This window comes from Pinus tabuliformis, chromosome J (genome assembly GCF_031772625.1).
Source record: "Pinus tabuliformis cultivar Carrire ecotype Pingquan chromosome J, CPIR1, whole genome shotgun sequence".
NCBI classification, from domain to species: domain Eukaryota; kingdom Viridiplantae; phylum Streptophyta; class Pinopsida; order Pinales; family Pinaceae; genus Pinus; species Pinus tabuliformis.
In genome coordinates, this window is record NC_142295.1 from 764,146,600 (window position 1) to 764,290,778 (window position 144,179).

A 144,179-nucleotide genomic window follows, 5' to 3' on the forward strand; every position below is an offset into this window, starting at 1 on the left:
TTTTAATGCAAATCAAGCAGTTTTGAATTATAAGCGGGAATTTTGAAAGGGAAACGTCTAAAAGTCATACAAGGCATCATCTGAAGCTATCAACAGTCAACCAGGTCAAGACAGGTGGAGAAAAGATATATTCAAAATCCAACTTTAATTTTTTGTCGTAAAGTGAGCAATTTACCACAGTTCAGGATATGTTAAACAGTTTACAAGAAACTTTTGCCTGCACACATGTACGTGGGAAAAAGCTTACAACGCATCAAGGACGTGGCAGACTTCTACATTTTGGGTGATTAAAAGATAAAGGACATGCTTCTTTGCATTCGAATATTTTGGGGAAAACTGAAGCCGAGAAGCAAGGATACTCTCCTAATATTTCTGGGCAGTTAAGAAGATTCAGCATCCAAGGTCAACATGGAGCATTAAACACCCATCTCAGCCAAACTGAAAGAAAACCAGATGTCAAAGAACAAGGAGAATCCATCATGCATGTAATATGGAGTTAGAGTCATAGTTGATTTAGATCTCTAAAAAAACTCCAGTCAACACCTTGTTGTATTTATTAGTTAGTTAAAGGGTTAATAGGTGTCATTAGAAGTAGTTTTCGAATTCCCCTCATGCTGGAGGAGGAATCTCGATCAGTTAGAATAAGAACTCTATATATAGCTGAAACAACAATGTAATCAGGGTTGGAAAATTTATGATACAGCTTGTATTTGGCTTATGTAAAGACTCATTTTCAGTAATGTAATTTTGACTTTACTTCTCAGGATTCATGAAGGATTTCTTATGTTCAGAATATGTGATCTTGTCCTTTCCATAATTTTTACAGTGGTATAGATGTATAATCACTCAGAATTCACTGAATGTGCTCTGATTTCCTGTATGCATTTATAAACTGTGGTCCCATATGAGTTATGTTCTGAATGTCTAAATACTGAGTGCCCTGACTTCTATGTAAAGTTGAGTTCACTGTTATATTGAGGTGTTGTTGACTCCACAAGCCCAATGGATAGTTGTTTAATGTATTTCCAGCATTCATATTTTTTATAGTTGTTCTATAAGAGTTAGCCATCTTATCTTTAATCAAAATCATTAATCCTTTAAGAGAGAGCCCTCTCAGGTTGAGGAGGCTAAGCCTCAGCTTAAAGTAGGTCTGAAATAGTTACTTAGAGTCAACCTGACCAGCAGCCTATCAGGATCTGATTTTGAGATAACACTATCGTTGAAGGCGAGAAACCTGCCATTGAGGCATGCAGATCCCAAGGTACTAACGATTTCTAGATCATCTTTCTAGATAATGAGTTGAAGTCGATAGAAAGTGATCCGCCGTAGGCAAGCCCACAACACCAAATCATAGATCAAGTTTGAAGAAATTTAGTTGCAAGGACTGACTCAGGGATGGTCAAGATGGATGACAGATATTTTGCAGATGAATGGTTTATTTGCAGTGACCTCTTGAACACATAACGACACAATAGATGGTTTGGTGACAATTGACCCAAAGTTAATACCCAGAAACTGGCTGAAGACTTTCAATATGGTTTGATCAACTGTTAGGTAAAGGATTTCCCAACCCAGGTGAATAAAAAGTGTCGTGTTCAAGAGTGGTTAAATGTTTTTCTGAGACACAAAGTATGACAAAAAGGCTCATTTTTCTCTTTTCCCCCACCATTTCTGGAAAGCACCTCTTTATTTTTGACAAGCTTGAGAAGGATAACATTTGATTGATTATAAGCTCATCCTTCGGATGAGTCCAACTTAGTTTAAATTCGAACCCTAAGAAGGAGTGGTCCATTCCTATTTGTAATTGAACAGGTCCTTTACTGTTAAATTTTAACGAGTCCAGTATAGGAGAAACTTGGCATTTTTCAATTTTAGAGAGTCTGAAAAAATTAAGAAGACTCCATGTTTGTCCTTTTTCGTAAATTTGTGTTTCCCAACCCCGAAAAAGTATAAAATAATACTTGAGAGAACCGCTTGACCATTACGATCAAAGAGTACTTTTCATAATTAGTGTCTCTGATCCTAAAAAGTAAAAAAGCAATTAATGACACGTCGTTTTATTACCAATATCGATCTTGAAACAACAAAATTCTGGCAATCTTTTCATGTTTATGCGGTCAGAAAAGAGCTGTAAGTGGACCATCCTTTTAATTTTGTTTTAACGAGTTTGAAAAGGAAAAGCTCGGCAATCTTTTCATATTTTATGAGTCAGAAAAGAGCTTAAAGAGGACTCATCCTAGGGGAACGAGTGGTATAAAGGGTAGCAACTGGTTCCGGCAATGGAGGAACTGCTAAAAACATGTAATGGTTAAGAGGTTGGCTAATAAAACCACTCATAGATGTGGTCCCTTAGGAAGGGTAAAGAACCAAGTGAAAGCATATGATCAGCCAAAGAGATGGGGGCGATCGAATGAAAACAACCAAGGCCCATCTAACATAATTTAGTGGATAAAAATGACAATCACGAGATGTAAATCAGGTATAGGTTCATTTTTACACAAGCTTGAACCATAGAGAACTTTGCTTGGATTCGGTTTCATGTTTACACAAGCTTCAAATGAAAAACTATGCTTGTTATAAGTTCGCATGCCCCCAGCATAATGACGCAAAATGAGGTACATGCCCCCCAAGCTTCATTGCATTCAACGAAGTGGATGGAATGAAGGTTTACTTCCGAGATCTTAGAAAGACTCGACTCGAAAAGGGAGTTGTTTCATTTTTTAATGAGGCTGGCACACGAAAAGAACTGTCCTGAAAACCCTTGTTTCATTTTTTAAACGAGCTTGACACAAGATAAGGAACTATGCTCATGACTTCTTGTTTCATTTTTTAACGAGCTTGACACAAGACAAAGAACTATGCTCATAACTACTCCCTACAATCTACCTAACAAGGAACTATGCTCTAAAATCCTTGATTCATTTTTTAACGAGCTTGACACAAGACAAGGAACTATGCTCTAAAATCCTTGATTCATTTTTTAACAAGCTTGACACAAGATAAGGAACTATGCTCTAGAAACCTTGATTCATTTTTTAATGAGCTTGACACAAGACAAGGAACTATGCTCAAAAATCCTTGATTCATTTTTTAACGAGCTTGACACAATATAAGGAACTATGCTAAAAAATCCTTGATTCATTTTTTAACGAGCTTGACACAAGATAAGGAACTATGCTCAAGTCTACTCTCTACAATCTATTGGAATTCTACTCTCTATAATCTACCTATATAACATACTGATTCATTTTTTTTAATGAGGTTGACACAGGAAAGGAACTGTCCTCATACCTGATTCATTTTTTAATGAGGTTGACTCAGTAACAGGAACTATCCTCTGACCAACTGATTCATTTTTTAATGAGGTTGACAAAGGAAAAGAACTATCCTCATGAATCCTAGTTTCATTTTTTAACGAGGTTGAGACAAGAACAAACTATCCTCATTGACTACTCTTTACAATCTATTTGAATTCTACTCTCTACAATCTACCTATATAACCTAAAATCTACCTGATTCATTTTTTAATGAGGTTGACTCAGTAACAGGAACTATCCTCTAACACCTTGTTTCATTTTTTAACAAGGTTGACACATGAAGAAAACTGTCCTCATACTCACTGATTCATTTTTTAACGAGGTCTACATAGTAAAAGGAACTTTCCTCAACCAACTGATTCATTTTTTAACGCGGTTGACACAAGAAAAGAACTGTCCTCATACTCACTGATTCATTTTTTAACGACGTCGACACAGTAAAAGGAACTTTCCTCGAAACAAATGATTCATTTTTTAACGAGGTTGACACAGGAAAAGAACTGTCCTCATACTCACTGATTCATTTTTTAAGGAGGTCGACACAGTAAAAGGAACTTTCCTCGAAACAACTGATTCATTTTTTAACGATGTTGACACGGGAAAAGAACTGTCCTCATGACAGCCTATTTCATTTTTGAACGAGGTTGATACAGGAAGAAACTATCCTCGCGCTCACTGATCATGGCTTCCAACTGGAAGAAAGACATGTCAATGGACACACCTTGATCATGGATTCCAAGAGGTCTTCATCAGAAGGAAGAATAGTTCTCTGGAAGGAACACATGTCAAGGGACTCAAAAGGGATAAGAACATCGTGTTCAAGTAATCCCATAGAGTTTTCCATGTCAATTACCGGATCTAAATCAAAGGAAGATGAGCAAACAGTGGGAGGCTCACTTACATCAGTAACTGAAAACATGGGACCAGTTGCCACATAATGAACCCGTGGCGGGGTAGATACCACTTTAGAATCAGGAACATTTAGGGGTGTCATATTATTAGTAGTTGAAACAAGACTAGTGAACGGAAGCTAGTCTATTGTCACAATATTTCCATTGTGAGGGAAAGACATCACGCGAAAGAGTTTTCATACGACAGCTTTCATTACATAAACATAGTCTCGCCCAAGGAGTAAATTGAAATCCAAGGGACCTCAAACTACCATAAGATCAATATAGACAGTTTTACCTTCCAAGGTAATAGAAAACTTAGGAAGGATCCCTAAAGGTTCACTAATGGTTCTGTTAAAAGCTTTCAGATTCTGCGTAATAAGCACAAGCTGAGGGGAACCTAAAGCTTTCCAAGAAGTTGAGGATAAAATACTAACAGAAGCACCTTCATCTACCTGTGTGCGGTGTATGTCCCTACCATCAGCAAGGATAATTTTAGGGGCGAATGTTCGCCCTTTGGCAAAATTAAGGGGTTTTAAATTTTTAGTGGGCCAATATTTTGTATCATAGTACACTTTTACAAATCACCTCAAATAGCCCACCTTATTTTAAGGGAGAGGGTAAAAAAGGTAAATTTAGCCCTTGAAATTAGGACTTACAACCTTCCATTCCCCCATTTTCAAGAATAGGTTTTATTTAAGTGAATCCTATGGGCCAAATACCATATTTATAAAAGAGGTATGGTAAATTAATAAAAATATAAATAAATGAGAGGTATGGTAAATAAATAAAACATTTTTTATATTTACTCCATAAGTCACCTTATATACATGTAAGGGTGTAAACAAATAAAAATATAAGTAAAGTGGAGGTATGGTAAATAAATAAAATGTCTTTTTATACTTACTCAAAAGGTATGGTAAATAAATAAAAATATAAATAAACTAGATGTATCGTAAATAAATAAAACCTCGTTTTATATTTAGTCCATAACCCTCGTTCTATTTATGAAGGCTCAAGAAAGAGGTTTTATTTAAGTGAATCCTATGGGCCAAATACCATATTTGTAAAATAGGTATGGTAAATTAATAAAAATATAAATACACGAGAGGTATGGTAAACAAATAAAACATTTTTTTATATTTACTCCATAAGTCACCTTATATTTACGAACACTCAAAAAATGGGTTATATTTAGGTGAAACCTATGGCCAAAATACTATGGGACAAATACCATGGACTAGATTGTTATTAATACCATGCAAAAAACCCATTATTAACCCTAATATTAGAATTAATAAAAATAAAAATGGCACATGGTATTGACCCATGGTATTCACCAAAATGGCACATGGTCTTGACCCATGGTATTCACCTAGAATGTAGCCTATTTAAATGGGGGAATTAAACCAGCATGTAGCCTATGCTAAGATTCACTGGGACTTTACAAAGTTTTATTATTTAGTGAAAGACTCGCCAAGATCTTACAATATTTTATAATTGAGTAAAATATTCGCCATGCCTGGTGAGAGATTCGCCAAAAAATTATATATACATATTATATTATTGATAAAATCGCCTTCAATTTTTCTTATATACCATGGAGATTCGCCCATTTATTATATTTATAAATTTAGGGGGGGTTCTTAAAATTTTCCCTGACCATCAGCCTTGACAATGATTTGGAAATAGATGGAGGAGGGAAGACGAGGTTCTGTTAATCTATTCCAATCAAAGGAAAAGACCTCAGTACTTGGAGGGGGTTCTATAGAAACAGGTGAAATGCACCCCGCGTAGAAGAATCTGATGTAACAAGAAGAACCTGAGTAGTATGAAGTTCACTCTCTAAAGGGAGAGTGGGATCGACCGAATGTGAAATTGAATCGACCACTTGATCAACTAATGGATCATCAACCTGAGTGATATGAGTTTCACTCTCCAATGGAAGAGTGGGATAGACTGTACTTGAAATTAGATCAATCACTCCGTCAGTTGACGATAGGTTGGGAGAAAGTTTACGGTAACCAGTTGGAAATTCTTGCTATGGAATAGCAAGGTTTTCAAAAAATTTTGAGGCTTCATCCATGTGAGGGCAAATGTGAGTTTGATGACTCCCTTTGCATAACTTACAAGGAAACCTAACTTTACCCTTTTTCCCAGGAACCTGACTATCACTGGTTGATGGATCAATGCAAGGTTGATGAGATTTTTCTGACCATACTTCCAAGACCTTTGGAATACCAGGACAATTGATAAGGAAGTGGTCACCCTTACAAAGCCTGCAAGGGTATTTGGGTTTACGATGCATGTTGGAGGTTTCCTCAACACAACTAACACTTACAGCCATGGTTGGTTAGTTGACTTCTTTCTTATCTTGCTTCTTCTTCTTCTTCTTAGGCACCTGGTTACTAGCGTCAAGGCTTTTACCAAGCGAAGAGGAAGAAATGGAGGAAGAAAAATTAGGCGAAGAAGGTAAAGGGTCAACAGAAGGTTGGTGATGTTGAGATGGTGAACTCTGTTGAGGCGAAGCATTCGGTTGAGGTGGAACAATTGGAGTATTTGGGGCCAACGAAGTTGAAAATAACCATATCGGTAAACCTATTGTAAATCCAGGTAATGACAAAGTAGTGTCAGGCGGAAAGAGTCGATAGTGCGGACACAACCGACCTCCCTAGGAGCCTAAGACTCTCTAGTGACAAACAAGACAAACAAGAGAAATCCTTCTCTAAACATGCATTTACTATATAAGAAATCAAGTGTTTAGATCCTACCTGTAATCCAACGCTGTTGTAGCAGTCCAGCCTCACTGATCCGGATGAGCTCCTCCTTCACTTTGAAACCTGCATCCACTAACAATCAAACGATTAAATAGCACTTGATAATCTCATAGAATAAAACATATTTAACACATAGACCAAGGAGTACATGAAACAACTCATAAATAACAAGTTATTGAGAAGAATGGACTCATTTGCATTAATAGGAAACAAAAGGAACAATTACAACCTAAGCCTTGGTGTTGTGCAAGTCCCTCCCAGGGTCCATCAAGAGTTCTCCTTTACTTTGACAAAGCTCACCCACTTCCAAATAGAACAAGCAAAGATGGCAATCTCTCCTCACAAGCTTCTAAATGGGAGTCCTAATTCCAGCAGCATCTACCCTTAGAAATGTTTAGCTTCCAACCTCCCCTCCTTCTGGCCCAATGCCTGTATTTATAGTGGTCTAGAGGAAGTTATTCAGGTCCACCATCAATGGGATAATCCCCTCTTTGGATGGGATAGCTCCCTCATTGATGGGATAAGTTCCTCTTTGGTAGGGGTACATGAACCATCTGGAGGCGCTCAATACACGTCGAAAAACCTTCTAGAATGCTCTAGAAATGACCACAAGTAAATTTTTAAAGATGAAAATTGCGCATTTTGACCTTTACAGGGGGACGCACCTGCCCCTTTACATACAGAGCGTACAAGTACGCAGCTTTTGTGAACATTGGGTGCGTACCCGCAAGTAAGGTTGAGAGAACCTGCGTACCCAGAGATAAATACATTGTTTGGAGTTTGACATGGAGAGCAGAGGCATAAGACTTGCCTAAGAGGATAGCATGACTGTTGATAGAGCCATACTAACTGTAAATAGCCATGGTGACATTTTTTAGTGTAACAAGTAGCCATGTAAGGAGGACCAACATTTCCAAAGTAAGGAAAAGTACTATGATTCTCGTTAAGAGGGGTTCCTTGCATTGAAAATTTTAGGGGCTAATGTTCGCCCAGTGGGCTAATTTTCCTTGATTTTTCCAAAAAAAGATTCGCCAATTACCAATTTTTATAAAAGATGATTCGCCCAAATTTTAGAATATAAAATTATTTTACCTCAAAAATCGCCAACATTATATAGAGACTATATATAAAATCATTATAGATTTGAATAATTTTACAAATATATCAATACACATTTTATAGTTTGCATATTAGGGATTAGTGAGATTCGCCAATGTTTTAAACTTCAAAAAAAATTTCCATCCTTAAAATTTTCCTTGGTTCCTTGGTTGGTAAATTCCGGAACATTTGCCATTATATTCAACTTTAGTGAATTTTATTAATAATTTAAAACTAAAATTAACAATTCACAATTCACACCTAACAATTAAAATTCACAATTCACACCTATGGTCTCTAAAAGTAAAAACAAACAAATTAACACACACTATCAAATCTAGGAGTCAAACCACAGATAAACAGTAACTTTCCGTACCAAAAACACTAGTTGGTGATGAAATCCAACATCGCAAAATTCAATACAGAAATGGCGGTTGGAATAGTTACCCCGAAAACCTAATTAATGAATATACTGGCACAAGTTTCTCCACTAAACCGTCTCGAGTGAAGAGAACTCCCTAGAAAATCCAAGTGAGTCTAGTCGACGTCTGCTCCAGGTACAGTGGGATCTTCCCTCCATTGTCACCTTAGGAAAGAATCCTATAGATTATGGTCACTAAGGCTACCAACAGAAACAAATATACCTGGGGGAACAGTCTACGATCCGATACGCACACAAGAGCAGAGTAACAAGCTCAATCCCCTTGAAGGCTCCTTGACATAATCCAAGGTTTACCAACAAGTGACCCTAGGCTCCTCGACAATGGTCAATCCGAGGTTTACCTTTTTTAATATGTGAATATCTTCTATCGTTCCCAATGAGGAAGGATTGATTCCCACACTGGTTCAGATATGATCTCGTGCTTCTCCTTTAAGAGGAGCTTTCCTAGAGCATAGATGTAACAATTGGAATTTATCTCCTACCGCAAGATATAGCTACTTGTTTGTTTTACTGTCTTGGAGAGTTAACTAAAACCTATTCCAAGACACGAGCCTAAGCTAGATTGGTGGAAAGAGCCCTAAAAATGTAAAAATTACTAGATGAATTTTAATTAAGCGCTATGTTATTTAGGCTGTTATTACTCAAAGGGGTAAATGGATATGAAACCAATGGTGTTATGACCCGACTCAAAACTAAATGCAATCGAATATGATAATGTAATCCTTTCAGTTCGATGAATCCTAACTAAAGTACGGAGAGAGTTTCCATTCACTTCCAACAATGCAAAAAGTTGATCACTAAGAGAAAATATAACAAATTCTCTAATGCACTAATTTCATTAAGAAAAACTAATGCAAATCAATTCCAAAACAATTTTTATTTTTATTTTTGTGTGTTAAAAACAAGAATAAAAATATGTAAATTCAAATCAAAGAAAGCTGATCTAAATCTAGGATTGATTTTTCAGAATGTAAACTATGCAATTGTAATCTATGCACAATTCACTTGAAAAATATGCAAATGTAATCTATGCACATTTTTCATTCATATTCTGAAAATGAGAATTCTAATTATGCAAATGTGATCTATGGAAGAGAATTCTCAAACACAAGATGATTCTAATGTAATCTAAGAACGAATCAAGTGCAAGTCAAGAAAATTGGGTGAGAGTTCCAAGGATCAACACTCAAATGCGATTAACACTCATACACAAAAGCAAAAAGATGCAAAATTGTGAAAAGACTGAGACAAACCTCCAAGTAATGACCAAAGGAAATCAAATTAAGAATTTCTCAAAAAAGAGACTCAAAACACCCAATTGATAAAAGCTTAAAGCAGGAATGCCAATGGAATTAACCTAAGAAAAGTTCCTGACAAGTCACGTGCAGATCTGGGCAGAGGCTAAAACCACATAAACAAATCCTAAGCTGACTGAAAGAGAAAATCTTAAGTTTTTCAAAATTTTGACAGGGTCCGCAGGCCCGTAGTTCACACAGGTGCAGTACTGCTCTGTGTGTAAAGCAAAAGTGCAGATAGGTCTGCACTATGTTACAAGCAGAGGGTGCGGTCCTCTCCCAAAAGTATGAAAAACAAAAAATAATTCAAGGTCTACTAAACCTACCCAATCCCACACACATCAAGCCAAAAACAGAAACAAAAACAGAGTTTCTCAAGTCAAAGTAAAAGCAAAGGAAAAATAAAAAATTCAAGTCCCCAGCGGAGTCGCCATTTTGTCACACGGAATGAGTCGTTCTTGCGGACAAGACCGACCTCCCTAATATCTAATGATATCTAGTGACAAGAAAGCCAATCAAATTCTATCTTTCTCTAAATATGCAATTTATAAACAAAGGCAAACAAGTGTTTTAGGCCTACCTTGGGTCCAATGCAAGTTTGTGAAGCCTCGCTCCGTTGATCCAAATGAGCTCCCTTGTAGAGGATCTGCAAACACAAACAAGCACACAAATTAAATAGCACCTAAAAAGACAATAGAATAAAGCATACTTATCATGATGATCAAGGAATTCATGAAACAAATCACATAAGACAATTTGTTGAGAAAAATGAATCCGATTGTATTAATTTAAATCAAAGAAGAACTTTACAACCTGTGCCTTGATGTTGTACAAGCTCCTCCCAGGGTCCAACAAGAAGTCTCCTCTTTTTTGACAAGTTTCACTCTCTTCCCAATGAAACCAAAAGGTATGTGATCTCTCCTCTCAAGCTTAACTAGGAAGTCCCAATTCCACCAGCATTTACCCTAAAAAATGTTCAGCTTCTAACCTCTCTAGCAACTAGCCCAATGCCTTAATTTATAGTGCAATGGAGGGAAGTTACTAGGTCCACCTTCAAAGGGATAAAGCCCTCCTTCAAAGGGATAGCTCCTCTCATCAAGGGACTAGCTCCTTCACTTTTGGGATGCATGAACCACCTATGAGCAAATTATCCACGTCAACATTCCTTCTAAAATCATCTAGACTTAACCCAAAGTGTGTTTTTAAGAATAAACTTGCGCCTTTTTTACTTTCATAGGGGTCCGCACCCACTCCTTTAGAGACAGAGTGGGCAGGTCCGCAGGTAATACGAACAAAGAGTGCGGGACCGCAGGCAACAGTGAGAGAAAGTGCGGAACCAGAGTTTTATTGATTTTTAAGGTCTTTCTCTCATTTTCAAAGCTTGACATGAAGAGTTGAGGTTTGATACTTGCTTAGGAGGACAGTATGAATGATGAAAGACCCATACTGACTGCAAATAGTCATGGTGACAATATTTTGTATAACAGTGACTAAATCATTTCATGATATTTTCTCTGAATTCCTTGCATTGTTCAGAAGTAAATTAGCTTGGAAATTCCTAAAGGCTTCCAAAAAAAGTGAAAAAAAAGGTCGGAAATGGTATGAAATGGTCCTCCCGTGATGTGAATGAATTTAGTCCACATGTTGTGGTATTAGTGGATTGATTTGGTATAATTTGTGCACTCTTGATCCTAACCCCAAGTTCAATTTCTCCCTACATGTTTTATATTATTTACTTTGGAGCTTAATGGTTGTTGATTGTGAGTAAAAGGAGTGTGTATGTGTGTAAGAGAAGGTTGTATAGAGTGTTGATGCTTCAGACCTTCAGTAGAGCATATATGCTTTAGTGAATCAGTGTTAATGTTTGAATAATGAATATATCTTAAGCATGCTAGGGAATAGATCATAATTGAAGTTGTTGAAGTAGATATTGTTTGGAGAAGTTTTTGTATGCTACTGGAGTACATGTTGGTGATACTCCCACACTTGATTTTGTAGGAGCTACCAATTCATTTGGAACATAGCCATAGCATCTTATAATGTTATTTGTATTATGAAACACTCTATTGTTGTGAGGGTCTAATTGTATTCAGATTTGATGTGGCCACAACTTTGCTATTTTGGATAGAATTTGTTTGTGGAGTTTATTATTTTGATTTGATGATGAGATCTTGACACTGAGAGCGTGTATGTAGAGCTAAATTATTGTTGAGCAGAGATTCTTGGATCCATTTTGAAAATAGATGAAAGGAGGTCCACATATTGGAGAGGAGCATTGACTTCATGAAAGACGGGTAGTGATATTGAAGCTTCACTGAAAGGAACAATTAAATTCTCAATCCAATGGTATTTGTATATTCCAATCAGAGTTGGGTGAGGATCATTGATCGTGGTGGCCTTCAGTGGATGGTAGTCTATAGATCCATGTGAAAACATAGTCTTTTAAGCTAATCAATAGAATTGAGTCTCCTAGTCGATTGGTGTTGGCATAATGTAGATGAGTTCAACTCTCCATGTTGATGGGAGTCAACAAGCTATGTAAAAGACAAATTGCTTGACATAATAGAAATTTAGAGTAGAGTAGCAACAACAAGGGTGGTTTTTCTCTCAGAAGGGCTTCCACCTGAAATCTTGTGTCTTATGTGTGATGATGTGATGATGTGCATTGTTTATTGTTTATATTGTTGCTTATGGTTTTTAGTTATGCTCATGTGATGCACATGTTTAATGAGTTTCTACTAATATGTATGCAATTCAGTAAGTGAAGTTAATGAAAGGAAAAAATGGTATATAGATCACAATACGAATTAACCCCCCCCCCCCCCCCCCCCACCCAGTAGTGCTAAAAGGTTTCCAACAATTGGTATCAGAGAAGGGCTCTTGGTTGCATATTGATCACTGGAGATTAGATCTAGGGTTTGTTGGCAGAAATTGATTTAAATTCTTTTTCTTTTGTTTTCAGAATGGTTGTCCTCACTGCTACAAATTACAAGGTATGGCACAAAAATGTTAAATCACAATTTTTGTCTTGTGGATCTAATATTTGGAGATTAGTATGTGAAGGTTGTGGAAAATATCCAATTGCAGATGAAGTTTTGCAACAAGATGAATAATCTACAAGAATATTCATGATGATATATGAAGATATTAGTAGGTTTGAAATGTGCCAAAGAAATGCGGAACAAGCTAGAATCCATATCTGGAGATGGTACTAGAAACAGTAAGGAAAATGAGAAGATGAGAAGCAAGAATAAGAATAATAAAAATAGCCCTAAAAACAATAATCTTAGACACAAGATTCCCATCCTTCTAGTGCACATGATCAATGGATGATGAGAAGATATCATGAAATCATGAACCTAAAGGTATAAACATTAATGATTTTCTTTTGAGATATAATTTTGGCAATTCATACTTTAATCATGTTGAAGCACATAGTGAAGTTGAGAATGTTATTAAGGTTCTTAGAGCTGAAATTTCTAGACTAACAGTTGCATGCAAGGATCAAGAAAAATTGTTGCAAATTTGTGATGATAACGAGGCCAAACTCAAGGAAGAGATAACCAGCTTAAAGATTAAGTTGGAAGAAGCAAAGAAAATTTGGGAAGGTATGAGGACGAAGTACCAAGAGAATTAAAATGAGTGTAAGAAATTAGAATCTGAAGTGGTGTCCTTGAGAAAGTAGCATAAGATGGAGAAGAGCATTGTAGCCTTGGATAATTTGCTTAAGATCGAAATATCACCATTAGATAAATCTGGTATTGGATTTAAAAAGAGTGATTATAGTTTGCATGTAGGTAAAAAAAATATAAAAAATGAAGAACCAAGAAACCTATAGTAAACAATACCAGAAACAATAATACAAACCAAGGAAATAAGAAGCAGAACGAGCAACAAGTCAACCAACAAAACCAATAGCAACAATGAATAAAAGTTCAGGGAGCTCCTACATTTAGAACACCTTTTTCTCCTAAATATGATTTTGACAGCTCCACTATATTTCAAAGGAAGAAAATTCCATTTTATTCCTTTGATGCATGAGATACAATGCTACAACTACTACAAATTTGGGCATATTGCAACAAATTGTTGGTGCAGAACATCTAGTCCAAATTAATAGAGATTCCAACAATATCATCATCGAAGGAGAATGGCTAATAGGTATACTTGTGATTTTTATGGTTATTTCTACTCATGTCACCTATTTTTCCATAAGGCAATATATTGCAGGTATATCCATTGGAGGAGAGACACATTTCATGCAAGGTTTATATTTGGCTTGAGAAGAAGAGGAGTTGATCCTCTTGGCCATGTGGAGTGTTATATATGCCATAGATTTGACCATATGGCAAGAGATTATTTGTTTCCCCATTACTCAAGCCAAAAACATCAAAAGAAACAAAAACAAAGAGGATCTAACACAAAACTAGTGAAGACAAAAAATAAGCAACCAAATACCATGTGTAGAAAGAAGGAGAAAAAAATCTTCAAGTAGTGAATAACATCCCCTCCTACAGTCCATGATTATTTCCTACATATTTATAGAGGAATGCAGAGTTCATGAGAGGTGTACAACCTTTGGGGGGACTTTTGGCATCTTGATGAGCATGAGTTATTGCAATGACATATGATGAGTTCATTTGAGCCTCATGCACATTCAGGTCCACAGGATCAACTTGTCTATTAGAGGCATATTGAGCTCAGGGGGAGCTATGCATGGTGTTAGAGTCGGTCCTTACAGCCCTCCGTCAGAGATTTTTTCGCTTTTGCATATCATTCTTAGGTGTCTCGCTCATTCCACTTCATTGCATTTCGCTAGGGGCATGCCATTGACTGACGAGGGGGTCTGGTTGTCTTGTGTTTTCTCATGCTTGTCCCTGCAGGGTTAGTCAAAATTTCTCAAAAATCACCGAAGTACATGATCATTGCATTCATCATCATAAATGATTAGTTTCGTTAAAAAGGATGTCTTTAGTCCTAGAGTCTAGGGTTTTCAGTCCTTTGCATACATGTAATAAAAGCCCGCAGGCCATGAGGTTGGTTTCAAAAGATTCTCATTTCATATTTTTTCTCAGAAAGCATTTGAAAACATTTTTTGTAATAATTGTATTTGTTTCATCACAAGAAGTTTCAGAGCAAGCCTCTGATCTTTTCTGAAGCCAAATGCTGAATCCCTGCAAAAACAACCAAATGTCATCAGTCCAAGATTCAAAAAAATAATAAAAAGCCAAAGAACAAATATTATATTAAGTGATCAAAATGACAAAGTGCCAAACATTAGAAAAGCGGGTCATGAAGTAAATTTAAAATCAAAGTTGATTTTATGAGATATTTTGCAACTCATATAAAGCATTGGAGACAATTCATTTTCACCAATTCTCAAAGCAGAGGTCAAAGTGCAGATTACAAGGGCGAAAAATCGGTTTTCAGAGCTGTGGAACGGAGTTGGAGCTGCGCGCTACCCATACAGGAGGCGCGCTACCCATATAAGGGGCGCTACGCACTTGGCCTCCCCTGCCTTTGCAAAATAACACAGGCGCTACGCACTTGCTGTGTGCTACGCGTTGGGTAGGCGTGCTACGCATACAGTCACAGCGCCAACAAATTTATGCTATTGCATCTGGTTCCTTGCCAAATCGAATTCAACAGCTTGCAAGTAGGTTTTTAATGGTTGCTCAGTAAATTTTGAAAATGATTGTGGTGTGTTTAAAGTGGGGAATTAATGTGTTGGGTGTAGAGAGGTGAAACCCTATGCTCATAGCAGATTCATTCCTTAGGATTTTAAAAACATGTTGGTGACTTTGTGAAGATTTTCCCAACTTGTATGGTTGATATAGCTAACTACGCATCTATTGTCAAAGTGTCACTGCCCTCACGCTTTCAGTTTATCATTTTACCACTGCTGTCATTGCCACTGTATTACCATTGTCATTTCCATTGTTCATTATGGTCATTATCACGTTGTTTTCCCATCTCCATTGATAAAATACAGCCCCATACTCATTTTCCCCTTCGACAAATTTTAGCCAACATTACAAAGGCTGCACATTACACTTTTTGCTCATTTGTCAAAATTTCCTTGTGATCAAAGCAGTGACTGTTTTATGCCAATTCACTTAAACAGAGTTATTACCATTGTGGCTTGTTTCCTATAATGCTTTGGTAGATATGTAATATGTTTGGGTTTTGAGCATACATTGAACATTTGATTTCACCACACCTATATCAACATACATATTGTAGACATCTTGTTTTTAAAGCCATGTCAGACACAGATTCAGTTTATGAGCAGGAGTATGACAGTGATTCCACAACAGAGGGTAATGTGCCACGGAGGTCTCATAGAGGTGGCAAAGGTGGTAGGCATCTCAGGGAAGAGCCTACTTCTTTGGTTCAATTGCATGCTTGCCCGCTTGCAATGGATTGTTTTCGCTATCAGTCATGCTACCACTATTGTGAGTTAATTTCACAAATCCAGCATCATCGTGAACTAGCTCATTTGTTTGTTCTACATTTACATGATGGCCGTGTAAACCTCGCCAGAGTTGATTTCATTCTGTCACCAGAAACTATTGCACATGCCACTGGGATACCAAATATTGGAGAAAAATGGAATAAACGTCAGTAGTTAGAGAAATCCTACTATGAGCCATACATCAAACCTAGGTATATGAGGCACCTGAGCAGGGTTTTTCCTTTCAAATTCCTGAATGATGAGTTTGCACCTTTGATGAAACTCATCATTCGGTATTTCAGTTGTGAGGGCAGATTCTCACGTCTTTATGCGTACCATGTCCGTTTGTTGATGCATTTCACAAGGGTACGTATGATGAACATTCCATACTTCATGTATCGCAACATAGAGGGGATGGTGATTTTTGTACAGAAGAAGACCCCAGCACAGCAGCATAGAAGTATTTATCATTACGCACTGATCAAGATCATAGTGGTTCATCAGTTGGCACAGTAGGGCATTACTTGGGAGGATTTTATTTCTCATGACTTTTTCACAGCGCCACAACCACCTCTAGAGATAGTTCATGATGAGGGAGAGCCTTCACATTATCTTGACATTCCTAAGACCGAGCATATCAATGCTCCAGTGTATGTGACATATCAGCAAGGCCATAGGGCCTTATTCGCAGTTACACGACGAGTACTATCTCCACATGGCGTGGAAGGGGTCTCACCTTCTTCTTCAGTACATGTACAGGTACAGGTTCAGGACAGAGGCAAGAGGTCAATACATGAGGAGGGCCATTCGGGAGGTCATGATATTGATGTTACATTTAGTGATGTGGATAGGAGCTCTCCTAGCTCGAAACTGAAAGAGATCATCCAAGAGCAGAAGGCTGAGATTGACAGCTTGAATGAGAAGTTACTGAAGGCAGAATGTCTGATCAAATATTTGGAGCAGCGCAATAAGCAGCTAGAGGACCAGCACACACTTATAGAGCTGCGACAAATCCGTGAAGAGTGAAAGTTGGCCTGAAAAAGACCTGGCGATTTGACACCTTTTGAGCGGCAATTTTGGCTTGAGAAAGTCAATCGACATCTGGAGGAGTTGTTGGCGAAGGCCAATAGAGACAAAGACATGCTCCGTCACATGAAACATCATTATTGGGCTTGCATGCATGTCGGCAAAGCAAAAATGAAGATTTTGAAAAGGAGGTTGAGCAGAGCACTAAAACAGCGAAAGAGGCCGGATCCACTTCGAGTTTTGGCTAAGGCTTCGCTGGCTGGGCATGATACATGATGGAGGGTCTTCGCTCCAAATTTGAGCAAATTCGGAGAAATTTTTGTCATTTTGAAATTTTTTGGTCCCAAAACAGATTTTTCAGCTATACGAGTAGCGCGTCGACGCGCTCGCTTTTGATTGGGACACTTGCTGGAGGGAAACTTTATATTTTTGGGTTTGTCATGGTAAGTTATGCATGCTCAAGTATTGCCGAAGCATTTCATCAAGTTCTGGATGATCAAAAGGCCCAAAAACACCATGAAAACCACCTTGCTGCCACCTTTTGCACCAGCAGGAAGTACTTCTGGGAGAATGAAATTTTGAAGGGGCAAATGAGCTCCAAATTGGGAAATTCCACTTGGGCTGGATAGCAGACATCCAGGGCTTTCCAACCAGCTATTTTGAGCTTGATTTCGATGTCGGGAAGTGCCCCAAAAACAGGCTGAAAGGCACGCTATGCATAGAGATCAGGGCGCTACGCATAGAGGTTTTTGGTCAAATTTTCATCCTCCAGCTTAGGAATTCGGCCAGTTTTCACTAGTTTCACCTCTTGATGTGATTTTTGACCCAGATTGATATAATATGATGTAAATGATGTAAAATTGGCACTTATTTACCATATTCTAGATGATTCATTCATAAAATAGAAAAAATTTAATGTAATGAATCAGTTTCCTTCTTTTTAGAGGCAGGTTGTTTTGGTCACCTAGATTCTTGCTCCATGTTTAGAATTTGTTCAAACTGCTCCTAGAAGGAGGAGCTCGACCCCAAGAGGTTACGGAATGGGTTGGCTTGATCTATATATGTAAATTTTCAGTCAGTAGCAAGGGTTGGACTCTTGGGAAGATTTTGGCACACTATTGTACATATTTTTCATATTTTGGCTAAGGAAAGATCAGAGGTTTTGCAACACCTGTTGGGATTCTTGTGGCTTTCAGTTCTTGATGGGGTTATCTCTCAGTTTATTGTAAGTTTATTCATGTTTAATGTATGCCATTCCCTTCTTATGCTTCTGAAACTAAATGAATGAGTAAATGAGGTTGAATCCATTATTTACAGTGCTCTGCCTTTAAATTTGTTTAGTTTTACATGTTTTCGCCAGTTTGGAGAGGATCCATGTTCTCCCTTGCCCTCTTCAGCTCCTTGTCATTCTGATCCATCCATACACCTGATCAAAGGCATCAAGACTACTGCCTTCCTTGCCCCAACTCGAATTTTGCAAAGATCTGGCCTTATCCCCAGACCCAAAATTGTTTCTTCCCGTTTCTCCAACAAAAACCCAAAAAATCAAAATCAAAATTTCCAATCTCTTTACTAGCCTAAAATCCATATTAATTTTGAGTCATCTCAGCCCTTTTGAAAACCTTTTGTCGAGATAGACCCGGAGAGAACCCTCTCTTGTCCTCGTAGGGCTAGCTACGAGGCTGAGCGTGGTTTGATGTGGCCTCGAGTTTTGCCTTCCTCAACCTAAGGCAGATTTGAGCGCTAACACATGGTATGGATTTACATGTGATATTTAGAATTTTCTTCATTTCTTTTAACTCTGGCATGTGTAGTAGATTTATATGTGTTTTCATGAGTGAAAAAGAGCACATTTTTCAGCCATGTATAGGCTTTTCATTTCCACTAACAACTAGCTGAAAATATGTGCAGCCATGCATAGATTATGATCATCATTTCAAGATGTATTGGATGACTTGTTACATGGACCAACCATGTATGAGTTGTTGTTTGATGATTACTACAACCATGTATTTGTTATTGTTTAATCAATATGTGTTGGTTGTGAGTCCATTCAATAGTTGTTGAGTCATCATGGTGATAGGCTTGTTTTGGAGGAGTTACATCAAGTTATTTTCTATCCACATGTATGGGATAACATTGATGTAAAAAACATGATATGTTATATTTTCGTGTCATTGGCCCATAGGAGTTTCTCATAGCGTCATGTATTTATTGATATATCATATAAAATGCTCACGAAGCCATGTACTTGTATTGTACCGTATTTTGGGTCATATAGTCATAAGTCATGAGGTCATCTTATGATCATATGAGAGTATGTATGAGATCTTTTATCACTGCTACAACCATGTATTTATCAATGTATATCTCATATGAGTCATGGTCATGTGGAGTCTTGGTCCATATGGTGCTTCCCTCTTAGTAAGGAAGCAATGTTTGCAGCGGAAGTGGTTCATTTAAGATTGGAGCTGATTTTGGTGATGGCATATGTTTAGGGAGAGCATTATTTGTTCGTATTGGCTTCAGGCATACATTATTTCCAGAATGATCTACTTGTATGTGTCATAATATGCCTCATTCTATTCTATAATAGTTGGCATTTTTGGCCTCATGTGATGAGATATGTTGATAGTTGTTGCTATGTAGTTATGGGGGAGATTGTGTGTGGTTGCGTCATATGGATGTTACTGCATATTATGATGATGTTTCATATGATTATTATGGTTGCCTTATGCTGGCATGTTGCTTCCTATTTCTAGTAATTGCTGGTTGGTATGCTTCTCTGAATGATGATTGGTATATTTGTTGCTTGCTACTTCTGATATGTGAAGAGATAGAGGATTATGATTGGTTATATATGTTGCTTGGCACTTGTATGGAGGCATGGATGATCTTTTATATGCATTATTTTTCAACCATATCGAGATTTATTGCCCCAATACTTGTGCTTCAATTATTATTTCCTATTCATATGGATTTGACCCTTTTCCATTGATGTCAAAGGGGGAGTGATAGTGGATGATGGTCTAGAGAGTTTGTGTATGGTTTCCATCAATGCCAAAGGGGGATATTGTTGGAATTATGGTGTGCATTGATCTAGCTAGTTGATGTTGGCATTTGTTCATGATGGAAGCTAGCTCATGTTGGCATTGATGTCAACCCTATGTAGTCTAGCTGATGATTGGATGCCATTCTTGTAGCATGGTTGCAACTAGTTGAGTTGGCATTGAGATGGTTATGTTTGCATTGATGTCAACTCTTGATGTTAGCCTTTTGATGATGGTAAGATGATGGAATTGATTTGGTTTATGATGTTGCTACAGGTGGATGATACAGATCTACATATGATGAAGATTATGATTAGCACACTAGTTGAGTTGGAAACTAGGTCTTCATCTAGGTCTCCATGCCTATGCTTATGAGGATGATTTGTTGTAGAATTAGAGGAAATTTTAGCCTAAAAGTGGTCTCCTACGAAAAAATAATAAAAAAATAGGAAAATAATAAAATAATAGTTATGAATGTTGGAGGGAAAAAGTAAACTGCTTTTTTCAATGCATTTACGGCTTATCTCCTTATAGGTTTAGTCAAATTTCAAGTGTAGACACTTGTAGAGAAATATTTTAGATTTCCCACAGTGGTATGTGAAATGTGTCAACATTTCAAATCCCAAAGAGGATCCATCATCAGGACAATAAGTGAGGAAAGAAGAGTCCAATGGAGGGTGAATAAATAGAAAATAAAATAGATAACAAATAACAAAAAATTAAAAACTAAAAAAGTCGACTATCACTAAAAGCCTAAATTAGAATAATTAAAATCAATAAATTAAATTAAATGATGAATTATTTTCTATAATACTAAATAATAAAATAATTATTATAAATAAATAATAATTATTATTATTTATTTATAGTAATTACCATCCATAATGCTAAATTTAAAAACTAAATATATAAAAGCTAAACTTTTTTTTTTTTTTTTTTAATCTAAAGAAATAATTCTAATAAAGTAATCACTAAATCATATAATTAAATATTAATCATGTATATATATAAATTATTATTATTAATTGATTATTAAATAATAATAATAATAATAATAATAATAATTTATTTATATATACATGATTATTAATAATTAATAATTAATAATAATTATAATTCTTTTATAAATAAATCATTAATAATAATTATTATTATTATCTATTTATATTTATTTTATAAAGTTAAATTTTAATAATGAAAAAAATTCCTAAAGCTTAAACTAAGGAAATTAATGAATTTAAGACTTAGGTTAAGGAAACATGCCTGAAGGGTTATACATGAGACACGAGGTTGACTTAATCTGACTGATTAGAGGAAACCAACTCCCGTTGATCTCAATGCCATTATCTTTGTTGAGATTATGTGGATTTTTCATAATCTCCAAAGCTTCCCTAATCTTCCTCTTTTGATAGTGATCCTCTCTAGCGATAATCCTGACATTCTCTAAGAAAACTTGATGCTTAGTCTTCGAGGAATGTTCAACAAGAGCTGAAGAGTGCAATATTTCATTCTTAATGTCATCTCCATGCTCCTTCAATCTTCTTTGCAATGACCATCTTGTTTCTCCAATGTAACTCTTACCAAAAGAACAATCAATTTTGTAAACTCCATAGTTGGATGCAGAATTAAATTCCACGTCCAATGAGTGCCTACTCTTGAAATTTGAGTAAACCTATAAGGAGTTAATCCAAAAATACAAATAAAAAAAGTAGTTTTTTTACCTTCCCTCTAAAATATTTACATGTACCTCTTTTTATATTTAAATGATTTTGAATGGTTTACATATTATGTACGTGAAAATTTCATGGGAACTTTTAGGTTAAAAACTCCTATAATGTGATGTGATGGCTTGATGATGGTGCTGCATAGTATTGTAGGTATGTTATGTGGTATTGCACCTATGGAGATGATTGTTGGAGAATGGAGGACATGTTGGCACTCTTGCTAACCTTGTTTGTTGGCCTTCTAGGTCAATTTGGAAGTGACACTTGGGAGACATGTTTGACCCATTTGAAGATGTGTCAGAGGTTTGGAGGCTTGTATAGGAGTTGGAGAAGATGATCCAATAGGTGGCAGAGATTCAGAGCTGAGTGTTTAGTGTTTTTCCCCTATGGTTTGCCCTAGTTGCTCCCTTACATGCTCATTAGGGGAATTTTGAGGTCGAAAATGGGCCTCTTAAGAAAAGTGTACAACTAGAATAAAATTTATAAGAACCAATAGGATTCAAGATGATGATGTCAACCATGGGGGATGATTTACCATTTTTGGAGTAAAAAGGTAAAAGATTAAAAAATAATAAAATATTAAAACTACTTTTTCAACTCATATTTTAAACTTATCTCCATAAGGTTTTACTCAAATTTCAAGCAGGAGTACTCATCAAATGCAAAATTTAATTCCTCGTCCAAGAAGTACCCATGTTGCATACTTTCGATGGACCCTACTACACGAAAAATGAGAAATAGATGAAAAAACGTGATTGCAATCATGTTTTTCATGTATTTCTTATTTTTTGTGTAGTAGGACCCATAAAATGTATGAAAAATGGGTGCTCCTTGGATGAGGAATCAAATTATGCATCCAAAGAATGTTTCCACTCAAAATTTGAGTAAACCCATAGGGAGATAAATTGAAAATACGATTTGAAAAAATAGTTTTTTTCTTTTTCCCCTCTAAAATTTGATGATGTAATCAAATCTTATTTTATTATTTCCACTATTATTTTATAGTTTCCTTAGGAGGCAGATTTTAGACCTCAAAACTCCCCTAATTCATGAGAGAGACTGAAAAGTCCCAGTAGCATGGAGACTAGACTGTAAGAGCAACTTCACCTTCCAGCCAATTTCAAACAATGTTAAGCGTGCACAAGTTGTGGTCTTAGTGGATTGATTTAGTCCAATTTATGCACTCTTGACCCTAGCCCCAAGCTCAATTTTTCCCTACATGTTTTATATTTTTTACTTTGGAGATCAATGGTTGTTGATTGTGAGTAGAAAGAGTGTGTATGTGTGTAAGATAAGGTTATATAGAGTGTTGATTCTTTAGAACTTGAGTAGATCATAAATTCTTTAGTGAATGAGTGTTAATGATTGAATAATGAACATATCTGAAGCATTCTGGAGAATATATCAGGATTGAAGTCATTGAGGTAGAGATTATAGCAGATGTTTTTGTATGCTACTCGAGTACATGTTGGTGATACTCTAACACTTGCTTTTGCAAGAGCTTCTGATGCATTTGGCTCATATCCATAGTGTCTTATGATGTTATTTGTAAGATGTAGCATTCTAGTGTTGTGAGGGTCTAATTATATTCAAAATTGATGTGGCTACAATTTTGCTAGTTTGGAGAGAATTTTTTTGTGGAGTTTATTATTTTTATTTGATGATGAGATCTTACTGCTGAGAGAATGTATGCAGAGCCGAATTCTTGTTGAGAAGAGAGTCTTGGATCTTGTTTGAAAATATATGAAAAGAGGTCGACATATTGGAGAGGAGCAGTGATATCAAAGCTTCAGTGAAAGGAAAAAGTTCTCAATCCAATGGTAATTGGATAGTTCAATCAGATTTGGGTGAGGATTGTTGTTCGTGGTGACCTTTAGTGAATGGTAGTCCATATATTTGTGTGAGAACATAGTCTTCCAAGCTAATCAGGAGAATCGAGTCTCCTAGCCGATTAGTGTTGGCATATTGTAGACGAGGTCGAGTCTCCATGCTGATGGGAGTTGGAAAGCTATGTAAAAGACAAATTGCTTGACATAATAGAAATTCAAAGTAGAGCAGCAACAACAGGGGTGGTTTTCCTCCCAGAATGGTTTCCACCATAAACTTGTGTCTTATGTGTAATGATGTGATTGTGTGCATTGTTTATTGTTTATATTGCTACTTATGGTTTTCAAGTATGCTTATGTGATGCACATGTTTAATGAGTTGCTGCTAATATGTATGTGATTCAGTAAGTCAAGTTGATAAAAGGAAAAAATTGTATATAGATCACGCTATTGATTCACCCCCCCACCGCCCCACCCCACACTCCCTCAGTAGTGCTCAAAAGTTTCCAACAATTAATCAAATAATTGATACCATTACCACATAAGTACTAGAAGAAAATACCATTCAACAAACTACTATAGTGGGGGAAAGGAAAATTCAAGAAGAATGGAATTTATTTGAAAAAGTATAGAAAGGGTTGGCTGGGAACAAATGAAATAATATAGCAAATACTACACCAAAAATCTCAAAAATTGTATTGCACACACAATAAAACCCAAGTGAAACATTAAAACCCCCAATAATGAGACTCAGACTGAGGAAGTCACCACTCTGGTTACTCCCAAAGTTGTTTCTAAAAATCCTATATTGTTTATGCATATTATCACTTGCCTAGATGTCCTTTATATTAATTCCCTATCACTAATTGAGGGGGAGGAAATTCCTCCTACTCAATGGTTTTTCAATATTAAGAAAAGGTCCATTATGAAAGGTAGGGAAAAGAGGAAAATAATTGAACATAAGGGAGAATCTCCGACACAAAAAAGGATAGTTTTTTATGGATCCGTAGAACAATGAGCAGTTAGTGGGATAATTAACTAATTCAATGGGAGCCTTTGAAAATGCTAACATTTGGTCAGTAAACAATTTGAAAGAAATTATTAACAAAGAAAGGAAAGAGTTGTCGAACTTTAAACACACTGATGAGGAAAGAAACTCATTTTGAAGAAAAAGTGAAATTAAAACGTTTAGAGGAGAAAAAACATCATATACAACAAATGAAATATTTAGAGAAGAAATTAAAGGTAGAAGTCACTAAGGTTCACAATATTTTTATAGATTATGATAAGAAAAACATGGATCAAATTTAACACTTACAATCACAAGTACAATTGTTAAACGGTAATAAGATTGATATTTATGAGTTCAAAATGTTAGTTATTAAAGCCAATGATCGATTATAATAGTCATAGGAATAATTATGTAAATATCTAATTTTAGTGGAATGGAAACAAGATATTGTTATGACATATTCAACATTGTTTTTCAAAGCAAAGCCAAAGTTAAATCAATCTTGGGAAAATTTAATTGAACTATCAACATGGCATTCTAGGATCAATGCAACTTCTCATGATCTTCCTCAGATCTCAAACACAGAAAAACTAAAAGTAAAGGTAACTTTAAAGAGCTGGAAGTGAAATTTACAAGTTTCTGAGGATTTGGTTATGGAAGTTAAGAAATAATTCTCTTGAATGATTGATTCAACAATTAGTGCAAAAAAAAGAAACTGATATGTCTGATTTACTTCCCTTGTATATGTTTGGAAAAATAAGGTATTTCATCCGTGAAGTCCAAAAACAAAGACAATCATTTAAAGAGTAGATTGATTAATTGAAAATGGTCAACTTGGAAACCATGGATCATCTCTTGGTCAAACCTAAAATTTATTGCCTTATCGCTAAACATATTTCCTCAAGACTGGCCAAAGAGTCGCCAACTGTTAAAACCAAAATATTCGACAGTCGGGTCAAATTATGTCTATAAGCTCCAAATTTAATGACCAAGATTCAAGAATTTCACAAGATATGGAAAAAACACATAAAGATTCTAGCTCCTCAGCCAGATATCAACCATATGAGTTTGATCAAGGTCTTGTAGGACCTTAATGATCTCTCCTTCTTCTTGTTTTTTTGAATATATTCTGTTGGAAGAGAATATAACAAAACCGTAGTTTAGCATTTATTATTATTACTTAATGGAGTCCCTTAGGCTTTTGAAAGTGTTCCATTTTTTCTAAAAAATTCTCAAAGCACTATTGTAAAGAGTTTTCTTCTAGAGATTAGAAGAGCCATACTTTGCTTCATTTTGCACAAGTATTTTTGGAACTCTTGCTTACATTTATTTGAACATAATTTGAAGTTAAATTCTTCCAATTTTCTTGATCTATTTTGTACTTTTTGTGTGGTCACAAAATTATGTTTGTTCTATTACATGATACTATATTGAATCATGATTTATTTAAATCAATTAAGAAAAACAAAATATGTATCAAAACTATATTTGTTATGTGATCATTTAACTATTTATATGAATCATGTGTTGATTAAAATTAATCCCCAAGATTGTTTCAATTAGAAAGATATAAATATCTCTTAATTGTACTAGTTATTTGAAGCCATAATTATGCTTTAGTTTTCTCTCGAGATAGGAAATAGTAATTTAGATTTAGATTACAATAATTACTTCTTTATTTACTTAACTTCATTATATTTCGCTCGTTATATTATATTCTTTTAGAAAATATCCTTTCAAGTAAAATCAATTTGTGGCAACTAGGTCCACATATCGGTGAGAGTTGTTATACCAAATGAGTATAGGTCTAATTGGGACCTTGATCATACAACTTTTCCTAGTGTTGGCTTGGTCCTTTCCAAGAATCAAAATTTTTTTCACTAGAAGGGGGGGACATACGATGATGAATGGAATAGAAAAATCCCAAAACCACTAACCATTTGCAAAGATAATCATTTCCTTTCAAACCTTTAATTAGCTTCAAGCACCCCACATAGATCTGATCCCATAACCTCTCGAGTTGATTAGTCATAAGTTGATCCTCTTACATCAAATATAGAGACTCATTTCCTTAACCAGAAATTTATGATTCTAGAATCACCTCTAAAACTCTCTATTTTTAGTTACCTAAAGGACATTATTAGAAGTATTCCTTAGTGTAACAAGCCTCTCCAGAAATTTGAAAAAAAAATGAATATGTTTTTTGAGAAAGCTCTTCTCAATCTGTTTGCTCACACCAACTTGGTTCCCTTATCCCTCCTTCCAAGTAGAATTTTGGAATTCTAACAGGAGCCCAAAGTCAAAATTTTAGACAAGAACCATTAGAATACCCTTTTCCCACCATAGGAAAACATCCTTGATTTCAAGAAGAAACAAAAGATTCTATATATGAAATAGAAACAATTCTTTGCTCCACACCTCTCCATCACCACAAATTCCTATCTATCAACCACCTACAACTCACCCTTTAGCTCCTGGCCTACCCAAAAAACCGACACTTACCCCATTCATTGTAGGAGTTAGAGGAAAAAAATATAGAAGGCCTTGGATATTACTAGGTGCAATAGACATAAGTTTAATCCTGATATAGATAAGTTCCTAGATATCATGTTAGAAAATTCATGCTAGTGTGCAACCTCATGAGCACACAACATGAAGGTGTTTTCAGTAACTTATTCCCTTACATCTTTGAAGGAAAAACCTCAACTTGCTATTTTACAGTACCAGGCAATTCAAAAGGTTGGGATAATTTTGAAGACATCTTCATTAAGAAGTTCGGCAATGATAAAATTCTTGCAATGTTACTAATATAATTATCCAAAATTAAACTGCATAATAAGGAAAAGATTAGGGATTTTAATCAAATATTTATATATATATATATATATATATATATATATATATATATATATATATATATATATATATATATATATATATATATATATATATATATATATATATATATATATATATATATATTGAATAAAATTTCTAAAACTTCTAGGCTTGCAACAAATGTCTAGATTGAATTTTATACTACAACTTTTTATAAAAATAGCTTCTAAGATTTTTTTAACAAAGGCAATGCAAGAAGCTTTGAATGTTGAGAAGGAAATGTTGAGAATTTCTAGAAAGTCAGCCATGGAAGAGATGAAATTTTCTCCTCCTGCAAAGAAGGTATCCTTAAAAGAATATAAGAGAGGGAAAGACACTTTGATATGGAGAGCTTGCATAGACTCATTAGGAGCCTTGCTAATGACAATATTGACCCCAGTAAACATGTAGGGAAGGAATCATCATCTAAAAGGAATTTTATGCCATTTTATAAAAGGAATACTCATCCTTATTCTCTTGGTGGTCAAATTTCTTCTGGGGATGATGAGGATGTTGACAAAGGAGAGAAAACACCCTCTTCTTCAACCTCTATAACATCTGCAACAAATGCTCCTAAAAAGGCTATTCCACAAGACATGACATCTCCCAAAACCTTGATATATCAGAGCATATTGATTATGATGTAGTAGAGAAAATGAATAAGAATAGATCTAACATTTCCTTTTTTGAATTAATAAAATTAAGAAACAAAGAAATATCTTGTTAAGGTCTCTAGATATTGCCAAAAATTAGACCTCTATTAAAAAACAATTTCCTACGACTAAAAGTAAAGGAAAATTACTCCATTTCTCCCTTCAAAAAAATTACATAGGTTAATACTAATTCCATTGTAATAGGAGAAAAATAAAATTACCATGTTCCCATGTTTTTATTAACTTTTGAAAATTTTAATAGAAATGTACACATTTGTTTAGTTGACTCTGGACATTATTTGGTATGCATGGAAATTACTACTAAACCATAGAATTCAACTACTGAAATCATACAACTTGATATATAAAAAGGGAAGTAGTGGGAGAAATTAAGAATATACTTATTGGATTGGCCTCTAATCCAAAAGTGCATCAAATAATTGACATAGTAATTACCGATATACCTAAATCCTATAGTTTATTGTTGAGTTGTGACTAGTCCAAAAACTTAAATGGATATTTTGTTACAATATGGACTCATCTTTTGCTTCCATATAGTGGTAACACTAATCACATAAAGTTAGAACAAGAAAAACACATGGAGCATACAATAATTGATATCAATGATGACAATGAAAACCTACTATAAAGATTCTTTCTTTGGGAATTTTCTTGCATAAAATTATCCATTTATTCGTTCTTCTATTCAATCATAAATCAATAATTTCTCCAAAACCAATTATTATAAATGTGTAATTATTGAACATAATGTTGAGGCTCAGAGTTAATGTTATCCCCACTTTCAATTGATAATTTTGGATTGTGGTGGTGGATTTAAGTCAATGGCGTACCAAATCCATGTAATCTTTTGCAGCGTGGTTGCTACTTGCAAAGGAGCCCACAATCAAATTGAGAAAAAAGGAGCCCACAATGTAACTAAGTGAGAAAAAAGTAGTGGACATAGAAACCAATAAAGAAAATAAAACTCAAGAGAATGGGAAACAAATCCTCTTTATTAGTTGTTGTGGGAAGATGTTGAGAAGTGTAGCAAGAAAATCTCAATTTGACTTTGCCTTGGTCAAATTGAGAAAATTTGAATTTCCACATCAACAGACAACTTGGAGGTATTTAACTAAGGTGACATGGCTCTTGTCAATCAGTTAGATCAGAAAATTCGAGTTAAGGGCTTAGAGTTCAATTATGCATGTGTGATTGCTAATTTGTAGCAATCTACTTCAATTATTTCTAGTTGTATTTAGTTAAACCAGCTCTAATTGTTGACAAAACTAGTTGGAGTTCACTTGTGCCATGGGGTAGCAATCTAACTCAGTGATCATCTAGATAATTGATCAATCAACCAAAAGTAGCTCATTTATACAAGGAATTTAAATTAATTCTCAACTGTGGTGGAGATTCTAAGGCAATGTAACATTAGTTGCAGACTAGTTTTGAGTCTATAAGTGTTGCTTGCAGTTAGAGATCCAACCTTTGGAATTGCGCAACCAATTGGAGGAAAATTCCTAAAAAACAGGGGTCTAATTCCTCAAAGTTTGCACGAGGAAATAAGGGCTCAAGAAGAGCCAAAAATTGATTGAGTTTGGGCCAGAGCTTCTAATTGAGAAAAGATAAAGGTTATTCACTTGCAGGTTGAGCTTAGGGTGAGAAAGCAACTGTAATACATTTTCTATTCATCTGATTAATGAAAGCAAGCTTAAGGGGTTTTTACCAATTTGTTTCCCCTAGATACATGTGTACTTGTGTATGTTATTGATGCATGTTTTTGAATGCTGTTATAAATTGTGAATTAATTTCTGTAGAGAAGTAGAGTAGAAATGTGTCTCTTGATTTAGATTAAATTTCTTGAGTAGTTGCAATTCTATCACCATATTTCTACAAAAGATACAATAGTTGATTTTAAAGACAATTAATGGATTTTTTGTGATAAATGGTGCTCTTAAAATCTCCAAAGGCAAGGTCCTTTCCTTCAATCCAGTGCAAGACACTCTTCTCTCAAAGAAGCCACAAGAAAATCCTCTAATGGTGGATTCTCTTAATGCAAGGTGATGTTGATTGCACTAGAAGTTTGGTAGCATACCCTTAATCTAAATTCTCCTTCTTCTTGTCTCCAATTCATCTAATATTTACATGCATAAGATCACTCCATGGATCCCCTTAGCTCAATAATGAGATTAATATTGGTGGGAGACAAGATGAGTCCTTTGGAGGCTCCTTAATTCCCATTCAATATTGGAATGGCTCAAATCTTGTGATGTCAGAAAAAATTGGCTTGTTAAATGTGATGTGGTCCACAAATTGTTTAGTTGTCACTTTGGAATATCCACACAACTATAGAAGAAACAACCATGGGGATCGATGCAAAAATACTTTGGCGTGATTGAATGATTTTATTTTTTAAATGAACCATTAGGAACCTTCTTTTTTTCATGCTTCATTATGCTTCCACTGTTAATTGGTACACCTGCACATGATTTTTATGACTCTGAGCATAGCCTAACTTGTATAATTGGGTGTAGAATTTTTACATTATAACAATTCCCCCCCTAATGTGTGAGTTTAGGAGAAAACAGATAATTGAAATACATCATCTTTTGTTGCACCTTACGATGAGTCTTGTCAACTTCTTGAGAGAGTGTGTCTTCTAAGGAAAGAATCAAGGGAATCCTTAGAAAGAGATAAAAGAACTTTGCGTTGATACAGAAGTTTATACAAAAATTTCCTATATGAGGAAAGCATGTCCCATTCTCTTGATCATGAATTTAATTATTGTGTTACAAGTACACATGAAAATTCCTACCAAAAGATGTTAGAGAAGCTTATTTGGTGTACGCTAAAGTAGATGATTGTTTTTTCCCTCCGGGGAATCTTTGAAAAAAGGTGGTTGTGGGGTGCCCCCATGCATGATGTGAAGGGTACTATAGAGGGGAGTGCAAGATTGATGCATGAGTCTTATAAAAAATGAAATAAACACAACTATCACAAAGTACACGTTCCTATGATGTGAGAATTGAGATGATGTCGAACATCCAAGGGGACAATGAAATCAATGGGTCATAATGTTTCCCATTGTTCCACCTGAGGTTAACTCTATATGGGGGGGGCGACCAAGGTACTACTTCAATCTTAGAAAGTGAGTGCTGATGTTGACAAAAATAAGTGTAGATTGTTAGGAAAAGAGGGTTTCCAAGAAATCTTCTTGAAGTTGATATAGGTACTAAAGTATGTAGTGTTGGCCATGGGAATAATAACTGAGAATTAAAGTGCATAGGGAACACTAGGAACTGCCCAAGTTTAGAGAGTGAATGTAAATGGTTGTAGTAAAAAAAATACTATGGAGTAATAGTCTCTTGGAGTCAGGAGGACATCTAGGAAGGGTGAATGATTCTTTTGACTAGATATTATGGGTCAAATTCAATATGATGATCTAGTGTGAATATCATTGGAACACGACATGAGATTGAGATTGAGCAGATGGTATATATGTGATATGAGTTTCAATTAAGGGTGACTAGGAACTGCCACTAGGTAGTAGATATAAAAATGTGGGTGAGGATTTATTTCCAAAAGAATCTTTGTACACTTGCTAAAATCATTTAAAAGTGGTTTGGGATGTCAAAAATGGAGAAATATGCTCCAAGTTTGTGGTGGCCTGTGTGGTGCTGCATGGGAATAACTACAAAGGGTGGGTTCCCCTTTGGTTCATCTAAGTGTGGGATAAATGTTGGCTTGAGGGGGCTGACCCAGGTTTGGAGTTAATTAGCCAAACAAATCCCTACACTAGTAGCCCTTTCAGCATCAACCCGCGGAGCACGGACTGAAGTCTCACCCAAAGCAATATGGGGGGATGCTGGAACCAAGTTTCTGCACCCTTGAGATGTCTGAGGTGCCGATTTAGTCCAATTATGCCTACCTTCGTGCAGGTCACTTCGCGCACTATCATAACCTTCAATACCTTTATGATATGTTATAATCGCCTTTTTGCGCAGCCCTAACTAGGGGCTGAGATTCTTTTGTGCTGCTATGGCAGTGTCCTATGCAATTTCCCTAAATTACACTGCGTAGCTTACTTATCTTCTTAAAGATATTAGTTAACTTCACGTAAACAGATATTCTATCTTGAGTTCACTTATTCAACATAATCATACATATTCACGCATTACATAAGCATTAAAAGTGCAATGTATATTCAATGTAATAGAAGCATAAAACATGAAATAAATACGTAGAATGGATATGAAACTTCTCTTTATTAATGCTCCAACTATTACATACTTGACTTGCCTTGTGCACTCAGCTGTAGGGGTTTGTGCACTTAGATGCAGACTACTAGGCCTCTACGCACTCAGCTACAGAGCCGTCTCCTACCCTACAACCCAAACTAGACTTTACACTTTAGATGCGACTCAACTCTTCATCCTTATCCTTATTATTCCATTGTCTATTGATTGATTTAATTACTTAGAGCCTCGCTCTATTTATACAATCCCATGGTCTGTGGACCATGGGTAGATCTCTACAGCCAACATTACAATACAAAATTGAGGGCGGACAACCCTATGACTCTTTTACAAACTACACGCTCCGCACCCACAAAATGTGGAGTCTTTACATCCGGGTTACAAGTTTTGACCAAAATCTAGGCTCTAAGCCCCAAAACTTCCCTTGGGGGATCCCACGCCCAACAGGCCCCCAACACAAACATCATGACTCACCCTCGAGTCACTCTATCGGTGTGGAGATATTTGCATGAAGACCTCCCAACTCTGCCTGGATCGCTGCAAGATCGGCAACGCACTGAGCGGCTGCCTGCTGCACTTCCTAAACGGCTGTTCAAAGACCACTGTAGCTGAACTACCTTCCTAAACCTATTCTTTTGTTCCTTGCATATGCATGGGCTTTGCTTCAATAGAGGCTGTAATGATATACACCTCATCAATCCACGACTGTAAGCGCACCTTCAAAATTGTTTCCTTATGTTAAGCAGCATCCACCTACTCCTTGAGCTCTTTTGCTTACTACATCTGTGTGAGCCTTTGTGTAAGGGAAACCATCTGCATGGTCCCTTTTACTTCATCATATTTTTATTGTAGCTCGCACGCCTCTGTTTCTAGGCGCTGTATGTTCGGGTCCTTTTACGGAGTGGTGAGAACCTCGAACGACTCCTCAAACAACTTTGTGCATTCTTTCATTGCATTGTTGACCTCCACTATTGTTGTTGTAATTGTGTTTACATGTTGTTCCTTAACCTCTGGCAGAGTTGAAGACTGCACCTTCAATTGTAGTTCGACTATTTGAAGGTTCAATTCTAGCTAAACCTTGGCCATCTCTTCCTTTGCCTCATGCACCCCTACTGCTAGTTTCTGGACGCGTGCCTCCACTGGTTCCTCTGCTTGGATGGCCAACTCCGGGACCATATGGCAGGCTTCCTTGACCACCTGTACAAGCTGTCGGTTCTGTGCCACTACCTCGTTGCACTGCAGGCTCAACTATTCAATGTTGATGCACTGCTCGCTCATGACCTAGAGCGCGTGGCCCTACCTGGCTCACAGTTCTACAGTAACTCCATCCTACAAAACATAGAGCGTCTCCCGAGGGAGCGCAACCATATTTATCCCGATTCCCTTCAGCCCACTGACCATAGGCCTGTCGACCTCATTTTCTGTAACGAGTTCTCCCTTTAGCAGCACTATAGTGTTGGTCATTCTAGCACGCAGCATTTCCTCAGCCGTGGATGTGCCTATTAGAAGGCTAGTTGACAGAGTGCCAATCTGTGGAGTGCGCACCTGCAACTCCTATATCTATGCCTGGAGGGCCCTTAACACCATCTGATTTTCCTCCACAAAATGTTGGAGGGCCTCTGTGGTGACATCCCTCACCATCTCCCAAATTTCATGTAGATCCCTCTCAGTGAGGGTGATCAGGTCGAAAGAAGTTTCAAAGCCTTCAAATTCTTCTGTGGCCCTACCTGCTCTCTTAGGCGCTATCATTTTAGCTGTGTGGATGTTGTTTGTGGGTCAATGCCACCTTGCTCTATATTTGTTTCCTGTTCGAGTGAGGGTGACTTCTGGCCTTTGAGCTCCTCCTCTGCGGCCTTCTTCTGCTCTTCCGTCGCCTTCGCAGTGTCGCATGCCTTTTGGGACTTAGCTGTTGCTGCTTCGTTCCTTCGCTTCTCTGCCAATTGTGCCATTCGCAGTTTTTCCTCATCCTTTTTCCTCTGTGCGACGGAATTCTCTACTTCCACTGTGGAGCTTCCTGGAGCGCACTACTCTAGTGGCCATGACTCAAGGATAGCGAATATGACATCGTCCATCGCTAGATCAGGGAGCTTGTGCAAAGTCTTCGCGGGGTGCCAAGTCCTCACCCTTATGTACACGTGGTGGAAATCTTCATTGAACTCTGTGAATCTCTTCAGACTGTTATAGACTGTGGGCGATAACCACGGCTTGTGATTAATCCCCATTCTGATGTTCATATCCATGAACACCAAGAATATCTTACTATCCTTGATTCTTTGTGAATCTCTAGCTGCCCACAATGAAGTGTACTTCACTTCCTCTGGAGGGTCCTATGTAATCGTCAGGAACTAGCTGTCCTCGGGCAATTCCCATGCCACCAGCATGATGGACAACAACAACCACACATAATGAAAATTATTTCCCTACTCCTATGCCTCTCGACAGTTCTCAAGGAACTCTCAACACAAGTAGTCCGCCCAATTAAAATGGACCCCTTCTGCGCATTGTGTGGCAAGTGCAACCACCAGCGCGGGCACCTCATTTGCGCGACACTTCTGCATAACCTTTTTGGCCAATATCTGTGTCGTGGCTTTGACTGCAACGTTGTTGATGCTGGAAATCGCATATCCTCTCTTCTTCTTCTCTAGCTTGAACTTCTTCTTCATGGCCTCTGTGATGGAAAAATCATCACTTTTACCCTCTGAGATGTTCGTTGGGTCCTCCCCTTTGCAAGGGAGCTAGGTAATTCTATGAATTAAGTGGTCCGCGATGGGGATGGGCTCCTCCAACCACAAGAACCCATCATGCACTAGGCAAAGTAGCTGCCTGATGACGAAAATAGTCACTGGGGCGTGATGGTAATGCGGCACCCAGAGCAGGTTTAACAGTCTTGCCTTTTATACACCTCTCAACCACTTACGCGGCTCTAACTCTATAACTCCAGTTGGTGCATCTTTCTTCTGGCGCATTAGCTACATGGTTTCCAAATGAGGGAACTTCTTGTCATCTGCAAAATCCCAGTCTTCAAATTTTAATACAGGCACTCGCCCCAAGTTCACTTATTCAAAAATGATGTCGTCAGGGAGCAGTGGAGTTTGCAGAGAGCTTTTGCTCTCATATATGTCTTTGGGAACCCTTGCTTTTCCCTTCCGCAGAGGAACATATGCATGCAACCTGGTCATAGGGTCCACACCTTGGGTTTCCACCTCAATTTCTACATCCTCCTCCTCCTCTACCAGGATTTCTTCAAATTCTTCCTCGTCATCAACCTCCAAATTGATCACCTTCCCCTTTTCTTCCATGGTAAGCCTAGTCCTTAATGGATTCCTAGGTGACACGTGCACCGGTACCATAGGCTTCTTGTCTTTCTTAGGTGTCGACCTGCGCAGCGATTTAGGGATTTTTGTGACTATCCCGACACTTTCTGGGACATCTACTTCCGTTATGGTCTGCACGGCTTCCTCAGCGGTCATTACTTCGGTATCCATGGCTTCCTCAAGCGCTACCATAGTTCTATTCCACAATTCTCTCAACAGCTCGGGTAAGTACTGAAACAACGACTTCGCGTTCAAAAGATCGAACAAGTCTGGGTTTATGAGTGTTTGGGTGCGCAACAACTCAGTTCTCAAATTGCCAAGTGTTTTTTGTTGGACACCCATTTGTAATTTATAGTTCCTTTTGAATTTGAATTCGACCATTCCCCCCACATTTGGTCCATTAATGCTCACTTGGCGGCAAATTTTCAAGAATCTAACCCATAAAGTTCGCCTTAATTGCCTACCGGCCGCTCCATTTGGTCTCAAACCAAGCATCACATCGTGAATAGTGACTGTAACGGTCACTTTCCAGCTGACCCACACGGTAGCGCAACTACCCTCGCGTTGTTGCAGACCCTGTGACACTTTGCTACTGCACGAAATTCTGACATCGCACATCTCCTAGGAAGAGTAGTTTATAGTCCTGCACCTCCTTTCAGCTGCCTAGAGCACTAAGGTTGTGCTTCTATCAGCTAGTCAGATGGTCAGGCCACCTGTGTACAGCTTCAAACGACTGCCATTGACTTTTCCTCAGAAGAGTTCTCCATTTAACTTTACAAACTGCATTGTGCCACCATCTGTGATCTGCTTAATAACATATGGTCCCAGCCAATGCATTCTAAGCTTCCCTCAGAATTTATCGAACTTACTATCATACAAAAACACCAAATCATTCAACTTGAAGGTGTGAAACTTAATATGTCGATTGTGCCAAGACTTTTCACGTTTCTTTTGGACCTGCTGGTGAAATCCACCCAAAAATCATTCTTCTTTGAGCTCCTCCAACTACGCGAGCCTCTCCTTTAGGGCTCCGCGATCCATCATACCTATGAGCGTTGCTATGCGTAGACTAGGCACAATGTATTCCATAGTCATTACAACTTCCACTCCATAGACAAGCCTAAAAGGTGTTTGTTCCGTCAGTTTCTTGCATGTTGTCCTATAAGCCCATAATAAAGCAGGTACGCGCAGGTCCCAATCACTTCACTGCGCATTACATATCTTTTTTATCGCAATTCATAGCTTGTAGAATGCTTTCGCACGGAGAACCTTCTACACGATTGTTCTCCCTGTTAGTGTCAGTGTCTTCACACTTCCATTGGTGATCAAATTGCTCTTTTGCATGCATATTAGGTGTCTCATCTGATCAGCTGCATTCCATTAGGTCATGGATCAACTGATGGTAGTGGTTTCATGTCAATTTCACTCATGACATTCACTTGCTAACCTGTTCACACATTTTTTTAGTCATTTACTGTCATTCTGTTTCATTTCATTTATAAAAATCAGTTCTAGAGTTTAGTCTCACTAGGTCTTAGGGTTTGTCATCATGGTCATCCAAATTTGAATAAAAAGGTCAACAAGCAGATGAGGAGGGTCAATAAGTTCATAAAATCATAAATTTACTTCTAACATGTTCAATAAATCTTTTGAGGTGAAAATAGAGTTTTTCCATTATTGTAAAAATTTTATGTAATTTAAATGTCTCTATATGTAATAAGTATTCAGTAGCTGTTCCTGGTGACCTGGTAACAAAGTCAAACTCTTTCCATTACAAAAAATCAATGTATAAGTCCACCTACAAAAAGGAAAAAGTTAGAATGTAAGTGAAAAAGAGCATTTTTAGAAAATGCTAGCAAAACATTACAAAAGTGGGTCTTGGTTAGTGAAAAATTAAATAAGAGGGATATAAAAGCCAATTCATGTGTTTTAAGTCTCCAATGTTGCAATTAAACAAACCAAAGGGAGAAAATCATGCTTTTTGAAGAAGGAAGGAAAAATAGGGGAAAAATCTAGTCATCTTGCTGGTGTTGCGCACCTGGGCCTTGGCGCTATGCACCTGTTGTAGTTTTTCTATAGAAAATTGGTTTGGCGCTACACATAGAAAGTGCACTGCGCACCTATTACAAGAGTCAGAATCGCTTCAAAACAGTTACAAACTTCCTAAAAAATAAATTTATGCATGTTGCAAGTAAGTAAAACACTCCTTCTTGCTCAGGAAATTTATGTTTGGTGCCTTGGATGTGTTTGGTTTTCTTGAAGAGCAAAGCCTAGCTAAATGGTTAACACAAACCCTAGCTAGTTGCTAAATTCTCACTTGCAAGTTTTTAAATTCATTTGCTTTTCTTTCTCACTCCATCCATATTGAGCTTGTCAAATCCCATTCCCTCTCCCTATATCATCAACATTCACTCCCAAAACCCCACTCCTATTTACCAAACCCTAGCCCTATACCCTATTCCAAAACCCTAACTCCCACATTCTACTCTTTCATTACATCTACTTCACTATCAAACCCCTCATTCCACATTCATAATACCATTTACTCCCCTCATTTCCCAAAAGAAACCTTTCCTCCCAACATTTACTTCCTTATACACACTACTCACCTCATATTTCAAAATCTCTTCATACTCATCTTCTTTCACATCAAATTCATAAGCATGGAGACAGATTTAGACTATGAGAGGGAAGAGGAAACTCTCAGTGATTCTTCGAGAGAATCTCATGTACCAAGAAAGCCACATAAAGGGGAAAAGATCATCCAGGAGGAGCCCACTACTCTTACAGAATTACTTGCTTGCCCTCTTGTTGTAACTAGCTTTAAACACCACTGTTGTTATGAGTTTTGTGAGATGGTAGAGAGGGTGAAATTTCATCATTAGCTTGCTAGGTTGTTTGTTCTTCATCTCCACAATGGCCAGGTGAACCTTGCTGGTGCCTCTTTCACCTTGACACCTGACACCATTTCAGTAGCAACAGGCATCCCTAATGTAGGTGAATAGTGGAATAAGGGGCAGCATGTGGGTAGAGAATATTATGAGCCTTACATTAACACTGGGTATCACAGGCAAATCAGCAAGGTTTTTCCTTTCAAATACTTGCAGAGCACTTATGTTCCTCTCATGAAACTCATCATCAAGTATTTCACCTATGAAGGAAGGTTTTCCCACCTATATACATATCATGTCAGATTGTTGATGCATTTCACAAGAGTAAGGATGATGAACCTCCCATACTCTATATGCAAGAATATTGAGAAGATGGCTCTCTATGTGCAAAGTAAAGCTTTTCCTCAACAATTTAACAACATTTACCACTTCTCACTGATTAAAATTGTTGTTTTTCATCAGCTAATATTGTTGAACATACCATGGGATACCTTTATTGCCCATGAGATTTTCAAAGGCCCTCTGGTGATTCCATTGGTGCCTCAACAGGAAGGGGCGCCATTAGGACAGCCAGGTGTTCATGAGACTGAAAGTACAGGTGTTTCGGTGTTTTTCACCTATGAGAGAGGCACCAGGAGGATTTTTTCTACTGCCAGGCGAGTACTATCTCCATCAGAGGTGGAAGGGGTCTCATTTTCTTCACTAGACCACAGGCAAATGTTATCTTCACCGGGGTGAAAGCGGCTTTGCCTTCTTCTCTAGCTATATAGGTTGGCCAGCAGTCAGAGAGCAAAGAAAAAGGGAAGCAAAGGATGCATGAGGTGGGCCCTACTGAAGGTCAAGACAGAGATTTTATTTTGATATAGGAGGATGTAACTGATTTGGGCTCTCAAAGCTCAAGACTCAAAGACATGATTATCAAAGAGAAGGAGGCTGAAATACAAGCCTTATCACTTGATCTTGAGAGGGCCAAATGGATCATCAATTTTCTTGAGCAAGAAAATGAGCAACTGACAGATAAGCAAGCTATTATGGAGCTGCAAATGATTAGGGAAAATAGGCAAATGGCAAAGAAGAGAAAGATTAAGATGACCTCCCTTGAGCAAGAAATTGAGGATGACCGAGAATCATGGTTGGAGAGGGTGAACATTCACCTGGAGAAGATGCTTGAGAAAGCCAAAAAAGAGAAGAAAATGTTGTGCCATATGGCCTATCACTACCTAACCCGAAACAAAATTTGTAAAACATGGGTGAAGAAGCTAAATGCCAAGCTAAAAAGAGCTTTGAAGAGCAAAAAAGAGCAAGATAAACTCAATATCTTGGTTGAAGCATCATTGTCTCATAAAATCACTTAACAAGAGTCAATCATGCCAAATTTCACGGAATTTGGAGAGATTTTTGTCAATTTAGAAATTTTTAATGTAAAAAACGGGTTTTTTTAGCAGGTGCACAGCACCACTGGTGCTGCGCTTTTGTTGGGGGCATCCATTTGCAAAAAATTTTATATTTTTGGAATCAACATGAAAAAATATGGAAGCTCAGAAATGGTTGAGAATTTTGGACAAGTTCTAGGTCTCCGAAAGGGCAAAAAATACCCAAAAAGTGCCCTCTCTACCACTTTTTTGCCACACAGGAAGCAGTCTTGGGAGAATCAATTTTTGGAGGTACAAATGGACTGCAAATTCAAAAATTCAAGTTGTTCCAGAAAGTAGACTCACCAAACTTTCCAACGAGCTATCCTACACCTGATTTGGACTCTGAGAAGCCTTCCAAAATTGGCCTAGAAAAAGTGTTGTGCATAGGATCAATGGTGTTACGCATAGGATGAATTTTGCCAGTTTTGCCTGATTTTCCAGATTTCGCCTAGTTTTCTCTACAGTTGACATTTTCTTGCTCTCTTGGAGAAATTATCATGGTAAATGATGTAACTTGATGTAGTTATGGATGTAAAACACTTAATAGGGTAGATTCATGAAGTCAATGATGGTTTTGAACTAAATGAATTGGTTTCCTTGGTTTTAGAGGCAAACTGTTCCACTGCCTATATTCATGTTCTTAGTTTAGATATGGTTGAAACCACCCCCTTTCTCATGGATTCGACCCTGATAGTTAGCTTGAGTAGTTTCCTTGCCTATATCATGTACTTTTTGACATTTGTAAAGGTTGGACTTTGACAGAAGTGTTGGACTCACTGAGCATTTTGTATCACCAGTTGGCAAGGACTAAAACCAGGTTTCACAGCTGTTTTTGTGGGATTCTTGTGAAAGTGAGTTTATGTATTTTTTCTTCTTTGTAATGAGTTTTTTTGATGTTTTATATGTATCCACATATCTCTCTTTCTTCTAAACTAAATGAATCAAGGTGAATAGACAAAATACGTTAGATTTACAGTGCTTTGTCTTGGGATTACATTTAGTTTTCAATGTTTTCACTGTTTGAAGAGGATTCATGGTTTCTTGTGCCCTCTTCAACTCCTCAGTAGTCTTACTCTACCATCTCAATCCTTTGCTAGTACATAAGCTCTTGTCTACCCTGCCCCACAGGACATGACTATATCCCTGAGTTGATTTCTCGGATCCAATCTGCCTTCTCCAATTGATCCAGCAACCTGTTGTGTCGTTAATATGCCATTATTATTATCACTTGTGAACACTTATTCCACCCATTTCTACCATTCTTCATCACGTCATTTATTATAATTTATTATTTAAATCCATTTTATAATGATTTATGCTCTTATGAATGAATATTATTTCTTCTCCTTTATTTCTAATAAATTGATGATTATGCGTGATTTTATCAATGATAGTTTTAATAAATCAGTCGTAACATTATTCACCATTTTTAGCCTCCAAGATAATTTCTAGATTGAAGACTTGATCATTAAAAGTGCCAACTCAGAAATTCGTTGGAATAAGAAGTGACGATTTTGCGGTTGAGATTCTGAGCAAATGAAGCAGAATCTGGAAAATCTGGAACATGGGTTTTGTCCAGAACGGACCCAATTAACTTTAGCAAAGAACAGTTTGCCCAAATTCGGCTTGTACTAAGAGAAACACAGGGTTATTTGAGCACGATTTTCTCAGATTTGTTGTTGCGGCCGTCCTCCAAATCTCAGCTGCAAAGCCAAATTCGTCTTGCTCTTGTTGAAAGCTGGATGGAAATATATCTTCTTGTTTATCAATTGGTTGGAAACAATCTAATTTTGTAATAGAAATCATGTTGTACTTATCTTGATTGTAACTGCTCTCTGATCTCTCTTTATTTAAATCACAACAGAGATCAGAGAGGGGGGTGATTTCAGAGGGATTCGAATGATAGAATTGAGGATGAATTAGAGATTCAGAATTGAGGATGGCAGAGAGAATGGATAATCGCTGAGAGATTGAGAGATTTCTTGTTGTAATCCACTGTAACTCTTCTTTGATATTTTAATATAAATCTAGTTGCAATTTCATCTTTGATCCTGAAGTAACCCAGCAGCATCCGCTGGCGGCTAAGGGCCTAGCCTCCAGTGGAGTACGCTGTTGTTGTATTATATCTTTATGCTTCATGTGTGGTTTGATTTCTTTCTTTTACTCTGTTCAGTAATTTGATGCACTTTATTGTTTTACATATCAGCGCTATTAGATATACTTGATTGGATACTATCGTTATCTGCAACAGGAATGCTATGTTATCATTTTAACTTTGTATCGCATTACTGTTCCTTTCGATAATTGATATAACATTGCTGTTCCTTACAGATTGTCATTCGATTACAGATTAACCGTGCTGTATGTTCCTAAATCGGTACAACTGTTTGATGTATTCTTAAATTGTGACTGTTGTTTATTCAGGATTGTTGTTCCGTTACAATTGTTGTTACTTTATAACTATGATTCATGCATATTGTATCGAAGCTCGGATTACTGTCCCTTTTAATGATAAGTGTGTTGCGTGCTTGATTTGGATTTTTGTACATTCATATTTAGTTGTTGCTCCATTTTTGAAATGTTGTTTCATTTCTATTGCTGGTCTATTTCAAGATTGCTGATTTGTTGTTTCATTTACTTGCCATTTCTTAAGGACATACTCAGGCTGTAGTGAATGTCAGCTTCCGCTATTTGGCTCCCAGACCTCTGATCTGCTCCCATCAGTTATGAAAAGGATAGGTTATTGCCACCAAACCCTTGGCTGATGTGCTGTTCTATTTCATTGTTATTTCCTTTACTTGCCATTTCATTTACATTCATCAAGGACGATCTCAGGCTATAGTGAGCCCCAGCATCTACTACCTAGCTCCCAGACCTCGGATTTGTTCTCATCAATTATGAAAAGGATGGGTTATTGCTACCGAACCTTCGACTGATGCAATGCTTGGTGTGATTTAGCCTTTTGAAGTAGTTAAGTTATAGACATGCAGCCATTTACTTTGTTGTTCATTTCTGTTGATTAATTGCAATAGTTTTCTTTTAAAGAGTTTTCATAGTTTACTTTCAATGGAAGCTTTAGTTCAATTTCGATTTCCTTTTGATTGCTTTAAAGCAGGACTGTCAACTGTAGAGAACATTGGTTATTGCTTCCTCGTTCCCTGATTGATTGTCTTGTTCCAATTTGATTTCAATTGCATCAATATCCAGAGGAATGAGCTATTGCTACTGTATCCTCGATTGATGGTTGTTTGAGTCAATGATTTAGTTTAGAACATTTCAGTTTCTTGTTGTTCCAATTAGATTTTGTTTCCAGCTTTCATTTACTTTTGGATTTCGAGCACTATATTGCAAAACATTACTCTTGAGTAAATAGCCGCCTCAGACTGAGTACACTCTTGAAATAAAAAGTCGTCCCTGGGTTGATAATTAATGTGAAGGTAATTAGGAGTTCAAAAGACCCTTTTTATCGCTCCACATTTTGGCGCCGTTTCCAGGGAGAGTGTAGCCATTTCTAAAGAGTAGTGTGAATCTGATGAGTGCCTGCTAGGGAAGAGTTGGATCTTAAAAACGGAAGGTAAGAACCTGCGTGCGGAGCATGTAAAAGCCCTGCTCCATTGTCCGCTTTCCTAACAGATTTGTTGTTGCTTTGTTGGGTAGAGATAGATGTTTGAATTTTCGTGTGAATGACTAGGAAAAAATAGAAATTTTGAAAAATAAATCACATGATTTCACTCAAGTGGTGATGTAAGCACCACCCATTTCACTAACCAATTGACAGGAACATTTGAAGAAGGAGCCTCGAATAAACACATGAAGAACATCTTCTACTATGGTAAGAAATGGCTTACGTTTCTACTTTTGAATTTCCTATCAAAGATCTAGGAGTGACACAAATGCACATAATTCCCCCATCTTTACCAAATTTTCATGGTTTAGCAAATGAAGATCTAGATACATTCTTATTTGAGTTCGAAATGCTTTGTAGAGGATATGATTATTGTACTAATGATCAAAGATTGAAAGTGTTTCCTCTTACTCTAAAAGGAGCAGCTCTCCGATGGTTCATGAGCCTAGGTGGGAAGTGCATCCAATCATGGGAGGACATGAAGAAAATATTCTTGAAGAAGTACCAAGACTATTGCAAATCCAATGAAGATATTTTCCATATGATACAAGGGGAAGATGAAAGTTTGGAGGACTATGTAGATCGATTTCAATACAAGCTTCAAAAATCAAAATATAAGCATTTGGAGAAAGAGACCTTAAAAACACTCCTTCTTAAAGGGATCAAAGATGAATTTTTAGAACTCTTAAATCTGATAGGAAAAGGTGATGTTTTTCAGTTATCATATGATGATGTTTGTGAATTGTGCATAAGGTATTCAAGAGGAATCTCCAAGGCTGGTAAGAATTCTAGAGATGTTTTTTCTTTGTTTTCCAAATCTGCTACAAGAATAGGAGACATAAGAGCTGAAATCAATGTTTTATTTGAAAATTTTAAAGTTGATTTTATTAGCTCTCTAAATGAAAAATTGGATATTTTGCAGGTTCATAAAAATGAAGAATTTGATGAAGTGTTTTGCCCTCATGACCGAAAGGAGCATCCCATAGATACTCACTCTTCCTTATCTACGATGGAAGTAGCATATCAAAGAGGTGAGGAAGCTGCAACAAAGTCAAAACCATGGAAATCATGGCCTACAAGTATGGTTCAAAACACTTCTTCTCCATTCTCTTACTTGCATAATCCATTATGGAATACTAATGTGTTAGGGCAGCCATGTCAATTTCAATATAACCACCAATCTTATCTACAAGTTGGGCATGTTTCACCTTATGATTGCATGACTACTCTCCCCCATCTTGTAGCACAAGCACATTCTCCATATTCTCCACCAGCTCTTTTGCAACATCCTACTTGCATATCAAATTTATCCACTCAACCCAACCAACCACATCATCACAATGCTCCATTCCTTACACATTTTCCTGCTCAACTAATTCCACACCCTCACCACAATAAACCAGTACAACATGCTTACAATGTTGAACTGCCAAATTTACCCACCCTTCCCACCCATTCTATCTCACATGCGCCATTAGAGAAAACTTACAATGAGATTCAGAATGTTTCAAATTCAAAAATTGTAGAAGCTATGGAAGAAAATGAAGTTTCTTTTAGTATGCATCAACAAGTCATTTTAAAAGCCCAAGAACTTCATGGTATGATGGATATGAGAAATCAAGAAAGTAACGGATACATTGAAGATTGGTTTCACTCCATCATTTGTTTGCAACATTGCTCCATACTTCCACAATTTTTGACATCATCTTTTCAAGGGAAGTTGGCTTCTCATACCCTAATTTTCATTAATATGCATTTTTCAAATTTGGGTATGTGTATACATGAAGCCTTATTTCGAAAATGGCTCCACTGAAAGTACTCATATATGTAGTCATATTCATTTTTCAAATCAAAATAGGTTAGTGTAGAAAATAAAATAAATAAGGGAATAAATAAATGCATTTTGTTTTTCCATGTAAAACTAGTGTTTTTTTTTTTTTTTGTTGCAACATGTTATGCAAATCAACATCGGTGATAATTTTTTAAATCATTTGTGTATGTAGATGAATCATAATGGAAATAATAAGTTCTACAAACACTCATTTTTATTTTTATCACCAATTTGAAAAAATGCTTGAATATCATTTTTTTTGGCTTGCGGGCTTGATGAAATTTCTGGAGAAATAGTCGGGACAGTCATGTTTTGAGGGACCAAAAGTGAATATTTTTAAAACCTGTTTCTACTCTAGGTAGCCCTTGATGTCTACTTTCTAACTCAATTTGAATCACTCGATTTTTATTTGAAACGAAAAAGTTAGAAACAAAACATTGACGGGATGTCTAGCGGGCAGCTCAGGAACAGAGTTGGGACAGTCGGTTTTTGGAGGCCTAAATGAATGAATTTTTAAAACATGTTTCTATGGTAGATTCTCCTATGAATCTAGTTTACAATTCAATTAGAATCACTCATTTTCGATATCGTATGGGGAAGTTATGATCAAAATACTGATTGTCTATCGTAAATCAACACCCTTAAAACTATGTCTTTCCGGCTGTTCCTTACAGTGTTTGACCTATCAATTCTTCTTGTCTTAAAAAAATGTTTCTATTGGAAATAAATAAATGAATATACTTTCATTTCCAATTTTAATTATTTGAATCCGACATCAAACGAAAAATTTATGCTTGAAATATCAACTGTTGGTCTAAGCTGGGTAATCGAAAATGACTCTGTTATGCAGGTTGTTCTAACTAAAATTTACATATCATATCATTGAATTTTTAAAACCTGTTTCTACTGGAGATAAACTTTTTAATTAGCTCTCATTTGGCTTTGGAATTTCTCAATTTCGACAAAAAACATAGAAGTTGTGATTAAAACACTGCTGGTTAGTATGGTCGACCACTGCTCTCCCGCAGGTGACAAATAAATTTTACTTTGATATTTTCTCCATGGATTTGTTCTACAAAGTAACTACTTGTTATTTTTTTTGCATAATTCTTGGATTAGGGGAGCCGTGCACCTCTCTTTCTCCATGATTTAATGTTTTATTGCAGGTAGACACTCGTTTTTTGCAGGTCCTAGGAGAAAAAGAACGTCAATTTATGGACGAGTGATTCTTGAAAGAAATTTTAAATGAAACAAAGGAATTTCATCCAACTTATTACCCAACGGATTCATAATAGAAGAAATGAAGAATTGATTTCCATTTGAAGATTCATGTCATGTCTTTGCTGCCAAAACATTTTTCGAATAAATCATTTTTTTGACATCACATCATAGCTGTTGTAACTTAATTTATTTATTTACATACTGTTTTTTGTTGTTTCTTTTCTAATTTTTCTTATATTTTGTGTTTCAGGTGTTGCTTCACTCAAAGTATAACTCATCCTCAACATCAATACAGTGAACAGCGAATTCCTTCTTTGCATGCTTGCATTTTATGCTTGTGCATTTTGCTGTTCCTTTTCTGAAGGGACAACATTTGTGTGCACTTTTGTTGTTTCTGTTGTTTCTTTTCCAAAGGGACAACATTTTCATTTTGCCGTTCCTTTTCCACGGTTCATTTTGCTGTTCTTTTTCCATGGTTCATTTTTCCGTTCCTTTTCCATGGTTCATTTTGCCGTTCCTTTTCCACGGTTCATTTTGTTGTTCCTTTTCTATGATTCATTTTTTCGTTCCTTTTCCATGGTTCATTTTTCCGTTCCTTTTCCACAGTTCATTTTGCTGTTCCTTTTCCACGATTCATTTTGCCGTTCCTTTTCCACGGTTCATTTTGTCGTTCCTTTTCCACGGTTCATTTTTGTTGTTCATTTTCCAAAGGAACGGCACTTTCATTTTTGTTGTTCCTTTTCCAAAGGAACAACACTTTTCATTTTTGTTGTTCCTTTTCCAAAGGAACGGCACTTGCATTTTTGTTGTTCCTTTTCCAAAGGAACGACACTTGCGTTTTTGCTGTTCCTTTTCCAAAGGAATGACACTTTTCATTTTTGCTGTTCCTTTTCCAAAGGAATGGCACTTGCGTTTTCACTGTTCCTTTTCCAAAGGAACGACACTTTTCATTTTTGTTGTTCCTTTTTCAAAGGAACGACACTTGCATTTTTTTTGTTCCTTTTCCAAAGGAACGACACTTTTCATTTTTGCTGTTCCTTTTCCAAAGGAACGACACTTGTATTTTTGCTGTTCCTTTTCCAAAGGAACGACACTTTTCATTTTTGCTGTTCCTTTTCCAAAGGAACGGCACTTGTGTTTTTGCTGTTCCTTTTCTAAAGGAACAACACTTTTAGTTTTTGCTGTTCCTTTTTCCAAAGGAACGACATTTCCATTTTCACACTTTTTGGTGTGTATTTTTGCTTTTTTTTGTGTGCATTTCCTTTGTTGTTCCCTACAAGGAATAACACTTTTTTTGAGTGTTTTTGCTGTTCATTCAAAAGAGCAACACTTTGGGAATATTTTTGAGAGCAACCCTTTCCTTCCTCTTGTAGGATTACTCCTAGTTCATCTCAACCACATTTTACTGATTCCCTTTCATGGCATGAAGTACACTACTTTTATAAGGACAAGAATTATGGATTCTATTGAAGCGAGTTAATATCATTCATGTTATGATCTTTAACAGGACAACTCCTTGATGATAGCTTATTTTCAAAAGGGACACAATTATTTATATATTACTTTACTGCATTGTTTTCTGTTGAACATGATATTGATTGATCATCTTAATACCATGCTGGTTCCACCCTTCCTGGTTATAATCTTCTCTGTCTGTAATAAATGAGATTATGGGTATATTTTTTCTATTGACATGTTCAACTTCTTCCACCATCCCTACTCTTAAGGATTACTGAGCCTCCCTCTTTTTATCATAAAAATGTGTAATAACAACAAAATTTTGTTCGCAGATGGAGGATAGGGGGTCTCATTACGAGCCAGCCTACCATTTTCATAAGGTTGTAACAAAGTGACATTCCCATTATGGCCACCACACCAGGGTTATGATCCATGGGATAGCCAAATTATCCTTGGAACAGGAGGTCTCATCACGAGCCGGCCTGATCACTTTTGCTACATCCCAGTGAATGGAAGTGTGATTATCTGGTTACCACGCCAGCACACTGATCTCTTATGTAGAATAGCAATGTAACTCTCCATTTATAAATTGAGGATCCTGGCTCATATGGGTTAAAAAGCAACCCTGCCGAGGATATGGACGCCTGCTGGAAGCAATGGCTCTGCTTATGGAATTGAAGTTATATCTTATCGTCAATTATTATTATAATACCCTTTTCTTATTTTTTTCTTTTTATCAGAGAAGTTATTTCCTAAACTTTTTCCCTGTTTTGAACCTTTATGCATGCGAAATTGTTTTATGATCAATCACATCATTTTCAGCTAGAATACCGTCAGCAAAACATCTTTTTAGCATATTGTTGTCCTTTTTCTTTTTGCATAAACTATCATCAATCCAAAGCGTCCTATCTCTTATTCATAACTATCTTTACACACTTTGCTCTCAATATAACCATAACTTTCACCGTCCTATCATTGATAAGTGTACTCTGCTTCACTTACTGATATATTGTTCATTCCATTGCCTTGCCGTCAGCACCACCCCTTTCATATGCTTTATGGTTATGGAACCCATTTTCCAATTGGAGGGGGGAATGTATGCATTATGGGATTGCATGCGATATGATTACTGCACTTTGCCATACCTTGTTGATTTGACAACATATTAGTATTGCATGTATACATAAGTTTTTCTAATTGAAATTTTGCATGCATCTTATCTGTTGCTATTCAAATCTAACACTATGGATTCACGAACATTGTATGCAAAATAGTGCTTTGTTTAGAGGAGAACAACAAGTATGGGCAAGAATTCTATTCGTCGCATGACCACACTATTGCACTTAACAGAAGAGGCTCGCGAACGTGAACAATTCTTCAGACATGGTGTGCTTACCTGGATTCCACCTTTTGCATCACTTTCCGCACCAACTCAGCTTCAACAACTGCCAATCCATATATGTCATTTCACATTTTTCTTTTTGGAGGTAAAACTCGAGGTAAAATAGCATAATTTTCTAATTTATTACGAATTTAGGAGAATTTAATGAAAATCCATTTTGAGCATTATTTATCATCCTTCATTTCACATCTTTACCACTTCCCCTTTTTCAGCAGCATATCATTTTCGAGTGTGGGGGAGTGTTCCTTCATTTCTTTCTTATGACCACGTCATTCATATTCTTTATCATCCATTGCTATTCTTATTCATTCTCAACACCTCCCTTATTCCATGTTGTTTTACACCAAGCATAGAATTCAATAGATAGTAGCAACCACCTCTATTTGTTTTCTAGCATCACATGAGGGCATGCTAATTTTTCAAAGAGGGGGAGGAATTGCTACGCATGATGGATGTTTTCTATTTTCTTTCTCATTAAAGGCATACAATTTCAGTGTAGAAATTGATTTCCATAATACACACTCAATTCTTGTGATTTTTGGAAAACACAGACGTATCATTAATATAAATCCAGACAATTTCAAGATAAATTAGTTCATAAAATTTCAGAAATCATGCACTCTCACCTACAACCATTTTGTTTATATCTCATGATCCGTGCATCAAAACGATCTGATTTTTGGATCATAGAGGCATTCATATATTGTAAATTTACTTAATCTGGTTTGTAGTTTTTGAGAAAATGGTTAATGAAGTTTGTTGTTATCTATATCATATTTTGCTGCAACTTCATACATATAAGTTGAATGTCAATGTAAAAATTGTTATGCCTTCATCAAGATTGCTAAAATTGAATATTCATTAATTAAAGAAGCATTCATTTGTTCTCAAATTTTTATTGCTTGGTTAACACATGGGTTTTGTCTTTGGGTTGCATAAGGACATGCAATATATTCAGTTTTTGTTGCATGAGGACATGCAACATATTGAGTGTGGGGGTATGTTGGGTCGTTAATATGCCATTATTATTATCACTTGTGAACACTTATTCCACCAATTTCTACCATTCTTCATCACGTCATTTATTATAATTTATTATTTAAATCCATTTTATAATGATTTATGCTCTTATGAATGAATATTATTTCTTCTCCTTTATTTCTAATAAATTGATGATTATGTGTGATTTTATCAATGATAGTTTTAATAAATCAGTCGTAACATTATTCACCATTTTTAACCTCCAAGATAATTTCCAGATTGAAGACTTGATCATTAAAAGTGCCAACTCAGAAATTCGCTGGAATAAGAAGTGACGGTTTTGCGGTTGAGATTCTGAGCAAATGAAGCAGAATATGGAAAATATGGAACATGGGTTTTGTCCAGAACGGACCCAATTAACTTTAGCGAAGAACGGTTTGCCCAAATTCGGCTTGTACTGAGAGAAACGCAGGGTTCTTTGAGCACGATTTTCTCAGATTTGTTGTGGCGGTCGTCCTCCAAATCTCAGCTACAAAGCCAAATTCGTCTTGCTCTTGTTGAAAGCTGGATGGAAATATATCTTCTTGTTTATCAATTGGTTAGAAACAATCTAATTTTGTAATAGAAATCATGTTGTACTTATCTTGATTGTAACTGCTCTCTGATCTCTCTTTATTTAAATCACAACAGAGATCAGAGAGGGGGGTGATTTCAGAGGGATTCGAATGATGGAATTGAGGATGAATTAGAGATTCAGAATTGAGGATGGCAGAGAGAATGGATAATGGATGAGAGATTGAGAGATTTCTTGTTGTAATCCACTGTAACTCTGCTTTGATATTTTAATATAAATCTAGTTGCCATTTCATCTTTGATCCTGAAGTAACCCAGCAGCATCCGCTGGCGGCTAAGGGCCCAGCCTCCGGTGGAGTACGCTGCTGCTGTATTATATCTTTATGCTTCATGTGTGGTTTGATTTCTTTCTTTTACTCTGTTCAGTAATCTGATGCACTTTACTGTTTTACATATCAGCGCTATTAGATATACTTGATTGGATACTATCGTTATCTGCAACAGGAATGCTATGTTATCATTTTAACTTTGTATCGCATTACTATTCCTTTTGATAATTGATATAACATTGTTGTTCCTTACAGATTGTCATTCGATTATAGATTAACCGTGATGTATGTTCCTAAATCGGTACAACTGTATGATGTATTCTTAAATTGTAACTGTTGTTTATTCGGGATTGCTGTTCCGTTACAATTGCTGTTACTTTATAACTGTGATTCATGCATATTGTATCGAAGCTCGGATTACTGTCCCTTTTAATGATAAGTGTGTTGCGTGCTTGATTTGGATTGTTGTACATTCATATTTAGTTGTTGTTCCATTTTTTAATTGTTGTTTCATTTCTATTGCTGGTCTATTTCAAGATTGCTGATTTGTTGTTTCATTTACTTGCCATTTCTTAGGGACAGACTCAGGCTGTAGTGAATGTCAGCTTCCGCTATTTGGCTCCCAGACCTCTGATCTGCTCCCATCAGTTATGAAAGGGATAGGTTATTGCCACCAAACCCTTGGCTGATGTGCTGTTCTATTTCATTGTTATTTCCTTTACTTGCCATTTCATTTACATTCATCAAGGATGATCTCAGGCTGTAGTGAGCCCCAGCATCTGCTACCTAGCTCCCAGACCTCGGATTTGTTCTCATCCGTTATGAAAAGGATGGGTTATTTCTACCGAACCTTCGACTGATGCAATGCTTGGTGTGATTTAGCCTTTTGAAGTAGTTAAGTTATAGACATGCAGCCATTTACTTTGTTGTTCATTTTTGTTGATTAATTGCAATATTTTGCTTTTAAAGAGTTTTCATAGTTTACTTTCAATGGAAGCTTTAGTTCAATTTCGATTTCCTTTTGATTGCTTCAAAGCAGGACTGTCAACTGTAGAGAACATTGGTTATTGCTTCCTCGTTCCTAGATTGATTGTCTTGTTCCAGTTTGATTTCAATTGCATCAATATCCAGAGGAATGAGCTATTGCTACTGTATCCTCGATTGATGGTTGTTTGAGTGAATGATTTAGTTTAGAACATTTCAGTTTCTTGTTGTTCCAATTAGATTTTGTTTCCAACTTTCATTTACTTTTGGATTTCGAGCACTATATTGCAAAACATTACTCTTGAGTAAATAGCCGCCTCATACTGAGTACACTCTTGAAATAAAAAGTCGTCCCTGGGTTGATAATTAATGTGAAGGTAATTAGGAGTTCAAAAGACCCTTTTTATCACTCCACACAACCAAAACCTAAAATCAAAAATAGAAACCCTAATCTACTATACCTAGCCTAAAATTAGCATTCATTTCAATTATCTCAAGCCCTAATTTCCAATATCCTATTTGATATTGATAAGGAGAGAGCCCTCTCCCGACCTGGTAGGGCTAGCTACCAGGTTAACAATGGTTTGACGTTACTCTAGACCTATCTTCCTTCAGCCTGAGGTAGATTTAGGCACTAACATAGTGGTGACCATACTGGAGAAAGAACTAAAAAATATTACCCCAGTACTTTTAAAACAATTCTAGACTTTTGGATGATAGGTTTAGAATTCATTAGGCTGAAAAGATTGTAATTTCCATTTGAATTTTGGGGAAAAATTAAACACACTGGCTTCAAGAAGATACACCAGGGCCAATCCTGATCCTGATCCTCCTCCCGTGTTTGAAAATCCTAATCTCATTCCAAGAATACTTAGGCAAGAAAGTTCATTGAGTCCAAGACCAGTTTTCAGATCTCATTCATGCCCAGTCGTATTTCAATATCTTGAAGATGTCCCTTTTGATGAACACTTTGATTTATCTTTATTTGAAACTAAATCCAAAAGTGTGATTGGTGATACCGTTTTAAATCCACAGTTTGTCCAATACCTTAAAACTGAAAGAGTGAATAGATCAATTAATGATTGTATTTTGAATTCACTTCAAACATCTATTGTGGCTACCAATATTCACGAGCTCCTAGAATCAGCATCTGCTACTCTTGGTTCATTTGCTGTCTTATCTAGTTCTGAAATTCATACTAAACCTCCCTTTATCCCCACCCTTCCCATCCAACCCACCATATCTGATCAGAGATCTTCCATCTCTTCTCTTTCTTCAACACCTCAAACATCTATCATCTCTTCTCCTCCTTTGACACCTCATACACCCATCACATTGATTGCCATTGTTGTTATAAATCCTTCTGCTTCTCCAAGTCCAGTTTCCAATCCACCTCGAGTAATGGCTGCCAAATATGCACCTCTCGTTTTGCCACAGAACTCGGCTGCTATGCCTACTGATTACCAAAGTAAGATACTGTTGTTTCATGCTACTCAAGGTATCACAACACAGTAACATGTTAACAAGATGAACGACTTCTTTGATCTTCATGAGATAGATGAAGAGAATGTGACCATGCAATTATTTGTGCAAAGTTTTGGAGGCGAGGTTCGAAAGTGGTTCAGGGCACTTCCTGTGGGGACTGTCAATACCTTGCTGGTTCTTCATAGACAATTTTTGGATCGTTGGGAGGTAAAGAAATCCTCTCCAAATTCTTTCCGAGTATGAAAATATAAAGAGGAATGCTAGTGAAAGTGTTCAGGGTTACTGTGTAAGATTCAATACTGTCTATAATGCTATTCCAGCTGATATCAAGCCACCGATGGGGCTGGATTTGATAAAATTCCCCGATGGTTTTGATCCCGACATGGCATATCAATTGAGAGAATGAGATCCTGCTACATTGGAGGATATGCGAAAAATTGCAGTGACTGTGGAAGTTGTTATCAGTCAGGTTGTCCCTTGGCTCCCTAAGGGATACGGCCAAGGTAACCACAAACCAATCTTTGGGCTACAGGTCCTAGCCTACCTGCAGTGAGAGAGGGCTCTCTCTTTAAAATTTAACTTTGTTTCGGGTTGATTTTAGGCTAGTTATGGTGTACATGGGTTTTGTTTTGATTTTGGTGGGAAGGATGATGTTTTCAAGTAGAGTTAGGATGAATAGTGTGAGAAGTTCAAACCATTGGGCATGGAGTCATGGATTAGAGCTTGCTGTTGCGTTTTCTTGGTCACAAGAAGAATACGGAGCAGGATAGCTACACATAGAATGATAGCAGGCTAGAATAAAGATGGGATGAAGGTCAGAAATGAAAGGCAACTAAGAATCTTTCATTAGATAACAGAGAGGGAAGGTGGATGAAAGTTTGTCTAGGAGCAGTCAAGAATTCCTAAATAACATTCATATGCGAAAGAAACAGGGTAAACATGATCATTTAAGTATGAATATTCATAACCATTTCTGAAGAAAACATATAGAAATAACCAGAACTGAGCATAGGGTGCAGTCAAGCAAAACCTAAGCTATTCTTCTTTCTTGTTATTTAGATGGTAACACAATGGTGCATAAACATATGTAAACTCTAAACAGAGATAGGAAAACACTTATTGAGCCATGTAGTAGCGCAAGAATTCCACAGTCACTCTTTGGCCATTAAATAACACAACAGTCAATTCTTCATCCAAAGCATTCCAGTCGTATTTCATTACAAAGCTTCTCAAAAATATAGTGCAAGTCGAGAATGAGGATTATCAACCAACCAACCCTTTAAACAATGAATTAGGGTGCTTTATATAGAGAAAATATCCAAAAATATCTATTACAGTAGACTTTAAATAGGTCTGAGGGAAATGAGTTTTTTAACCTAATCTTGTCCTAGAATTAATGCAAGAAAATATCTTTTTGAGCTATCCTGGAGGCAGCTGTATCAAAATGAGTTAATATGGTGTCCTTATGGCTGTGTGCTGTTCATTTAGCCATAACTGTGCTTTGGGCTTTGATCCCCTGCTCTCGAGTGGCTTTGATGTGCATTAACTGTGATTTGAAAGCCTTAAACGGCTTCACCTCTTTCTTTGACTTTGCTTGGGGGCCTTTAATGTTCACCTGCTTTGATATTGTCGACCTGATACTCTTTGCTGCTTCACTGATACTCTTTGATTTAATCTGGGCTTCATCTTTCCTCTGATACTCTTTCACAGTTGATTCGGGCCACTTTCTCTCTCTTGATACGTTTGAAACTGTCAAATCGCCCCCTTTCTGCCCTTTCAAGGAAAAAATAGCTGCTGCAAATGTTTTTCGTGGCCTCTAGAATGCTATCGGCGCTGGCCGATTAAATATGAACCTTTATGAAGAAATCCTGTCAAATTGCAAATTTTTGGGTTTTGCAGGTAGCCGAGCAATAGGCAGCCTTCCATTTTGATCATTTTTTCTTAGCGATGCATGATTAGCGCTAAGCGCTAATCGCGCATCAAAAACTGCCTCAGTTTTTCATTCCGGGCATCCTTCGCTGCGATTTTTCTCCCTTCGTGCCTTTTTTGGTGATGACGTCAGCATGATGTCAGCGGTGGGTCTCGGTACGGCAGTGACATGGCAGGGTGACGTGGCACAGGACACGGTGGCAGGGTAGGGACGAAGGCAGATGCGGTGGCAGTGACACGTAACAGTGGGGGGTTGACGCAGAGGTGACGTAGCGCTGACATGGTGCTGACGTCAGGGGCAAAGAGACCGAAGGTGGTTTGTGGTTTCATCGGACCGCCTTCTGTACGAGGGTGGTAAATGTCAGAGGAGCTCCGATGCAATCAAGGGGGGACACCTGTCTTCTGTACAACGACAAAACCGACGTGCTATCAGACGCTAACTGTCGAGTGACGGGGCGGCCTTGAAATCACCGAGGGCCGTCGAATCTGGGAGGGCAGATCTGAGGGCTAACGAAGTGCGGAGCTGGCAGCAGGTTTATGTGCGGGGGCCCGCCCGAATATGAATTTAATATTTATATGGAGGGGGTTCAAAAAACTTTGGGTTTGTGGGTTTTTTGCGCCGGAAGTGTTTAATGTTTATTCAAACATTTTAACACTAAACTTTAAACGATAAGCACGAGAGGGTAAAAATGATGAGATGTTATGGGTAAAGGGGTGAGGAAAGAGGTTATTAACTTTAACCAAATGTTAAGCTAATCCCAGGGTTAGGATGCGGAAGGCTAATGCTAAGCCCCAAATGAACTCAGCATTTCCCCAAACTAATATTATAGGGTTGTAGTGCCAGGGGATGGGAATATGTACATAGGGGAGCTATTTAATGCTTTTAGTAAGGGGAAGAGGAAAATAGATAGGGATTTACATAATAATGTTAGAAGTTAATATGACTTTGTGTGGTGAAGTGTAGGGGGCTAAGTTTGTGAACTGAAACTTAGACATAGAAAATGAATGGACTGCGGAGAAATGATTTTTACACAAGAAATGTGGCTTCTTTTCACTGAAGAAAGTCAAAGCTTGACTCAGTATTTTACAAAAATGAAGTGATAACAGGACTGGTTGGGCAGATCCCAAGGTCCTCAAGGGAATGTTAGTGAGTGATTTGGGGAATAAGAAGAAGGGGGAGTTAGACATGCCTCGCTTAAGCTCCTCCAAATGAAAAACAACCTCATAATTGTGATCTGAATAGATATAACACTTGAAAACATGAAATGGATCACATAGCTTGATTCTGCAACCACAAAACTACTTACCCAACCTATTTACCTAGCATTTTTTCTTCTTTTTGCAAGGGTGCATTTGGACTTGCAAACCCTGATTATCCTCTTTTATTTTGACAGCCTTCCTATCTAAAATCAACCCTTATCTCTTCCAAGGGCCCAGATTAAGCAGTTGGGCTCCTTCATTTCTCTACCTGGCTACTGATCCGCCAAGCTTAAGCTGTTTGGACAGATATTCATTCTCTATATTCTAAAACAAGCAATTTAAACCTAAGGAAGCCAAGATTAAGCCGTTTGGCTTTCCCTTATCTATAAAACTCTTCAAAAAATGGTATGATTTTTCAAAATGGAACTTCTTGGAAATATGGAACCTTGTAGCATGAAAAGATGACATATTTGGCATGTAAAACAGTCAATCATGAAATATGAAACCTATTGCAATAGGAGGCTAACAGTGGCTCCACTTGGGGATGGTTTTTCAGGATGAAAAGCCAAGAACAGTAGGTCAGAATTCCTTGATCTTCAATTGTTGCTGTGAACTGAAATTCTCATTCTTCTCAATGTCTTTGACTGAATTTTTATAAGCTGATATGCTGTATCCTTTTGAGCTGAATTGTCAAAACATTACAACCCTGCTTCTTGCCTTTTGGGTGCTTGTAAACATATTGAAATCTGCTTGAGAACTTCTTTGGATTTATTTCAAAAACAGAGATCTAAAATAGAACTTTCTTTGATCTTTCCTTCAAAATTTGCTACATTGTTCCGTCTTATTGGCCTGCTATAAGAAAAAGTGCTAAAAATTCAAATATTAATGTATAGATGTATACAGAGTTGTGTTGCGTTCAACAAAAGGGATCATGATAGTGCTTTAGAATTCGGCCATTGACAGGGCCTTCTTCAGCTGTGCTACCATCCAAACTCTTCAGAAAATATGTGTTGTTGCCTTGAACAACAGAACTAATAAAGGGGCCTTTCCACATGAAATCCAACTTGCCATGCTTTCCTTTGTCCTCTCTTCTTGAATCCCATCTTAAGACTTTGTTGCCTATGCAGAAATCTTCAGCCTTGGTTCTTTTGTCAAACATTTTCTTGAGCTTCTCTTGTAAAATCTGAGCTTTGTCATACACTTGCTCTCTTGTTTGCTGTAAATGGATGGTTTGGTTTATTCTTCTTTGGACATCATTTGTCTCTGCCTGAATCTCTTGCAGCAATTTGATAACAGGGATTCCCAAAGAAGAGGGGAACTTGGCCTCCATGCCATAAACTAACTCATATGGGCTCATCCCTATGGATCTCTTGGTTGACAATCTGTCTGCCCATAGGGCATTTACAAGCTTTTTGTGCCAGTTCTTCTTGTTCTCCTCCAAGACTTTCTTAATGATGTTAATCAGAATCTTGTTGGATGATTCGGCCAAGCCATTACCTTGAGGGTAATAGTCTGTGGAGTGACCTAAGGTAATGTGGAATTTGTGGCAAAAACTGATCATTTTCTTGGATTTGAAGGCAACAGCATTATCCGTAATGATCCTCTCAGGACAACCAAATCTGGACAAAATGTTGGTTTCAAGGAATTGGATGATAATGAAGTCATTGGCTTGCCTACATGGGATGGATTCATTCCACTTGGTAAAGTAATCTGTGGCTGTTAGAATCCACTTATGTTGGCCAGAAGAGGATGGATGGATTTCTCCAATGAATTCAAGGCCCCATTGTTGAAAAGGCTTCTTGGTTGAAATGGGCTTAAGGGGCAAAGGTAGAAGCTTTCTTTTTCTTTCAAAGATTTGGCATTTGTGGCATGAAACAACAAACTTTCTCACATCAGCAAACAAAGAGGGCCAATAGAAACCAGCACTTAGTATCTTATCGGCAGAGGGCTTCCAATATAAGTGCCCTCCACAGTCCCCTGCATGGAATTCTTTCATGACACTGTCAGTTTTATTCATAGTTAGACAATTCAACAATATTCCTTCATGATTTTTCCAAAATAGGGCACCATCTAAGACACAAAATTTTGATGCTTTCATCTTTAAAAATCTCTTTTTGGTTCTGGACAACCCTGGAGGAGCACACAAGTTTAACAATATAAACATATATCAGCATACCATGGGGATTGCAAAAAAGCTTGACTGATCTGTGGAGTCGCCAGCTCCTGTTAATTGTCTAGTTGAATAATGTCTAAGGCTTGGAAATTGGTTTCGGACATCAGTTTGGCTAAACCTTGTCCCTTTATCAGCTTGGTGAGTTTTATCTCAATGTCATACCCAAGGATATTGGCAATCCATTTGCCTCTTTTGCCTTCTATGCCCTCTTGAGTTAATATGTCTTTTACAACAGCATTTGGTACATAAGCAATCACATGTGAATATAAAATGTAAATTCTGAAATCTTTGATTGATTTAACAAGGGCATATGCTTGGTTCTCCATGATTTGGTACTTCAAGGGTGCATCTCTAAGGGCTCGGCTGAAAAATGCAATTGGCTTTTCATTTCCCTGATCATCTTTCTGCAAAAGGACAGCAACAATAGTGTGTTTAGATGCAAATGAAAAAATGATGAAATCTTTATCAAATCGAGGACTTGTGAGGACTGGGGCTTGTGTTAAGGCAAATTTTATGCCCTCAAAGGCTTGCTTGGCCTCTAAAGTCCATTTTACCTTGGAATCCTTCTTTAACATTTTATTTAGCATTCTTATCATCTCGGCCAAGTTTGGGATAAATCTCCTTAGGAAATTGATCTTTCCTAGGAATGCTTGCAGTTCTTTGATGTTTCTTGGATAAGGGATTTGAAGGATGGCTTGAATTCTTTCAGGATCAATTATGATCCCTTCTTTTGAAATGATATGGCCTAGCAATTTGCCTTCTTCTAGGCCAAAGAGAGATTTCTTAGGATTTAAGGAAATGCCACATTTCCTACATGTTAGGAACACTTGTCTCAAATGTTTTAGGTGCTCTTGATCAGATTTTGAGAAAGGAGTAAGGTCATCAAGGTAAACCACTACGAAATCATGGATTTCCTTGGCAAATGCAATGTCCATGGCCAATTTAAAGGTAGCACCTGCATTCTTTAGTCCAAAATGCATCTCCACATACTTAAATGTTCCCCACGGTGTTGTAAAGGCTATCTTGTCTTGGTCATCCGGGTGAACAAGTATTTGATTAAAACCTAAAAAGCCATCTAGCAAAGAAATTCTTGAAGACCCCACTACTCTTTGTAGAATGTGGTCCATTTTTGGCAGTGGGTAGTGATCTTTAAGGGAGACTTGGTTTAGATTTCTTAAGTCCACACATAGTCTAATCTCACCTGTTTTCTTCCTCGTGGGAACAAGATTGGATACCCATTCTGAAAATCTAATGGGTGCTATGATACTAGCCTCAAACATTCTTTTCACTTCTTTCTCAATCAAAGGGAGAAGCACAGGATTGATTCTCCTTAGTTTCTGTTTGAAGGGCTTTTGATTTTGCTTTAAGGGAATGGTATGTTGAATAACAGAGGTGTCATAGGACTTAAGGTCCTCATAACTCCAGGCAAATACATCTTGAAACTCTTTAAATAAATCAACATATTTTGGTTTTTGATCGGGAGGCAAAGACTCGGACAGTTTAATCATTTTGGGCTTCTCTGTTGTCCCAATATTACAGTCTTCCACAACAACATTTAAGGGTTGTATTTTTGGCTTTTTGGGGACATTGTTTGAATCAAATATGTCTTCTAATGGAGTGAGGCCAGCAGGTAGAAAATTGTCTTTTAAATCAATCACTTCGGCCTCTGCTTCAGCTATTTCATCTAACTGCATTTGCCTCAGCTCTTGCATGTTTTTCTCATAAAAAATGGTTGGGTGCAGCATTGGGTTTGCTGCTTCAGCTGTTATAGTTTGCTCATTTTGGCTCATTTGCTGTTGTGGGTCATTTATGGCATCTTCATCAATGTTTAAGCTTGAGAATTCTTGTTGTAAGGTAAGAAAATTGTTGATTTGAGCATCATCCTCAAACACTTGCCAATCTTTGATATTGTTAGGGACAGCAGGCATGTGCTTTATCTCAGCAGTAAAGTGGTAATTGGGCTCAAAGGGCAGCTTGCAGGTGCTAGCAAAAGTAGCTAGACTATGAGCATGAATGTTATGGTTTCTAGAAATCTTAGCAAGCTTGGATTCGGTGAAGGAATTGAGTATTTTTGTGACAGCAAACCTATAAGCTCTTAGCCTATTGTCATTAGTAACAAATTTACCTTTCATCTGTTGAATGATCAAATCGGAGTCACCTAGAATGGACACTTTTGTAGCTCCTAGAGCTTTGAGCAGTTTAAGGCCTAAAAAGAGAGCCTCATACTCTGCCATGTTATTGGTACATTTAAAGTTTAGTCTGTAAGAATGACCCTCTGCATGGTTGTTATGTGTATTGTGAATCCATATTCCTGCCCATGCTCCTAGTTTATTAACAGAACCATCAAACTCTAATACCATGTGATTTCTTGCTTGTGGTTAGTATTGAGAGTTTCAGTCATTTTAGGATTGGGCGGACCTAGGTTTTGTGCTTCATGTGGTTCTTCTTGTATGCTGGTTGCACTAATTGTTTTAACAGTTTCACAGGTCTGGGCAACCGACTCTTGATTGATGCATGTTTTTTGTTCTAAAGGCAAAGGCTTCTCATCAGTGGGAGGGCAGTTATCATCATTGAACAATATAAAGGAATCCATATCAGAATGGATTGAGTAAATGGGAAAGTTTTGGGGTTTTTCCTCACTACTTACCACATACTTCATCTGTGTTTCTCTATACAGTCTCTTTGGTTTCCCAAAGACTGAAATAGTGGCATAGGAGAGGTCTAGTTGGAGAGATCCTTGGAGTTTTGCTCCCCAAGATCTTGATAAGAGCATACCATACTTTGGTGGAATGTCAGCAACCACCACGTCCATTAGGATCGTTTTGTTGGGAAATTGGACTAAAGACACACAAAGGTCTTTGATTAAGCCTAAACACTCGACCTGACTAGAATCAAATGAGAATAAGTCTTTGTAGGGTCTAGTGACATCAAGGTTTAGCTTCTCCATTACAGCTTTGGGCATTAGATTGTGTGAAGCACCTGAATCAAACATAGCATTGTGCAACACTTTATCATGAATGTGCAAACTGACATAAAAGGGTAGAACAGCTCCATGTCCTGATTTATCATTGACTTCAGGACCAAACAGTAATTCAGGTTGATTATCTAAGACATTAACATCATCCCTGTTCTCTGGCATTTGCAGTGATCTTTTGATTTGTTGTCTGTACACATCATGTTTGGCAAGCTCAGAGAGAGGAATAGATATCTTTAATTTACCAATTTATGCTTCTAAATCAAACAGTTTTTCTGACTGTGTTTTAGTATTGTGACTGGCAGATTTTCCCTTTTCAATTGTATCTTCAGTGATTTTATCTGGGTTATCAGTGATTCCTTGAGATTGTTTTGTTTTGGGAAGGCTTTTAGGAGTGCTATTTACATTGTCTTTTGAGGGAAAGGATATAAAAGGCTGGGTATTAGAGGGCTGCATGTCAGATACATCCTCTATGATCACTTATTTTAATTTTGGATCTGTTTTATCAGCAATTTCTGTGATAGTTGTCTTGTCCTTTACTTTCTTAGGCTGCTTGGCATCCTTTGGCTTGATGGGATCAGACACATCAATGGTTCTTGTTCTCAATTTGTATTGTTTATGGACTTCATAGACAGCTGAATCATAGCCTTGTTTGAAGTCAAATGACTCTCCAGACTTGGTTTGAAATTGATTTATATCATGGTCATCTTGGTCTTCTTGGGTTAGAAATACTTGTTGTTCACTTTTCAAACCCATCAAGTTTATGTGAGTGTCCTCTATCTGCTCACTAGATGTGGATGCTTCAGCATAGTTTTCATGAAAAGGAGGTCTTATATCATGGTCGGGACTTGCCCTTCCAATGTTTGGGTTCTGATTTTTTCTAAAGTTTCTGTTTCTGATAGGATTGTTTTGTTGTCCTTCCCATGAGGCTTTTGTTTCAATAGTTCCCATTCTATTTTCAAAGCTGTCCATACCTTTGATGATTGTGTCCAATTTTTGCTCAAAGGCTGAAGGTTCATCTTTGAAAGTGGTTCTTCTCTCAGCTCTTGCTCTATTTCGCTTGGCAATCAGATTTGCCTCCACACTAACAGCTACATTCTACATGTCTGCTAAGGTTTGAGGGGCTCTTTCCCTTAACTAATAAGCCATGTCTGAATCAAATCCATCAGGGAATTTGTATAAAGCAATATCAGGTGGAGGTCTCAGCTTTTGTGGAATAGAGTTGTAAACATTGTTAAACCTGGCACAATAGTCTAAGATAGCTTCTTGAGGGCCTCTTTTGATAGTGTCATACTCAGATAATATGTGCAAAGGGTCTTTCTTCTTCTCCCATCTGTTGAGAAATGCTTGGTAAAGGGCCTCTGGGTCAGCTATGGAATTTGCAACAAGTGCTCTAAACCAGGGCCTTACATCTCCTGTTAAACTTTGGACAAAAATCTTCATTCTTACACTATCATCATCTATTTCATAACTCTCAAAAAAGTCCTGCATTTTCTTGGTATGTTGTAGGGCTGTGCCAGAACCAGTAGCATCAAAGTATGTGATTTTAGTTTGATAGTCCTGAGGCATAGCCCTTGGATTTGCAGGTAACTGTAAAGGTGCATATCTGTTAGCCATATTTATAGGGATAAGTGGAACGACTGTAACAGCTGGAAGAGCTATAATAACAGTGGTGGTAGTGGTAGTATGCGCAGTGAATGGAGGTGTGGAAAAGGTGCTTGGAGAGGTGGATGATGAATAAGGGGAAGTAGGGGTTGAACGAAATAAAACTTTAATAGGGGTTGGAAAACAACTCGGCTGAACTGTTTCAGGACTAGAATTAGCAAACTCTTCTTGTTTTTGTTTGCTAAGGTTTCTAGAGATTAAATTGGGATTTTCAAAAACAACTGGTGGATTTGGGTCTGGATTTGACCTAGTATTATGTGTTTTCTTCTTGGGAGCCAGCTTCTAACTTGTTTTTTGGAATTTTCTGAATAAGTTTCCCCAGTGGAGTCGCCAATGATGTTATCAGTCAGGTTGTCCCTTGGCTCCTTAAGGGATACAGCCGAGGTAACCACAAACCAATCTTTGGGCTGCAGGTCCTAGCTTACCTGCAGTGAGAGAGGGCTCTCTCTCTAGAATTTAACTTTGTTTTGGGTTGATTTTAGGCTAGTTATGGTATACATGTGTTTTGTTTTGATTTTGGTGGGAAGGATGATGTTTTCAAGTAGAGTTAAGATGCATAGTGTGAGAATTTCAAACCATTGGGCATGGAGTCATGGATTAGGGCTTGCTGTTGTGTTTTCTTGGTGACAAGAGGAATACGAAGCAGGATAGCTACACATAGAATGATATCAGGCTGGAACAAAGATGGGATGAAGGTCAGAAATGAAAGGCAACTAAGAATGTTTCATTAGCTAACAGAGAGGGAAGGTGGATGAAAGTTTGTCTAGGAGCAGTCAAGAATTCCTAAATAACAATCATATGTGAAAGAAATAGGGTAAACATGACCATTTAAGTATGCATATTCATAACCATTTCTGAAGAAAACATATAGAAATAACCAGAACTGAGCATAGGGTGCAGTCAAGAAAAACCTAAGCTATTATTCTTTCTTGTTATTTAGATGGTAAGACAATGGTGCATAAACATATGTAAACTGTAAACAGAGATAGGAAAACACTTATTGAGCCATGTAGTAGCACAGGAATTCCACAGTCACTCTTTGGCCATTAAATAACACAACAGTGAATTCTTCATCCAAAGCATTCCAGCAGTCTTTGATTACAGAGCTTCTCAAAAATACAACGCAAGTCCAGAATGAGGATTATCAACCAACCAACCCTTTAAACAATGAATTAGGGTGGTTTATGTAGAGAAAATATCCAAAAATATATATTACAGTAGACTTTAAACAGGTCTGAGGGAAATGAGTTTTTTAACCTAATCTTGTCCTAAAATTAATACAAGAAAATATCTTTTTGAGCTGTCCTGGAGGCAGCTGTATCAAAATGAGCTAATATGGTGTCCTTATGGCTGTGTGCTATTCATTTAGCCGTAACTGTGCTTTGGGCTTTGATCCCCTGCTCTTGAGTGGCGTTGATGTGCATTAACTGTGATCTGAGAGCCTTAAATGGCTTCACTGCTTTCTTTGACTTTGCTTGGGGGCCTTTAATATTCACCTGCTTTGATATTGCCGACCTAATACTCTTTGCCGCTTCACTGAGACTCTTTGATTTAATCTGGGCTTCATCTTTCCTCTGATACTCTTTCACAGTAGATTCGGGCCACTTTCTCTCTCTTGATACATTTGAAACTATCAAATCACCCCCTTTCTGCCCTTTCAAGGCAAAAATAGCTGCTGCAAATGTTTTTCGTGGCCTCTAGAATGCTATCGGCGCTGGCTGATTAAATATGAACCTTTATGAAGAAATCCTATCAAATTGCTAATTTTTGGGTTTTGTAGGTAATCGAGCAATAAGCAGACTTCCATTTTGATCTTTTTTTCTTAGCGATGCACGATTAGCGATTAGCGCTAAGCGCTAATCGCGCATCAAAAACTGCCTCAGTTTTTCATTCCGGGCATCCTTCGCTGCGATTTTTCGCCCTTCGCGCCTTTTTTGGTGATGACGTCAGCATGACGTCAGCGGTGGGTCCCGGTACGGCAGTGACGTGGCAGGGTGACGTGGTAGTACGGCAGGGTGACGTGGCACAGGACACGGTGGCGGGGTAGGGACGGAGGTAGATGCGGTGGCAGTGACACGTAGCAGTGGGGGGTCGACGCAGAGGTGACGTGGCGCTGACGTGGCGCTGACGTCAGGGGTGGAGAGACAGAAGGAAGTTTGTGGTTTCATCGGACTGCCTTCTGTACGAGGGTGGTGAATGTCAGAGGAGCTCCGAAGCAAGCAAGGGCGGACACCTGTCTTCTGTACAACGGCAAAACCGCCGTGCTATCAGATGCTAACTGTCGAGTGACGGGGCGGCTCCGAAATCACCGAGGGCCGTCGGATCTGGGAGGGCGGATCGGAGGGCTAACGGAGTGCGGAGCTGGCGGCAGGTTTATGTGCGGGGGCCCGCCCGAATATTAAATTAATATTTATATGGCGGGGGTTCAAAAAACTTTGGGTTTGTGGGTTTTTTGCGCCGGAAGTGTTTAATGTTTATTCAAACATTTTAACACTAAACTTTAAACGATGAGCGCGAGAGGGTAAAAATGATGAAATGTTATGGGTAAAGGGGTGAGGAAAGAGGTTATTAACTTTAACCAAATGTTAAGTTAATCCCAGGGTTAGGACATGGAAGGCTAATGCTAAGCCCCAAATGAACTCATCATTTCCCCAAACTGATGTTATAGGGCTGTAGTGCCAGGGGATGGGAATATGTACATAGGGGAGCTATTTAGTGCTTTTAGTAAGGGTAAGGGGAAAATAGATAGGGATTTACATAATAATGTTAGAAGTTAATATGAATTTGTGAGGTGAAGTGTAGGGGGCTAAGTTTGTGAACTGAAACATAGACATAGAAAATGAATGGACTGCGGAGAAATGATTTTTACACAAGAAATGTGGCTTCTTCTCACTGAAGAAAGTCAAAGCTTGACTCAGTATTTTACAAAAATGAAGTGATAATAGGACCGGTTAGGCAGATCCCAAGGTCCTCAAGGGGATGTTAGTGAGTGATTTGGGGAATAAGAAGAAGGGGGAGTTAGACATGCCTCGCTTGAGCTCCTCCAAATGAGAAACTTCCTCATAATTGTGATCTGAATAGATATAACACTTGAAAACATGAAATGGATCACATAGCTTGATTCTGCAACCACAAAACTACTTACCCAACCTATTTACCTAGAATTTTTTCTTCTTTTTGCAAGGGTGCATTTGGACTTGCAGACCCTGATTATCCTCTTTTCCTTTAACAGCCTTCCTATCTAAAATCAACCCTTATCTCTTCCAAGGGCCCAGATTAAGCAGTTTGGCTCCTTCATTTCTCTACCTGGTTACTGATCTGCCAAGCTTAAGCTATTTGGACAGATATTCATTCTCTATCTTCTAAAACAAGCAATTTAAACCTAGGGAAGCCAAGATTAAGCTGTTTGGCTTTCCCTTATCTGTAAAACTCTTCAAAAAATGGTATGATTTTTCAAAATGGAACTTCTTGGAAATATGGAACCTTGCAACATGAAAAGATGACATATTTGGCATGCAAAATAGTCAATCATGAAATATGAAACCTATTGCAATAGGAGGCTAACACAAGCAAATCCGCTAGCTAAGAGAGCTAGGATGAAGACCGAGAAGAAAGTGACCATAAAGGAAGAAGCTTCTTCCTTGGATCATTTTCTTCGTAAAATTGAGAAAATGTTTAATAGATTCACAATTGCAGATAAGCCCGAGACACCAATCAGAAATCCAAATTTCCGTGGTCAACAGCAGCCAGAGTTCAGGATTAAATAGCTGGAGCAAAGAGCGCAATATCAATCAGCACAATAGCAAGTCAAAACACCTCTACAGCTGAACTATGTGCATGGCCTGGAGTCAGAGGATGATGAGAGTCCAATAAGAGAGGAAAATCACTTTTTTATAGAATATGGTTTGCCGATTTATATTACAGAGGATGAGGAATATTCAGAGAGTCCAGCTGTACAGAAAGATGAGGATTTCATACTAGCCAATGAGACAGTCCTGGAAGAAGAATCAGATAAATATCAAAGGGGATATATGAATGCATTGACAATGCAGCAGAGACAGTATTCACTCAGGAGCAGGGATGTACCCATTAATCTGGTTCAAAAGCGAAAGGAAGCAGCAAAACCTAAGCATGATTCTCCAAATGTTCAAAAAAAAGGAAAGGAGCCAGCAAATCCTACTTCCAACAAAGTACAATATGCAAATGAGAAGTCAAATTAGCCAAGTATAGCAAAGTAAAAGTCTGAAAAGAAGGACTCTCCGGTCAAAGAGGTAGATAAAACTACAGCCTTTAGCTTAGAGAATGAGATTGCTAAGTTAAAAGTGTCGATACCTCTGACTGAATTAATGAAGAATAGCAGTTATAAGAGTCAAGTGTCAAAGATTTTGAATGTAGATCCCCTGTCTGATATGGTTAACGTCGAAGATGACCAACCCGAGCTTATTTTTGGTCCTGCATTAGAAGGCCAATCTGAAGATAGTGAAGTAGCCCTGTTTTACATCAGCCTTAGATTACATGAGTATGTCTTGCTCAACTCCATGTTTGATTCCGGAGCATCTCACAACCTGATGCCAAAGGAAATTATGGAAAAATTGGGTCTGGACATCACTCGTAAATATCATGACCTTCATTCCTTTGATTCAGGTAGGGTCAGATGTATTGGTCTCATTAAGTATTTGGTTGTGAATTTAGATCAAATTCCAGCAAAGGATGTTCTCATGGATGTAGTTGTGGCCGACATTCCCCCTAGATTTGGCATGCTTTTATCTAGGTCATGCGGTGCAAAATTGAAAGGGAAATTGCAATTAGATTTCTCCTATGCCACTATTCCCGTGTTTGGTTAGCTAAGAAAATTATATAGAGAGAAGAAGATGAAGTATATGATCACAAGCAAGGAGAAACCTTTGAATCATCCAATTAACTATGTACATACAGATTTAGAATCTTTTGTTCTTTATTCAGATAGTGGTTTTAATGATGTAAATAGTTAACTAGTTGAAGTGGAAGATGTTCCAGAGATAACAGAAAATTTTAGGGCAGTACTTGATCAAGAGAGACAAAAGCTTGAAAGTACCACTGAGTAGTCTACGTTCTGCCAACAGCAGAAAATTGATGGACAGTAGCCAAAGGTAGAAGAGCAGACATAATTCCAGCACTTGGAGGAAGAAGCCAATTTATGGAGTATGGATTTCAACGGAGCAATAGGTAAGGATGGTGCAGGAATTGGGATTTGGGTATGCAGCCCTATTTTCTACCAAATAAAGTCCCAAGCAATGTAAGAATTTGTTCATATAAATTGGCTTTTGATTTTTCCAACAACGAAGCTGAGTATGAGGCACTGATTGCAGGGTTGAAGATACTCAAGAAGTTGAATGCAAAGAGAATTTCAGTTTATGGCGACTCGGAATTAGTAATCAAACAAGTCAAGGGTGAATACCAAGCCAAAAATTTGAGAATGAGGGCTTACTGTAATGCAGTTTTAGATATTTTGAAGTTGTTTCCATATTATACTTTGACATGTGTCCCTCATACACAAAATGTTATTGCAGATTCTTTGGCCACATCTGCAAGTAACTTAAAGATCCCAATGAATTCAAACAATAAGTTTGAAATTCATGGGAAGCATCACCCAGCGGTCCCTGATAATCTAAGATATTGGCAAGTGTTTCAAGATGACAAAGAAATTGATGATTTTATGCAAAATGAAGGCCAGTATAAAGATACTTCTATAGATGTTGAGCAAGATGATGGTGAACCAGAAATAGAGGTAAATCAGATGGAAGTCTTACAGTTGAAAGATAATGTCATCCCTAAAGGCCTTATACCTTTAGAGGAATTATTTGATCAAGATGATGTAGCCCGAAAGCCAAGTTTAGTGCCGACCGAGAAGGGTGTTGAAGATGTAAATATTGGAACAGCAGAGAATCCAAAGATGGTGAAGTTGTCAAAGGCATTACCTCCTCAAGTAAAAGCTAAATACATTAGTTTATTGTCTTCATTTTCTGATGTATTTGCCTGGGACTATACAAATTTAAAGGAGTACGACAAAAGTATAATTCAACATATAATTCCTATTAAGCCAAATCAGAAGCCATTTCGCCAAAAGATGAGAAGGATAAATCCCAAGTTGCTGCCGCTAATAGAAAAAGAGGTAAATCGATTGTACAAGGCTGGTATAATCGTTCCAATTAGATTTTCAGATTGGATCTCCAATCTAGTTCCTATGAGGAAAAAGACAGGTGAGATCAGAATGTGCATAGATTTGAGAAATTTGAATAAAGTGTCATTAAAAGATAACTACCCACTGCCAAAAATGGACCACACTCTTCAGAGAGTAGTTGGAGCATCTCGTATGTCACTGCTCGATGGATATTCCGGCTATAATCAAATATTGGTTCATGAAGATGACAAGGACAAGACAACATTCACCACTCCTTGGGGGACATTCCACTATGCCAAGATGTCGTTCGGTTTAAAGAATGCTGAAGCAACATTTCAGCGTGCCATGGACATTGCCTTTGCGAATGAAAAAGATGTGTTTTTAGTAGTGTATCTTGATGATTTGACTATCTTTTCAAATTCAGATGAAGAGCATCTTTACCATCTAAATTTTTTTTTTCAGCATTGCAGAAAATATGGAATATCTCTCAATCCTAAAAAGAGCTTGTTTGTTATGGATGAAGGGAATCTTCTCGGTCACATAATATCAAAGGAAGGAATCCGCATCGATCCTACTAGGGTGGAAGCTATACAGAAGATAGATTTTCCTCGTAATAAGAAAGAGATCCAAGCATTTAATGGTAAGATGAACTTCTTACGTCGTTTTGTGCCTAATCTAGCTGAACACTTGAGGGAAATCACTAATATGTTGAAGAAGGATAGTGTGGTCAAGTGGACTAAGGAAGCTATGAAGTCTTTTAACCTAGTAAAGTTGGCTCTTTCTTCAGCCCCGATTTTGATCAGTCCAGACTATTCACAGGATTTTATATTATTTTCATTCGCTTCTGAACATACTATGGCAGCAGTTCTAATGCAAAAAAGAGATCAGCTAGAAAAACCAATTGCCTTTTTCAGTAGGACAATACGAGATGCAGCCTTGAAATATAACATCATTGAAAAGCAGGCTCTTGCCTTAGTTAAAGATTTGAAAGATTTCCGAGTATATATTCTGCACTCTCATATCCTTGCTTACGTCCCTAACGTAGCAGTTAAAGATGTTTTGGTACAAACAGATTCGGAAGGAAGGCAGGGAAAATGGATCGCAACATTGCTAGAATATGACTTGGAGATAAAGCCAACAAAGCTAATCAAGGGGCAGGGTCTAGCAAATTTAATGGCCAAGTCCAATCTACATGCATTGGACATAAATCTGATTACAGCCATGTCTGAAGAACATGAAGATAGTTCACTGATTTAGGTATTTGAAAGTTTTCTCCATTCTCCTTGGTATTTAGATATTGTATACGTGCTTCGGCACCTTTCACCACCATCGGGGATGGATAAAAATAAAGGTAGAACTCTAAAACTTAAGGCTGCCAAATTTTGTATTTTGAACAATGCACTTTATTGGAAGGATCTCGGAGGCATTTTGCTGAATTGCTTAACAGAAGATGAAGCCTAATGGGTCATGAGTGATTTTCATAAGGGAGACTGTGGAGGTCACTTATTTTTGAAGATTACGACTAACAAAATTTTGAGAGTTGGGTACTACTGGCCTACCTTGTTTGCTGATGTTTATAAAACTGTCACAAGCTGTCATGAATGCCAGATTTTTCAGGGAAGAAGAAAGTTGCAGCCTCTACCTCTCAAGCTAGTCAAAGTTAGTGGACTGTTTTGGCAATGGGGCCTAGATTTTATTGGAGAGATTCATCCCACATCTTCAGCTCAGCACAAGTGGGTCTTAATAGTGACATATTATTTCACAAAGTGGATTGAAGCAATCCCCACTCGGCAGACCACAGTCTCGGTACTAATTTAGTTTCTTGAACCAAATATTTTGTCACGTTTTGGCTGTCCTTACAAACTTATTACAGATAATGCAGCCGATTTCAAGTCCAAAAAGATGATTGACTTTTGCAGCAAATACAAAATTACCTTAGGACATTCTACTGCATATTATTCACAAGGTAACGGATTGGCTAAATCTTCAAACAAATCATTTGTCAACATCATTAAAAAGCTGTTGGAAACCAATAAGAAGAGTTGGCATAAAAAACTAGTTAATGCACTATGGGATGATAGAGTAAGCCAAAAGAAGTCAATAGGAATGTCTCTGTTCGAGATTGTATACGGTATTGACACGGTATTTCTGACATCTATCGCAATCCTAGTTGTTAAACTTCTACAAGAAGCTAGTAGCGAGGAAGATCATTTTCAACGGAGAATAAGCCAAATGATCCATTTACAACAGACAAGAGAGGAAGTTTTTCAGAATACCTTCAGGCTGCAGGAGATAATTAAAAAAAATTATGATCGGAAGGAAAAGGCAGACAAATTTCAGATTGAAGACATAGTGTTACGGTGGGATGCTAGAAACGAGGATAAAGGTAAGCATAGCAAGTTTGAGAATCTGTGGAAGGGACCATATAGAATTGTTGCATATAGAGGTCAGAATGCTTTTCTACTCAAAGAAATGAACGGGGAAGATTGTCTAGGAGGACCAGTAAATGGTCAGCTTCTAAAATGGTACTATCTCTAAGACGTTTTCTGCTATCACATTTCGTCATTGTACGTACCATTTTATTTCTTTCATTGCAAAGTTTGCACTGTCACCATTCATTTAGCTTGGGGCTTGAAGTGAAGGCTATAAAGCTGAATGTCTGGCTTTAGTTTCTGAATATTTAGTGTCAGATTGTTTGAGTTAGTCTCAGTTGAGTTAGTTTAGTTATGAGTCTTGAGTCAAGGTTTTTTTTTTTGGTGTTCTGAAGTTATTAACTCCATATTGCCCAATGGATGAAGGCACTTATCTACTTTTCCAGAGATCTGTGGTTCTTGGCACCTCCCAGGAGCTACCATCCCCATTGGAGCCAATGTTAGTCTCAGTGTCTTCACACTTCCATCGGTGATCAAATTTATCTTTTGCACGCATATTAGGTGTCTCATCCGATTAGATGCATTCTATTAGGTCATGGATCAGCTGATGGTAGTGGTTTCATGTCAATTTCCCTCATGACATTCACCTGCTGACCTATTCAAACATTTGTTTAGTCATTTACTGTCATTCTATTTCTTTTCATTTATAAAAATCAGTTCTAGGGTTTAGTCTCACTAGGTCTTAGGGTTTGTCATCATGGTCATCCAAATTTGAATAAAAAGGTTAGCAGGCACATGAGGAGGGTAAATAAGTTCATAAAATCATAAATTTACTTCTAACATGTTCAATAAATCTTTTTTACCTCAAAACTCTATTTTGAGGTGAAAACAGAGTTTTTCCATTATTGTAAAAATTTCATGTAATTTAAATCCCTCTATATGTAATAAGTATTCAATAGCTGTTCCTGGTGACCTGGTAACAAAGTCAAACTCCTGCCATTACAAAAAATCAATATATAAGTCCACTTGCAAAAAGGAAAAAGTTATAATGTAAGTGAAAAAGAGCATTTTTAGAAAAATCTAGAAAAACATTAGAAAAGTGGGTCTTGGTTAGTGAAAAATTTAATAAGAGGGATATAAAAGCCAATTCATGTGTTTTAAGTCTCCATTGTTGCAATTGAACGAGCCAAAGGGAGAAAATCACATTTTTTGAACAAGGAAGGGAAAACAGGGGAAAAATCTAGTCATCTTGCTGGCACTGCGCATCTAGGCCTTGGCACTGCACACCTAATCGGCACTGCGCACCTGTTGTGGGTTTTCTATAGAAAATTGGTCTGGCGCTGCGCATAGAAAGTGCGCTTCGCACCTGTTAAAAGAGCCAGAATCACTTAAAAATAGTTCCAAACCTCCTAAAAAATAAATTTATGCCTGTTCCAAGTAAGTAAATCACTCCTTACTCAGGAAAGTTATGTTTGGTGCCTTGGATGTGTTTGGTTTTCTTGAAGAGAAAACCCTAGCTAAATGGTTAACACAAACCCTAGCTAGTTGCTAAATCCTCACTTGCAAGTTTTTAAAGTCATTTGCTTTTCTTTCTCACTCCATCCATATTGAGCTTGTCAAATCCCATTCCCTCTCCCTATATCATCAACATTCACTCCCTAAACCCCACTCCCATTTACCAAACCCTAGCCCTATACCCTATTCCAAAACCCTAACTCCCACATCCTACTCTTTCATTACATCTACTTCACTATAAAACCCTTCATTCCACATTCATAATACCATTTACTCCCCTCATTTCCCAAAAGAAACCCTTCCTCCTAGCATTCACTTCCTTATACACACTACTCACCTCATATTTCAAAATCTCTTCATACTCATCTGCGTTCACTTCAAATTCATAAGCATGGAGAAAAATTCAAACTATGAGAGGGAAGAGGAAACTCTCAGTGATTCTTCCAGAGAAGCTCATGTACCAAGAAAACCACACAAAGGGGGAATATCATTCGGGAGGAGCACACTACTCTTACAGAATTACTTGCTTGCCCTCTTGCTGTAACTATCTTTAAACACTAGTCTTGTTATCAGTTTTGTGAAATGGTAGAGAGGGTGAAATTTCATCATTAGCTTGCTAGGTTGTTTGTTCTTCTTCTCCACAAAGGCCAAGTGAACCTTGCTGGTGTCTCTTTCACTTTGACACCTGAGACCATTTCAATGGCAACATGCATCCCTAATGTAGGTGAACAGTGGAATAAGGGGCAACACGTGGACAGAGAATATTATGAGCCTTACATTAAGGTTGGGTATCACAGGCAAATCAGTAGGGTTTTTCCTTTCAAATACTTGTAGAACACTTATGCTCCTCTCATGAAACTCATCATCAAGTATTTCACCTGCGAAGGAAGGTTTTCCCACTTATATACATATCATGTCAGATTGTTGATGCATTTCACAAGAGTAAGGATGATGAACCTCCCATACTTTATATGAAAGAATATTGAGAAGATGGCTCTCTATGTGCAAAGGAAACCTTTTCCTCAACAATTTAACAACATTTACCTCTTCTCACTGATTAAAATTGTTGTTTTGCATCAGCTAATCTTGCTGAACATACCATGGGATATCTTTATTTCCCATGAGATTTTCAAAGTCCCTCAGGTGATTCCATCGGTGCCTCAATAGGAAGGGGGGCCATTAGGACAGCCAGGTGTTCATGAGACTGAAACTACAGGTGTGTCAGTGTTTGTCACCTATGAGAGAGGCACCAGGAGGCTTTTTGCTGCTGCCAGGTGAGTACTATCTCCATCAAAGGTGGAAGGGGTCTCGTTTTCTTCACCAGACCATAGGAAAATGTTATCTTCACTGGGGGTGAAAGGGGCTTTGCATTCTTCTCCAGCTATACAGGTTGGCCAGCAGTCAAAGAGAAAAGACAAAGGGAAGCAAAGGATGCATGAGGTGGGACCTACTGAGGGGCAAGACAGAGATTTTATTTTGATTGAGGAGGATGTCACTGATTTGGGCTCTCAAAGCTCAAGACTCAAAGACATGATTATCAAAGAGAAGGAGGATGAAATACAAGCCTTATCACTTGATATTGAGAGGGCCAAATGGATCATCAATTTTCTTAAGAAAGAAAAAAAGAAACTGACAGATAAGCAAGCTATTATGGAGCTGCAAATGATTAGGGAAAATAGGCAAATGGCAATGAAGAGAAAGATTAAGATGACCTCGCTTGAGCAAGAAATTGAGGATGAGCAAGAATCATGGTTGGAGAGGGTGAACATTGATCTAGAGAAGATGCTTGAGAAATCCAACAAAGAGAAGAAAATGTTGCACCATATGGCCTATCACTACCTAACCCAAAACAAAATTTGTAAAACAAGGGTGAAGAAGCTAAAGGCCAAGCTAAAAAGAGCTTTGAAGAGCAAAAAAGAGCAAGATAAACTCAAGATCTTGGCTGAAGCATCATTTGCTCATAAAAGCACTTAACGAGGGTCAATCATGCCAACTTTCAAGGAATGTGGAGAAATTTTTGTCAACTTTGAAATTTTTAATGTAAAAAATAGGTTTTTTCAGTAGGTGCGCAGCGCCACCGGCACTTTGCTTTTCTTGGGGGCATCCATTTGCAAAAAAGTTTATATTTTTGGAATCAACATGAAAAAATATGGAATCTCAAAAATGGTTGAGAATTTTGGACAAGTTATAGGTCTCCAAAAGGGCAAAAAATACCCAAAAAGTGCCCTCTCTGCCACTTTTTTGCCACACAGGAAGCAGTCTTGGGAGAATCAATTTTTGGAGGGGCAAATGGACTCCAAATTCAAAAATTCAAGTTGTTCCAGAAATTAGTCTCACCAATCTTTCCAACGAGCTATCCTACACCTGATTTGGACTCCGAGAAGCCTTCAAAAATTGGCCTAGAAAAAGCGTTGCGCATAGGATCAGTGGCGCTGTGCATAGGATGAATTTTGCCAGTTTTGCTTGATTTTCCAGATTTCGCCTAGTTTTCTCTACAATTGACTTTTTCTTGCTCTCTTGGAGAAATTTGCATGGTAAATTATGTAAATTGATGTAAATATGGATGTAAAACAATTAATAAGGTAGATTGGTCAAGTCAAAGGTGGTTTTGAACTGAATGAATTGGTTTCCTTGGTTTTAGAGGCAAACTGTTCCACTGCCTATGTTCCTGTTCTTAGTTTAGTTATGGTTGAAACCACCCCTTTTCTCATGGATTCAACCCTGATAGCTAGCTTGAGTAGTTTACTTGCCTATATCATGTACTTTTTGATTCATTTGTAAAGGTTGGACTTTGGCAGAAGTGTTGGACTCACTGAACATTTTGTATCAGCAGTTGGCAAGGAATAAAAGCAGATTTCACGGCTATTTTTGTGGGATTCTTGTGATAGTGAATTTATGTATTGTTTCTTCTTTTTAATGAGTTTTTTTGATGTTTTATATCTATCCACATCTCTCTCTTTCTTCTAAACTAAATGAATCAAGGTGAATAGACAAAATACATTAGATTTACACTGCTTTGTCTTGGGATTGCATTTAGTTTTCAATGTTTTCATTGTTTGAAGAGGATTCATAGTTTCTTGTGCCCTCTTCAACTCCTCAGCAATATTACTCTACCATCTCAATCCTTTTCTAGTACATAAGCTCTTGTCTACCTTGCCCCATAGAACATGACTGTATCCCTGAGTTGATTTCCTGGATCCAATCTGCCTTCTCCAATTGATCTAGCAACCAAAACCTAAAATCAAAACCAGAAACCCTAATCTACTATACCTAGCCTAAAATTAGCATTCATTTCAGTCATCTCAAGCCCTAATTTCCAATATCCTATTTGAGATTGACAAGGAGAGAGCCCTCTCCTGATCTGGTAGGGCTAGCTACCAGGTTAAGCATGGTTTGATGTTACCCTAGACGTGCCTTCCTTCAGCCTGATGTAGATTTAGGCACTAACACTCCCTGCATAATGTCTCCCCAACATTAAGAGCCATTTGCACATTTGTCCCCCAAACACATGTTTATTTATCATAACTTTCAGTGCAGAGTTCATGTGCATTCGTGTAGGTTGTTTTCCATATGCCTGCACCCACCGGGCTAGATGCACACGCTGACTATCCATCCATTCTATTTGTCTGTCAATCACAGCCTAGGATTGCCAAATCACGTGTGCTTCATCCTTCTACATTCATGACAGTTGTTAAATCTCCCCTTGTGCATACCCTACCATCGCGCAGGCGTAGCGTGTAGTACCCAATCCAAGGCCTGGAAGAATTACTTTTCTGGCACCTCCCTTTCGTATTTATTCAAGAAGGTGTCTACCTCTCTTAGACCATCATAAGTAGGCATGTCTTGTACTTCTATCGATGCGCAGTGCAGCGACCTTGTCATCATATTAAAATTTAGTGTAGTTACCTCATGTAACCGATTCGGCCATCGCTTTGTTTCCTCATCTGAATCTGAAGTACAGGAGCTTTCATGATCCCATGCAATCCGCCCATCCACAGTGGGATTCACTAGTCCTAGTTTTACGCTGTTATCTTATAGATGTAGCCCAAATCATCATCATTTTCATAGTTGCACATCGGCTCAGTATAACACAATCCTTTAGCAGGGTCCAGGGTTATAGTTACCCGTAGTGACTTCTTTTCAAAAATCATTTTTCACTTTTTCAGATTAATCACTCCGTTCATGTCAGTGGCCCAATAAATTCCCAAGAGTGCGAGGTGGGGATTGTTGTCATCAACAATCTTTATCACTTCAAAGTCTGCTAGCGCGCTCACTCCCTCAATGTCCATGGTTATTCCCTGCAATCGCCCCATCGGTATTATTTTCTATTGGTTCGCCATTCACAGTTGAATAGGAGACCACTGCAACGTAGGTCTCCCCATTCGCTCCCATGTCTATTTTGATAGGACATTCACATCCAATCCTAAATCCAAGATAAATTGATTCTTCTCATATTCTCCAATCTGTGAGGTTAGTCTCATTTCTCTCCCCATCCTTGTCTTATGTTTTTCTATCTTCCTAAATACGTGTGGTTCTCTTGGCGTGGTCCCAACGCATCTGTTAATGAGTTCCTGTAACCCTTTCATTGCCTTACTATCACGCAGTAGCTTCATACATGTTTCCAGGAACGTTGTGAGCATAAATGGGTCCATCTCTATCTCCAGTTTATCTTTTCTTCCTAAAGTGGAGGCCTCAGTGAAGCTCTTCTTAGCTTCCATGAAAGTTTCTCAGGTGCACTCCAAATAAAACTCCACTACTTTCGTCGGAGCCTTATGAACCCAAGTACTATATTTCGATTGTTTTCCTTTGTCATCTCCCATCATGATTGCACTTTAGAGCATAATTTTTACATTCGGATCTTCCTCATGCGGCTCAGACCTCATCATATGCAGCAAGTCGAGGGAGGCGGTAGCACTCCTTTGTCACATATCCTAGCTATCAGTGTAGGACAATCTTCTGTCTCATGATCAAACAAGTTGTAATACAAACATGATGGGCACGTTGGATTTTTACAATTGTGGGCATAATGTCTAGGCCTTTCGCAATTGTAGCATACCAACTGTCCACAACCTCCTCCAGGTCCTCCTTTGCCTCGGCCTCATCCATGCCCCTTAAATCCTGTTCACATCATTCCTGCATTTTGATCAAGGGGCTGCTTTTCAGCCTGAAATCTGTAGGTGGGAGTTCTATCCATCATCAACTCATAACTTCTACAAGTGCACTCATCATGTCCCACTGACCTACAAAAGTTGTAGAACAATTGTTGCAAATTTTGTGTGTACTTCTGTAACAAGTGACAATTGTCCGTGGCATGTTTTCCATCTATTTGACAAATTTCCCACCACAAAGTAGGCGTCGCGCTAGGTCCTGCTTGTGCTTCTAGCCTTAACATCATTGGTCCTCCTCCTGCCAGGTAATTTTCGAAAATCAGGCAATGGTCCTTGTCATGAACCTGACCCTTGCATTTTATGCACCATACCTCTTCGCGCACTTCTGGTGGAGCCGTCCTGTCCTGTTTCAGACTCTGCATCTCAAGGCATAAATTTTTCAGCTACGCGTGGATTTTCTGAACTCCCAAGTTAATATTCTGTATCAGGGTCTCATGCAGCCTCATCGCGATCTCTAAGGCCTTTGCCTAAGTTGTTAATTTCTACTGTGATAACGTACTCCTCAGATGTTGCTTTAGCAAAGCTACAAACCATTTGTGATGGTGTCCATCCATTAGATTCATATTAGCCTTGTGAATCGTACATTTCAGCCTCTGATCCAGCTCCCAAGGAGTCTCGCATGGTAGCATCATGATCTCTTTGAATCCAATGATCGACTGTGCTTCAGATTTTGGTCTGCTAAATTCTCTGTTTAGCACTGCTTGGATATCTGTGATTCCCACATTTGGATTATCATTGGAGTGCTTAATATACTAGGTTAGCACATGATGTTGCAGGGTGCTAACAAGTGTGACTTTCTTTATATTATCATCTGTAACTCCTTGCGCTTCCCATATAGCCCTTACCATGAACCATAATTGGTTCGGATCCTCATTTCCCAAACCCTTGAACACAGGCAACTTCACTGTGCTTGCCATATTGAATCGCGGTGGTGGAGGAGGTGGTACGGGTGAAGATGGAGGTGATGGTGGTGAAGCTAGTGGTGGTGTGGGTTGAGGTGGTATTCGCGAAATTATTTGCCTTATCAGATGGATCACACTTTGCAGTGAGACCTTCACGAGCTCTTCTTCGTCCCCTTTTGGAGATGAAATCAAGGCCTAGTTTTGGGTTCCTTAATTCCTTCATTTTTGTATGCTTTTCCACTTCGTGTAGCCCCAAACATCAAGGTAATTGCATAACCCTCTTTTTGCACAATAGAATTTTAATCCAAGTATTCAAAGACTTTACGTACTTACCTCGCGATCCTCTGAGAAAGAGTCGCTCTACCTCGCTATAGCTGACTGAGGTTTCAACCACGAAATCAGTAATGAATCCTCCTATAATCTGATTGAGCCAAAGATCAATGGCACGCGCAATCTTATCCTCCGATGCTTCCAACCTTCGCACTAACTCTGGGGTCCAAACAATAGGATTGGCGAGTTTCCAGCTTCCTTGGCTATCTGCTAGCTTCGCAATCCACTCGTACATCTTAGTAGGGAAAGACACAAAGAAGATTTCATGGATCTCTGTGGACAGCTAGCAGTCTAACCACTCTCCTCTTGACAGTCACGGGTTCCTGTTCTCCTGCGCCTCGAACTCGTGGATTTTTCTGTCCAACCAGCCTTCAATTTCCTTCTTAGTTGGATTCCAATGATACGACATCAGACATCTCTATGCAAATTCCAGTCCCGACAACAGAATCATTTGTTGGCTTGAGGGGGCCTGACCTAGGTTTGGAGTTAATTAGCCAAACAAATCTCTACACTACTGGCCCTTTCGGCATCAACCCACAAAGCGCAGAGTGAAGTCTCACCCAAAGCAGTATGGGGGAAAGCTAGAACCAAGTTTCTACACGCTTGAGATGTCTGAGGTGCCGATTTAGTCCAACTATGCCTACCTTTGCGTAGGTCAATTAGCGCATTGTCCTGACCTTCAATGCCTTCGCGATCTATTATAATCACCTTTATGCAGCCCTAACCAGGGGTTGAGATGCTTTCATGCTGCTATGGCAGCGTCCCGTGCTATTTCCCTAAATTACACCAGGTATCTTACTTATCTTCTTAAAGATCTTAGTTAACTTCACATAAACAGATATTATATCTTGTGTTCACTTATTCAACACATTCAAACATATTCGCGCATTACATAAGCATTAAAAGTGCAATGTATATTCAATGTAATAGATGCATAAAAAAGGAAATAGCTACGCATAATGGATATGAAACTTCTCTTTATTAATGCACCAGCTGTTGCAGACTCGACTCACCTTGCGCACTCAGCTATAGGGGTCTGCGCACTCAGTTGCAAACTACTAGGCCTCTGCGTACTCAGCTGCAGAGTCTTCTCCTACCCTACGACCCAAACTAGACTTTACACTTCAAATATGACTCAACTCTTCATCCTTACCCTTATTATTCCATTGTCTATTGATTGCTTTAACTACTTAGAGCCTAGCTCTATTTATACAATCCCATGGTCCGTGGACCATGGGTAGATCTCTACAGTCGATATTAAATTACAAAATTGAGGGCGACCAACCCTATGACTCTTTTACAAAATATGTGCTCTGTGCCCACAAAATGCGGAGTCTTTACATCAGGGTTACAACTTTTGACCGAAATCTGGGCTCTAAGCCCCAAAACATCCCTTGGGGGATCGCACACCCAACAATAAATGAAGTGGATTAATCACACAAATAGTCTTCTATGGTGTGGAGGTGTGGGAGGATAATTGAATAATGTGGTGGTGCATTTGTGATGATTAAAGGAATAAGTGTCGTGGAAGGGTGATAAGAAATGAGATGAAAATAGAAATGAGGTCATCTTCTAGGTCATGCAAGTAGATTATTCCAAAAAAAAAAAAGAGTTGATTATGGATGCCCATAGTGCAAGGGGTACTAGTAAATGAGGCAATCCATGTAGGTGAGGGAAATATTGATGAACACAACCATTTATCATGTAAAAAAGGAATGTGGTGATAAACATGGTGAAGAATAGGGGCCGTATGGGTAACTCAAAAAGTTTTATATTAGGTCATACAATGTTTCAAGGGAAAACCTATCATGCTAGTGAAGAATGATACCTTGTAATACAATCAACTATCATGTGGGTGAGGCTCCATGTTGAGTAGAGAAGTGACCTACAAGTTTGAAACCAAAGGCCCATGTGAAAGTATGACCAATATATAAATGAAAAAATGTGGATGCATAAAAGTAAGAGGAAAACAACAAGGTGCACTTTATGAATATCCCAAGTGTAGAAATGGCCCAAAAAGGAAAATTTTGGAAAAATGAAGTGAAGTTGGCATGATGAAGTATGTTATGACCTGATCTGAATGACATGAATGGTCTTGTAAATGGAGCTCATGGGCCCACATAGTTGTGTCTAGAATATTTTAGGGTCCAACCCTAACCTATTTATTTATGTAATAAGCCCAAGGGGCCTCATCAAAGTCATAGTTAGTTAGTTGAGTCAATAAATCCCATAAACAGTTATCCACATTAATAATAATTGTAAGTGGTTGACCTGAATTATAGAAAAGGGACCGCAATTAGTTGTAAACAGACGGTAGTTAATAAATAAAGTGGTTAACTCATATTATATAAGGGACCACTAGTAGTTAAGTTTTTGGATGTCATAGAGTTATAAATAGTCTTAGATAGCAAGGAAAGAAGCATCGAGTTTTATTGTATTTGATATCTTCTCTATTGGAGGTTGCCCCCTTGAGGAGGAAAGTGAACAATGTATTCTACTTATGAATAATAAATATCTTTGCAGCTTATCTTAATTCATGTGATATTTCTATGTTTCAGGAAATATTGTTTCATATTCTTGACATTATGTTATTCTTGCAGGTCAAGTGCATAACAAGTGGTATCAGAGCACTTTCTAGGGCTATTTATACCTCCAATTTTGGCAGATTTACTTTTAGGCTAGAAACATGTTCCAACGTACTTAAACCATGGGATTTGGCATTGAGCACATAAACATGCAGAATTGGGGAGGCATGCACATATGAACTACAAGAGTTGGTCATGCATGTTGGGCTCCCTGGTAACCCATGTGGGTACCCCTTCAAGTAGTAGTGCATTAGACAGAACCGTGCATGGAATGCACTTCCATGTTGTAGTATACCTAGCGGGGATATTATGGGGTATAGAGGGGGGGTACCCAAGGGAATAATCTAATAATGGGATGGGCCATAGTTAATAAATAAAGTGGTTAACCCTCATCATGTAAGGGACCACAAGTACTTAGTAATAATGTGATAAGCCCATGGTATTAGATATATGGTATTGAGATACCCATGGTAATGACCCATGGTATTGTATGTATGAAGCCTATATAGAGGCTAGAGACTCCCCTTTGAGAGATGTCAATGATTATTGTATTAACACGCATATGACTTGTGGTGTGTTCTCCTTAAGGAAGGAGAACACTCCACAAGCCATATGCTTGTTAATACAATAATCATTGACATCTCTCAAAGGGGAGTCTCTAGCCTCTATATAGGCTTCATACATACAAAGAAGGAGAGCATTCCACAAACCATATGCTTGTTAATACAATAATCCTTGACATCTCTCAATGGGGAGTCTCTAGCCTCTATATAGGCTTCATACATACAATACCATGGGTCTCTCAATACCATATATCTAATACCATGGGCTTATCACATTATTTCTAGCTACTTGTGGTCTCTTACATGATGTAGGTTAACCACTTTATTTATTAACTATGGCCCATCCCATTATTACATTATTCCCTTGGGTACCTCCCTCTGTACCCCATAATATCCCCCCTAGGTATACTACATTCCACCCCCCTTAAACATGTTTCATCCCTGAAACATAAGAAGAACAAAAATAATATTATCTACTCAAAAGAGTAGTCCACTGGTACCATGCACGTGCATCTTGCTATCCCAGAGATAGGTGATTACTCGATCAAACCAGTGTCTTGCTCGCTTGAGTTGGGAGTTGATCCTGGTAGTTCCCTTGTGTTGATGTGCCATGGTTGGATCTTCGCACCTCTCTATCTGTCATGCGAGGGTTGTTGTCCTTGTGCTAATTCTTTTCCAACGTGTTGGTTGTTTTCTTGCTGGGTGATGTGGGTTTTGATATGCTGAAGTTTTAACCAATGGTGTATTTTTCTTTAATTAACCACCTAATGGATCCTGATGGGTATCTAGTACATGTTGTGGCACCTGTGATTGTTCCTTATCTTCCAGTATTACTTTAACCACAGACTCCTCATCTGATGTATCAGTACTTGTAACATTTTATGCTTTGGCCTCCTTGGACTCTACCTATTTATTGATGGAAATATCTTGTAATGTAATTTTCTTCTTTTTATACCAGAGCTTTAGGAATTTCTCTTGTGCATTAATATTGATGGTACTAGTAGATTCCATCCAAGGGTATCCCAAAACAAAATCCACATTAGCCATATCTGAAGCATAAAAATATGAATGCAATACATACTTGTCCATAACAATCTTCAAATATTTATAAACTTGAACATCCTCATTATCAACATGTGCATTTTCAATCTGTTTTGCTGGAACTTGCACTTTTTTTGCCAAATTAACATTTATAACATTTTGCTTGCAACTAGGATTTATAGACACAATGATCTTCTCCTGTTAAGTACATCCATGAACTTGTAATAAGGATATACCAGTAGAAAATAAACTCACATGTTTCTCATCATCTTGTTTTCTATCATGAGACCATTTGTCTAAAAGGAATTTTTCAAATTCGTCATCAGGAAGGCTTAACAACTTCTTACTGTTAAGTGAGCTCCACCATATGGCAGCCTCATCTTCAAAACAAGACCATATTAAAGTTTTCCAATATTTTGGCCATAATGACTTTTTTCTTTTTATGAATTCTTCAATATTAGGACCATTATCTTTCCCTGTAAAATATTTCTTGCTAGAAGTCGTGAAGAGCGTTTTGAAAAAAAGTCACTTACTTTGGCGAAAATTTAAAATGGACACAAATCGATCAATATTTCTCAGAATCTTTATTATAACCTGTTTTTGGAAATGGAATGACCATTATACATCTTCTCATGTGATAGAAATCCCGATCTAGGCACTCTATAATTTCAGATTTGCGCTACAACTGTCATGTCATAAAAAATTTCTCAAAACAAAAAGAGCTGATTTTAAATCAGCGATATCTCCTTCTTCTGGACTCTGATTCGACCGATTTTTTTTTGAAATTGGGTAATTTTTCAAGAGGGTATAATATATGCAATTAGTTTCTCAAGATACCCCACAAAACTACAAAACGTAACTGGAGATCCGCCATCCATGAATTTTCATCAAAATATTTCTGCAACACAACTGATTTTTAAATCAGCGATATCTCCCTAATCCGAACTCCGATTCAGCCAATTTTTTTTTGAATTTTTTTTTTGCAATGAATCCATATCTACAATTCTTTTATGAAAATGTTTCACCAGAAGTTTCATATCTGATCTGAAAACTTGCCGCCCCCAAAAATTTCTTGCAAAATTAAAAATAAAAATCTTTCTGCTTTACCCAAGAAAGTGGTCTGATACCACTTGTAATAGATATGACCTATAAATATATGAAAATAGAAATATGCCCAAAAATAATAAGATAGAAATAAATAAACTTCAGATATTTATTAATATCAAACCCTTAAGGTAGGGTAACTCCATAAATCACTCCTTAAGGAAGAACACTCCACCAGCCATATGCTTGTTAATACAATAATCATTGACATCTCTCAATGGGGAGTCTCTAGCCTCTACATAGGCTTCATACGTACAATACCATGGGTCTCTCAATACCATGGGTTTATCACATTATTGCTAACTACTTGTGGTCTCTTACATGATGCGGGTTAACCACTTTATTTATTAACTATGACCCATCTCATTATTACATTATTCCCTTGGGTACCTCCCTTTGTACCCCATAATATCCCCACTAGGTATACTATAAGGACCCACCATCCTAGCGCAGCTCCTTCATCGCAGCTCTCCTCTGTGCCTTGCCTTGACATATCACAAAGCCCCATCAGTTTGCCCAATATTTCTTTTGGCAGTGTAGTTTATAGTTCTGTGTTCCCTTGCAACTGCTTGGAACACTAAGACTATCACACATCCATATAGTCATTGTGCAGGGGTGGGATCACCCTGTACTGCTTTAATTGACTCCCATTGAATTTTCCCAGAAATAATTCCCCATCCAGCTTCACAAGCTGAGTTATGCCTCCATCCGTAATATCCTTAATAATATATGGCCCCAACCAATGCATTTGGAACTTTCACAAATAGTTAGTGAACTTATTGTCATACAAAAATACCAAATCTTCATTTTGGAAGGTGCGTTATTTGATATGGCAATCATGCCATGCCTTTTCATGATCCTTTTGCACTTGTTGATGAAAACTTACCAAGAAACAATCTCCTCCAACTTAATGAGTTGCGCGAGGCATTCTTCCATGGTATCTTGATCGGCAATGTCTCTAACTGTCGTAATTTGCAAATTGGGCACTTTGTATTCCATTGACATTACTGCTTCTTGTCCATAAACCAATCTGAACGGTGTTTGTCCAATCAACTTTTTGTAGGTAGCTCTATATGCCCATAGAACAACAAGTACATGCACATCCCAGTCATTTCACTTAGCATTGCAAATCTTTGTTAAGGCATTCTCCAGAATTTTGTTAAATGCTTCTACAGTGTTGTTCGCTTGAGGATGATACAACGTACTCTTCTAGTGATACACTTGGAATTCTTCGAGAAAAGTTGAAATTGTTTCATTTAAGAAGTGTGTACCTATATCACTCATCAAGACCTTTGGGCGGCCAAATCGAGACAAAATATACTCGATTTTGAACTTCACAATTGTGGCCGCACTACAATTCTTCACAGGCTACATGTCAACCCACCTTGTTAAATATTCAGTTGTTGTAATGATGTATCTAGCTCCAGTCTTCTTTCCTAGTGGCTGAATTGGTCCTTTGAAGTTTATTTCCCACTTATCAAATAGCTGCAATGGAACTTGAGGATTCAGAGGTAATTCATCACTTCACGAAAGTCTTCCTATCCTCTGACAAACATTGCATGCCTAACAATAAACCTTGGAATCCTTGTGCACATTCAGCCACCATAGTCCTGCTCTTAGAATCTTCTACGCAGTTTCTTTTCTCGCATAATTCCCTCCTGCGACTCCTCCATGTGCTTCAGCAAGGATACTTTGTCGCTCACACTCTAAGACATACCTTTGCAATATTTCATTAGATCCCATTTTATGTAGATATCTAGCGATAACAAAGAAATCTGCAGCACATACCACCAATTCCTTCTTTTGTTGTGTCGAATACCCCTCAGGAGTTGTACCTGTAGACAAGAATTGGATTATGTCTGTGAAATGACCGTCAACAATGCACAAAGAAAAGAGCTATGCATCAGGCAATCCCTCCTACATATTTCTAGCTTAGTCACCATTCTCAATCCGTGATAGGTGATATGGCCCAGCATTCAGTCTCCTTAGCTTCATAATTACTTCAAAGTTGTATTCTTGAAACAATAGCAACCATTAACAGATCCCCTCCCCCCCCAACACAGCCTTATTTACCAGGTACTTCAAAGCATAATGGTTTGCGTACATCTTGAAGTGCGCACCCAACAAGTAGTGCCTCAATTTCAACAATGCATACACCATCGCTAGTCCTTCGCACTCTATGGTAGAATAATTATTTTCTGCTTTTACAAATTTCTACATTAAAACGCTATTGGATGACCAATATCTCCTTCACCAGTTTGGGTTATCACAACTCCTAGTGTTTTTCACGATGCATCTACATGGACATGGAACTCCTTCTTCCAGTCAGGTAACACTAAAATGGGTGCGGTGACCATTTTCTCCTTTAAAACATCCAAACTCTTCTGGCAGTCATCGTCCCAGCAAAATGTCGCATCCTTTTTCAACAATCTTTCCATGGGCATAGTGATCTACGCATATGCCTTAATAAATTTCTTGTAATACCCTGTGTGGCCTAACGTCGCACAAAGTTTTTTGACATTCTTTGGAGGCTCCAAATTAATAATTACAACAATTTTGGTAGGGTCGACCATCAACCCCTGCTTACAGACTACATGATCCAACAAAATCCCATATGGGACGCAGAAGATACATTCCTTCAAATTGAGGGAAATCTGATACCTTCGACATGTATCCAACATAAGGCGAAGACAAGCAACATGTCTTTTAAATAACTCGAACACAGTCTAGTCATCAGAGTATACCTCCAAAAACTTGTGAATGAACTCCTTGAAGGTTATTACTACCACCCTAGAAATAATGGTAGGGGCGTTCTTAAGTCCGAAAGTAATAATTGTATACTAGAAACACCCCCATTCAGTAGCGAAGGTAGTCTTACTTCTATCCTCCACCGTGATCTTGATCTAATGGTACCCTAAGAACCCATCAGTAAACGAGTAAGCCTCCTGACCTCCAACATTTCCAATACTTCATCTATGAATGGCGTAGGAAATGGATCATGCACACAAGCATCATTCAACTTCCTTAAGTCTACGCATATCTAAATTTCACCTTGCATTTTCTTCTCCTAAACCACCATGGGACTAACCAGTCTGATTCTTCGATAGGTTCAATAATCCTAGTTGCAAGCATCTTATCCAATTCAACACGCACTTTTTCCTTGTACTTAGGATTCAATCGATAAGGGTGTTGCTTTACTGGCTTCACATCTGGCTTTAGAGTGATCTTCATGTCACCCAGATCTCCTACTATCCCTTTTAGTTCAAAGACCTTGGTGGGAAACAAGTCTTGATACTCCCGTAGTAACTCCATGACTTTGTCCACTATATCTTTGTCCCAATAAGTGCCTATGTTTGCAAACTTTGGTTGTGGTTCTGATCCAATACTCACGTACTTGGTATTCAAATGTTGTGAGATATCAGGGACTTCTGCCTTAGGCCCTATGACTTCACATTTTCCTTCTAACTCAAGAATATTGATGTTCCTAGGATCTTCTTTGCCTTCCTTAGTGGTCACATTCTAACATTTGAGTGCATGGCGTAGTTGCATACTCCAATCTGGTTGTACCCATGCAACAGGTTCTTAAGGCATTTTGAAGATTGCAACTTTGATCTCTTGTAACACTTCATCAATGCATTCAAATCCATCTTCAAAGCTAAAGGTTAACAGGAAAATTTCCTTCAGAACATCCCATTCTGCAGTTCCATGTCGCAGCTCTCTTTCGAGATACTAGTTTGTTGGGATTGTATCCAAAGTATGGCAGAATATATGAACCCATTCTGGTTGCGGTTCTTCTCCTCATGCCTTTGTCCATTGAGCCAGGTGTTTGTGTGGGTCATCCTTCCCTATATATTTCTCTATAATGCGAGTATTGGCATACCCAAACTGTAGCTTCATCATTCTTTGATATTCCTTCCAATCTGTAAAGTTGTTCTTCTGCATACCCCACCATCTGGCAAGCATAGCTCTCAGTGCAAGGTCTAAGTCCTAGAACCAATGTTCCTCCAGTATGTCCCTTTCAAATTTATCAAGAAATAAATTAACATCTTCTAACCCATCTAATGCAGTAAATTGTGTACCTCAACATATATACATCGGAGTGATTTTGTAAGCATGCTGCATTGCAACAACAATACCTCATGCAACCTGTTTTTCTAGTCTTAGATCTCTTCATATTAATCTGAATTATAGGAGCTATCCTTCTCCCACATAATATTCCCAACCATCATAGGGTGGATCCAATCTCCATCCCGCGCAATCAGCTTATAGATCTACTCAATATCATCATCCTCCTCATAATCGCAGACCGGTTTATTATATCACGCACCTTCAGCTAGGTCCAATGGTACAATAACCCTTAGTTCTTTCTTTTGTAATGTCATACTGTGCTTCTTAAGGTTAATGAATACATTCATATAAAATTCCCAATCGATTCCAATCAGCGCTGGATATGGGTTACTGTCATCCACTGTTTCAATTACTTCAAAATAGGCTATGGCGCACACCCCTTCAATCTATATAGTCACTCCATGTAGGTGTCCCATAGGAATAATATTTTGTTGATTCGCCATCCTCAGCTGAATTGGGGACCACTGTAGTGCTGGTCTTCCCATTCTTTCTCAAGTTTGCTTTGGCAGAACATTTGCATCAAACACTAAATCAAGAATTACCTAGTCCATTTCGTATTCTCCAATCTGGCAATTAATCTCATTTCGTGACCAATCCTCTTCTTACTTTTTCCCACCTTATGTATCATGCATTGTTCTGATAGAGGATTATTCTTTCCAGTGAAGTTATCTATCAATTATTGCAGTCCTTCTACTACCTTCTTATCCCTTAGGAGTTTCATGCAGGTTTTTAAAAATGATGTTAATAAAGACAGGTCTGCCTCCTGTGCAATACTGGTATCTTCAAGCTTTCTTGTATTTTGAGTCCTTAATGTAGAAGCTCCTTCATCTGTGACACTCCTTTTCACTTCCATAAACGTTTCCTTCACCTTATTTACACCAAATCCAATTTCCTTATCAGCAACCTTGCGAACCCACACATTTTCCTCTAGTTGCTTCCCTTTATCTTCCCCGGTAGCTATGCCACTTTTTGTGACAATATTAAAAATAGGACCTTCTTCATGCAGTTCAAATCTCATCATCTATATATTTTGGGTAGGCTACTGAGTTTGAGTCTTCTTTTCTTACATATTTGCGATGAGCACATGGAAGTCTTCTATAACATGATCAAACTGGCGACAATATTGACATGAGGGGTGCATTGGATTCTGACAATCATGTGCAAAGTGACCTAGTTCTCCACAGTTGTAATATATGATCTAGCTAGGATCTCTTTTAGCCCCTCCTCCTCGTCCTTTTCCTTGACCTTGAAATCCTCTATGCAGCACAGTTGCACTTTGATCTTGAGGATGAGCCTCCATATGTACTCTATATGTTGGTTTTCTATGCATCATCAATTTGTAACTCCGACAATTGTGTACGTCATGACCCACAGAATTACAGAAATTACAGAAGAGATATTGGGGAGTCTGCACAAACTTTTGTAGGAAATGACAATTATCCATGGTATGTTTTCTTGTAATCTGAAAAATCACACACCACGGTACTACACCCATACTTGTCCCAGTGTACTCTCAGGCTTCAGGGGAACATGACCTCCCCCTGCGAGGTGATTATGATATACTGGGTAATGATCCTTATCATGACCATGGCCTTTACACTTTAAACACCAGACTTCTATGCAGACCTCATTCTAGACTTCATTTCCCTTCTTAAGGCTCTGCAACTCCATATGTAGGCTAGCAAGTTGTGACTGAATCTGCTTCACTCCCAAATTATTATCCTAAACGGGTCGGGTTTCTAATTTCATAGGAATCTCTAATGCCTCTGCCTGCATTCCAATGTTCTGTTGCGATAGTGGAAATCTCAAATGGGGAAATAACGAAGTAATGTACCAATCCTTTCGTTTCTCATTTGTGATCTTCATATTAGCTTGCTGGAGCAGATGTTTCAACCTCTGATCAAGATCCCATGTAGACTCATTTAGCTTTTGCTCGATCTCTTTGAACTCTGTTACTGACTGGGCTTGTGACTTAAGCTTCCTGAAATAATTTTTGAGAACTTTCTTCATTCTTTTCAATGTTGCATTTGGATGAGCTAAACTATATTTAATATACCAGCTTAGTGCCCTATCTTGCAGTGTTGTAACTAGTTGTGATTTCTTCAAATCATCATCAAAAATATCTTGTGACTTCCACATATCATCTGCTACAAGCCAAAACTGTTTAGGGTATTATGTCCCTAGACCTCTAAATATGGGCATCTTCATAAAATTGGCCATGTTGAATAGCAGAGGTGGAGGTGGAGGCGGAGGTGTATGTGTACGTGCATGAGGTGGAGCTGATGGTGGAGGTGGTGTGGATGGATGTGGTATCTCCATGATACCTTGCTTTATTACTTCCAGTGCACATAGAGGTGTCCTCAGAACATTGCTTTCTTCATTACTATCAGACACTCCTAACAAAGGACTGTACTAAGCACCTGAATCTATATCTCTTCTAAATGTTTTTCCACTTCGCGTAGCTCCCGTCAAATCTCTTCAAAACATTAATTCAATGGAATAGCCCTTTTCTCGCATAACAATATTTTAATCCAAGTTTTCAGGGACTTTGGATACTTACCTCTTAGTCATTTGAATAAAATTCATTCAGCTTCACTATAACTTACAGATGTATTGATTGCGACATTAGTGATGATTCTGCCCAAAATGCTAAAAATCCAGTGATTGACATCCCTTGCGATCTTCTTTTCTGAAGCTTCCAAATGCCTTACCAATTCTAGAGTCCACACAATAGGGTTATCCAACTTCTACGTACCTTGACTGTCCAACAATTTAGACAACCATTAGTGTAATTCACATGGAAAAGAGCAAAAGAAAATTTCGTGTTTGTCTGGATATAGGTATCTATTCAACAACTCTTCCTTCAACAAATGCAAACTCCTATTTTCCTGAGGTGTAAATTCATGGAGCTTCCGATCTATCCACTTCTCAATTTACTTCTTAGTTGGAAATCATTTATTCGACATCATACATTCCTTAGATAGATCCCTGTCCTAGAAACGAAACAATTTTTTGGCTTGAGGGGGTTTGGACCCAGGTTCAGAGTTAGTTGTGCCAACCAAAAAAACCCTTCGCTATGGCCCTTTTAGCAACAACCCACATAGCGTAGGCTCCAGTCTCACTTGAGGCAGTATTTGGGAATGGCAAAACTAGGTTTCTACATCCAGAGGTCTGTGTGATGGGTTTTTGTTACTTCTATGGCTTTATTCTGACCTTCACAAATCCTAATGCTTAAAATGATAAAATCACAATAACTTACATAGAACAGATTCTAACCTTGCACCAATTTCCTTAAACATTCATATCATTAAGTAAACTAGCATATCTATTAGTTCCGCGCACCAATTAAGTGTTTCTGAAGATAATGCAGAAAATAGAACGAATAAATAGAAAAGGCATAAGTAAACAAAAAGTCACAGATACACAAATATGGCTCCAAAATAGTCTTTATTATGATCAATCCTTATGTTACAGACTCTTCCTTCCTTGCCCACACAGTTGCAGGGGCCCATGCACTCAGCTATGGACTTACCAAGGTCTTCATGCACATAGCTGCAAGATCCTTCCCATTCGCCTAAGTATAGAAAACAACCTTTCCTGCCTTAGATCACTTTTCCATACATATATCTTCAATGATTAGTTACTTCTCATGACTCACTATGACTCCTTTTTATAGCATCTTTCTTTACAATATCATGGTTCACGAACCATGGGTGGGTCAAAAAACATCCTAAATTCTAATAAACTAAGGGGATTTGACCTTCCTAAAGGCCCATTGACTCTTATGACCTTTGCGCTCCACTTCATCAAAATGCAGAGACTTTGCAAAAAACTATTACAAAATTGACCCCAAGAGACCCTGTCCCATCACTCATCCTAGCCTAGGTTGTGCTCTGTGAAATTTCAGTGTCCTGTCCTCCCTCCCAGTCACCTAGACCCGAACACGGAAAAAAATGCATCATGCTAGACTAGGATATTTTTGGATTTGATGTCATCCCATCATGAGTGAATTGAAGGAACAGGTACATTGATGGAACATGGCGAGATGACGAACAGGATGAAGAAGGAGTGCATGCTAGAAGACTTTCTTGCAACTCGACGAACGTACAAAGCACATCGAGAAGCAAGCGAAAGGAGTACATGCATGAAACCATTAAGCAAGTCCAAGACCATCAAAGACCCTACAACACTTAGCCATGTGGAGGTGAAGACACAACACACCGGGATAACATCCATCACTCAGTATCGCAATGACTTGACATGGACACCATAGTCAGCTAGCGCATGTCAGCAATGTTAGGTCAAGTTGTGTCATGAGTTGTCTCAACCACATCACTATTATGGGCCATACTTGTTGTAATTGAATGTAATGTAAAGTGAAATTCCAATGGACGCACACATGAAGTTGAAGAGCCATGTCAGTTGAAAATCCATAGGAAGTTGAACACTCATGAAGGAAGTCCAAGAGTGACAATGGTCAAGCATCACCCTTGGATATATATATCCCCACATTGTATGAGCAAAGGACTTTTGACCTTGTCTCCTCCCACATAGCCTTGAGAGTCTATAGCCTATTCTTTGAGAAGTGAGGAGTGGCTCCAATGTCCCAATACTAGGACTAGTGATGTAGGGTGTACATATGTGTCTTGGTACTTTTTATTAATACAGAAGCCTATTAAGACCAGCACATTTTCATGCATGTTTTGTAGATGTTTCTAAGACTATTATTTAAACATTTGTAATGAATGTTTGCTTAACCTGTACTACGATATTTGAACTACTTTTGTTATTTTGGTACTTACATTGTTGAAGATGTGTTGTATTGCTTATCATCATTGTGTCATCCCTGTAGACTGCTTTGTGGTATACTAGACAGACCACCTTTGTGTATTGGTTATCACCGTTGTCACATCCCTGTGGACTAATCTGCGGGATACTCAACATACCAGCTTTGTTTTCTAGTTGTACTGACCGTCACATCCATGTGGACTACTCCACTAGGTGGTGTACGTGTTTTCCCCTTCACATCCATTTCAATTAATGTCGTGTATGCTGTGGACTATTTCGCTAGATGATGGACAAACCCTTTCTGATTCATGTGTGTCTCTTCTTGGGTGGTACTACTACTGCTCATTTATAGGCTCACTTTAATCTCCCCCTTTCTAGTAAGAGAACCTTGACATAGTTACATTACACACTCACCAAGCACACGTACCTTGTTGGTTGAAGATACAACAATAACACTCTCATGTGCTGATAGCTAGAGCCAAGGCAGATCTCAAAGTATATGACAACGGGGCCTTCATATTGGATGGGACTCCTAAAACAAATGGTGTGAGGTCTAGTTGGGACTTCACATCGAGGAGATCCCATTTCTTGGCGGGTTTAGCACCGTCAACAAAATGGCGCTAGAAGGAGGGACAGATGATAGGTTGTGTTCGTAGAGTCTGGTTGAATCTCTTATTAAAAATGGCTCCTCCTGACATCATAATCCCATGATGTCTTTCTGTAAAGTCTCAATGTAACACCCCCATGGAATTTATCCATGACCTTTCCAAGTTGAAGTTCAGTGGTGAGGGTGAACCATCTTTTCATAACCATGTGTGTTAATTTGTTACTTTTTTCAAGCGTCACGGAATAAAGTATGGAGATGTTTGGGTTGAATTGCTCACCCTCAAATTTGAAGGTCATGTTAAGAAATGGTGTCACAAATTACCCTTTGCCTATATCAATTCATTTGGCTAGTTTGCCGAAATGATGACTGAAATGTTCGATGAGTATGGCCACCGGGAGTTCTGTGAAAAAAATTGTTGTTTAAGAATGGAGCCTGAAAAATCAATTGAGGACTTTATTGATCGCTTCCTTCACCTTTTTTATGAAATTCCTGAACAGATTGTGAACTTTCACTTATTTAGAGAAGAGTTTAAACGCTTGGTTCATAGTTCTCAATACAATGAAATTCCTGATTTACCTTCTTCCCCAACTCTTGCGAATCACGAGGCACCTTAAATGGTAGAGGAGGTTCCCAACACCACATTTGTTCCTTGTCCTCCTCCTTTATCGTTCTTGATGTGGGTGCCCCCTTGTGGTGATTGCAAATTTGAGAAATCTGCCCAACATGTATCCAACCCACCTTCTCATTTGTCTCCCGCTTCTATGGAGGAAATTCTAGAATGTCCCTGGAATCCTACAACGAAGTCTCGCTCCTCCATTCCATAAGAGGATGTCATTGTTCATAACTCAAGTCTCAAATATGATCTGCATCTCCACCATCCTTCATAATATATAAACCATGACTCCTTGTAGCATGACTTGCTTGATCAATCCACTTCACCAACCAATTGTTCGCATTCCCTTGTTTCTCCAACTACTGGCTCAAATTTCGATCAGGCGAAAGGCAATCACATTACTTAGGCAAAGGAGTAGAAAGGTGAGGACACTATCAATCTTCCCTCTCTCTTTCACAATTGTGTGCATCAAAACGATGAGCTTCCATTCTTGAACGATTATCAATATGCTAATCTCGGTGGAACATCATGTACAACTAGTTCTTTCAATCAACCCCCAGTCTTGGGCAGTCATCACTCCCATGCTTCCATATGTTGTGACAAATGCCCAAGCACATCATGTAACATTTTGCTTTCTCATGAAGACTATAATGCAGATCTAGAATGTGTTTTGGTCAAAGAAGAAATTCATATCGAAACTTCCTCTTCACCTCACTTTCCCATGTGTCTTATCACACACAATGCATCCACATGCTCTTGAGATACTCCATGTTCTCTTGTTTCATCAACTTCAGGGGAAGTACAAGTGACTCAAAGTTTGGCTCCAGACTGAAAGGGAGAAGGGGCTGGCTTACAGTGTTCCATGTAAAAATGGCATAGAAGATCACAGGCATACTTGGACTGGGAAAGGGAAATACCTTCCTTGGATTGCAAGACTTGAAGACCAAGAAAATAATGCAAGTGTCCTAAGTTTGTCATTTCAAACTTCTTTTTAAGGCTAGACTTCACATGGTTTATAAGGTTGAGATCACTACCAGTAAGGATAAGATCATCAACATAAAGAACAAGAATTACAAGAGACTTGCCCACTTTCTTGGTGTAGACAGTATTGTCAGAATGACACCTAGAAAAGCCAGTTTCTAAACGAAAGCTATCCATTTTGGCATACCAAGCCCGAGGGGCTTGCTTGAGACCATAAAGGGATTTCTTAAGCCAACATACAAGGCTAGAGTCTATTTGTATAAAGCCAGTAGGTTGTTCCATATAGATTTCTTCATGCAAGTCCCCATGCAAGAAGGCAGATTTAACATCCATCTGATGGACTTCCCATTTGAAAGAGGCAGCAAGGGAAATAACAAGGCAAATAGAGTTCATTTTGGCAATAGGGGAGAAGGTTTTAGTATAGTCAATGCCTTTACCTTGTGAAAAACCCTTAGCAACAAGACGATCTTTATGTTTATCAACTTTTCCATCTGGTCCATACTTGGTTCTGTAAACCCATTTGCATCTAACAAGTTTTTGTCCCTTTGGAAGAGGAACAAGATCCCATGTATCATTTGCCAATAATGAACGATATTCTTCATTCATAGCTACATCCCAATCTGGATGGCCTGAAGCTTCTGCAAAGGTGTCAAGATCATAATTCATTGAAGCTTGAGCCAGTAAAGAAGAGGCTCTATCGATTTGAGAACGTGTACATTGTTGATCTGTAGGATCATCGACAAGAGAACCTACTACATCCCGAGTAGCACTGACCCATTTTGGAAGCTGAGGAGCTGAAGGAGGATCCTGAGAAGGTGGGGGAGGATTTTCATCCTTGCTGTCCTCATCTAAAGAAGAAATATTTTTAGAAGTAGAAGGGATAGAGAGAGGTGGGACATCTGCCAAACTAGGCTCGTAGGCCGATATATTTTCATCAAACTTTACATCTCTGCTAATTATAACATTTTTGGACTTAAGTGTAATAAGCCTATATCCTTTGACATCTTCAGAATACCCAACAAAAATACATTTTTCACTCTTAGGTTATAAAGATTTATGTTTCTCATCTGGAATATGGGCCCATGCTTCACTTCCAAAAACATGAAAGTGACTTACATCTGGTTTAATTGAGCTCCATGCTTCTTCTGGAGTGATGTTTTTTAAAACCTTAGTAGGACTACAATTTACTATGTAATTTGCACAGTTAATTGCTTCTGTCCAAAAATTAAGACTAAGTCCTTTAGATTGAAGCATACAATTAGCCATTTCCTTTAATGTGCGATTCTTCCTTTCAACTAAACCATTTTTTTGTGGAGTATATGGAACAATATGTTGCATTTGAATTCCAATCTCAATGCAAAAGTTGATGAATTTGTTGTTAACATATTCTCCGCCATTATCAGATCTTAGCTTAAGAATTTGATATCTAGATTGTTTTTCAACAAAGGCCAAGAACATGTTAAATACTTCACTCTTGAGTTTTAAGAAGTATACCCAAGTGCGTCTGGAGAAATCATCAATGAAAGTTAAGAAATACTTGTAGCCAAAGAATGAAACAACTGGAAGTGGACCACATAAATCATTATGCACAAGCTGTAAAGGGGATGAGGCGTGCCAAGAGGCACGTTTTTCAAAACTATCCCAATGATGTTTTCTGAGTACACATCCGGAACAAACACCATCTCTGCAAGATACCATTGGAAGACCTGTCACCATATTTTCTTTACATAGATTCTGAAGGGAGCGATAGCTTAAGTGACCAAATCGCTCATGCCAAAGTTTGCTCACTTCATAATTATGAGCAACAAATACCGAGGGAAGATTTGATGACCCAAAGTTGTTAAACTTATATAACCTTATAGAATCATCAGTAATTCTAGTAGCTAAAATTTGTATAGGATCTCTTAGGTCCTTAGTTACAAAATTGTGAGGTGAAAATTCAATGATTTTACCTTCACCTGAATGAGTTATCTGATATACAGATAGAAGGTTGCAGGATAAGGTTGGAACACATAATACCTCATTAAATTGACCATTGTCTAGATGAGCAGTTCCAGTCCTTACAACACTAAGAGATCTATCATCACCAACATATATATTTTTGGTGTTACAATCATTTAAAGAAGAAAACATGGCTTTGTTTTTGGCCATGTGATAACAAGCTCTAGAATCAATGAGAAACTCATGAGAATGAGAAGAAGAAGATACATTTAGTGCATAACTAGACTGAGATGCTTGACAACCACATGCAGAAAGTGTTATTCCTAAAGATGAAGTTGAATTTGAAGAGTGCTCCAAATGGATGTTATGCTTCTTCATTGCTGCTTCCAAGGCTTCCATCCTTTTAAAGCATTTTGATTCTAAGTGGCCTTCTCGATTACAAAAGTGGCAACATCTATCATTCTTCTTCCCTTTTTTTTATTTGCCTTATCATTTTGTTGAAATGATTTTTCATTTTGAGGCTGAAATGGCTTAGGACCCTTGTTTGGTTTAGGACCATTCTTTTTAGGATATTGCTTCTTAGGATTCTTTGAATTTGGTTGCTGCTGAGCGGCTAAGGCTTTCTTAGAATATTTTCCAAGATTAAGAAGACCAAGATATAAGAGATTTTCTTGTTCTCTTATTAAAGAATCACAAAAGGCATCAAAAGAGGGGGACTTGTAGTCTTGTCCTTGAGAAATAAAGGCTTCTCTAGTAGAATGGAAGGTGGAAACAAACACAGAGTATGCTGGTCCCAACTTAGTAAGAATGGAATAGATAAGGCTACCATCTTCTTTCTTAACCTTAACACGTTGAAAGAGAAGTCTAAGGGTCTTGAACTTGGACAAAAACTCTTCAATGGAAGAAAAATTATTGGGGTCCAATGTAAGCAACTCATTTTCGAGTTGATGGGCTCTAATTTCATTTTTAATTCCAAAAACTTTAGTGATCTGTTTCATTGCTTCGTTAGGAGTATCAAGTTCTACGATATGGAATCTAAGGTCTGGAGAAATAGACATCCCTATCAACCCACGTGCTTGATCATGCCTATTTTCCCATTTGGCTAGCTTATCTTCATCTTGAGGTTTTGTTTTTTGGCCTGAGGCTATTCTGTAAAGACCTTTACTTCTAAGTAAATCCACAATGTAGGACCACCATTGGAAGTAGTTGGTGCTGTCAAGAATAACTTGGCATGGACTTTCCATTTTAATAGAAATTGAAGCTGTAGATGCTAAAACTAAGTGTTACAATGGAAAGATCTCAAAAAATTAGGCTGATTACAAAAAAAATGGCTTCCGGATGAAAAATTTATGCTTTTTGAAGAAAAGTTGTTGAAGATGCCGACGAAGTGCGTGAATGTGCGGAAATGAATGATAATGTTATATTAAAACCCCCCCATTTCCAAACATAAATCTAATTAGCTCACTTTAAAAAAATTTGTGTGACTCACTTTTATAAATAAGTGAAAGTCACTTTTACAATGGTACTTTATGAGCTACCCACTAAATTGTAACTTAAATAAAAGATAAAGAGACTTTAGAATTATAGGTGACTCACTTTTTATAATGGGTGAGAACACTTTTACATAAAGTAACTTTAAAACCTAAGCTACATGTGCTTTTTCAAAAAGTAACTCCACAAAAAGAAAGACTTGAACCCAAGACCTCTATTCTCATAAATTAACTTTGAACCAAGTGAGCTAGTTTAAAAGGTTAGTAATTTTTGGAAAAAAGGAAGGGTTTTTTTTTTAGTCATTGAAGCTTTGGGGTGTGTGCTTACTTGAGAAAGCTCCTTTTTTCCTACGAAACAAAAACCACAAAACCCAACAAGGACATACAAAAAAACAAACCTTGTCCTTTCAAGTTAGCTTTACTCGTAAACAAAAAATTTTCCTCAATGTTTCTGATTTTCTGAGGTCACACTAAGGCGCGACGGAAAAGAGCATACGCATGAGAAAAATCCTTCCTTTCTATTTCTAATTTTTGCATATTGCATAGAATCACGGGCCAAAGAGCATACACAGAAATGAAAGGTATAGATCCGGTAATAAAAAATAGAGAGATAAATAAACCGAAATAAACAGAGAGAAAATAACTAAAAACTGCAAAGAAAGATTGTATACCTCCAGATCTTAAAAATGACGTAGCTAGGGCTACCGAAAACCTTTTCACGTGAAATGAAAGGGGTTCCTCACTAGAACAGATGCTTCTAACACAATAGAGCAGTCCTCTCAGCCCGAAAGCAGCCAGAAACAATAGATCTAGGAAACGACAGTCGGATGTAGTTCTACCGGCTTCATATTTTGATCACCATTGGATGCGGCCCTCAACTTGGCTCTGATACCATGTAGGAGTTTACAGGGTAATTTCCTCAGAAAAAACACCAAAGGACACCACTCACAAACAGATCACAGATCAATACACCAGTATTCTTGATGTGGTTAAAACTATCAAAGAGGGAAACAGTCCAGGGCCTGAGCCAATGCGACCAATTCAGGCAATTTATTAATAAAAGAATGAAAATTTACATAAGCTTCTCTCATGAATGGTTACCCTACAAATGACCCTCCATGCTCTTTAAATAGAGATCATGTGTCAATCAGGTGTTAAGCCACGGATCAAGTGTTGGTAATAATGAGGATAGAATGAATGATTGGATCACTACATATCATGACCGTCGGATTGTAAGTTACAAAAGTACATAGTAAAGAAACACACTTTACCTAACTCTACACTAGTCTAAGTTATACTTAACTATTTCCTATGTGTCGGAATATCCTAACAATCTCCTCAATTAACACAAGGCAGTGAGGTTTTGCATGATAAAGTTGAAAACATTCTAATCATAGAGCGTACTTCCAATTTCCTGTCATCTCTTCTCTTGCATGAGGACAAATCTTTAAGTAAACTTGTTGGAGCTAAAAATTCTTGTACAACATATGACAGAGATGGCTTTCATCCTGAGAGCAGTTTTGAAATAAAAAACAGCAACCATGATCAAGCCATTCATGATCTGGTTCAAGAGTCAAAATACGATTATGGAATTCTAGAAAGTTCTGGGACATGCGATAGAGTTGAGGCACTTCAATGTCTATTGATGGTTATGTCAAGACCTTACGACTCTAGTAATCCCCCAAACCCAATCAGGTCTATTTTCTCACACATAATTTGTCTATTTGTATGGTCTCAATCGATTTGGATTCCCGTGTAAAAAGGTTTTGGTATTCCGGGTGTGATCTTTCATATTTTCAAATTTTCACTTATGACTGGATCCATGAATCTATTACAGTGTACTCGTCTTCATGAACATTTCTTACATCAAACTCAGGTTGGGAATTCCTATCTCTCATGAAATCATGGAATTATGAATTTGACCATCTTAAAGACTATCGTTGCTTGCAATCATAGTTATCAAATTTTTCCTTTCATGATCAGCTCCTTGGTCTTTTGTGAATCTTCTACTGCAAATATGCTCACTCATCACACCAGAAATCTCCATGGGTGATGATGAATGCACAAGCTATCACATGAATCAAGTTGCTCTCCATTCACCACACCCCAACTAGTTTCATGCATTCATAGTGTTGGCATCCTTTTTACATTCCTGTGATGACCATGGTGCCTATGCAATTTTTCACTACTTGCGGGATGGTGGTCCATCATGTATAGCCCACAGCAAACTTGGCTCCATTGTTGAGAGCATTCGCAATATTGTTCAAATGAATTTGTCTTTGTTCATTTCAAACTGGGAATATGATATGTCAACCATCTCATCTGATCATTCCTTTAGCTTGGGTGATTTTCATTTATTTTATCATTTTCCCAACAACACATCCAATGAAAATTTCTTCGCGCTCTCCGATCTTCACCATTTGACAAATCTCTCTTCAGATATCTATCAAGAATATGAGGCACTTCAACCTGTGCTGATGGTTATGGAAGGTCCTCGTTATCTTGGCATGACTTTTGAGAATGATTAGACATATTTTTCCTTACAAGATTCCCATCATGATCTTGCTTGTCAAATTGAAAATTCACCCTTTCACAGATCAAGATGTTGCCCAAACAACCATCATTAATTTTATGATCAAATCACTCAATGGTTGGAGCAATATTACTGGCAAGCCATGTTGCAAGTAACAAGCTTCAATCATTCCTCACGCTTGCTAATAAGCTCGGTGCAGACAAAGACACACTTGTAAGAGGCTTCCACTGTTTTTTTAATAATGGTATCCATCATAAAGGTATGCATGTTTATTGGGTGGTTGTGACACATTTTTCTACGAATAGGTAAGACATCCCATTCTGTGTGCAACTGGTTCAAGTTTTTTGTGTTTTCTATTGCACACTACTTTATTCCTATTTTGATTATTTGTGTCTTTGTGGGTGCAAGTCGAGAGAGACTATGGTGGCTTCAATCTAAATTTCATTTCACGTAACCCCAACCATTTAGCAATTAGAATATGAGTAGGATTAGTTGCATCTTATTTTTCCTTTCCTTGCACTTGTTTTATACACCTTTCCTCTCATCTTCTTTTCCCTTTCATGTTGAGTTTTCCATTTGTTTGCACTGTGAAAATAAGTGTTGTGCCTGCATTGCATTTTTTAGTGTTAGTATTTGAAGCCTTCCATCAGTGATCAAATATTCTCTTACAAAGTGGTCTTAGGATGTAAAAGTCAAATTTTGTCATTTCAATGAGTCTTCAAGTAAAATTTGGTCACTAAGTATTAGGTCTAGGATTTGTTTTCAGTCCTTCCAAATTTTGCCAAATGTCGGTCCATGTCACCATTCAGCTGAGTGTACCATCATTCGGAGAGTTTTCATCATCATTTCAGGTTCCAATGGGTCATTTTACACCTTTTTCGTGCTTCAATTGTGCTTAGGTAAGGTTCATTTCCCTCCCCTAGGGTTCTGAAAGTAATTTCTCTTGGATGGTCAAATCATCAACAACAATTGTATCCTGATGCTCATACACCTTCCCCTATCCTTAATGTACATTCTTAAACACTTCCCATCACTGATATCCCTCAAATTCATCATTTTCCCACAAACCCTAGCTTATTGCTACAACTTGACAATTTTCTAGGCTAGGCCTGTGTTTTGCCCTTTTGGACCCCTTCCCCTCACTCAATATTTGAAATTCTACTTTCCCCTACTTTTTAAAATCCCTCCCTACTTCCCAAAATTTTCTCAAGAATTTAGAAGCCCCTTATCCCCTTCATTTCCCTTCATTTCTACAAATCTCCTATTCCACACATCGGGATAGGTTTTACTCAAATTATATTTCTATGAAATATAAGATGAATTTGACAAAAGTGAGAGAGGTTTTTATCCATAATTTACTCAAGAAGCAAATCCTCTTTCAGTTTTTACACAGGTTTCATGGTTTGAGATAAATCACAAAAATAATGTTGCCTCAGGAGGGTTGCTGCACCTTTGGAGTGGCCTTGGGAAAATCCATATTTTTCCAAGCCTGGTTAGCCAAATTACTTTCATGATGAGTAAAATGATAACTAGAAACCAATATCTTTCCAATGATCTATCATGAGCTGAATTTGGAGTTGAGGAAGACCTTAAAAAGTTGATTGCAACAACACTCTGCATTTAGGTAGCCTCATTTTCCACATTTTGACCAGTCTTGGGAGATTTTACTTTTGACAAGGAAAATAACTCCCAATTGAAAAATGAAAGATGTTATGGAATGTATACTTGATAATATTTCCAACAATTTATCACACTCCCAATTTGGACACCAGGAAGGCCTCCAAAAGTGGTCTAAAAAAAGGCATTGCGCACCTGGCAGCCGGCACGGCGCATAGAAAAGGCGCTACGCACTGGTGGCTAATTTCCAATGTAAAATTACACTGGCGCTGTGCATACAAAAGGTGTTGTGCACCTGTGTGAGGGCGCTATGCACCTGTCAAACTCTCCCAATCACTCCAATTTGCCTCAATTCTCCAAATTTTCCTCTTGACAAGTAAGTAACACAATTATTCTTGTTGAAAAAGGGTTTTTTGCATGAGTCTATGGTAATTGTGTTTATCAAAAACAAAACCATAGTATCCACTGTTCACCATAATGGTTCAAGGTTCACTCATTTATCTTTGTTGCTGGTTCCTAAAACCTTATACCCTACATACAAAACCCTACTCACTCCCCTAAACCCTATCCACTCCCTCAAGCACTCACCATCCCCATAAACCTCACTCATCTTATCTCTTAAGATCTCTTCATACTCATCTTGTCCCCACCTCATCCCTTCATTTCTCACTAGCAGCTACAGTCACCAAAACCCATGGAAAGTGACATTGGTTATGAAAGGGAGGAAGAAGCCCTTAGTGACAGTTCTAAGGAAAGACATGTGCAGTATAAGACCTCATAAGGGGGAAAACTAATCAGGGAGGAGCCTATCAGTTTGAGACAATTTTTTGCTTACCCACTTGCCATATCATGTTTCAGACATCACTCTTGCTTTCATTTCTGTGAAATGGTGGAAAGGGTCAAGTTTCACCATGAGTTGACCAGGTTATTTGTGACTCATCTGGACAACAATCAAATAGACCTTGCTAGTGTTTCATTCATGTTGTCACCTACTATTATTTTAGAAGCAATAGGTATTCCAAATGTAGGTGAGCAGTGGAACAAAGGACAATATGTTGACAGTATAATGAAGAGGCTTAAGGCTAAGTTGGAAAAGGACTTAAGAAGCAAGAAAGAGCAAGATAAACTCAAGATCTTGGCTAAAGTATCATTGGCCCATCAAAGCACTTAAAAAGGGTCAATCATGCCAAATTTCAAGGAATTTGGAGAAATTTTTGTCAATTTTGAAATTTTTAATGTAAAAAACAAGTTTTTTCAGCAGGTGCACAGCGCCATCAGAGCTGTGCTTTTGTTGGGGGCGTCCATTTGCAAAAAAGTTTATATTTTTGGAATAAACATGAAAAAATATGGAAGCTCAGAAATGGCTGGGAATTTTGGACAAGTTCTAGGTCTCCAAAAGGGGAAAAAAAAACGAAAAAGTGCCCTCTCTGCCACTTTTTTTCCACACTGGAAATAGTCTTAGGGGAATCAATTTTTGGAGAGGCAAATGAACTCCAAATTCAGAAATTCAACTTGTTCCAGAAAGTAGACTCATAAAGCTTTCCAACGAGCTATCTTGAACCTGATTTGGACTTCGGGAAGCCTTCCATAATTGGCCTAGAAAAAGCGTTGTGCATAGGATCAGTGGCGTTGCGCATAGGATGAATTTTACTAGTTTTCCCTGATTTTCCAAATTTCGCCTAGTTTTCTCTACAGCTGACTTTTTCTTGCTCTCTTGGTGAAATTTGCATGGTAAATGATGTAATTTGATGAAATTATGGATGTAAAACGCTTAATAGCGTAGATACATCAAGTCAAAGATGGTTTTGAGCTAAATGAATTGGTTTCCTTGGTTTTAGAGGCAAGCTGTTCCACTGCCTATATTCATGTTCTTAGTTTAGATATGGTTGAAACCACCCCTTTTCTCATGGATTCAACCCTAATAGCTAGCTTGAGTAGTTTCCTTGCCTATATCATGTACTTTTTGATTCATTTGTAAAGGTTGGACTTTGGCAGAAGTGTTGGACTCACTGAACATTTTGTATTAGCAGTTGGCAAGGAATAAAACCAGGTTTCACAACTATTTTTGTGGGATTCTTGTGACAGTGAGTTTATGTATTGTTTCTTCTTTGTAATGAGTTTTTCTGATGTTTTATATGTATCCACATCTCTCTCTTTCTTCTAAACTAAATGAATCAAGGTGAATAGACAAAATACACTAGATTTACAGTGCTTTGTCTTGGGATTGCATTTAGTTTTCAATGTTTTCACTATTTGAAGAGGATTCATAGTTTCTTGTGCCCTCCTCAACTCCTCAGTAGTCTTACTCTACCATATCAATCCTTTGCTAGTACATAAGCTCTTGTCTACCCTGCCCCACAAGACATGACTATATCCCTGAGTTGATTTCCTGGATCCAATCTGCCTTCTCCAATTGATCCAGCAACCAAAACTTAAAATCAAACCAGAAACCCTAATTTTCTATACCTAGCCTAAAATCAGCATTCATTTCAGTCATCTCAAGCCCTAGTTGCCATATTCTAATTGAGATTGACAAGGAGAGAGCCCTCTCCCGACTTGGTAGGGCTAGCTACTAGGTTAAGCATGGTTTGATGTTACCCTAGGCCTACCTTCCTTCAGCCTGAGGTAGATTTAGGTGCTAACAGTGTTTTAGTTTTTGAATGGGTATGTGGCAGAAGTTCAAAGTCTCTTGTGACACTGTAGTGCTTAGCCAGTCTTGTGTCTATCTTCTATGTGCTTGGTTATAAATTTTGGCTGATGAAGTCTTGACAGAAAATATGATATTTCTGTAAGGAAATTTTTGTTCGAACCATGAACCTGTATCCAATCTAGGAAACCTCATGCCTATACTCAATTTTCTTCTCTGGTGTGTTCAAGATTATCCAACTAGTAGAAATGAAGAAGGGGAAAATTTAAATGAGAAAACTTGAATCAGACGTCTTTACATGCTTCTATGAAGGAACAACCTTTCTTTATCTCAATACATTGGGATCCCTCTTCCGCCCCAAAAATAAATAAATGCCTATGCACAGTCCTCTTTCAAAACAAAAATTAACAAAGGTGAAAGAATAGAAAGGCTTCCTGCAAAGAGAGGTGAAGTAATCAACTCCACTGGGGTATTTTCCAGGCCTGTTAGAAGTGGAGCAATGCTTGTGTTCTTGTGTGAATCCATCGGGGTACTGTCTAAGCCTGTTGGCAGCGGAGCGACACCAGAGATGAAAATCTATACTCTAAAACTCTTAAGCTCACGAGCCAAACTACCCTTCCCGATTTTGAAACATTGTGATTTGGCTAAATATTTTGCTATGTTTGACTGATTTGGTACAAGTTGGACCATATCTTTTCATGGGGTAAGTGGGGGAGCCCAAGTGATCTGCACAATGAATCAATACTCCCTAAAAGACCAAGGCCCTGTGCTAAAATGAGCCAAAATAGAGAAGCTGGTATTCAACCAGAGTGTCGCCAAGTGTTGTAGCGGCTGCAACACCCTCCAAAATTTTGGCTTGCATCCAAATTTCGAAGCCTTCCTTCCTTTTTTCTTTTATGGTTGCAAACAATCAGGATCACCTTGTGAGCTCTTGTAAAGTATTTTCACCATTTTTCTTATTTGACCAACAATCGTCTTTTGGCATATGAATTGCTTTGTCATGCTTGGGATCTTGTTTTGGTGATTTTGTAGGTTTTTCTTTGTGTGCATGAGGTGTCTTTTCTCTATGAACATCAATCATACTCACACACAAAGTTGTAAGCACAATCGCGCAAGTGTCGTCACGGTCATCCAAAGGTCTGTCACAAGTGTCGCACTTGTCGCTCTCAACTTGAAGACAGTTTCATTGAGTGCATATTGGTCTATTTTGTCTCATTGTCAAATATGTAAGTGTATGATCACAATGTAGGTGTGCACAAATTCACTTACTTTTGACACTTCGTCATTTTCCTTAAAATTTGCTCGACCGGACAACTCTCCTTCAACTAGACCTCAACTAAGCTGCACTGCTTAGTCTCAGCCCTCAGTGACCCTGCTCTACTACCCAAACCTACACAGTTCTTGAGGTTTCCTGCAAGTTCAGTTGCATTGTGAAATCCCAGATGTGAGTAGCCTTTCTACCTCCCAGAACTACGCAGAAATTGCCTCCATGCCTAAACTGAATTGTGCATTTATCAAGCACACTTATTAAGCCTCCCTCTGATCTATCGGAAAACTGCATTGTAATGAGACCCATGGATGAAATTCTCTCCAAAACTGTGTAGATATTCCCAATTGATTCCCCTACTGGTTGCCCCGCACTGCCTTCAAAAAATGTGTAGTCATGATTAGCAAGGATTCTGCTACCTTGCTTTCAACTATCTCTAAAAACTGTGCAATCTTGTCCAGTAGGTCCCCTGCTGGCTTTCTCTGCACTGCTCCAGAAAACTATGTAGAATTCCCAGTTGGTCCCCTGAGTGGCCTATCCTGTCTTCCCCTTGAAACTACACAACAGTTCCCTTGCACCGTGCCTTGTCTTCCTCCCAAAAACTACACATAATTCCCAATAGTCCCCTGAGTGGCCTTCTCTATCCTCCCTCTCAAAACTATGTAGAACTTCCCAATAGTCCCTCTATAGCCTCGCTCTCTCCTCCCTCTGGAAACTACACAAAAAATGTCCCCCTCAAGGTCCCATATTGTGGTTGACACTAGTGAATTTCACTGCCCGATTCTACCTCACAGTGATCATTGCAGAATTTTTCCGGACATTACAGACCGAACTCTAGAATTCCTCATCCCGGGCTAAGTTGTGCTCTATGCATTTTCAATGTCCTATCCTCCCTCCTAGTCACCTAGACTCGAACACGAAAAACATTGCATCATGATAGACTAGGAGATTTTTGGATTTGATGTTGCCCCATCAGGAGTGGATTATAGGAACAGGTAAATTGATAGAACATGGCGAGATGACAAATGAGATGAAGAACGAGTGCATGCTAGAAGACTCGCTTACAGCTAGATGAGCGTACAAAGCACATCGAACAACAAGAGAAAGGAGTACATGCACAGAACCATTAAGCAAGTCCAAGGCCATCAAATACCCCACAACACTTAGTCATGCGGAGGTGAAGACACAACATGCCAAGAGCACATCCATCACTTAGCATCGCAACAACTTGACATGTACACCACAGTCGGCTAGTACATGTCAGAAGTTCCATGTCGAGTTGTGTCATGAGTTGTCTCGACCACATCACTACTATGGGCCATACTTGTTGTAATCGAATGTAATGTAAAGTGAAAGTCCAATGGATGCACACATGAAGTTGAAGAGTCATGTGAGTTGAAAAGTCATAGGAATTTGAACAGTAATGAGGGAAGTCCAAGAGTCACAAGGGTCCAGCATCACCCTTGGCTATATATATCCCTACATTGTATGAGCAAAGGAATTTACACCTTGACTCCTCCCACATAGCCTTGAGAGTTTGCAATCTATTCTTTGAGGAGAGAGGAGTGAATCGAATGTCCCACTACTAGGACTAGTGATGTATGGTGTACAGATGTGTCTTGATATTTTTTCTTAATATAGAAGCATGTTAAGGCCAACAAATTTTCATGCTTGTTTTGTAGATGTTTGTAAGACTACTCTTTAAACATTTGTAATGCATGTTTGCTTAACCTGTTCTAAAATAATTTAAATTCTTTGCTTATTTTACTACTTACATTGTTGAAGATGTGATGTATTTCTTATCACCACTACCTCATCCCTATGGACTAATCCATGAGATACTAGACAAACCACCTTTATGTATTGGTCATCACTGGTGTCACATCCTTGTGGACTACTTTAAGGCATTCTCGACAGACCATCTTTGTTCTCAGGTTGTAACGACCATCACAGCCGTGTGGACTAGTCCGCTCGGTGGTGTACATGTTGTCCCCTTCACCTTATTTTTAATGAATGCCACGTTTGCTATGGACTATTCTGCTAGATGTTGGACAAACCCTTTCTGGTTCACGTGTCTCTTCTTGGGTGGTACTACTACCTCTCATTTAGAGGCTCACTTTAGTCTCCCCCTTTGCGGTAGGAGAACCTTGACATAATTACATTATGCACTCACCAAGCACACATACCTTGTTGTTTGAAGATACCAATGTAACACTCCCATGTGTTGATAGCTAGATCCAAGGCATATCTCTAATTATATGGTAACCAGGCCTTCATACCAGATGAGACTCCTACACCAAAGAGTGTGAGGTCTAGTTGGGACTTCAAATCTAGGAGATCCCCTTTGGTAGTAGGTCCATCACCATCAACATAACCCTGGTAGATAATATCAATAGAAAATATAGCTTTGATACCCAAAAGCATGTCTTCATGACTCTAAACGCCCCTTGAAAAATCACAAAAATATCATGGCCATTTCCATTTTCCAAAATTAAATTTGGAGCATAGAAAACCTAAAAGTACATTACAAACATTAATTGCTCGACAAAAGATCCATTTAAGGGCGCACTTTACAAAATGATCCTTTTCAAGCAACCATTCTACAAAATTCTCCTCTCTTTTTAGTTTAACTATTTGATGAAATGTACTTTGTGGGGAAAATAAAACTAAAAAAATCATGATCAACTAGATTCAAACTTGTAACCTTTGTCATGTAATATGAGTCCACCACCACCTACTCTATGCATTGTTGCTTACCATACAATTTCCTCATAACATTTTTGGTATGTGGTGTATTATTAAACCATAAAACCAATGATATTTATGGAACTCAAAACCGTGAGCATCTCATGCATGATGAGCTCAACACCACCTCCATTGTATGATATGCTTCAATTAAATCTTTGCTCATTTCATATTATATGTAGCTAGACCATAAATGAAAACCCCTTCATTAGATTCGACCTCGTGATGTCCACATTATAGAAAAAATAATTCTTGTTCTGACGTGCCTTATCACATTTTAATAACTAAAAAATACAACCCACTACAAGGCTTGAAGGCGAAGAATCCAGAACTACTACACCAACCATAGATCACAAAGATTCATTATATGTTGCAACTTTTATTAAAACTAAAAATTGAAACTCCCTACAAGGTTTGAAACCAAGACTGTTCAACAACAAAGAAATTGAAATTACCATGTCAACCGCAAACCTTGGAACTCATTGTTTATCATGAGTGTTGTTTGTATACAAATCAAACTCATGGTCACACATGTATACATATTTTTGTGAGCTTGGGCTATATGGGGTCCGACCATTGAGTAACTTTTCTACCTTGGGTTTGACAATATGACCTCTCATATGACCAAGTCTTTTCCCATATACCATGGTCATTTGGGACTAGACCCTCATGTCATGTGACCAAATCCCTGGGGGTAATGATCACTTGTGTGCTGACCATCAACATGATGTCATCATGCCACATGGCACCCCATGAGAGTTGCCACATGTCACCTGAAATTAGACCAATTTTTCACTCAATAATTCCAACTGTGCATTCCATGTGGCGTACATCCATACTGCCATATCACCATGTTGTACTACTTACATGGCATCCACCTGTCTACTTATTTCATCCTCGAGTTGACATGCCTTGATGTTATTGGTACAAGTTGTCGAATGAGTCATCATTGGGTATTTTTGTAGTTGACGTGTCACTTTGTTATGTGTCCATGCTATAAGCTACACTGCCATTTGTCTAGTCGAATCCTTCCATTTGTGTATCCACACCAGGAGACAACATCATGCTTACCTGTATTTGAGGGGATCACGTGGAATTCAAGGAAGGGGACCATTCAATGTATGCCAAATGTCATAAGATTATTAGTCCAAGGATGTCATGTGTCACTAATTCATTGATCAGGAGGAAATACACATGGAATATGGGGGCTCATTCTTTATTAAACGCCATGCAACTCTACACATAATTCACCATACATGTTATTTCCCATCATCATATCAACTAGAAGATGCATGATGTTTAGTCACATTAATCAATTCACATTTATGTGTGCCTAATTTCATTAATCATTCACCAATGCTTGGATGCGCCCTCAACATGCATGATATTTAACAAATTTGGTGTTTTATAACCAAATTTGGTGGTTTTCCCCTTTTCCCATTGGCAACTTCAAACTGACATATCTTCTCATCCAGGAAGGGTTTGACCAAGTGTGACATACCATTGGAAAGGTGTCAGAGAGTACTATCCAACCATGCCAACCGTAAACTCATTTTAGAATCAAAACTTGAATAAAATATCAATAAATTTCAAGGAACTTTGACATCATTTGATGTGAACTTGTCAAGACATCAAACAGTCATATTTCTTCCTTTGACTGATCAATGACTAAGGTTTCCTTAGGCTTCACCTTTGACATCAATGACACTAGTTTTCACTAATGAAAACACTATGTCCAATAATCGTTCCCTTTGTCATTGATGCAAACACCACCAGACATTTATGGTCATTGATGGAAATGGAATGAACTCCCCTTGTCATGTTGTTTGGATCTCCCACCACCAAGATGCTAGTCTAAAGTACGTTAGCTTGAAAACTATTACTACTTTCTTTCTCAATATCTTCTCTCTTTCCTTCAATGTCCAATTTCTCTTGAAACTACTCTTGCTACTTCTATTAGAGTCCTATAAATTATAGGATTTCAAGGTGATTGAGTATTCTTTATTTGTGATTTCATATTGTATATAAATTTCAATATTCAAATGATTTCCAGAAAAATTAAAAAAAATGAAAAGAGGGTATGTAGAAAAAAAAAATATGAACCCCACAAAAGAAAAAATAGAAAATAAGATTGAAAGTCCTGCATGTCCAAGTGCCACTATTGATAAGTTAGATCTTTTATTCCATTTTCAAATAAGGATTGTGTGCAAATTGTTCTTGAATGCCACAATGATTGAAATTCTATTCAGGTCATACAGTTTAATCATGACTGAACTCATTTAAATTTCTGTTAAATAGATTAGTGAATGAAGGTTTACCAAACAGTTTAAACTTAGTAAATCAGTAGCTAGGTAGAAATAAAATTGACTCAATAGTTTAATCTGAGTCAATGGAAAAATAAGTGATAGGATAAGGTAGATGTACATAAAAGAAAATGATTTAAGTCTGCTAGCTTAAGTGCACCGTGCAAAGCAAGAAGAGAAAATGTTAGCTTAGGAAAGGAATTGAAATGATAAAGGGTAGGTAGAATCACTATGGTCGTTAAAAGAGAAACATGAAGATTTTATTCTAAACTCAAATGTCAAGTATTATTTTCATGTGCAGAAGAAAAATGCAAAGGAGTGAAGGTTTTACTCTAAAAATTAATATATCAATCAATTTTGGTGTATTAATCCCCTATTCCTAAGTTTTGATACCCCAAAGTCACCCCTCTGCTCATATTCTCATCCATCCACCTATTCCTAAGTTTTCTTACCCCCCAATACATTGCAAATATTCCCCACTATGCAATAAATTAATTCCCACCAGCCCTACCAAGCAACCCGTCACCTCACGTTAAAACTCCGCCACATATCACCTCATTTGCGGCCACCTCCTAAGATTTGACAGCCCACATAGTGTTTCGGCCCCCCCTCACCATTTGAACTTTACCATCGGGGGTGGGTCCAAAATGGGTGGTATTTGAAACCACGCCCACCCCTACGTGTCAACACAATATCATTTCGGACCCCCCTCGGGCGAAATCGTTAACCACTTCACCCACCCCCCCCCCCTGAAAAGTAGTTTCTCTGATTCTTGATACCACTCTTCTACCCGTTGTGCTCCCGCCACTCACCTTTCGCCACGTAATTTTCCCATTGATTCTGCCAATCACATCCACTCCCTTCAAAACTAAGCCGTTAAATAATTAAATGGTTTAGTCGTTAATCCAACAAACTCGCGCCACCCTCAACGGAAAAACTAGACTCTTATATAATTCTCCCTTTCACTCATTAACTGGTTACTGAATTCATACTCTGCCACTATTATTGCTCTATTATAGGTTTGTTGGACCAAACTTCGACATTTTCACTCGCTAGTGACACTGTCCGCTCACTTGTTTTTAGCCTATTACCTCTATTCTTGTCCTCAAATCCTAAGTCCTCTATGTGTATTGAAGCCTGTAATCCAGTTTTCACTACTATCCTTAGCCTTATCTGAAGATGCCTACAAAGGACAAGGGACCAAAAGAACCTGTCAATCCTCTTTCCTATCCTCCCATTGATTTTCACCACCTCCCTTTGGCTAACAGAGACCATAAAATCCATGAAACTCTCTGCGAATTTGACCTTTTTGAGATGTATTGCTGGCTCAAGGACAAATAAATAGACAAATCTGATAACATTCAGATGTGGGAATTGTGGAGTACCAAAAAGGTATGTTTTTGATGATCATTTCAGTGGCTTTTCAGTGGAACTTGTGAACCTTTTTGCATCATCAACTTGGAAAACAATAAATAATTATAACAAAACATGTGGGATTAATATGCAAGACTTAACCACTGATAGTTGTCATTCTCCTGTGTAGGAAAGGGTGAAAACGAGGAGCTAATGTTCCAAAGAAAAAGACAAGAACAGGGTAACTGTTGTCCCTTTGACGGGGGACCGAGTGCAAACAAGGCTAAGCAGATCGAAGCAAACCGGCCCGGAAAAGGAGGAGAAGACACCAGCTCGGCAGAGGAGAAAAGAAGTGATTAAGGATTAACAGTTTGGTGAATCCCTCAGGATCTTTGATCCTGAGGGATCGCTACTTTATCTATCTTGTTACTTAGACATCTCCGTCGTCACCCTTATATAAAGGGACAACACTGTTAGCTTTGGGGGATTATGCTTTTATGTAATTTTTTGTTAAAGATCAAACTTTGATCATCGAGTCTCGTTGAGAACTGGTTCATTGTACTTTTGTTTTATGCATTAATATAAACTTGGTGATTATCTTATCTTTGCGTCTGGATTAACTTAAAGCGGTGTACCCTTGGAGGCTAAGGGCCCGGCCCCGGAGGACACTTGCTTCTGTATCACTACGATTTGATTTCTGCATGGTTTGCTTATCGTCATTATTTGGTAATCTGATATGCTTTATAAGTTGACATCACATGCTCTGTTAAGATTAATCCATTAAGGTTTTCACAGACAGAACTGTTGTATTGACTCTGCATTATAGTACTGATCCTTTCAGAGTTGATTGAATGTTATTAGTCTTGACCGAATATTATTACTGTTCTGTTACAGAGCTTTTGTGTTGTACATTCATGTTATAGAATTTATCCGAAAGTTGTGTTCTTTACGATTCAGGAGTAATGTTGTTCCATTTTGAAACACAGTCGTATTCCTGTTAATTAAGATTGATGCTAGATCAGATTACTCTTCAAGCGTGTTGTGCGTGTATATGATTTCCAAGCGTTGTTCCATAACCTATCAGAAATTAGTGTTGTTCTATTAGTGTACGCTGCTTGATTTGCCTTAAGAATGAAAGATTGTTGTTTGATTACAATGAGTGCATTTGAGTTAGTAGATTAAGTTTGATTATTGCTCGCGAGACTTAGTTGTTCAATTGTTGTTCCATTCCAGATTTGCTATTCGATTTCTTATTCGCTGTTCCATTTTTCTATCTGTCGTTTCATTTAATCGCATTTGTTGCTTTGGTGTGAGAGACAATCTGCAGCTGTAGTGGGCCTTGACATTTACTATCTAGCCCCCAGACCCATGGTCCATGCTCTAATTTTCTTTCCATCAGTTTCCAAAGGGATGGGCTATCGCTGCCGAACCCTTGACTGATAAGTTGCCTAGTTTCTGAGTGTGTGATTTATTCCTTTGAAGTAACTTAGTTATAGACAAGCATCCGTTTACTCTTGTATTTTTGAATGTTGTACTACTAGCATTACTCTGACAAATGATAGCCTCAGACTGAGACACTCTTTGAAATAACAAAACGCTCCCAGATTGACATATTAATGTGAGGTAATTAGAGGTGAAAGAGACCCTTTTTATAGCTCTACATTTTGGCGTCGTTGCCGGGGAAAGAGTGTAGCCATTTGTCTTTTTCAGAGTAGTGTACGAACCTGCTAGGGAAGAGTTGGATCTTAAAAACGGAAGGTAAGAACCTGCGTGTGGAGCATGTAAAAGCCCTGCTCCACTGTCTGCTTTCCTAACAGATTTGATGTTGCTTTGTTTGAATAGAATTTAGTAGTTCAATTGAGTGCATGACTAAGCAGAAAAAACCAGAAAAGAATATCAAACCTCCACCCAAACCTGAAAAAGCTAAGGGGCCGGTGACCCTTGGCTGAACGACCTTCATAGACGAAATCTATAAGAAAACAGAATCTCAGCCATCAGTAGGCCCCAGGAAAATCATTTCTAAATAGCCTACTAGTTCCCTTCAGGCCACAGGATCACCATCTGTAGCCTTTGCTGAGGTGCATAGTCAAAATGAAGAGCAGGAAGGAAATTTCAGCAACTTTTGTGAAGGAGAAGGAGAAACGGGGGAAACCGAGGAACCAAAATCTCCTATTGGAACAAATCAGCCATTAAATAGCCCAAATAAGGGGAGCGCTGCAAAAATCATTGTTGAAGAAACCCAATCTCCTCAGACGTCAGGTATTCTCATCATCCCAGATAAAGGAAGTGTTATTAAAACTATCCCTGTCAAGCCATTCCCTCTCAACCTAGGAATACCCTCCTAGATATCCTGGAAGGTTATTGGCATATATTCGATCCTATGGCTCAGAACCAGCCAAACACTCAAACCTCTACATTACAATACCCTATAGTGGATTCTGCAGCAAATGCACCCATGAAAGCCATCCCTCTTCAACATATCCCTACATTTCACGGTCTCACATCAGAAGATCCGGATGCATTTTTATTCGAATTCGATGTGTTGTGCAGGGGATATGATTACATCACCGATCCCCAGAAATTGAAATTATTCCTCTCTACATTAAAAGGGGCTGCTTTAAGATGGTTTATGGGACTAGGTGGTGGGGTCATCAACAATTGGGATCAAATGAAAGAATCTTTCTTAAAAAAATATCAAGACTATTGTAGGTCTAGAGAATTAAAAGATGAAATATTCCAAATGACAGCCAAACTGAATGAAACATTAGAGGAGTATGTGGAATGTTTTCAGTACAATCTACAAAGATCTCCTTATGCATCACTACCTTTACTTGATAATGTGTTAAAAACTGCATTGATAAGGGGCATGAAGGAACAATGGATTGAAACATTAAACATCATGGGAAAAGGGGATATTTATCAAGAGAATTTTGCTAACATCATTGATTTATGTATCAGGAGTTCGAGAGGCAGCACAAGAGTAAAACTGGCAGAATATGATCGATTTGTAAGAGATAATAAAATACCAATAGAAGGAGTAACACGTGTAGAGATTGGGAATTTATTGGAAAATTTTAAAACTGATATTCTGGGGACACTAACTACACAACTTGATATTATGCAGGCTAAACAGAAGCAGATGGAGGCAGAACAGAATTTGGCGATCTTCTGTCCCCGATGCAGGAAAAAGCATAGTCACAAGGAATGTCCACTGGATACAGTCCAAACATGCGCCATCTGTACAAAATACCACCTTACGGAAAGATGCCCCTCACTTCTTGGATTGAAAGCAGTATATAAGGAAGCAGAAGAAGAACCAGAATCGGTGTACTTGATCAACCAGCGCTGCCAGTGGCAGCCGAGACAATCTGGCATGTTTCTAGACCCAACTTCTTCTTTTCAGCCTCCAAAATATAATGCTCAACAATATAGTATGTGGCAAAGTCAGTCCCAACCCTCTTTTTCAAACTGGTCACCACAATCGTTTCCTTCTTCAAACCCGTGGCTGAATCAGGCAATCCAATCTGGTTGGCCGAATTTCCCTTACACTCCACCGTATTGGCAAAATAACCCATATCCTCCACAATGGACTCCCCCTACTTCACAAAGTTCACCCTGGCAGACAAACTGGCAAAGACCAATGCACCAGCTAGTAGGAACTATTCCGCTCCCTCAACCTACTCTACCAGCCTTACAACAAAATCCCCAGTCTAATCTGAGACCGCAACTCCCAGCCCAACCCAACCCCAATCCAAATAACAGACCGGTCCAGTCTCTTCAAATTGTAGAATCACCAGAAATAGGACCCAACCTGAGGGAGTATAATGATCTTCAGTTACGATCTGGACGCATTATTGAAACTGAGGGAGATAAAACAGTTCATATTGAAGATCAGTTACGAAGAGAACATCAGTTGCAACAAGAGGATGTAAATAAGCAGCAGACTCATAATCAAGCAACCACATCCTCCCCTTTGTTCCCAGAACGATTAGTCATACCTCGACCTTTACAGTATCCTAACTTCGACATTCTGGGAGAATTACAAAATCTGTACATAAAAATCCCATTCCTCCAAGCCATTCAAGACATTCCTATATATGCAAAAACTATCAAATAATTGTGCATAAAGAAGCCAAGGAGGAATATAACAACTAATCCAAGAGTCCAAGTAGTCGGTACTTTATCTGATTTACTATCTGGGAAAGAAACACCCATTAAATATGAAGACCCAAGAAATCCAATTGTAACTGTTCAAATTTATGGTCAGACCCTATCTAATGCCTTAGTTGATCTAGGAGCTGCAATTAATATTTTAACAACCACTACTTGCCAAAAGCTCGGCATTACATCCGTAGAACCCACCTCTAATTTGTTAGAATTGGCTGACCGATCTGTGGTTAGACCAGAGGGCACTCTACATGATGTCATGGTCTCTATAGATTCCTGGGAATATCCAACCGATTTCTTGATAATTAATCCAAAAACCCGACTTGACGGACACCCGTTAATCCTAGGTAGACCTTGGTTTGCCACTGCCGATGCTTACATTGGTTGCTGGCAAGGAAATATGACCATAACCAAAGGACCAAATATCAAAAATTTAGTTCTATACCCTCCAGCACAGCCAAGTGTCACAATAATTAAAACTAACAAACACCCTGTATCATACCTTACTGATAACATTAGATCTCCATTAACTATACAAGAGGCACTTGATTTTAAAGATAAAACAAAAGATGATGCCATTAACAACTTCATTAGTCAAACTGAATCAGGATACTGCACACAGTGTCACATGATAGAAGCAACATTTGATAATGAATTAGAAGAAGATCCTCTGAAAGATACGCATGACCAAACAATACGCGTTACTTCTGTTGTAAATAGTAAAATTGTGGAAATTGAACTCAGAAAAACTTTAAATATCAATGCCAGCCTTACACTTGAACAAGAAATAAAGCTCATCCATTTGTTAAGAAAATATCAAGAAGCATTCGCATGGGATTACCCTGATATGAAAGGAATCGATCCCCAATTGTGTACACACCACATTTATATAGAAAAAGATGCCAGACCTGTTCGTCAACCGCAAAGGAGACTTAATCCTCATCTAAAGGATGTGGTAAAAGCTGAACTTCAGAAACTTTTAGATGTCAATTTTATCTATCCTATTTCTGATAGTAAATGGGTCTCTCCGCTTGTGGTGGTACCAAAAAAGAATGGGAAATGGAGAATTTGTGTGGATTACAGGGAACTAAATAAAGCAACACAAAAAGACCACTTTCCTCTCCCATTCATAGACCAAGTATTAGATACTTTAGCAGGAAAGAAATTCTTTTCTTTCCTGGATGGCTTCAGTGGATACAATCAGATTCAGATTGCCCCTGAAGACCAGGACAAAACTACTTTTACTTGTCCTTGGGGAACATTTGCCTATCGAGTTCTACCTTTTGGCTTATGTAATGTCCCTGCCACATTCCAAAGGGCTATCCTTAGCATTTTTGCAGATTTAATAAATGATGGACTTGAAGTATACATGGATGACTTTACACCATATGGAGATGATTTTGATCCAGCACTAGACACCCTAGAAAAAGTCCTACAATGCTGCATAGCTACCAGGCTTTGCTTAAGTCACGAAAAATGTTACATGATGATGACTGAAGGACCTATCCTAGGAAACTATGTTTCAGTAGCCGGCATTCAGGTAGACCCGGCCAAAATCCAAATACTTTTACTTATCCCCACTCCTACTACTCAAACAGAGGTACGCAGCTTTCTTGGATTTTCTGGTTATTATAGATGATTTATAGAACATTATTCGCACATTGCTGCACCTTTATATGCACTAACTGGTAATGTTGATTTTCTTTGGACAGAAAAATGTGAGCGTGCTTTCAAGGATTTAAAGAGGCTCATATCCACAGCCCCAGTCCTTCGAGGACCAAACTGGGATTTGCCATTTCAGATATCATCTGATGCCTCAGATATAGCCATTGGCGCAGTCCTTGGGCAGGAAGAGGATAAAAAACCATATGCTATCTATTACATCAGCAAAAATTTATCCCCTGTTGAATTAAATTACACTGTGACTGAAAAAGAATTCCTAGCTATAATACATGCTGTCAATAAGTTTAAACATTATATTACAGGCTATCTTGTTATCTTGTATACAGATCATTCTGCCATAAAATATTTAGCAAATAAGCCTGTCACAAATGCCAGAATAACTAGATGGTTGATTTTATTGCAGGAATTCGATATCACAATCAAGGATCGGCCTGGCAAAGAAAACCCTGTAGCCGATTTTCTCTCAAGAATTCCAAAGCCAATCGATGCAGCAGCAGTTGAAGATTAGTTTTTGGACGAACATCTGTTTGCTGTTGTCGTTCAAACACCCTGGTATGTAGATGTTGCCAATTACCTCGCAGTAGGTAAACTACCAAAACACCTAACCCCTAATGAACGCAAACAAATTGTTCAGAAGAGTACTCGATTCTCGTGGATTGGGGGCTATTTGTTTCACACAGGGGCAGACATGCATATCAGGAGATGTGTTCGAGAAGATGAAACCTTTGACATCCTAAAAGCCTGTCATAATGGACCATGTGGTGGACACTTCGCTGAGCGTAGAACTGGACATAAATTATTGCAGACAGGATATTATTGGCCCACGATTTTCAGAGATGCAAAGAAATTTGTCCAAGCCTGTGACAGCTGCCAGCGAGCAGGACGTCCTGGTCAAGCTGACGAGATGCCTATGAAACCATAGTTATTCATTGAACCATTTGAGCAATGGGCTCTTGATTTCGTTGGACCCATCAACCCATCATCAAATCAGAAAACATATATCTTGGTGGCAACATAATATGTCACCAAATGGGTTGAAGCAAAAGCATTGCCAAGAGCCACAGAGGACTCTGTCATACAGTTCCTGTTCCATCTATTTGTACATTATGGCCTTCCAAGGGAAATAATTACAGACAGAGGACCACAATTTTCTGGGAATAAACATTAGCTGCAACACTCAATAATTATCATGTCCAGCATAGAATCACTACTCCATACCACCCACAGGCGAATGGATAAGTAGAAAGCAACAATAAGGTAATAGAATCAATCCTAACGAAAACCATTGCATCACATAGGTGTGATTGGGCTTCCAGACTACCTGAAGCACTCTAGGCCTATAGAACAACATGGAGGAGCATCACTGGTTACTCACCTTATCAATTAGTGTTTGGAAAACAACCCATTTTTCCCATATAATTTGAAATCCAAACATTACGAGCAGCACAGGAAGTTAGCTTAGATCTAAGCGAGGCACAGATTAATCGACTACAGCAGATCAATGAGTTGGACGAAATTAGGCTCTCTGCACTTCAAAATACAGCACTGATTCAACAGCAACGAGCTAAATGGCATGATGCGCTCATTAAAAACAAAGTCTTCCATGAGGGAGACTGGGCTCTGTTGTACGACTCTCGGTTTCAGGACTTCCCTGGGAAACTCCAGACTCGTTGGTTGGGACCATACGAAATCCAGAAGGTACATGACAATGGGACCCTTACTCTAATCACCATTGACGGTTCTGGATATACCTTCAAAGCAAATGGCCACCGAGTTCATCTCTATCGTAAACCACTCACTCGGGAATCCTTCTGCCAGCAGCTACGCCGAGACACTGATATGGAGATTTTAGGAGAGGAAGAGAAGTCTTCCTCACCTGTAATTCATTAAGGAATTCATTTCTTTTTACAATTTGTACATAAGTTTTTTTTCTTTGAGTCGTTCTTGTACATATGTTTGAACTAATGTTTTCCTGTCATTTTTGTTGTTCCTTTTCTTTCTCAAAAGAACAACATTTCGATTTTTGCCGTTCCGTTTCTAAAAGAATGGCATTTGTGTGTTTCTGCTGTTCCTTTTCAAAAGGAACAACATTCTTGATTTTTTGTTGTTCCTTTTCAAAAGGAACAACATTCTTGATTTTCTACTATTCCTTTTCAAAAGGAACAACATTCTTGATTTTCTGTTGTTCCTTTTCAAAAGGAACAGCATTCTTGATTTTTTTTATATTCCTTTTTCAAAGGAACGACATTTGCTTGTTCTGCTGTTCCTCTTCTAAAAGGAATAGCATTTTGATTTTTGTTGTTCCTTTTTCAAAAGGAACGACACTGCGGTGTGTTTGTTGTCCCTTTTCCAAAGGCGCAGCATATTTTTGATTTCTGTTGTTCCTTTTTCAAAGGAACGGCATTTTTGTGTCTTTTGTTGTTCCTTTTTCAAAGGAAAAACATTTTTAATGACTTCTGTTCCTTTTTCAAAAGGAACGTCATTTCGAGTGTTTTGTTGTCCTTTTCCAAGAAAATAGCATTTTTTTTAATTTTTGTTGTTCCTTTTTCAAAGGAACGGCATTGGTGTGTTCTGTTGTTCCTTTCTCAAAAGGAACGGCATCTGCACTTCTATCTATGCTCCTTTGTTGGAACACCATTAGCATACTTTTTCTCTGCTTGTGAAACAACTCATTCCTTTTGCTGACCTAAATTGAGGATGTTGCTTGCTCCTGTTCTTTCAAAGTCTTTAAGATACAGCTATGCACTTATGCAATGAACACAAAATCGCAACATACTGAAATCCGCAAATTATAAATCGCTACCTTTATAAGGCTCTGTATTGGTAAGAGGACAAAAGGAAGGACACACTTATTCATCATCTTTTGTTGTCATTGTCTTACTAATTTTGCTTTGATTGGTTACCTTTATCATGACATTCCCTTTAATTCTCTTTGATTATTATTTAGGAATAAGAGCAAAGGTTTTATATCTTCCTATTGAGATGATAATACTTCTTCCATCATTCCCACTCTTAAGGAGTGTTGAACCACCCTTTGCGTATAAATAAGGAAAAGTGCTTTATGAAAAAGAAAAAAATAAAAAGATGAATTATAAGTTTTCAAATGCAGGATAGGGGGTCTCATCAAGAGCCAGCCTACCATGATCATGAGGATGGAAGTGAAGTGGCATTCCCACTATGGCCACCACACCAGGGATATGGTCCAAAAGGTATATCAAATAAACAAACCTTGGAACAGGAGGTCTCATCACGAGCCGACCTGCCCACTTTTCTCTCCTTCCTCGTGAATGGCATTATGGCTAATTGGTTACCAAGCCAGTATAATGGCCTACATTTTGACATTACATTCCTTAATATGCACATAAAGGATCATGGTTCCAGGGGTGAAATAAACAACTCTCCCAAGGTTATGGACACCTGTCGGTAGCAGAGCACTGTTAATGGTATTGGAGTCACATTGGTTACACCAATAGGTAAGATACTAATACTCTTTTGTTTCTTATATCCTAGGAACTAATCATACATTATTTCCTGACTTATATATTGCATGAACATTTATTACCACCAATCATAGCAGAGGAGGTGACAATGACCACTTGAGATTTGGAAAGTACGATAGACGTCCTATCCCCCAGCCTCGCATCATATCACAGTAGCCTCTTACGTAATACGCGATCCAACTTTATGCCTCGATTTCGGTAATTCGTTGTTTTTCTAAACATGGCATATTTTCATACGCTATTCCTTTATGACTCTGTTGCAAATCGGGTGCTGCTCCTTTCTTTGATGGCTGGGATAGCCTATCACATTGTGGGGGGGGGGAGGTTAAGCTCATTATTCCCCGGATTATGTGTCAGCTCACTATTCAGGAAAGATAGTGTACTAGGGTATGGCACGGCTTAACGACATGATATTTCTATTTTTTACACAAGTTTCTGTTCATAAGCCATTTCTGTTGCATACTCTGTGTTTTTTCAAAATCTTGCGATTATTACCCTCTCTGTGTTTCAAACAGCACAAGCAGTTGTTGTTCCATTGAGAATCCACAGTGAAACCATGGGAGGAAGGGCAATTCGAAGGGAACCTCAGGTGTTGACAGTCTCCGCTGCTGCCCGGGAGATCCTGGAAAGAGCAGGGTGGCTGACTTATCTCAACCACTTGCAGGAGTCTAACGAAACAGTGGCAATTGAATTCCTGCAGAATCTGCAGGAGGATTACTCCATAGTAAGGGGGAGACAGATAGCAGTCACCGATGATATAATCGCAGAAGTCTCGGGACTACCAGCCACCGGACCTGTATGGACACTAAAGAAGGAAAGACTACAGAAGATTATAGAAATCTTCCAGGACAAAGGCCAGAGCTTGACGATTAAAGGGAAGGGAGTTCTGCCAGCAACGCTAGGAGAACCCTGGGCAGAATTAGCAAGAACCGTGCAAAGCTACATCACCTGCGAGGGGAGAAAAGACGTGGTAAGACCACGACATCTTAAACTCTTAGCTATTCTAAAGCAGAAATGCTTTGTAAATCTGCCTGCACTTTTGAATTCATTACTTCATGACGTTGCACGAAGCTTAAAAAAGGCACAGCATGTAGAGTTAGTTGTCAGTCACCACGGGTTAATTCGATTAATTGTTAGTCATAGCCTCACCCAACAGCAAAGCAGCTGGGAAGAGCTAATTGCAATAATTGAGGGAAGGGCGACAGCACCATCCCCAAAACGTAAACATACTACCAGCACACCAGAATGACTGGAAAAACGCAGAGAATTAGTAAAACAAAAACATGTTGCTAGTACATCTGAACATCCAAAAACACGCCAGGAATCGGTAAAGCGTAAGCATGCCACCGGTACACCCGAACAGCCAGAGAAATGCAGAAAATCAGTCTGGTTAGCTCAAATATGAGGAAGGCTAGAAAAGCTCCAGGAAAGCACCAGCCAACCAGTAGAAATTGAGGACGAGCAATCCTCACGGCCAGAAGTAGAAGTAGAGCAAGCTGAAGGAGAAGAGAAAGAAGAGGCCGAGCAATCTGAAGAGGAGGCCGAGCAATCTGAAGAGGAAAATGAGGAAGAAGCTGAGCATTCTGAAACAGAAGCTGAGCATTCTGAGGTAGAAGCTGAACAATCCAAGCAGGAGGAGGAAATGGGACAGCAGGAAGGTAGCCCACCACAGGACCCAGTGGGAGAAGATGAATTGGGTGCAGTTTTGGCCAATATGGGTGAGTATGGCCAACCTTCCAGTCCAGCAGACCTCCACGACAAACCCCAAGAGGAAAATGCATCTGAAAAACCACATGCAAAAGAGGCAGAAGAAGGAAATCTGCATATTCATGATGAAGAAGAGATAAGAGATACTGAGCAGGAACAATCTGTTCCTAAAGCACCAGAGGAAATTCCAGAGGAAGTAGGAGCAGAAAAGGAAGTTGCCTAGGAAGTGACGAAACTAGTTAAGGTTCCTACCCTAGAACAGACAGAGCAGAACAGCGAAGAAACACCCCAGGAGAAAGATCCAGGGACTAGTCAAGGTCCAAACCGCAGCAGACAGCCTGCTGTTCCTTCTAATGAAACACTGGAAATTAAGGAATTGCGAAAGGAACAACAGAGATTATTGAGCATAATAGCCCAACTCCACCAGCAGATCAGGATCTTGAAAGCAAGGCAGAGGGTAAGGAAGACCGCAGGGAAGAAAAAGGTGACCATTCCAGTAAAACTCTGCAGGGCAAAAAGGCGGAGGACCAAAAATCGCCCTGCTGTTCAAAACCCTACTGAAAATCTAGCTGTTGTTCCAAATGATGCTGAAGAACAGACTGTTGTTCCATTTGAAAAGGAACAGCAGCAAACTGATATTCATGTTAAAATAGAAATGGATGATATGATGACTTGTGACAAGGAAATCCAGACGGAGGCACCACCCTCAGGGGTGATAAGGGTTCTGAACTCAAAACAACGCAATAAGAAAGTTCAGGTAAAACTCCTGGCCTCCACTGCTGCATGGAGAAGAGATCCAAAGACAGTGACCTTGTGCAAGGGATTGAAACAGGCTCAGCAAGAAGCAGAAAGGCTTAGAGAGCAAACGGTCCCTCGCGAGAAGTATGAAGAACTCCAACAGCAACTAAGGAACGTCAATCAATCTGAAAGCCAGGCCTTTGAAGGATGGCGAAAGGAACAAGAGAAGGTTGCAAAGGTAACTCGTAGGCTAGATACTGTTATCAAGCAGATGGATACCTTGTGTTCTTTATACAATGACGTTTTAGCATGTAGGGCCCCTGCCAAAAACTATGTTCTGTTTTTACTGGAACGGTGTTTACAATTAAAAATAACAGTTGTTAAAGCAGGTGCCCCTATACAAATTAACACTGTCAATGACTTTATAGACTGCTGTAAACATTATGGGGTGAAGGTCCAGAGATTGCTGTGTGAATTCTATTTGCATAACCTCGTGCTAGATCAGGAGACTGAGCTGAACCCTGGCCCTTTTGTTGGAGACATCCAATTGCAAGCATTCATCTCATTCGGGGTTAATCAGATTAAATGGCTCAAAGCCTATAATACTTTCCATAGGTAGGAAACTGGCCTAGACTTGTGGGTAAGGGCTGAGCCTAGGGACCCAGTGCAGTTGTGGAAAGCACATAGAAACCTCATGAGGACTCCAGGTGTCATTGAAACATTAAGACCCATGCATGAGGCACTCATTCGACAAAGTTTATAATATTTTGTTTCTATCAAATACCTCGCCATTGATGTAGCCAAATTTCAGTACCAAATCTCTAATCCAAACATCCAGCTCAGGGAACCGTTTAAGTATGAGAATTTTGAATTAGCTGCCAACCGTTTGAACCTCTATGGCGAAAGAATTTTGAGAGCAGGGCCATTCTGGTTAGGATATAGATTCCGCAGTCCAATTATCTGGCACCATGCACCCGGATATCAAGCCCTGTATGAGATGCCTGAGGGTCAAACAGGCCAGTTCTTTGACTACCTAGTCACTCACCACGGTTGTAGGCCTCCGCATGAGATTCCTTCTCCAACCTATTCTCTCACTGCCTTGCATGTCAACTACAACGTTTTCATGAGGGCATGAAACAAGGTAAGCGGGGGGGTGTGTGGAGTACTAAAAAGGTATGTTTTTGATGATCATTTCAGTGGCTTTTCAGTCGAACTTGTTGTTAGAAAATTATATATTACGGAGCAATGGAACACATAAAATATTGCAGAAATATAAACACAGAAAATGCACAAAACAAGAGAGACACAGATATACGTGGTTCACTCAGTTTGGGCTACGTCCACCCCGAACAGCCAGTCCTTCCTTTCTATTTCCAGCAAAATGAAGAGACACAACCTACAGCAAATCCGCTGTAATATCCTCTGTTTTCTCTCACAGTCTCACCTCTCTGTTTCTCGCTCACAGAATACACATCTATGTCTCAGCCTCTAATACAATACCCTCATACAAAGAGAGGGGTTTCCTTCTAGGGAAAAAAACCCTAAACTAAACATAAGTTCTACCGTCAGATCATCTGCCTAATGAACGGCCCAGATTGACTAGAAATTACTATACTTTTACAAGGCAATTTTACATTTGTTTTTAGCTTCGGGGGCGCTGCTCCCGAGCCCCTGCCGGGGGACCGCTGGCCCCCGGACCCCCCAGCCGGGGGGGATCAGCCCCCCCGGACCCCCGCGAGGGGGACAAGTCCCCCCTGCACCCCCCCGCGTGGAGGGGTGTACAAACTTCCTGGGGTATACATCCGGCTGAAACAAAGACCTCTGAACAATCATTCTCCACACACAACACTTGTGAACCTTTTTGCATCATGAACTTGGAAAACAATAAAGAATTATAACAAAACATGTGGGATTAATATGCAAGACTTAACCACTGATAGTTGTCATTCTCCTGTGCAGGAAAGGGTGAAAACGAGGAGCTGTTGTTCCAAAGAAAAAGACAAGAACAGGGTAACTGCTGTCCCTTTGACGGGGGACCGAGTGCAAACAAGGCTAAGCAGATCGAAGCAAACCGGCCCGGAAAAGGAGGAGAAGACACCAGCTCGGCGGAGGAGAAAAGAAGTGATTAAGGATTAACAGTTTGGCGAATCCCTCAGGATCTTTGATCCTGAGGGATCGCTGCTTTATCTATCTTGTTACTTAGACATCTCCGCCATCACCCTTATATAAAGGGATAGCACTGTTAGCTTCGGGGGATTATGCTTTTATGTAATTTTCTGTTAAAGATCAAACTTAAATCATTGAGTCTCGTTGAGAACTGGTTCATTGTACTTTTGTTTTATGCGTTAATATAAACTTGGTGATTATCTTATCTCTGCATCTGGATTAACTTAAAGCGGTGTACCCTTGGAGGCTAAGGGCCCGACCCCAGAGGACACTTGCTTCTGTATCACTACGATTTGATTTCTGCGTGGTTTGCTTATCGTCATTATTTGGTAATCTGATATGCTTTATAAGTTGACATCACATGCTCTGTTAAGATTAATCCATTAAGGTTTTCACAGACAGAACTGTTGTATTGACTCTGTATTATAGTACTGATCCTTTCAGAGTTGATTGAATGTTATTAGTCTTGACTGAATATTATTATTGTTCTATTACAGAGCTTTTGTGTTGTACATTCATGTTATAGAATTTATCCGAAAGTTGTGTTCTTTCCGGTTCAGGAGTAATGCTGTTCCATTTTGAACGCAGTTGTATTCCTGTTAATTAAGATTGATGCTAGATCAGATTACTCTTCAAGCTTGTTGTGTGTGTATATGATTTCCAAGCGCCGTTACATAACCTATCAGAAATTAGTGCTGTTCTATTAGTATATGCTGCTTGAATTGCCTTAAGAATGAAAGATTGTTGTTTTATTACAATGAGTGCATTTGAGTTAGTAGATTAAGTTTGATTACTGCTTCGAGACTTAGTTGTTCGATTGTTGTTCCATTTCAGAATTTCTGTTCCATTTTATTATTGTTGTTCCATTCCAGATTCATTGTTCGATTTCTTATTTGTTGTTCCATTTTTCTATCTGCCGTTTCATTTACTCGCATTTGTTGTTTTGGTGTGAGAGACGATCTGCGGCTGTAGTGAGCCTCGGCATTTACTGTCTAGCTCCCAGACCCGTGGTCCATGCTCTAATTTTCTTTCCATCAGTTTCCAAAGGGATGGGCTATCGCTGCCGAACCCTTGACTGATAAGTTGCCCAGTTTCTGAGTGTGTGATTTATTCCTTTGAAGTAACTTAGTTATAGACAAGCATCCGTTTACTCTTGTATTTTTGAACGCTGTACTACTAGCATTACTCTGACAAATGATAGCCTCAGACTGAGACACTCTTTGAAATAACAAAACGCTCCCGGATTGACATATTAATGTGTGGTAATTAGAGGTGAAAGAGACCCTTTTTATAGCTCTACAGGAATCGAGTTTACCCCACTATATTTTTCCCCGTACCCATAACACCCGAGTATCTGTTAGGAAGTGTCATGCATGTTATTTGCCAAGCAAAAGAGCCATCATTGCACCCACTGGAGAAATTTTGTTTACTATCACTCCCCAAGCCATAGACCAGATGATGCAAGCCCCTATAGTAGAGAATGCTACCCCCTTTTCCTATGAAGCACTTGTTGAATTGTACTAGAAATTGGACTTTTCTAAGAGGGCCAAAACCTTTGAAATTTTCTTGACAGAAGATGCCCCATTGCCAAAGAAAATCCTCCCTATCCCTCTATTTTCCCTGAGAGAGCCAAGTAAATTATCACAATCATCTCTTACCTCCTTGGCTACTACTCAGATCAATGGGTAGATGAGGCCATAATAGGATTTCTGTCCATTTTCTCTGCTAATTCTAAGCCCTCCATCATGTTTAACATTAACCAATTTCTTTCAGATTCAATTCATGAGCAGTTTATCATATTCCAGACTAAGGAGCTGTTCAAGTATGCTTCTATGTTAGTCTATATGTTCTTATATTTTCAGGGAGACAACATCAAGCTTGCTTTACAAAAAATAGATGCAGAAGGGAACCAACAGTCAGTCATCTTTTGGACTACTCTAGTGATGAAGGAACAAAAAGAATACATATACAAATAGTTCATAGAGATGTTTGTACATCTAGTAATCAGTATCTTAGGTAGCAGAATAGAACCAAGAATCAGTGAGGAAATTAGAAAGTTGTTACATGTATTAGACCAAGTTCGAACAGGGGATTGATACCTCTATTAGAATTATACAGAATTGAGAATATTTGGGCATGAGATTTCCCCTTACAAGCTTCCTAAATTCCTCCCAATGAGGATTTTTTCTCTAGAGTACGTAAGACAGATGATTAATATGGATGAAATCCACTTTGTAGCTTCCAAGAAGAAGTCCCAATTCAAAATTAAAGCACATATAGGTCCTTTCATTTGCAACAGTAGGGCAGCAGGAGAAGAAGCAGATATGCTACTAAAAGACATGCATTTCAACCTTAGTTTCACATGGCCATATGATCCATTAGGGGTCATTTCTAAATTAAGAGTGGAAAACAAATCCACTGCCTATTTTCACACCGCCGGACCAAAGATAGAGAAGTATAAAAACCAACTAGAATGGGCTGAGAACACCCTACAAGAGGTAGAAGAGTAGTTGTTTTCATCATCCATAGTACAGACTCCTACCATGCAGGAGAAAAAAACTAAGAGAAATAGAGAAGAAGAGTCCCCTTCAGGGACTAAAATATTTAGTGAAGGATTCAAAATTATGTATAGGAAGAAGGCAAAGCTTAGCTCCAAACTAAGCCTCAAGAAGGATTCAGAGCAAGAGAATATTATCACCACTAATGAGCCACTTGTTTCCTCATTAGTGGGTGATCATACCACACTATCTCCCACTACTTCCATGGCTTCGAAAGATAAGAAACAAATGCAGACCAACACATCTACTACAGAGGAGGTAGAGAAAAGTCTAATGGATATTTTTAAGGAGATAAAAGTAAGGAATGAGGCTTTGCTCTAGAGTACGTAAGACAGATTATTAATATGGATGTGTATTGAAGCCTGTAATCCAGTTTTCACTACTATCCTTAGCCTTATCTGAATATGCCTACAAAGGACAAGGGACCAGAAGAACCTGTCAATCCTCTTTCCTATCCTCCCATTGATTTTCACCACCTCCCTTTGGCTGACAGAGACCATAAAATCCATTAAACTCTCTGCGAATTTGACCTTTTTGAGATGTATTGTTGGCTCAAGGACAAATAAATAGACAAATATGATAACATTCAACTGTGGGAATCGAGTTTACCCCACTATAGTTTTCCCCGTACCCATAACACCCCAGTATCTGTTAGGAAGTGTCATGCATGTTATTTGCCAAGCCAAAGATCCATCATTGCGCCCACTGGAGAAATTTTGTTTACTATCACTCCTCAAGCCATAGACCAGATGATGCAAGCCCCTATAGTAGAGAATTCTACCCCCTTTTCCTATGAAGCACTTGTTGAATTGTACTAGAAATTGGACTTTTCCAAGAGGGCCAAAACCCTCAAAATTTTCTTGACAGAAGATGTCCCATTGCCAAAGAAAAATCCTCCCTATCCCTCCTCTATTTTCCCTGAGACAGCCAAGTAAATTATCACAATCATCTCTTACCTCCTTGGCTACTACTCAGATCAATGGGTAGATGAGGCCACAATAGGATTTTTGTCCATTTTCTCTGCTAATTCTAAGCCCTCCATCATGTTTAACTTTAACCAATTTCTTTCAGATTCAATTCATGAGCAGTTTATCATATTCCAGACTGAGGAGCTTTTCAAGTATGCTTCTATGTTAGTCTATATGTTCTTATATTTTGAGGGAGACAACATCAAGCTTGCTTTACAAAAACTAAATGCAGAAGGGAACCAACAGTCAGTCATCTTTTGGACTACTCTAGTGATGAAGGAACAAAAGGAATACATATACAAATAGTTCATAGAGATGTTTGTACATCTAGTAATCCATATCTTAGGTAGCAGAATAGAATTGAGAATCAGTGAGGAAATTAGAAAGTTGTTACAAGTATCAGACCAAGTTCGAACAGGGGATCGATACCTCTATTAGAATTATACATAATTGAGAATATTTGGGTGTGAGATTTCCCCTTACAATCTACCTAAATTCCTCCCAATGAGGATTTTTGCTCTAGAGTACGTAAGACAGATGATTAATATGGATGAAATCCACTTTGTAGCTTCCAAGAAGAAGTCCCAATTCAAAATTAAAGCACATATAGGTCCTTCCGTTTGCAACAACAGGGCAACAGGGGAAGAAGCAGATATGCTACGAAAAGAAATGCAGTTCAACCTTAGTTTCACCTGGACATATGATCCATTGGGGGTCATTTCTAAATTAAGAGTGGAAAAAAAATCCACTACCTATTTTCACACCGCCGGACCAAAGATAAAGAAGTATAAAAACCAACTAGAATGGGCTGAGAACACCCTACAAGAGGTAGAAGAGCAGTTGTTGTCATCATCCACAGTACAGACTCCTACCATGCAGGAGAAAACAACTAAGAGAAACAGAGAAGAAGAGTCCCCTTAAGGGACTAAAATATTTAGTGAAGGATTCAAAATTATGTATAGGAAGAAGGAAAAGCTTAGCTCCAAACTAAGCCTCAACAAGGATTCAGAGCAAGAGAACATTATCACCACTAATGAGCCACTTGTTTCCTCATTAGTGGGTGATCATACCACATTGTCTCCCACTACTTCCACGGCTTCGAAAGATAAGCAACAAATGCAGACCAACACATATACTACAGAGGAGTTAGAGAAAAATCTAATGGATATTTTTAAGGAGATAAAAGTAAGGAATGAGGCTTTGAAGAGTAACACCTACAATCAGTTCTGGAAGCAGACTTCTTGTTCTCAAACCAGGCTGTTGTCAGCCTTTGATTCAGAGAACGGTAAAATTCCAATGGCATTCCTCCAGGCATAGGTTCCCTAGCCCAAGGTAACATCAGACTACAAGAAGACATCATTTGAGTTTGATGTAAAATACATACATCCCATTGACCAAATGGAGATGCACATGCAGACTGGGGAAATGAGTTTTTCCACTATCACTAACACTACTATGAGTTTGTCTAAACTGTAGGTTACATTATCCAATGTTCAATCACAACTGAAGATGGAGAAGGTCTCTGCACTTTACAAATATACCAAGATAAAAAATATGGAGGACTTGGTGATCAAAGTGGGTTATGATCCTACAAACATCAATGCTGTAGAAGAGCTTGTAAAGAAAAAGAATTTAGACATAGCAACATTAAGGAAGCAGTTGAAATTACTAGCTACAAAAGATCCTCTAGCCAAGGATATTGAAGAAACAGAGACACAAAAGGTAGACATGATGAAGCTCATCATGGGGCATGTTATCACCTAGATTGACCTCAGGCTGAAGGGAGGCAATGCCAGGGTAACCACAAACCAACCTTAGCCAAGTAGCTAGCCCTACTAGGCCAGGAGAGGGCTCTCTCCAAAAGGATCTAAGTCAAGATGACTAGATCAGGTAAAGGATTTTAGGCTAGGTATAGTAGCATGAAATCTTTGATTTGATTTTATAGGGCTTTTGTCGGAATAAGAGGATCTGGGAAGTTTAGGTCTAGGAAATTAGGTCAAAAATGTAGGGTGTTCTATGGGGAAAGGCAGGCATAGGTTTAAACACTCTAGGGCTTGATGAGGTGAGATGTTTTAGACTGGTGAGAAGCTAAGAAAGAAATGTGACAATCATGGATCCTTCTTGGACTACAGAAAACATGAAATGGTGAATGGTTTCCCAAGGCAGAGCACTGATGCAATGGATTCTACCTATCAAACTTGAAAACATTCAACTAGAAGCAATGAAATGATTGATGGCATACATAAAACATATAAAAATATAATCAAAAAAGAAGAAACTGTACTAAAACCCCATACCACAGGGATCCCATAAAAATAGCTGCAATTCTTATTAATCTCCTACCAAACTGCTTACAAAGGTGTACAATCAAGCTCTGAGCATCCACACTGAATCCAACCAGTAAAATGACTGAGAAAATACATGATATAGGACTCAAAACAACTAATCCTAGCCTCAGGGGTCAAATCCATGAGAGGAGGAGAAGTTGCACAAAAGACTAAACTAATAGCTAAAGACTAGGGTGGTCAAATTGACTCATCCCTAATATGAAGCAAACTAATTCATTACATGCCACTTAGGCCATTCATCTGATGTATCTACCCTAGGTAACAAAAACACACTTTAATTACATCATCATTATGAATTACATCAGTGAGAAATCAAAATTCCACAGGTGAAAAGTATTTTCTGAGAGACACAGTGAAAAATTTGGCTGCCTATCAAATGCGCAACGCTAGTGTCAAATGCACAGCTCCTGAAGGAAGTGTGCAACACCATATTCAGGGTGAGTTTTGACTACCTTCATGGTGTCCAAATCTAGATCAGGATAGCTCATTGGAAATATTATCCTGTCTAGTTTCCAAAAATGTCCCTAATTTCCAACTTTAGATTGATTTGCCCCTCCAAAACTGCAATCTCCCAAGACTTCTCAAACGCACAACCCCTGGCTCAGAAAATAGGCAAAAACATGATTTTTAGGTGGTTTTTTGCCTTTTCCACCTAGTAGTTTTGACTTTCAAATCTGGAAACATGGTTTTCTTAAGTGTAAATGGTCTTCTAAATCTAATGGTGGTGGTTATTCCTCCAAAAGATGCCCCAAAAAAGTGCGCAGTACCCTAGGCGCTGTGCGTTTGACCAAGAAATTGATACAAAAATTACCTGAAGAAAACAGGAAATGCTAAAAGCAAAAAACTAAGTTTAGGGTCTTCAAAAATGGTTGACATAGCTGATGTTAAAGGTGACTAAGCATGGAGTGAATCCTCCACCAATAGGTCAAGCTTGTTCTTCTCCTTCTGATGAGTTAAGGCCTCAATGTTTGCATGAGCCCTTTCGAGCTTGGCTCTAGCAATTTTGTTTCTCATGGCATAGTATTTGGCTATTCTTCTTTGAACCTTCATATCTCTATTAGCTTTAGCTAACAAGTCCTCAAGATGAGTGTTAACCCTCTCAAGCCAATATTCACGGTCCTCATTCACCATTATGCCAAATTGTTCATTTAAGGTGAGTTGGTTGGCAAGTTGAGCTTCTTTTTCTCTTTCTGCCTTCTATGACAAAACCACTTGTGGACTTGCTGTTCTGATAACATTAATTCTACTGCAAGTTTGAATTTCATAGCTTCTGTCGGATATTTTTCCTCTTGAGTAGCTACAACCTTTTCTTGAGTGGATTTGATCTTGGAACACTGGAAAGATAATGACATTTGTGTCCACATGGATGCAAGCTCATCATTCTCATCTTCATCACTTTAACTCTGCACATTTCTTTGCCATGGTAAATCCATTTGGGAATCATTAGAAAAATCAAGTTCCAACACCATACCCTCTACAACCTTTACAAGTTTCCCCATTCTACTCTCAACTAATTTCTCCATATTCCATCATTATTATAATAGCAAATACAACAGATACTGCAAAAAGGAAGCCAACCTCCATGTGAAATTTTAGTGAGCCTGGAAGAAATATATAAAATTTTCCTTTACATCTTTCATCATCAACATCTACCCCAAGATTAATACTTATAAATCTCCAAGTAATTCCTATCTAGAACCATGAGACCAGCAGTTGTAAACCTTTCACTAGTAATATCACTGTCAGCAATGTACAATGTCCTCTGCATAGATTTCATGGATATCTCTTTCAATAAAAGCAGAACGAGCTCGCCATATGTTGAGATGAGGATTAGTAGCATGGAAATAGACCTCAAATGCTATGTTCTCTCCTTCTCTATATGATCCCTCTTCTTCACTGTGTGGCCTATACTCTTCATCAGCCATGGTGTCTTTGTTATGAAACCTTGAAAAACCGTAAAGACCTAATGAGACCTTTAGGGACTAAATTTCCATATGACATAATGACCTCATGACTAATACAAATGGCATGATTAAAATAACTTTGTGGGTGATGTACATTCAACAAGATATGAAACTATGCCAGAAAGTAATCACATTTAGGCAAGAGTGATGTTTTTGGACTAGGACTACCATCAGTGACTAAATTTTTTTTCGCATGACCTAGTGGAATGATAAAAAATTTCTGAATTAGAGCCTTAAAATGATATGAAAAGAGGATTTTTTATCATTGATGGTAGGATGCAAATACTAACACTAACATCGGCCTTATTGGGGATGGCAGCTCCTTGGAGGTGTTAAGAACACTGTAGACCAAGTGCCTAACCATGTGGGCCAATACGGTCAAAAACATAAATTGAAATGCATGACTGGAAATTGATGACTTGATGACACAAAATGAGTTTTACTCAACTAAAACTGAATCAACACTAAAACACAACTGACAAACTGGAAAAAAAATGCTCAAAATGGAGCTTATTCAATCAAACCTACTCTAACTGTTCCTTTCATCACCTAATCAAGTGAAATGGAACAACCAATGCAACCAAGTAAGCATTTTGGCTTCTGTTTGAACTCTACGCAAGTGCTTGTTTATGAGAAACAAGAGAGCACTACTGAAATGCAACTCCCATGAAAACTTGTAAACAGGTCCAAATTTTCCTAGATTGAATAATATGGATTCTCTATCTGACTCCAAAAATACTGCATAAGGATCTTGAAATTCATGTGCATTGGGACTTAGCTCATCCAATGGATTAATTTGCTTCTCCTCATACCATGAATGCAAACTTTCATCTGAGCTTTGTGACGAGACTCCTGCTGAAAATGACAAAGAAACCGGCTGCTGAATCAAGTCTGTATCAATAGTTTTTCCAAGCTCATTGTTAGCTAATGGAGAAGGACTTTGACTTCAAATGAGCAGCCTATTGGTTCCCTTCAAAAACTAAAATGATTGAGAACATAATGGTACGGAATCATCTTGCATCATTTGATCATATGTTCCATCTTCCAAGTCTTCATCTGCAACCTGACATTCAATGGCATTTGGGGGTTGTAAATCTATATATGAAAAGTCTTGAACAAGGATTTCATTTCCCTCTAGATGATCCAGAAAAAAACTTATCTCTCTTCTACAAACTGATCTATAAAACAATCATTATCAGTTCTATGACAACTGCGATAAGAAAGAAAATGTTTTGGATTAGCCACTTGTTCTTCTTCAATCAGTGAACCATGGTCTTGAACATCATACTCATTCCTTGTGGTGATATTTTGCATCATCTCTTCCACTGCACTTACCAAAATGTCAAGCTTTACCTCTAAAGATGTCGATTCCTCTGGATCTATGTTCTTCCTCTCTTTTTCCTTAAACTTTGCCCTTCTGATCAGCAAATTAGCCTCTACATCTACTGCACTGTTTTGCATCTCTTCAAGTGTTGCAAGGTTCCTTTCTCTCAACTGAAACTCCATTTCCAGATCAAAGGAATCTGGGTAGTGCAAGAGAGCAGATCTAGGAGGAGGCCTTATATTAGCAGGCATCGAAAAATAGACTTGGTTAAACCTAGCAGAAAACTATTGTACTGTCTCCTTTGGTAGTCTTTTCAGCTGGTTATACTCTTCTAGAATCAAGAAAGGGTTCTGTCTAACCACCCACTTGTCGAGGAAAACTTTGACGAACTGTTGGAAATCAGAGATACTCTAATTAGACAGGGTTTTGAACCAACTCTTGACTTTTCCTTGCAAAGAAAGTGGAAAAAGCCTTACACTGACATCCTCTTCATCAACTTCAAAAAGGTCAAGAAAAGACTCAAAATTCAGTACATGTCTCTCAACAGTGATGTTGTTACATTCACCATCAAATTTGGTAGATATAGGTAATGATTTTTAGGGAAAGCATGGGATATAGGAGGTAAAATTAGAGACTTGTATCTATCTGGAATTTTACAAGGTATAGGAGTATATACAAAAGCTGTAGAATCAGTCTTGGTATCTTTAGGCTCATCAGTTTGAAGACGATTAGCATAAAATTAGGAAGAAGGGTCTTGATCAAGATCAAAGGCATGCGAATATTTTGTATTCACAATCTTCAAAGGGAAAGAATCACATGCAGGTCTAGGATATTTTCTCAAATACAATATACTTTGTAAAGCCTTCTTGACATTCTCGGAAAAAGAGAAGAAATAAGTTACAACAAAGAACGTAATGTCTTGGATGAAATTCCAACTTGAATACCTGATCTTTCCATATTGTCCTTTCATGTTTTTGTTGGTTAGGTTTATCCTCCAGTGGAGTCCTTGGATCTGATTTCAAAACTGACTTGGAGTTTCCAGGTGAATGATTTCAGCCTTCTGGTGTCTGATCGTTGTCCACCATCAACAATCAGATCTGAACTTGATACATTTTGTTGAGGAACATAAAACTACGTTCCCCAGTATGGTCGCCACTATGTTATCCCCTAGATTGACCTTAGGCTGAAGGGAGGAAACACCAAGGTAACCACAAACCAAGCTTAGCCAAGTAGCTAGCCCTACTAGGCCAGGAGAGGGCTCTCTTCGTAAGGATCTCAGTCAAGTTGATTGGATCAGGTAAAGGATTTTAGGCTAGGTATAGTAGCATGAGAGTTTTGATTGGATTTTATAGGGGTTTTGCCGAATTAGGAGGAGATAGGCAGTTTAGGTCTGGGAAATTAGGTCAGAAATTCAGGGTGTTCTATGGGGCAAGGTAGGAATAGGCTTTAGCACTCTAGGGCTTGATGAGGTGAGATGTTTTAGACTGGTGAGAAGCTAATAAGGGCATGTGACAATCATAGAAGAAGAAATTGTACTAAAACTCCATACAACAGGGATCCCATAAAAATCGTTGTAATTCTTATTAATCTCCTGCCAAACTACTTACAGAGGTGTACAATCAAGCTTTGAGCGTCCACACTAAGTCCAACCAGTAAAATGACTAAGAAACTACATGATATAGGCCTCAAAACAACTAATCCTAACCTCAGGGGTTGAATCCATGAGAGGAGGAGCAGTTGCACAAAAGACTAAACTGATAGCTAAAGACTAGGGTGGTCAAACTGACTCATCCCTAACATGAAGCAAACTAATTCATTACATGCCACTTAGGCCATTCATCTAATGTATCTACCCTAGGTAACAAAAGCACACTTTAATTAAATCATCATTATGAATTACATCAGTGAAAAATCAAAATCCCACAGGTGAAAAGTATTTTATGAGAGAAACAGTGAAAAATTTGGCTTCCTATCAAATGCGCAGTGCCAGCGTCAAACGCGCAGCGCTTGAAGGAAGTGTGCAGCGCCATCTTCAGGGTGACTTTTGATTGCCTTCCTAGTGTCCAAATCTAGCTTCGGATAGCTCATTGGAAAGCTTATCCTGTCTAGTTTCCAAAAATACCCCTAGTTTCCAAATTGAGCTTGATTTGTCCCTCCAAAACTGTAGTCTCCCAAGACTCCTCAAACGCGCATCACCTGGCTCAGAAAATAGGTAGAAACATGATTTTTAGGTGGTTTTTTACCTTTTCCAACTAGTAGTTTTGACTTTCAAATCTAGAAACATGGTCTTAATCTAGAAACATGGTCTTCTTGACTGTAAATGGTCTTCTAAATCCAATGGTGGTGGCCATTCCTCCAAACGATGCCCCAAAAAAGTGGGTGCTACGCGTTTGTCCAAGGGACTGATACAAAAATTACCTGAAGAAAACAAGAAATGCTAAAGCAAAAAACTAAGTTTAGGGTCTTCAAAAATGGTTGACATAGCTGATGTTAAATGTGACTAAGCATGGAGTGAAGCCTCCACCAATAGGTCAAGCTTGTCCTTCTCCTTTTGATGAGTTAAGGCCTCAATTTTTGCACGAGCCCTTTCGAGCTGGCTCTAGCAATTTTGTTTCTCATGGCATAGTATTTGGCCATTCTTCTTTGAACCTCCGTATCTATATTAGCTTTAGCTAACAAGTTGTCAAGATGAATGTTAACCCTCTCAAGCCAATATTCCCGGTTCGCATTCACCATTATGCCAAATTGTTCATTTAAGGTGAGTTGGTTGGCAAGTTGAGCTTCTTTTTCTCTTTCTTCCTTTTATGACAAAACCACTTGTGGACTTGTTGTTCCGATAACATTAATTCTACTACAAGTTTTCCTTTGATAGCTTCTGTCAGATATTTTTCCTCCTAAGTAGCTACAACCTTTTCTTGAGTGGATTTGATCTTGGAACACTGGAAAGATAATGACATTTGTGTCGACGTGGACGCAAGCTCAGCGTTCTCATCTTCATCACTTTCACTCTGCACATTTCTCTGCCATGGTAAATCCATTTGGGAATCATAAACAAAATCAGGTTCCAACACCATACCCTCTACAACCTTTACAAGTTTCCCCATTTTACTCTCAACTGATTTCTCCATATTCCATCAATATTATAACAACAAATACAACAGATACTGCAAAAAGGAAGCCAACCTCCATGTGAAATTTTAGTGAGCCCAGAAGAAATATATAAATTTTTCCTTTGCATCTTTCATCATCAACATCTACCCCAAGATTCATACTTATAAATCTCCAAGTAATTCCTCTCTAGAACCATGAGACCAGCAGCTGTAAACCTTTCACCAGCAATATCACTGTCAGCAATGTACAGTGTCCTCTGCACAGATTCATGGATATCTCTTTCAATCAAAGCAGAACGAGCTCACCATATGTTGAGATGAGGATTAGCAGCATGACAATAGACCTCAAATGCTATGTTCTCTCCTTCTCTATCTGATCCCTCTTCTTCACTGTGTGGCCTATATTCTTCATCAGCCATGGTGTCTTTGTTATGAAACCTTGAAAAACCGTAAAGACCTAATGAGACCTTGAAGGACTGAATTTCCAGATGACATAATGACCTCATGACTGATACAAATGGCATGATAAAAATAACTTTATGGATGATGTACAGTCAACAAGATATGAAACTATGCCAGCAAGAAATCACATTTAGGCAAGTGTGATGTTTTTGGACAAGGACTACCATCAATGACTAATTTTTTTTTTTTCGCGTGACCTAGTGGAATGATAAAATATTTATGAATAAGATCCTTAAAATGATATGAAAATAGGATTTTTGATCACAGATGGCAGGATGCAAATACTGACACTAACAGAGTGCAAAGTTGAAGCAAATGGAGACAAAGATGGAAAAGGTGATTAAAGAAAAGGAGAAGGCTACCAAAATGACTATTGTCGCTTTGGAAGCACTCCCTATCACAACCATTCCTACAACCACATGTTCTACAACAAGCACAGGGGATGCTGCAGATCAGTTGGCAAATGAAATGCAGAACATGTCTCTCCAGATTGAATAGATCAAAATATTGTAGGCTCAAGTCAATCTTCTATAATATCATCAAATAGAGACAAAGAGTTTTCATGCAACAGAGCTACAAAGAGCTCAAAATCATATAGAGGTATGGAAGAAGTCAGCAGATGAGTCCTTTATTGGCTACACATTGGCCCATGTTAAATAAATCATATGGGAAAATATCATTGAATAAATAGATGAAATCTGGCCATGTATCCATATTATATTCGAGCGGAAGGAATTGATGGAGAAAGCCAAGCAAACCATTTCCACTATCAATGCTAAATTGGGAGAAATGCCTGCTACAACCAACAACATCATAAAGTTCCTCAATTCAAAAAACAAATATGAGCTAGATGATCTAGGAGTAGATGATAGAACAAAAACCATCCTTGAAGTAAAGAAATTTCTAACAAAGAAGAACTTGGTTGTACAACTGACAAAGAAATGTCACACTCTGGAGGTAGCAGTTAACATGTTTTTCACTAGAATAGATGCATTGAACAAGGTATGCCTTCTCTATTTATGATCAATGAAAAATTGATAACCAGGGAAGATTACAAGAAGAAGCTTCAAGACATTACAAAGGATACAGTTAAGTCTTCCCACATCAAAGGTACTATGACAGGGATCGATTTTTATGAAGCTATCAGCAACATCAGTTTTATCCAACATGAGATCAAACACAATTTTGCAGTAAAACCCACTTTTTCTCAGTATACTGAGGTAGATGAGATCTACCGCAAGGTAACAAATATTGCTATTCCAAATGAAGAGTGGTGGGATAAGTTATGTGAATTCCAGGATTAAAAAGACAGGTCAGCTTCACCAGCGCAGCACCTGAATAGTGGCCACTCATCAATTGTTCTCCTCCAAAGAAGTGCCAGATGTCCAGATCACTTCACCAGATTCATTCCTTTTGACCGCATTATTTCATTTCTCTTAGTTCAAAGTCAATAATAGAATGTCATGTCACTGGGGCATTAAATTTAATCTTTTTGTAAATTTTGTTTAAATACTTCATTCTGTCAAAGTATTGAGGGTTGGTCCCTGAGCATTGTAACTCTTTCTATCAATTATTGTACCTTTTCACATTGTTGGAGCACCATTAATGAAAATACTTCTCACAGGATACTTGTGTTATGCAATACTGGTGATTTTTTTCTTACTATAATTGTGTTTTCATTATTATTCTTCTTATGTTATTCATCTAAAATCTAATTGTAAAACAAGAGATGTGAAAAATAGGATATGTTTTTGAATACCATATTTGGACTGCATTTACAATCTATATTTTTTCTTCTAAAAGTCTGGTTGCGAAATCCGTAAATGCTTCTCAATCCCCGCTGAATCACATCTTTTCTCCATTCCATAATTTAATTTAAAAGATCTAGTAAATATAGCTAGATTTCCCTATGATTACTCCTATGATATTTTGGTGCAGCGTTCTAGTTTTATTTGACTCCATAGCCTAATGGAAAGAAAGTGATTTGATCAAATTAACCAACCAACCAACAAAAATCAAACAAACAACTAAGCTTAATCATAACTAGCCTAAAAAATAAACTTAAAAACCAAGTTAAATTATACAGAGAGAGCCCTCTATGAAGCTGGCAGGGCTAGATCCCAGCTTCAAAAGTGGTTTGATATTGTCCAATGTATTTATTCCCACAACCTCAAAAATACAGAACGATAACATAGTGGCGACCATACTGGGGAAGAATACATTTTAATCCAAAACATTACTATTCCCTAGTTTAAAAATCAGTATTTCAATAAGTAATTGTTGTATTAATATGAAATACATGATCTGAGGTTGCTTTTGTAGATATATGTTAGATTATAGATCCTGATTTTGATTTTTTTGTGATGATTTTTCATAACCCTAGCTCCCAGAAGAATTTATACTAGATCTCATCATGATCCCAACCCTGCTAAAATTGTAGATGACCCTGAGAAACTAGCGAGAAAAAAAAGCCTTATTGAGAGTCAAGGTAGTAATAGTCCCCTATCTAGATTCAATTCTCCTCTAGAAAATACCCCTTTGTCAAGATCAAATTCTCTTCCATAGAAGTTTGAAACTTTACAAG